This window comes from Scyliorhinus torazame, chromosome 5, assembly GCF_047496885.1.
Source record: "Scyliorhinus torazame isolate Kashiwa2021f chromosome 5, sScyTor2.1, whole genome shotgun sequence".
Classification (NCBI taxonomy): Eukaryota; Metazoa; Chordata; class Chondrichthyes; order Carcharhiniformes; family Scyliorhinidae; genus Scyliorhinus; species Scyliorhinus torazame.
Window position 1 is genome coordinate 86,173,142 of NC_092711.1, and position 143,221 is coordinate 86,316,362.

Consider the following 143,221-nt stretch of genomic DNA (forward strand, 5'->3'; position numbering starts at 1 on the left):
TTCCAAGGAAATTACTGTCAAAGAAGGAGCCAGGGAGGGTTACGCTTCTACAGACTGATCACCTGCATGAAATTGTAAAAGTCAATGTCTTCAAGTTGTTCAGTAAACCATTTTCTTTTAATACACATTTTAAATTTACTATCCAGACAATTCTGCCTTGTTTTAATTGGTTAAAAACGTGTCTGAAACAGTAAAACAAAGTGAATTCATTAAATGGTAAGTTGGGGTGGCTGAAATCAATTAAGTTACAGATAAGAAGATCAGATAACATCAATCTTCGATTTAAAAACTTGCATTTCTGTAGCGCCTTTCACAATCGCAGGACGTCACAAAGTGCTTTACAGCCAATCGAGTACTTTTGTAGGGTTGTAACTGGTGTAATGTAGGAAAAACAGCAGCAAATTTATACACAGCAAGATCCCACAAACAGCAATGTGATAATAAGCAGATCTTATTTTGGTGATGTTGATTGAGGGATAAATGTTGGACACATGGGATAAATCCCCAATTCTTCTTCACAATAGTGGGAACTTTTACTGGACCTGAGAGGGACAGACAGGGCTTCAGTTGAACATCTTATTTGCAAGAAGGAAACTCTGACAGTGCAGCACTCCCTCAGGGCTGGCACAAGGAATATTGGATGTCATTTTTGTCCTCTGGTCCCTGGACTGGGATTTAATCCCACAACTTTCTGATTCAGGGTGGGAGTGCCACCCACTGAGTCAGGGCTGAAACTGTAGACAATCCAAAGTTAGAAAGGGAAAGTTAGCCTTTAAAACCCTTTGCCTAAATTTAATAATAAAGACCTCAGTCTGGATAACATGGATTTAACTTCAACAAATGTGAGAGCGTTGGTTTAGAGCCACAAGTTTTGACTTTGAGACTCGGGCACCTTTTTGTCTCTATTGCTCGTGTCAATGACAGCCAGGCGACGGAGCTGAGGGCTGCATTTGGCGGCGAATAACAGGGTCTGCAGCCCCAGTTGGGAAACTGCCATGGGCATCGCACTAATAGAGAGACAGGGAGGTGCTGGAGGACTGAGTGGGAAATGGGCCTTCAACCAGTTATATCAGTCACTCAGAGCGAACACAAAACCCTTCTCTTTCAATACATATACAGGGAAGAGGCTGCAATGAAATCTGTCTCTTTTCACCTGCATAAAGGCAGGAGGCTCAGATTCACATGATGAAGCAGGAGTCCTTTTAGCCCATCATTCCTCCATGAAAAACCTCAAAAGCTCCATTAATCTTTTCCGGGGCAGTAACCAGCTCTCCCCCCTCATCTTTAACCTGAGCTATTCCCCATGTGGCTGGCTGCCGTCTCAATTGGTGAGCCAATAATCGACTGACTTTAACCCCGTACTCAAATTTTTTGACGCGAGTTGTTCTGATCTGCCTGAATGCAGATTCAATGGTATCTTTCCAAACATAAATAATTGAAAGGGAATAATTTGCAGGGCTGTGGGGAAGAGCAGAGCAGTTGGATGAATCAGTGTACTTTCGAAGAGATAGCAGGGGAATCTTGGGCTAAAAGGACTCCTGCTTCATCATGTGAATCTGGGCCATGGAATACTGTCGATCCACCTCCAAGATTAAATCTGCCAACCTCTGCCTTTCAGACCTTTTTACGTTTGGAAAGATACCATTAAATCTGCATTCAGTCAGATCAGAACAACTCGCGTCAAAACATTTAAATAAAATCTCCCTCATGGACAAGGCTGGCAGGGCTGAAAGGCAGAGGTTGGTAGATTTAATCTTTGAGGTGGCTCGACAGTTCTCCACGGCCCCTACGGCAGAGTTGTTGGCAGAGAGAAAGATGTACAAATGATGTTTGAGTTTGAATTGACGGGGAATGCGGTGAGCCAGCGTTTGCGAGGAGCATTTTATGAGTATGGGGATAAAGCCAGTCGATTATTAGCTCACCAATTGAGACGGCAGGCAGCCACATGGGGAATAGCTCAGGTTAAAGGTGAGTGGGGAGAGCTGGTTACTGCCCCAGATAAGATTAATGGAGCTTTTGAGGTTTTTCATTGAGGGCTATACAAGTTTGAACCACTGGAGGTTGGCTCGGAGAGGGAGCAATTTTTAGACGGATTGGACTTCCCAGTGGTAGAGAGAGTGATGAGCAATGGGGTTGGAGGAAGTTATTGACTGTATTCGTTCCTAGCAATCGGGGAAAGCCCTGGGGCCGGATGGTTTTCCGGTGGAATTTTACAAACAGTTTGCGGCCTTGTTGGTGCTGTACTTACTGGGAATTTTCAATGACTCTCTGCTGAGGGGACTGCTGCCGACCACACTGTCGTTGACCCTGAGTTCTCTAATCCCTGGAAAAGGACAAAGATCCCCTTGTGTGTGGGTCTTATCAACTTATTTCACGATAAAATACTGATGTGAAAATACCAGCTATGGTTCTGGCGAAATGTTTGGAGGAGTGCACAACAGAAGTGATCTCTGAGGACCAGACAGGGTTTGTCAGGGGCCACAGTTATCATCCAACATCAGGAGGCTTTTGAATGTGGTCATGTCGCCCCCTATGGAGCAGGTGCCGGAGGTAACCACCTCCATGGATCTGGAGAAGGCCGTTGACCGTGTGGAGGGCAGCTACCTCTTCGAGGTCTGGGCGATTTGGGATTGGTCGTACTTTTATTTCCTGGGTGAAACTGCGATATAATTCCTATGGCTAGTGTCCGGACCAATGCTGTGAGCTCAGGATATTTCTGACTCATATATTCAGGCACAAGACAGGGATGCCTGCTGACTCCACTGTTGTTTGCGCTAGCGATTGAACGGTTGGCCATTGCACACAGATTGTGAGTGAAATGGAAAGGATTGAGAGGGGAGAGGGGGAGGAACAGAGAGTGCCTCTTTATGCAGATGATCAGTTGTTGTACGTTTCTGATCTCTCGGGTATGGGAAAAATTATTAAACTGTTGAAGTAGTTGGATCCTTTTTAAGGTACAGACCGAATATGAGCGAGAGTGCAATCTTCCCACTAAATTCCCTGGGGTACAGGACAGATCTGGGGAGGCTGCCCTTTAAACTGACCAAGTCCAGGTTTAGGTATTTGGGGACGGGTGGCACACGATTGGACACTGTCACATCAGCTGAACTTGGTCGGTCTGGTGAAGGAGGACGTGAATAGGTGGGATGCCCTCCCACTAACCTTGGCGGATAGAGGAGATATGGTCAGAATGAACATTTCACCGAGGTTTCTATTCGTGTTCTGGAGCCTGTAGATCTCCCTCCCTAAATCTCTTTTCACTACATTTAATAGATTCATCTCTGTCTTTGTCTGGGAGGGAAAGACTCCCGGGATTAGAAGAGCTTTCCTGCAGAGAGGGAGACAATCAGGTGGGTTGGCGCGACCAATCATGATGCTCTATTACTGGGCCGCGAACATTGGAAAAGTGCGAAGATGGTTTGAGGAGCCGGACGTGGGGTGGGGATGGATGGAGGAGGCCTCTTGTGCAGGGTCATGTCTAAGGGCATTGGTTACGGCCACTCTTCTGTTCTCCCCAGCCAGACTCGATGAGCCCAGTGGTAGTGGCATCTTTAAGGAATTGGAACCAGTTTAGACAACATTTTGGACTGAGAGACATGTCATTACTGTCGCCAATTTGTGATAATCATAGGTTTGCACCGTCAGGGCTGGACTCTGGGGGGAAAAAGGGGTTGAGAGGTTCAGGGATTTGTTTCTGGAAGGTAGATTTCCGGGTCTAGACGAGATGGAGGAGAAATTTCAACTCTCGAGGACGAGTGCATTTAGGTATTTGCAGGTGACCAGAAAGTGAATTGGATGAGCTGCATAAATACTGTAACTACAGAGCAGGTCAGAGGCTAGGAATGCTGCAGCGAGTAACTCACCTGCTTCTCCCAAAGCCTGTCCACAATCCACACGTCAGAAGTGTGATGGAATACTCTGCCTTTGTCTGAGTACAGCTCCAACAACACTCAAGAAACCTGACGCCATCCAGGACAAGGCAGTCCACTTGATTGGCACCCCTTCCACACACTCACTCCCACCTCCACAGATGAACAGTGGCAGTAGTGCCATCTACAGTGTGCATTGATGATATTTACCAAAGCTCCTTACACAACACCTTCCAAACCCTCAACCACTACCATCCACTAGGGCGAGGACAACAGATATATGAAAACACCACCACCCGGAAGTTCCCCTCCAAGTTACTCACCATCCTGACTTGGAAATATAATGTCATTCCTTCATTGTCACTGGCTCATAATTGTGGAACTCCCCAACAACACTGTGGGTGTACCTACACCACATGGACTGCTGCTGTTCAAGAAGGCAGATCAACACCACATTCTTGTGGTCAATTAGAGATGCATAATAAATGCTGGCCTACCCAGTTAATGCACGTCCCTTGAATGTACAAAAAAAAATGTTAATTTAAACTGTCCTGGATACTCCCAATGAACATATCCTGAATCCTACCCCTGTCAATTCACTTTGTCCAACTGATAAGCAAGTTATAAATACCCACGATTATTGAGGTACCTTTCTTACAAGAACCCATTATTTCTGCAGTTATTATAAATCCGATGATGCTGCTCCTGTTAGATGACATATAAAATACTTCCAACAGTGACTTACTTCATTCACTTTCCTTATCTCCAAACAAGTTGATTCCACGTCTTCGTCTTCTGAACCGAGATCATTTCTCACAACTGTATCGATCTCAAACTTGATGAACCAAGCTAAACCAGACCCTTTCATTTTGTCCTAAGCGTCTGAAAAGTCACCCAACCCTGAATATTCAGTCCCCAGCCTTAGTAACTTTACAAATGTATCCCTACATTGGCTATGATATCATACAAATTTATTTCTATTTCTTCCATAAGTTCATCAATCTTATTAGAAATACTGATGCAGTCAGATAAAGTTTAAAATCTGACTTTCTATCATGTTTTCCTACTCTGACCCTCTTTACTGTTTCATCATTGTATTTGTATGTTCTGACCATTCCTGTTACACTCTGGGCATCATTGCCTGCATTGCTACTCTAACTATAACCTTATCTTTTCTCGTTAACTTTCAGTCTTTCCCCTCACCTCAGCCCTGTCCCCTCACCAACTATTTTGTTCAGATCTCTCTCTCTCCAGCCCAAATATGTGATTCACCTGGGCACTCGACCCAATGTGGTTCAAGTGAAGGTTATCCCAATGATACAGCTCCCTCTTTCCCTACTACTGGCAATAGTACCGTATGAATCGAAACCCATTTCTACTGCACAAATCACACATTCAACATTTTGATCCCATTTACCCAATGCCAATTTGCTCATGGCCCAGATAGTACTCGAGAGGTTATTACTTCTTTGGTTGCTTTTGAATTCAAACCGAGCTGCTCATGCTCCCTGAGAAGAACCTTTTTGCTTTATTCCACCTATGTTGCTGGCAACAACATCCACTACAATAACTACGCCCACCCTCTCCTATTTTGCATTCGTCTCCAGCCCATAAAAATGTCCTTAAATCTATTTCAGGGCACTGGTGAGTAGGCTGGAGGAGTGCCTCCCGAAGATGATAGGTGAAGATCAGACGGGTTTGTGAGAGGGAGGCAGCTCTTTTCAAACGTTAGAAGGGTATTGAATGTTTTTATGGCACCAGTGGAGGGGAGGGAAACAGAGGTGGTTGTGGCATTGGACGCTGAGAAGGAGTTCGACCGGGTAGAATGGGGGTACTTGATGGCAGTTCTGGAGCGGCTTGGGATTGGACCAAGATTTGTGAACTGGGTAAAGCTACTATATAAGGAGCCGAGGGCAAGTGTCCGCACAAGCAACATTGGCTTGAAATAACTTTCTCTCCACCATGGGACTAGGCAGGGATGTGCTATGTCCCCCCTGCTGTTTGCACTTGCGATTGAGCCGTTGGCCATCACATTAAGAGGTTCGGGGGTATGGAAAGGAATAGTCCGGGGGGGGGGGGGGGGGGGGGATAGAGCATAGGGTCTTCTTATATGCCAATGACTTGCTGTTATACGTGTCGGAACCGAGTGTGTCGATAGGGGGAATATTGGAGCTGCTTCGGGTGTTTGGGTCTTTCTCGGGATGCAAACTAAATCTAGACAAGAGTGAGTATTTTGTGGTGTCTCGGCCGGGGGTGGGGGCCGGTGTGTCGGGGCTGCCATTCCGTAGGGCAGGGACTCACTTTACAAACCTGTGGGTGCAGGTTGCCCGGGAGTGGGGGGCGGGGGGACGGGGAGGGGGGCTCCGCAGGTACAACATTTCTAGTTTGGTGGGTAGTGTGAAAGCTGATGTGGCAAGGTGGGATTGTCTCCCTCTGTCACTGGCGGGTCGGGTACAGGCGGTTAAAATGAACGTGTTGCCAAGATTTCTGTTTATTTTCCAATGCCTGCCGATTTTCCTACCAAAGGCTTTTGTCAGAGAGATTGAGGGAAGGATGACTTCATTCATATGGGGAGGGAAGGTGGCCAGAGTTAGAAAGGTGCTGCTAGAGGGGAAGGCAAGCAGGGGGTTTGGGCTTTCCGAACCTGATGTATTACTACTGGGCGGTGAATGTGGAGGAGGTGCGGAGCTGGGTCATAGGGTTTGATTCCCAGTGGGTCAGAATGGAGGAGCGTTTGTGCAGGGGGTCGGGATTGAAAGCACTAGCAACAGCGCTGCTCCCGATGGACCCGTGGAAATACTCAGGGAGTCCGGTAATAATAGCTTCATTGAGAATTTGGAGGCAGTTTCGCCAACACTTTGGGTAGGGGGCAGGGTCAAGGGAAATGCCAATTCGGGGGAACCACAGATTTGAGCCAGGGAGGTGGGATGGGAATTTTCGGAAATGGGAGGAGAAGGGGATTATGACACTAAAAGATTTGTTTCTTAGGGGTCGGTTTGCAGGATTAAAGGAGCTGGCAGCGAAGTATGGGCTGGAGCAGGGGGAATTGTTTAGATCCATACAGGTTCGAGACTTTGCCAGAAAGGAGATACAAAGCTTCCGAGTAGAGCCGGCCTCCACATTGCTGGGGGAGGTGCTGACGACAGGGGGACTGGAGAAGGGAGGAGTGTTAGCGGTTTACGGAGCTATTTTGGAAGAGGAGAAGGCACCACTGGAAGGGATCAAAGCAAAGTGGGAGGAAGAGTTGGGAGAGGATATGGAGGAGGGGTTCTGGTGTGAGGTGCTCCGGAGAGTGAATGCCTCCACCTCGTGCGCGAGATTGGGGCTGATACAGCTGAAGGTGGCATACAGAGGACACCTCACAAGGGCGAGGATGAGCAGCACGGTAGTATGGTGGTTAGCACAATGGCTTCACAGCTCCAGGGTCCCAGGTTCGATTCCCGGCTTGGGTCACTGTCTGTGCGGAGTCTGCACGTTCTCCCCGTGTGTGCGTGGGTTTCCTCCGGGTGCTCCGGTTTCCTCCCACAGTCCAAAGATGTGCAGGTTAGGTGGATTGGCCATGCTAAATTGCCCTTAGTGTCTAAAATTGCCCTTAATGTTGGGTGGGGTTACTGGGTTATGGGGATAGGGTGGAGGTGTGGGCTTGGGTCGGGTGATCTTTCAAAGAGCCGGTGCAGACTCGATGGGCCAAATAGCCTTCTTCTGCACTGTAGATTCTATGATTCTATGAGTTCTTTGAAGGAGTAGAACATGAGTGTGAACGTTTGGGGGGGGAGGGGGGTAATCACGGTCATACGTTTTGGCCCTGTCCAAAGCTAGAAGATTACTGGAAGAAAGGAGGTTTTTAGGATAATTTCTAAAGTGGTGCACGTGAAACTGGACCCGGGACCTCGGGAGGCCATATTCGGGGTGTCTGACCAGCCAGGGTTGGAAACGGGTGCGGAGGCAGATGTTGTAGCCTTCGCCTCGTTGATCACCTGAAGGCGGATCCTGATAGGTTGGAGAGCAACCTCTCCACCCTGTGCCCTGGCGTGGTGGGGGGACCTGTTAGAATTCTTGACTCTTGAGAAGGTTCAGTTTGAAGTGAGGGGAAGGATGGAGGGGTTCTACAATTCATGGGCATTATTCATTATGCACTTTCAAGAACTCGATAACATCGAACATTAGTTGGGGCAGGTGGGTGGGAGGGTTGGGGGGAGGGGGGCTGTGTGTGTAAGTGGTGACTATGGGTGATCCCTAATTCCTTTATGTCATTTGTTTGTGTGAACATGCGGGCTAATGTTTGGGGTTTGGTGGGAGGATGGGATCGTTGTTATTGATATAAGGATTGACATATTTGTTACTGATTATTGTTTATTGTTGGTGGGTGTAAATTTGGGGAAAAATGTGAAAAAGGAGAATTAAATTTTTTTTTTTAAAAACAGTGTCAGTTACTGTGAAAAGCCCCTAGTTGCCGCCTGTTTGGGTACACAGAGAGAGAATTCAGAATGTCCATATTACCTAACAGCACGTTTTGGGACTTGTGGGAGGAAACCGGAGCACCCGGAGGAAAACCCATGCAGACACGGGGAGAACGTGCAGACTCCACACAGACAGTGACCCGAGCTGGGAATCGAACCTGGGACCCTGGAGCTGTGAAGCAACAGTGCTAACCACTGTGCTACCAAGCCACCCATACCACCCAGCTACAATGCACTGTTTTACCCAGACCCAAGAATAGATTCAAGATGTCACGTTCAGCACAAGGATACTAGATATTATAGACTGTAAGATCCACAAACTCTGTCAAGGTGGCTGCAACTTACAGGTTATTATGGACATTAAACTGTGGGCGATATTCGATTCTGTGACCAATATTTAGTTAAACACAGTCCCGAATAAGGAAACTTTGCAGCCACCTGTGAAGTTTAAATGTCTTGTGTCAGGATGAACCAGCATTTGAGGAATATGAAATCTCTGGAGTGTTGGTCTCCAAGTGTCCTATTGAACACAGGAGAATGAGCTCAAATTGGGGCAGAGTTATCTCTGAGTGAGTGAACTTCGTAAACTGCTATTGTATCGGGGTATTCTGGGTCTGAGTTTTAACCCTGCAGTTAATTGTCAGGGATGCAGTATAATAAACCCTGAACAATGTGTGTGTGAGAAGCATCTGAAGCACCAGGAACCAGCTGAAACAGCAGAGCTGAAAGTCTCCCAGTGCAGCCACAGTACTGTACTTATTCCATTCCAGCTTCCAAGTCCACCTGAGAACCAACCTCCTGGCTATTCATCAACAAGAAGCTTCAGAGACTCATGAGACTTATTTGTTTCTGAAAACGCTTCACTCCAACTAAAGGATCAGCTCAACAAGAAGAGGCCTGCAGCGATATAACGATTGCAGTCTACATTCCATTTTCATCATTACAGCTTCAACTTGGTCTGTACCTAATTTCTGTGTACGTGTCAGTGAGTGTGAAAGAGACGAGAGACTGAGATGTTCAAACATCCAGGGAAATAGTGTGATAATAAATAACCTTTCCTTTAAAAATGGCCAGTAAGCCTGCTCCTGAAATGTATTTTAAATAAAGAAAGATCACCCAAAGGGGAAGAAAATATCACACAAACGTCCTGATAATGGACTGGAAAGGACCACGAAATGTAATCAAACGCTGTATAACCCCCTTCGGGTAACTATACAGAGGTTGCAGCCTCTCACACTGAATGTCTACGTGATCCAGAGACTCCTCCAGGCCACAAACATCAGCTGCAGCCTGAGAGTGGGTGAAACTCTTTAAAAACCTGTTCCCATATTATTTATGACGGGCACTAGGACCCGGCTGCGGAACAGAAACCTTCAGGTCCCGCCCACGAGATGTTGCGTCACTAAGATGCCGGCGCATGCGCCCTGCTTCCCCAAGATGGCGGCTGTGAACCAGGGCCTGGTCCCGGGACAGAGCTGACCGGCGGTGATGTGACCTGAGGATCACCGGACCTCAGGCAAGGAGCCAGGTTGGGAAGGCGGTGCCTTCAGGAATAACTGGGAAGGTGATGTTTGGGCAGTTGCTGCAGTCTGTGTAGTGAAGGTGCTGTCACAGTGGTGTGAGGTGAGGAAGTACAGGATTATCACCCAGCAATGATCAATTAAGGGGAATGTAAATCCAGCTCAGGCTGCTTTCAGATTGGAAAGGGAGCTAAGGTGTGTCCTCCGAGCTGGTGAATGTTGTGGCTTTGGCAGTTTCTCTATAAAGTCCCTCTCTTTACAGCACGGATAGAGGCACTTTGGCTCATTCATTATAATCTTTATTATTGTCACAAGGAGGCTTACATTAACACTGCAATTAAGTTACTGTGAAAATCCCCTAGTCGCCACATTCTGGCGCCTGTTCGGGTACACAGAGGGAGAATTCAGAATATCCAATTCACCTAACAAACACATCTTGTGGGAGGAGACCGGAGCACCCGGAGGAAACCCACATAGACACAGGGAGAACATACAGACTCTGCACAGTGACCCAAACTGGGAATTGAACCCGGGTCCCTGACGCTGTGAAGCAACAGTGTTAGCCACTGTGCTACCGTGGCGCCCAGCATGGCAGCCAGTCCTCGAAGAACCTAACGGGAGCCTTACCCTCCACACCTTCTGACTGGCCGACGACTCGGTTGTTCTTTCTCCGACGCTCGGTTATCCGAATGCTCCAGGACCTCCGCCTGCCACTCGGCTGGTTTTCAAAGGATCGAATTTCAACGGAGGCATCTTGCTGAACGTTCAGGATTCTCTCCTCCGGTTCAGCGAGTCTCTTTTTTTTCCTTTTAAAAAAATAAATTTAGAGTGTCCAATTCATTTTTTCCAATTAAGGGGCAATTTAGCGTGGCCAATCCACCTAACCTGCACATCTTTGGGTTGTGGGTGCGAAACCCACGGAAAGAATGTGCAAATTCTACACGGACAGTGACCCAGAGCTGGAATAGAACCTGGGACCTCGGTGCTGTGGGGAACTGGCAGGTAAATGGAGAGAAAGCTGAGATGACGAGGGATTTATTTTCTCGAGGATGTGGTGAAGCCATTGGAATTCTGTACCCCAGAGGATTTACAGTGCAGAAGGAGTCCATTCGGCCCATCGAGTCTGCACCGCCCTTAGAAAGAGCACCGTACTTAAGCCCACGCCTCCACCCTATCCCCGTAACCCAGTAACCCCACCTAACCTTTTTGGACACTAAGGACAATTTAGCATGGCCAATCCACCTAACCTGCACATCTTTGGACTGTGGGAGGAAAGCGGAGCAGACACGGGGAGAACGTGCAGACTCCGCACAGACAGTGACCCAAGCAGGGTATCGAACCTGGGACCCTGGTGCTGTGAAGCAACAGTGCTAACCACCGTGCTACCCAACTGTGCTAACCACTGTGAAATGAGGGATAATGTGGGAAAACGGTGTTGTGGTAGATCAGTCAATGATCCCATTGAATGGTTCAGGGTCGATGGGCCGAATGGCCAACTGCAGCTCATATTTGTTATGATCTCCTGGAGCATGGATCTGTCAATCAGCCTGAATCAGCACCTTCAGGAGAATTAGGAGGGTGAATATTAGATACAGCAGAGTGAGAATGGAGGGAGAGTGTGTGGGATGGAGATTTACAGCTTTCGCGGAATAAGAGAGAGGAAAAAATGTGACATAGAAACTAGAATTGTCTGTTCTGAGTTTCTATCCTGTACTGACAGTGATGAATTTTGTAAATTGTTTTTACAGGATATTAGATGAGGAAGAATTAGACAGAAATCTCAAACGTCACGTCTCGATCTGACAGTCACTCGATTCCCTGGAGCCTCAATATCATCAGCCTTTGAATCGAGAAGGAGAATGTTTGCCCAGATTGTCAGCTAAAGATTTCAAACATCAGTGTGACTGGAAAAGCACCGAGACCCTAACAACACACACCCGAGTGAGAGTGTTCCAGTCAACTGACTGTGGAGCTTTAACCAATTACACAGTCTGAAAAACATCACAACATTCAGAGTGGGGAGAGACCGTACTCGTGTTGTATCTGTGGACGAGGCTTCAACTGATTGCCCAACCTGGAGAGACACAAAGAGACCCAAAACATGGAGAATCCATGGAAATGTGGGGACTGTGGGAAGGGATTCAGAGCCCCGTCAAAGGTGGAAACTCATCGACGAAGTCACACTGGAGAGAGGCCGTTCACCTGCTCTCAGTGTGGGAAGGGATTCAGTGATTCATCCACCCTGCGGAAACACCAGCGGGTTCACACTGGGGAGAGGCCATACACCTGCTTTCAGTGTGGGAAGGGATTCTGTGATTCATCCAACCTGCGGACACACCAGCAAGTTCACACTGGGGAGAGGCCATTCACTTGCTCGCAGTGTGGGAAGGCATTCAGTGATTCATCCAACCTGCGGAGACACCAGCGAGATCACACTGGGGAGAGGCCATTCACCTGCTCTCAGTGTAGGAAGGGATTCTCTCGGTTATCTCACCTCCAGACATACCAGCGAGTTCACACTGGGGAGAGGCCATTCACCTGCTCTCAGTGTGGGAAGGGATTCATTGATTCATCCAACCTGCGGAAACATCAGCGAGTTCACACTGGGGAGAGGACGTCCATGTGCTCTTAGTGTGGGAAAGGATTTACTCAATTACCTCACCTGAGGAGACATCAGGGGTTCACACTCAGAGCAGCCTTCTCGAAGGTCAATGCACAGAAAGCCACTGGCCCGGATGGGGTACCCGGATGAGCACTCAGGTCTTGCACGGATCAGCTGGCGGAGGTATTCGCAGACATCTTCAACCTCTCTTTACAACAATCTGAGGTCCCTATCTGCTTCAAGAAGACGAGCATCATCCCTGTACCAAAAAAAAGCCAAGCAGCGTGCTGAAATGACTATAATCCAGTGGCTCTGACATCCATCATCATGAAGTGCTTCGAAAGGTTACTCATGGCACGAATCAACTCCAACCTCCCGCATTGCCTTGATCCACGACAGTTCGCCTACCGCTATAACAGGTCACAGCAAATGCCATCTCCATGACCCTGCATTCTACCCTGGAACACCTAGATAACAAAGACACCTATGTCAGACTCCTATTCATCGACTACAGCTCAGCCTTCAACACCATCATTCCTACGAAACTCATCTCCAAACTCCGAGGCCTTGGCCTCGGCTCCTCCCTCTGCAACTGGATCCTGAACTTTCTAACCCATAGGCCACAATCAGTAAGGATAGGCAACAACACCTCCTCCACGATCATCCTCAACAAGGGTGCCTGAGAAGGCTGTGTCTTCAGCCCCCTACTATACTCCTTATACACCTATGACTGTGTGGCCAAATTCCCCATCAACTCGATTTTCAAATTTGCTGATGACACCACCGCAGTGGGTCGGATTTCAAACAATGACGAGACAGAGTACAGGAATGAGATAGAGAATCTGGTGAACTGGTGCGACGACAATAATCTCTCCCTCAATGTCAACAAAACGAAGGAGATTGTCATCAACTTCAGGAAGCATAGTGGAGAACATGCCCCAGTCTACATCAATGTGAACAAAGTAGAAAGGGTCGAGAGCTTCAAGTTTTTAGGTGTACAGATCACCAACAACCTGTCCTGGTCCCACATGCCGACACTATAGTTAAGAAAGCCCACCAACTAGTGTCTAGGGGAGAGGAGCGGGCATGTGCAGTATGGTTTGATTGAAGTATTGGTTTTATATTGATGTTTGCACATTTTTGTTATCTGTAACTGTTTACAATGCCAAAAAATACCTCAATAAAATTGTTTGTTTAAAAAAAAAGAGCCCACCAACGACTACTTTCTCAGAAGACGAAGGAAATTTGGCATGTCAGCTACGACTCTCCCCAACTTCTCCTGATGCACCATAGAAAGCATTCTTTCTGGTTGTATCACAGCTTGGTATGGAGTCTGCTCTGCCCACACTGCAGGAAACGACAAAAGGTTGTGAATGTAGCCCAGTCCATCACGCAAACCAGCCTCCCATCCATTGACTCTATCTATAATTCCCGCTGCCTCGGAAAGGTAGCCAGCATAATTAAGGACCCCACGCACCCCGGACATACTCTCTTCCACCTTCTTCCGTCAGGAAAAAGAGACCAAAGTTTGAGGTCACGTACCAACCGACTCAAGACCAGCTTCTTCCCTACTGCCATCAGACTTTTGAATGGACCTACCTCGTATTAAGTTGGTCGTTTCTCTACACCTTGCTATAACTAACATTATATTCTGCAGTCTCTCCTTCCTTCCCTATGTACGGTATGCATTGTTTGTACAGCATGCAAGAAGCAATACGTTTCACTGTATACGAATACATGTGACAATAATAAATCAAATCAAAAACTGGGGAGAGGCCATTCACCTGCTCTGTGTGGGAAAGGATTTACTCGAGTATTCAACCTGCAGTCACACCAGTGAGTTCACACTGGGGAGAGGCCATTCACCTGCTCAGTGTGGGAAGGGATTCACTCAGTTATCTCACCTGCAGTCACACCAGTGAGTTCACACTGGGGAGTGGCCGTCCACCTCTCAATGTAAGACTGGATTGCATGTTTCATCGAACCTGCTGTGACGCCAAAAATGTCACAATTGATTACAGAGGTTGGATTCTGCTGTTATTGTTTCTGCTCTACACCCAGGGCTGCATTTTGTTCATTCTGACAGGTGGTCAGTGGGGATGGTCGGAGGGTTTCTTTCTGCTGGACTGGCCGGTCTCACCACTTTGCTTCCAATGGGCTGATGCTCTTTGAGCCTTGTTGCTAATACCTGGCTTCAAATTGCACAAGGATCACAGAGTGAAAGGGTGTTTGGAAGTGTGAAGATATTTAGTTTCCATTTCTGTTTCAACCCCCCCCCCCCCCCCCCCCCCCCCCCCAAGCATGCCACGTTGCCCTGGAGATGGGTGGTTACATGGTTCTTTTGTTTAATTTATCTGGGTGTTCCTCACAGAGGAAAACTATCAGGGTGTGAGGGGCAAGTTGTCTTGAGGTGGAGTGGGAAACTGATTGGTACAGGGAATACCTAATATTTAAGGAATTATTACATATTTATCAGGGGTCGGTTAGCTCAGTTGGCTGGACGACTGGTTTGTGATGCAGAGCAAGGCCAACAGTGAGGATTCAACTCCCGTACTGGCTGAGTTTATTCATGAAGGCCCCGCCTTCTCAACCAGGCCCCTTGCCTGAGGTGTGCTGACCCTCAGGTTAAATCACCTCCAGTCAGCTCTCTCTCTGTCAAAGGGGAGAGCAGCCTATGGTCCTATGTTGGTTTTGCAACTTTCAATTCACACATATACAATAAATATAGATTCCTTTGAGGAATAAAAATCCAACAGGAAAAGTGATGTAACCGTGGCAAACAAGAAAAGTTAAAAGATTCCATGAGATCCATTAGAATTCAGCAAAGGAGGATCAAGAAACTGATGAGAGCAAACTGGCGAGAAACATAAAAAAACGACTGGAAAAGCTTCTACAGGAATGTGAAAAGGAAAAGATTAGCGAAGGCCAATGTGGGTCCATTCCAGGCAGAGACAGGAGAGTTTATAATGGGGAGTAAGGAAATGGCAGATAAACTAAACAAATCTGTGTCTGTCTTCACAGAGGAAGGTACAGAAATTGTCCACAAAACACCAGAGAACCAAGGGACTGGCAGAGATTATTGGTGAAAAAGTAGCACTGGAGAAATTAATGGGGTTGAAAGTGAATAAATCCCCAAAAGCTGATGATCCACATCCCAGAGTGTTGAATGAGGTGGCTGGAGAGATCGCTATTCCTAATTCTAAATTCTCTTGACTCTATCTGGAATGGACAAACCTTTTGTCTGAGCCAAACGTTTCCTTATTACGTAGCCATAGAAGCTTTTACATATTTTGCCAGTTCACATTCTATTCTGTGCTCCCTTTGTTTCTCAGTGTCTTGGTTGAAGAACTGAAGTAAATCCTCGGGAATGAATCATCACTTTGGACAGGTTCTGAGAATTAAGTTCCGACTTCCAGGACAGAGTAACTATAATCGTGGAGTGTGATTCTCGGTTGTGTAAAAGGGCAAAGTTCTAGTTTATAGTTTAATGTGTAGGTTTCCGAGTTAAAGTAGCTTCTAGTTTGTTTGTTCATAAAACTTGAAGTCCCGTCGTGTGAACCTTTAATTTATTGACTGGGAATTAGATTTTTTATAAGAAGTTGCTGACCTTTATGGAGATCCTAATCCACAAGTTTTGTCTTCCTATTTGAACCTTGGGCACCTTTCTGTCTCTGTTGCTCGTGTCACTGACAGCCAGGTGATGGAGCTGAGGGCTGAATTTAGCTGAGAATAATGGGGCCTGTGGCCCAGTTGGGAAACTGCCATGGGCGTCGCTAATAGAGCCAGGAAGGTGCTGGAGCACTGACTGGGAACTGCACCTCCAACCAATCAGGGTTCAGGCGCGAGGGTGACCGGGGCTGATGGTGATGCGACCCCCAGGGTTCAGTGCCCCCGTGTCCAAAGCGGGGAGCCACGGGAACAGGGTACAGAGGAGCCAAAGGGAAACAAGTTGAGACCCAGAACATTGTGAACATCCTGTTACTCTGGTTGTCTTTGATCCTTAAGTAATTTTCTGTTAGTTTTTTTTAACCATGTTCTGTTTCATCAATAAAACTTTTAACAGGAAAATATTTGAATTTGTTGGACTTTTCCTGATTAAATTTTTTTCACTTTTGGGAAAGTGGGTGAGAGGTTGGCAGGCTCTATAACAGAAAGTGAGTCCCTCTAAGGTAATTGGTAAAGGAGCGAGAGGGGTAGAGGAGATTTGAATTTTCTTTTGACACAGTGTTTGAAAATGGGTTTAAGGAATCAATCGTGATTGACTAATTTATCAAGGTTCTCTGAGGAAGTAACAAGGGATGTCAATAAAGGGGAAGCTGTAGATGTGCTTTGTCTGGATTTCCAGAAGGTATTTCCCAAGGTGCCACAGCAAAGGTTAATACACAAAATAAGAGCTCATGCTGTGGAGTCAACATATCAGCATGGATAGAGGATTGGTTAGCGAATGGGAAGCAGCCATTCGGTATAAATGGGTCATTTCTGGGTGGGTAAGATGTGACAAGTGGAATGTCACCAGGATCAGTGCTGGGCTCCCACCCATTTACAATCGGTATGAATGTGTTGGATGATGGGATTGAATGGCGGCTAAATTTTCTGATGTCTCAAAGACCGGGAGGAAAGTAATTTGTGAAGTGGATTTAAGGATTCTGCAAAGGACTACAAACAGGTTAAACGAGTGGGCAAAAAATTGATAGATGGAGCATAACTTGGGCAAATGTCGATTGTCCACTTTGTCAGGAAGTATGAAATAAAACAATATTATTTAAATGGAGAGAGATTGCAGAACTCTGAGTTACAGAGGGATCGGGGTGCCCGATCCCAAATTAGTCTGCAGGTACAGCAAGTGATTAGGAAGGTCAATGGAATATTATTGTTTATTGCAAAGGAAATCTAATATAGATGTAGGGATGTTTTGCTGCAGTTGTATAGAGTCAGAGTGGTTTACAGCATGAAAACAGGCCCTTCGGCCCAACTTGACCATGCCGCCCAGTTTTTAACCACTGAGCTAGTCCCAATTGCCCACATTTGGTTCATAACCCTCTAACCCACCTTTCCTATATAACTGTCTGATACTCACAACCCTCTGTGTGAATAAAATGCCCCTCTGGCTCCTTTATATATATCTCCATTCTCACCGTAAACCTATGCCCTCTAGTTCTAGAGTCCTCTACCTTTAGGAAACGATGTTGACTATCTACCTTATCTATGCCCCTCATTATTTTACAGACCTCAATAAGATCACCCCTAAGCCTACGCTCCAGGGGAAAAATGTCCTAGTCTATCCAGCCTCTCATAACTCAAACCATCAAGTCCTGGTTGCATCCGAGTAAATCCTTTCTGCACTCTTTCTAGTTTAATAATATCCTTTCTATAATAGGACCAAAAGTGTACACAGTATCCCAAGTGTGGCCTTACTAATGTCTTGTACAACTTCAGCAAGACGTCCCAACTCCTGTATTCAGTGTTCTGACGAATGAAACCAAGTATGCCGAATACCTTCTTCACCACCCTGTCCACCCGTAATTCCACCTTCAAGGAGTTATGAACCTTCTCGATCTCTTTGTTCTTTAACTTTCCCCAACTCCCTACCACTAACTGAGTAGGTCCTACCCCGATTCGATCTACCAAAATGTATCACCTCACATTTATCTAAATTAAACTCCCATCTGCCATTCACCGGCCCACTGGCCCAATTGTTCCGTTGCAATCCTAAATAACCTTCTTCACAGGTAATTATGCCGCCAATCTTGGTGTCATTTGCAAACTTACTAACCATGCCTCCTACATTCTCATCCAAATCATTAATATAAATAACAAATAACAGTGTACCCAGCACCGATCCCTGAGGCAAACTGCTGGTCACCGGCCTCCAGTTTGAAAAACAGTCTTCTACAATCACCCTTTATCTTCTGTCGTCAAGCCAATTTTGTAACCAATTGGCTACCTCACCCTGGATCCTGTGAGATTTAACCTTGTGCAACAACCTACCATGCGGTACCTTGACAAAGGCCTTGCTAAAGTCCATGTAGACAACGTCGACTGCACTGCCCTCATCTACCTTGTTGGTTAACCCTTTAAAAAACTCAACCAAATTTGCACATTCTCCCCATGTTTGCGTGGGTTTCGCCCCCACAACCCAAAGATGTTCAAGGTAGGTGGATTGAACACACTAAATTTCCCCTTAATTGGAAAATAATTAATTAGGTACTCTAAATTTTTTTTTTTTTAAAGAATACCTTCCAACAACTTATCCACCACAGATGTTAGGCTCACCGGTCTTTAATTCCCAGGTTTTTCCCTCTGGCCTTTCTTAAACAAAGGCACAACATTTGCTACCCTCCTATCTTCAGGCACCTCACGTTAAGGCTATCGGCGATTCAAATATCTCTACTAGAGAGTAAATCTCCCTCGATCTCTACTAGGGAACCTGCAATTTCCCCCCCCTAGCCTCCCATAACATTCTGGCATACATTTCATCAGGTCCTGGGGATTTATCTACCTAGATGTGCTTTAAGCTTGATCTCACCCCATTCCCCGCTCCACTTTGTGGGTAAGCTGCGATCCCAAAACCAAATTTTAACAGTCCCAGCTCACCATACCTTCCATACTGTCACTCCTAGCCTTGGCATCCAGGGATGGTTTTGCTAACCTGCCTGTGTATCTGCACCTGGCAGTGTTTGATGACAGAGGGGAACTGGAGCTTTACTCTGCATCTAACTCTGTGTTGTACCTGTCCTGGAAGTGTTTGATGGGGACAGTGCAGAGGAGGATATACATTATATCTAACTTTGTGCTATACCTATCGTGGGAGCGTTTGATGGGGACAGCATCGAGGGAAATTTACTTTGTATCTAACACCATTTTGAAACTGCCTTGGGAGTGTCTCATGGGGCAATGTAGAGGGAGCTGTGCTGCAACGGATTAGAGAATGGTTCAAGCTGGCACTTGGTACTCAGATTTTCCAGTACAGACACCCTTCACTTAAAAAATATTTCATTCCGAGATCAGAAAAACCATCACCGGTTCCCACTGTTCCCCCCCCCCCCCGCAGGTCCAGGGGGACAGTGAGAGTCCTGAACATTGTTGTACAGTCTGCTTGATATTTCATATGAGCCTTTTTCTGTTCCATAGAATCCCTACAGTGCAGAAGGAGGCCATTCGGCCCATTGAGTCTGCACAGACCCTCCAATACGGCACCCCACTCGGGACCACTCCTCCACCCTATCCCCGTAACCCCACCTAACCTTTGGACACTCAGGGGAAATCTTTTAGAATGGCCAATCCACCTAACCTGTGCATCGTTGGACTGTGGGAGGAAACCGGAGCACCCGGAAGGAACCCACGCAGACGTGGGGAGGAAGTGCAAACTCTACACAGTCACTCAAGGCCGGACTCGAACCCCCTCCCCTCCCTCTGATCTCCAGTCAGTCTCTGTTCGAATGAAAAGAGCCCCAGTTTCTCGAATCCCTCCTGGTAACTGAAGCCTCTCTTCCCTGGGATCATCTCAGTGAATCTCTTCTACACCCTCTCCATGGCCTTGACATCCTTCCTGGTGTAAGATCCCCAAAACCTGATCTAATATTCCAACTGCAGCCTAACCAATGATTTGTTTTGGTTTACATGACCTCTGTTCTTTTGTATTCCACACTTAGAATTACAAAACCTTGGATCCCATGTGATTTTTAAACACTTTATTAACTTGTCCTCCCACATTTAAACATTTGTGTATCTGAATCCTTTTAGGGTTTTGGAGACATTAACATAACATGGCTGAAATACATTGACATCCAATGTCTGCTATAATGTGTGTTATGGGAGAGAGAAGTTTAGTCTGAGTTAGAAACTCAAGCAGGCGCTTCACTGCAGACAGGTCACCGTGGAAACGCTGATAAGACATTCCTTCACTGCAGACAGGTCACCGTGGAAACGCTGATAAGACATTCCTTCAGTGCAGTCAGGTCACCGTGGAAACACTGATAAGACATTCCTTCACTGCAGACAGGTCACCGTGGAAACGCTGATAAGACATTCCGTTTCACAGAATCGACTTATTGGAAACTCTAATCAGATCAGGGCCTCAGGACAGAGTTTGTCTGTTAATAACCTCAACATAAATGTAAACCAGAGTGAATAATGGAACCGAATTTTAAAAATTAACTGAGAGTACCAATTATTTTTTTTCAATTAAGGGACAATTTAGCATCGCCAATTCACCTACTCTGCACATCTTTGGGTTGTGGGGGTGAGACCCATGCAGACATGGGAGAATGTGCAAACTCCACACCGAGAGCCGGGATCGAACTGAGTCCTCAGTGCCATAAGCAGCAGTGCTAACCACTGTGCCGCCGTGCTGCCCTTGGAACAGATTGAATTCTAATGTATGGTGTTTATAGCTACAGTAATGGAACTATCAGAAATAACATTTTTTTTTAAAAAATGTTTTTATTCTCCATTTTCCTTCAAAATGTACACCCCACCCACAGATAGTAAACGGTAACAAATACAAAATCAACCCCCTGAACAATAACAACGATCCCATCCTCCCACCACCCCAAACAACAGCCCACCAGTCAATTTATGCATCCAATAAAACAAACCCTCCCACGGTGGAAACAAAAAAAAAAGGGGAAAAAGGAGCCCGGGACCGCCCATGGTCACTATTGACCTACAGAGTCCACTCCCCCTCCCCACCCTACACTCAACGCCCTCCAACCTCTGAAAGAGTACCATACATGATACCCAAGAGTTGTGCACCCCCCCAGTTTCCAACTCGTCCCATCCACTGCCTCTTGTAAAACCCCTCCCCCCAACCTCGGTTCCTTCCCCCCCAACTTTTCACCCCGGCTAGACCACTCAGACCCTGTTCTGCCAGGTTCCGATGGCCGCAGCCCCTCCCCCCACCTCACTCCCGTTCACTGGCCAGCTTAAACCGGCCAGCGTGGAGGCCCTCGCCCGGATCCCTTTCCCCCTTGCCCGGCCCTAGGAAAGCCCAGAAATCCCCCATTAGCACACACACTCCGCATATCCACCTACACCCCAAAGAGCCCTCATTTCGAGTGAAAGTCCCATCACTTCCCTTGTCAAAATATATACAACATTGACTCCTTTAGCCCATACACCCGCACGCAGTGATACAAAAAAAAAGAAAATACAGTCATGAGGTTACATCGGCACATGGCCTTTTCTCAATTTCTCAGTTCTGCCACAGTCCTTCTGCCTTCGCAAACTCCTCCGCTGCTTCCGCCGTTCCAAAATAAAAGTCCCTGAGCTTGTAAGTCACCCTCAGCTTCGCTGGATATACAATGCCGCACTGCACCTTGCTAATGTACAGTGCCCTCTTCACCCGGTTGAAGGCAGCCCGCCTCCTCGCCAGCTCCACCGTAAAGTCCTGGTATACACGTATACCAGCTCCAGCCCACTGCACCACCCGCTTCTGCTTGGCCCAGCTCAGGACTTTCTTCTTCACAATGTACCTACGGAAGCTCAGAGTCACTACCCTTGGCAGCTCACTCGCCTTTGGTACAGGCCTCCACGACCGATGAGCCCGATCCAGTTCATATCGGGAGGGATCCTCCCCCTCCCCAATAGCTTTGCCAGCATCAAGGCAAAATACTCAGTCGGCCTCGGTCCTTCAACTCCTTTGGGCAACCCCACAATCCTCAAATTCTATCGCCTGGAGCTGTTTTCCAGGTCTTCCATTTTTCCTCGCAGATCCTTGTTAATGTCCATCACCTTCCGCATCTCCTTCCCCATCGAGGCAAGTTGATCACCGTGCTGCAATAACGTCTCCTCCACTTCCTTCAGCGCCTCCCCATGCTCTCGCACATCCGCCACTGCGCTCGTCACCGGGGAAATCGCCTCCTCCACCAGCACACTCAAAACCTCTCTCATCTCCTTCCTCATTGTCTCCATGTATTTTGTAAATTGCCTTTCGAATTCCGCAGCCATCACCTTAGTTATTTCTTCAGCCGTAAGCAATGCGGCCTCCCCTGGTGCTCCAGCCTCCATTTTCCTTGGTGACCCCGTGGTGACCTTTCCACTCCCCGACGGACCTTCAGGTTTTTTCCTAATGGACGTTTTTTTGCTCACCCTCGACATTTTTCCTCCCTGTGCCTTCACGATGCCGCCTCTGTGCCTTCTCCCTGCTTTTGCCGCATCCGTGGACCCTGGGACCGGGCTTAAAGCCCCGAAAATGCCGTTCCCGAATGGGAGCCCTCCATTGTGCGGCCGCCTCCCGCCCGCCGTCACCGGAAGTCCTTCAGAAATAACAGAATTAACAGGAAGGGTAGTTTAGGGAGAATGAGGAAATTATTGAAGAAAAGTAACTTCTGGGAACCGGAGAATGTGTCCTTGTAAATCACAGATTAGAGAAATTCCTGCTGTCTTTTCATCACTTGCTGCATGAACTGTGTTCTGTACTGAGCACCGAACCTCAGTAGATATATTGCACTTTGTAACAGTCCTGCACAGATTGACCATGAAGAAGTGAGGCTGGTTAGCTGAGTGAATCCGTTCCCACACATGGAGAACATTAACGGTCACTCCTCAGTGTGAACAGGTCGATGAATCTCCAGCTCTGATTAAATCTATTCCACAGTCCCCAGATTTCCAAAGCTTCTCCCAGCGTGACTACGTATCGTTCGAAAGGCCAGATCATCGTCTAAAACATTATCTACATTCAGAACACGTGAACTGTTTCTCCCCACATTGAACAGGGCTTTTTGTTTCCATGGTTAAAGGCTGACGGTGTTCATGGCCACGGAGGGATTTGACAATATGAATGCAAATTTTATAATGGAGGCTTTGCTTAATCAGAGCCAGTGTAGGTCAGTGAGCACAGCGGTGATGGTGAACAGGACTTGGTGTGAGAAAATACACGGCCAGCAGAGTTTTGGATGATCTCACGTTTCCGTGTGGGGTGAATGTGAAAGGCAGATAGGAATGTATTGGAATCAAGTCTAAAGGTAACAGGGGCATGGATGAGGGTTTCAGCAGCAGATGGGCTGGGGTGGGGGGGAGACAGGTGACATTATGGAGATTGAAATATCTGGTATTAGTGATGGTGTGGATATGTGGTCAGAAACTCACCTTGGGGTCAAATCTGACACGGAGATTGTGCAGAGTGTGGTTCAGCCTCAGACAGTTCCCAGGGAGAGGGATGGACTCGGGAGTTCGGGAATGGAATTTCGAATGGTGACTGAAGACAATGGCTTTGGTCTTCCCAATTTTTAATTGGAGGAAATTTCTGCTCATTCAGTACTGGATGTGGGATAAGCAGTTTGATAATTTAGTAACAGTGGAGGAATGGAGAGGGATGGGGGTGAGGCAGAGCTGGGTGTTGTCAGTGTACATGTGAAAACTAACACGGTGCTTTTGGATGTTGTCACCTAGTGGCAGCGTGTAGATGGGAAATAGGAGTGGCTGAGAATAGATCCTTGGGGGACACCGAGTACAAGGAGTTGGAGAAGAAAGAGGTTTTGATCTGGTAGTTTGCAATGATGGTGGGGTTAAATATTTTTTGAGGATGGGTGATGGTGCATTTAAAGATGAGCGACAGGACGAAGAGAGAGAACTATGAACAATATCACACAACATGGAGAAGTTGAATGGTCAGCAGTTTTGTGAGAATGTGGTTAAACAGTAATAATCAAACAATCTTTATTAGTGTCACAAGTAGGCTTACATTAACACTGCAATGAAGTTACTGTGAAAAGCCCCTAGTCGCCACACTCCGGCGCCTGTCCGGTTACACAGAGGGAAAATTCGGAATGTCCAATTCACTCAACAGCACGTCTTTCGGGACTTGTGGGAGGAAACCGGAGAAAACCCATGCAGACACGGGGAGAACATGCAGACTCCGCACAGACAGTGACCCGAGCTAGGAATCGAACCTGGGACCCTGGCGCAGGAGGCAGGTCAAATGGACAAGATGAGCTATGATGAAGATAGAGGGCAGGAGACAAACTGGAGAAAGAGGAGTTTGGAATTTTCGAGACAGTTTGGCCCAGTGGTAGAGAGGAAAGCAGCAGAGGCAGCTGACCAGATTGTCTCAACCTTAGTGAGAAAGAAGCTTTATGAACTCCACACACTTGAGGTGAGGATGGAGGAGACAGCGGAGAGGGAGAGACCTTCAAACAGAACTAACTTGTGATGGGATGTTAAAAGATTCGAAACACACTTGTGTTAAATCATTGACTTTTATCCAGAATATTATCCCTTATAACTGGGTTAGCGTTTATAAATATGAGTCAAACCCGAGTCCAATGAACATGCTTCAGTCCTGGATGTGATTAACAGCAAAATCTAATCACAGCAGTTACTTGTGAACCCGCTGGTGTCTCAGCCGGTTGCCTGAGTGAACGAATCCCTTTCCAGGTGAATGGCCTCTCCCCAGTGTGATCCGCTGGTGTAGAGTGAGTTGAGATGATCGTCTGAACCCAGTCCCACAGTCAGAGCATCTGAATGGTTTCTCGTCAGTGTGAACACATTGACACCAGGCATTTAAAAGGTCTCTCATTATTGTGAATCGGCTGGTGTGTCAGCAGTTGGGATGACTGAGTGAATCCACACCCACACTCAGGGCAGGTGACAGGCTTCACCCCAGTGTGAACTCGCTGGTGCATCAACAGGCTGTATGACTGAGTGAATCCACGCCCACACTCGGGGCAGGTGACAGGCCTCTCCCCAGTGTGAATGTGTCGCTGGGTTGCCAGGTCAGATGGGTAATTTAACGCCTTGCCACAATCCCCACATTTCCATGATTTCTCCCTGCTGTGACTGCGCTTGTGTTTTGACAGGCCAGATAATCGGCTGAAGCTTCGTCCACACACAGAACACGTGTACGGTTTCTCCCGACTGTGAACTGTGCTTTTTCCTTCCATGTTCAAAATCTGATGATATTCAGGTTACGATCAGTTATACAACAGTCAGATTTTGATGTGGTGCTTGGTTGGAGTTTCCCAATTGCACATCCTTCCCTGCTGATACCCTGTGAAATTTAGTTGAAACGGAAAAAAGGGAGTGAGAGAGATCCCACAGAAACACAAAGGCAGGTTGTGAAATTGTGCTGAATGAATCTGGTAACTTGTGGGGCCGGCACTGGGAAAGTGACCACGGAAACTGTTGAACCTTTTGTGAAAAGTGAACTAGTTTGTTAATGTCCTTCAGGGAAGGGAACCTGCCGCCCGGTCTGAGCCCACACAAGATTCGGGCCTCTGCAAGAACACAAGAAATAGGAGCAGCAGTAGACCATTCGGCCCGTCGAACCTGCTCTGCCATTGAACACGATTGTGGTTGATCTCAGTCTTCAATTCCACTTTCCCGTGAGCTCTCTGTGTCCTTTGACTTCCTGAGAGACCAAAAATCTCACCATCTCAGCCTTGTATATATTCAACGATGGTCACAGTAACTTCTTTGCAGTGTTCATGTAAGCCTACTTGTGACAATAATGATTATTATCATCCACAACCCTCTGGGCTAGAGAATGTTATGTGAGAAAGAGAGTGAGAGAGAAAGAGAGTGAGTAGTGGGGGAGAGAGAGAGAGACAAAAAGATTGATGGAAAGGGAGAGTGAGAACGGAGTGAGGGTAACAGCAAGCAATGGACCAACAACTGAATCACAATTTGACAAAATCTCCTGAACCCTTAACCTCCACCATCTGGATGGACCAGGACAGCAGATGTATGTGAACATTGTAGCCACCTGGGTGGTCACTTCCCAACTTAAAATGGAGAACCGCAAAGACTAAAGGGAAATTCAGCCAACACAGGCAAAAACGAGCAAGTGCAGAAATCCTGTGTGTTGGAACCTGCAAAAACCAGACAGCACAAAAACCAGACAGCACTGAAACCAGCAGCTATCTGCATAGCAATGAGCGATTCCAAGGCACAATTGCAACACTTAAGGTGAATAAAACCAAGCCAGACTCCTCGGCGCCAGCAGGAGCCAAGACAAAGGAAGGCCAACGGACATTTAGGGAACAACTCCAGTATTGGAGAAATCGGTCCAAGTGATCGGGACGCAGTCCAATCACTTGGAACCAGATACGGGGTCCGCCCCGAAGGGCGGGAAGCCCCTGGGGACTATAAAGTAAAGCCCCCAAGTTCAAATTGTCCTTCTTGGCAGGGTCACTCAACAATGCGAATCAACCCCTGAGAGTGAACTGCCCAGCTGCCGCATCAACCAAGTAAGTCTCCAGTCAACGCACGCTACGAGATAGGCGCTCCTAGCTACCAGTTCATACCAGCTTTTGAATCCTGCAGACTCAGATCGAACGAAAGGCCATTTGTTCCCCTGACTTGGTGGGCCAATTCCGAGGCTAAGTATAGGCCTTTTAGTGATAGAGAATAGTCTAGAAAGTAGAGTTTATGCATGAGTAGTGATTTACTGTGTATAATAAATGTGTTTTGATTTGAATCTTACTAATTGGTGTGTTGAGTTATACCTGGCGACTCTAGAGCAAAGCTTATAGAAACAGAGCAAATTAAGTAAAGATACAACGGGCAACATTTAAGAGCCAACCAAAAGTTAGCAGCAGCATCACCACTTGAAAGTTTCTTTCCAAGACACAAACTGTCTGAACCAGTGCTGGATGAGCAGAACTTTCCTCCATTTAAATATTGACAAGACTGAACCCATTCCCTTTCATGCCCGCTACAAACTCCACTCCCTTGTCACCAATTCCATCCCTGTCCAATGACTGAGGCTGAAGATGACTGTTCAGAACCTTGGTGGAATAATTCACCCCAGATTAGCTCTTTTTAAAAAAAATATATATTTTATTAAAGTTTTTCGATCAAACAAAAACAAAATTTTCCCATTTTACAACTTTGTAATAATATATACATTGATCGTTTTTTAAATAAATAATATGCTAACTAACGGCAACGGCTAACAAAATAAGAAACAACAGAAATAGTAACTAAAATAGTAACTTCGTAAAATCTAATATAAATAATATATAAACACACACATAAAACCCCTGAAGACCCAAATGAGTCCTCCCCCCCCCCACCCCTGGGTTGCTGCTGCTACCTTTCCTATTTTCCCTTATCGCTCTGCGAGATAGTCGAGGAACGGTTGCCACCGCCTGGTGAACCCTTGAGCCGAACCTCTTAGTGCGTACTTTATCCGCTCCAATTTTATGAACCCTGCCATGTCGTTTATCCAAGCCTCCACTCCCAGGGGTTTAGCTTCTTTCCACATAAGTAGAATCCTTCGCCGGGCTACTAGGGACGCAAAGGCCAAAACATCGGCCTCTCTCGCCTCCTGCACTCCCGGCTCATCTGCAACCCCAAATATAGCCAACCCCCAGCCAAGTTCGACCCGGACCCCCACCACCTTTGAAATCACCTTTGCCACACCCACTCAGAACCCATGCAATACCGGACATGACCAAAACATGTGGGTGTGGTTCGCCGGGCTTCCCGCGCATCTCCCGCACCTATCCTCCACTCCAAAAAATCTACTCAGCCTTGCTCCAGTCATATGCGCCCTGTGTAGAACCTTGAATTGTATCAAGCTGAGCCTGGCACACGAGGACGAAGAGTTTACCCTACTTAGGGCATCTGCTCACAGCCCCTCCTCAATCTCTTTCACCAGCTCCTCCTCCCATTTTCCCTTCAGCTCCTCTACCATCGTCTCCCCCTCGTCTCTCATTTCCTTATATATATCTGACACCCTACCATCACCCACCCATGCCCCCGAAATCACTCTGTCCTGGATCTCTTGCGCCGGGAGCTGCGGAAATTCCCTCACCTGTTGCCTCACAAATGCCCTCACTTGCATATAGCGAAATGCATTCCCAGGTGGCAACCCATATTTTTCTGTCAGTGCTCCCAGACTCGCGAACGTCCCGTCTAAGGACAAGTCCTTCAATTTCGCAATTCCTGCTCGCTGCCAAGATTTAAATCCCCCATCTATCTTTCCCGGGATGAACCTATGGTTGTTCCTTATCGGGGACCACACTGAGGCACCCGTCACTCCCTTATGTCGTCTCCACTGCCCCCAAATTTTCAGAGTTGCCACCACCACTGGGTTTGTGGGTGTATTTTTTCGGGGAGAACGGTAAAGGCGCCGTCGCCAGTGCTTTTAGGCTAGTTCCCCTACAGGATGCCATCTCCAGTCTTTTCCACGCTGCTCCTTCCCCTTCCCTCATCCACTTACATATCATTGACACGTTGGCGGCCCAATAATAATCACTTAGACTCGGCAGTGCCAGTCCCCCTCTGTCCCTACTGCGCTGCAGGAACCCCCTCTTTACTCTTGGGGTCTTTCCAGCCCACACAAAGCTCATAATACTCTTGTCCACCTTCTTAAAAAAGGCCTTTGTAATCAGTACAGGGAGGCACTGGAACACAAAAAGAAACCTCGGAAGGACAACCATTTTAACCGCCTGCACCCTGCCCGCCAATGACAGGGGCGCCATGTCCCACCTCCTAAAGTCCTCTTCCATCTGCTCTACCAGTCGTGCCAAGTTAAGCTTATGCAAGGTTCCCCAGTTCCTGGCCACCTGGATCCCTAAATACCGGAAATCCCTTGTTACCCTTCTCAACGGTAAATCATTTATTCCCCTGCCCTGTTCCCCGGGGTGTATCACAAACAGTTCACTCTTCCCCATATTCAATTTATATCCTGAAAATTTTCCAAACTCCCTGAGTGTCTGCATTATCTCAGACATCCCCTCCACTGGGTCCGCGACATACAACAACAAATCATCCGCGTATAGTGACACCCGATGCTCTTCTACTCCTCTAAGTACCCCCCTCCACTTCCTAGAGCCCCTCAGCGCTATGGCCAGTGGCTCAATTGCCAACGCAAACAGTAACGGGGACAGGGGACATCCCTGTCTTGTACCCCTATATAGTCGGAAGTGGTCAGATCGTTGCCTATTTGTAATCACACTTGCCACCGGGGCCCTGTACAGGAGCTGAACCCATCTAATGAACCCCTCTCCAAATCCAAATCTCCTCAGTACTTCCCACAGGTAGTCCCACTCCACTCTATCAAATGCTTTCTCTGCATCCATCGCCACCACCATCTCCGCCTCCCCCTCCGGTGGGGGCATCATCATCACCCCCAGCAGCCTCCGTATATTAGCATTCAATTGTCTCCCTTTAACAAACCCCGTTTGATCATCATGCACCACCCCCGAGACACAGTCCTCTATCCTCGTTGCCATCACCTTGGCCAAAAGCTTGGCATCTACGTTCAAGAGGGAAATAGGCCTGTATGACCCGCACTGCAGCGGGTCTTTGTCTCTTTTCAAGATCAGCGATATCGTCGCCTCCGACATCGTCGGGGGTAGTGTCCCCCTTTCCCTAGCCTCATTAAAGGTTCTCGTCTGAAGTGGGGCCAGCAGGTCCACGTATTTCCTATAGAACTCCACCGGGAACCCATCCGGTCCTGGGGCCTTCCCTGCCTGCATGTTCCCAATTCCTTTTACCACCTCCTCCACCTCAATCTGCGCTCCCAGTCCTGTCATCTCCTGTTCCTCAACCTTCGGGAACTCCAGCTGGTCTAAGAAACGCATCATTCCCTCTTTCCCTTCCGGGGGTTGAGCCTTATATAGCCTCTCGTAAAATACCTTAAACACCCCGTTCACCCTCTCCGCTCCCCGTTCCATCTTTCCCTCCTCGTCCCTAACCCCTCCGATCTCTCTCGCCGCCCCCCTCTTCCTAAGTTGTTGGGCCAGCAGCCGGCTCGCCTTCTCTCCATATTCATACTGCACTCCCTGTGCCTTCCTCCATTGTGCCTCCGCCTTACCCGTGGTGAACAAGTCAAAGTCCGTGTGCAATCTTCATCTTTCCCTGTATAGCCCTTCATCTGGAGCCTCCGCATATTGCCTATCCACCCTCAAAATCTCCCTCAACAATCTCTCCCTTTCTTTACCCTTTTGTTTCCCCTTATAGGCCCTTATGGAGATCAGTTCCCCTCTAACCACTGCCTTCAGCGCCTCCCAGACCACTTCCACCTGGACCTCTCCGTCATCATTAATCTCAAGGTACCTTTCAATACATCCCCTCACCCTTACACATACCCCCTCGTCCGCCAACAGTCCCATATCTAATCTCCAGAGTGGGTGCTGTTCCTTTTCCTCTCCTACTTCCAGATCTACCCAATGTGGGGCATGATCTGAAATGGCTATAGCCGAATACTCCGTTCCTGCCACCTTCGGGATCAGCGCCCTTCCCAGGACAAAGAAGTCTATCCGGGAGTAGACTTTGTGGACATGGGAGAAGAAGGAAAACTCTTTACTCCTTGGCCTAGTAAATCTCCAGGGATCCACTCCTCCCATCTGCTCCATAAAGTCCTTAAGCACCTTGGCCGCTGCCGGCCTCCTCCCGGTCCTAGATCTGGACCGGTCCAGCCCTGGGTCCAGCACCGTGTTGAAGTCCCCCCCCATTACCAACTTTCCCATCTCCAGGTCCGGGATGTGCCCCAACATACGCTTCAGAAAGTTCGCGTCATCCCAGTTCGGGGCATATACATTCACCAGCACCACCGCCTCACCTTGCAGTCTGCCACTCACCATCACGTATCTACCCACACTGTCCGCCACTATGGTCTTCGCCTCAAACAATACCCGTTTCCCCACCAGTATTGCCACCCCTCTATTTTTTGCATCCAAGCCCGAGTGGAATACCTGTCCCACCCATCCTTTTCTTAATCGGACCTGATCCGCCAGTTTCAGGTGCGTCTCCTGAAGCATGACCACGTCTGCCTTTAGCTTCTTTAGGTGCGCAAGTACCCTTGCCCTCTTAATCGGCCCATTCAACCCTCAACCCTCTCACGTTCCACGTGATCAACCGGGTTGGGGAGCTCTTTACCCACACCCCCCCCCTCGTCGGCTAGCCATCCCCTATTTTAGACCAGCTCCTCACCCGGTTCCCACGCACCCGCTTATCCCCCCGACAGCGCCCTCCCGTCCCGACCATCCCATCCCGTAACAGCTCCCCCTTCTCCTTAGCAGCAGCAACCCAGTTACCACCCCCCCCCCCCCCCCCCCCCCCCACCGCTAGATCCCTCTCTAGCTTAGTTGCTCCTCCCATATTGCTTCCGGAAGTCAGCAAACTCTGGCTGACCTCGGCTTCCCCCGTTTATCCTTAGCCCCCATTATGTGAGGCCCCCTCCTTCCTGCGCCCCCTTTTCCCGCCACAATTTCCATAGCGCGGGAACAAAGCCCGCGCTTCCCTCTCGGCCCCACCCCTGATGGCGCAGCTCCCTCTCTCCTTCCCCCTCCCCTTCCCCACCGGCGCCCACATTTCTTCGTGACCCCCCCTTCGAGGGGAAAGAAAATGTTCCCCCATCTGATTCACAGTCCCTTGCCACCACCTCACTACTTCATTTCAAACACTCTTTCTCCAATCTTGTCCAACTTCTCCTCTTCAATAAATGCTCACGCCTCTTCTGCCGTCTCAAAGTAGTGGTGTTTACCCTGGTGTGTAACCCACAGTCTTGCCGGCTGCAACATTCCGAACTTCACTTTCCTCTTGTGGAGCACCGCCTTGGCCCGATTGAAACTCGCCCTCCTTCTCGCCACCTCCGCACTCCAATCCTGATACACGCGGATCACCGCGTTCTCCCACCTGCTGCTCCGTGTCTTTTTCGCCCATCTCAGGACCATCTCCCTGTCCTTGTATCGGTGGAACCTCACCACTATTGCTCGAGGTATTTCTCCTGCCTTTGGTCTTCTCACGAGGACTCGATACGCTCCCTCCACTTCCAGGGGGCCCATCGGGGCCTCATCTCCCATTAAGGTATGGAGCATCGTGCTCACATACGCCCCAACGTCCGCTCCCTCTGCCCCTTCGGGAAGACCCAGGATTCTTAAATTCTTCCTCCTCGAGCTATTTTCCAGGGCTTCCAGTCTCTCCATACACCTCTTATGCAGTGCCTCGTGCGTCTCCGTCTTCACCACCAAGCCCTGTATCTCGTCCTCATTTTCGGCAGCTTTTGCCTTCACTCCATCTCTTGGGTCTTCTGAGCCTCCTTTAACCCCTCAATCGCCTGCAGCATCGGCGCCAGCACCTCCTTCTTGAGCTCCTCCACACATCGGCGGAGGAACTCCTGCTGTTCCAGGCCCCATACCAACTGGCCTCCCTCCGCCGCCATCTTGCTTCTCACTTCCCTTCTATGCCGCTGCTCCAGAGGATCCTCCGCAATCTGGCCACTATTATCTCTTCTGTCCATTCACATCCGGGGGGACTCCCTTCTATGTCGCCTCATAGTGGGTTTAGCCTTCGAAAATTGCCGTTGGGGCTCCCGATAAGAGCCCAAAAGTCTGTTAAAACGGGAGGTGCCGAAACGTGCGACTTAGCTGGTCATTGCCGCATCCGGAAGCCCAGATGAGCTCTTGACCACAGATCTACATCGTCACCAAGATTGCCGACTTCCACCTCAGGAACACAGCTCGACTCCACCTTAGTCTCTGTTCATCTGCTGCAGAAACCACCATCCATTCTTCTGTTACCTCTCAAACAAATTATTACAATACACTCGCAGCCAGACTCCAACAATAAACACCCTCCAAAGCTCTGCTACCCATGTGCTTACTCACACCAGCCCCTGATCTACAAACGTTTCCTTTTAAAAGGCACAAAAAGTTTAAATTTCTCATTGTTTTACTCCAAGGTAATGACCATCCTGATCTCTGTAATCTCCTCCACATACACCCCTTTGAGATCTCTGCACTCATTTAATTCCAGCCACTTGAGCATTCCTGATTTTAATCTCTCCACCATTACTGAGTTGCCAAGGTCACAATTTCCTCTTTAAAACTCTCCGACTCACTTTCCTCCATTAAGATTCTCCTTAAAATCTAATATCTCCTCTTGTGGCTCAGTGTCAATTGTTATTTTGTAACGTTTCTCTGAAAGTCTTCAAAGTTTTATTCCGTTCAAGTCACAATATAAATTCGAATTATTGTCACAGCCCTGGACATATATTCTGCCCCATAAATAGGAATTTGTAACTCAGAGTGAAGCAGTTTGCTGGACATTCTGTCATGAAGACACATTTCAAAAATGTTGCCCCCAACAACGATGGCCACTGAGCCTGCGCTCTGCTGCTCGTGCCCCAATAAAGATGGTGGGTCCGCATACGCACTGCTGCGAGTGATCCAAAGAAGGATGCCGAGGGCGCATGCGCACTACTGCTCGTGATCCAAATAAGGGTGCCGAGGGCGCATACCCACTGCTGCCGCGAACCCAATATTGAGACGGCGCATGCGCACGTCTGCCAGAGTCAAATAAAGATGGCGTTTGCTTAATCTTGTCTGTAACAAAGCTGCAGCTCCCGCTCAGATCCCCAGGTATTGGTAGGTCATTTTTCCGGATTTTTGGTCTATATAACATGTGCACGAAGCGTGCCGAACGACCCTCCTGATTTATCTCTCCCTCCGTCCCGCCATTCCCAACTTCACGGATTGTGGATCCAAGATAGAACCTTTTGCTGCCTCGCCATTAATCACATTGCGCATGCTTCACTCAGCCCAGTCCCGCCGCCTCGTTCGCGCTGATTGGTTGGAGGACCAGTCGCTCCCAACCGGTCCTCCGGATCTGTCCACTCTTCACCTATTGGTTCGGTGCTGCCGTCAATCACTCCGTGCATTGTGATGTGTCAGGTGAGAGGTCAGTGTCGGGGGGCGGGGTTTAGAAATCACGAGTGCGGCCCCAGAGCTAAACAATGAACATTCTCCACTCTCACTGTCCACCGCTTCCGGCTTCTCTCCACAAACAACCTCACAGAGACCAGGGGGGAGACACTGACCCAGTGACAATGTCACTGTATGAGAGGAAAAGTCTAATGGCACCCCTCCTGTTCAAAAAGGCAGAAAGTAGGAAACTAGTTAGTTTAATGCCTGTTGTTGGGAAACTGCTGGAATTCATTATTGACAAGTAGTAACTGGACATTTGGAAAGTCAAACCGCAATCCATCAGTCAGCGTGGTTTGGTGAAGTGTTTGACTCACTTGTTGGAGTTCTTGGAAGATGTGACAGGCCAGGTGGATAATGGGGGTCCTGTGGATGTATTTGGACTTCCAAAATACAGTTGATAAGGTGTCACACAAAAGGTAATAAACAAGGTAAGATCCCACGGGGGTTAGAGGTAATATATTAGCTTGGATGGAGGATTGGCTAACCAACAGACAGCAGAGAGTGGGGTTAGATTATATTAGATTTATTGACACATATCTTGAGGAAAAACATTTTTACCCAGAGGGTGGTGAGGGTCTGGAATGCACTGCTGAGGAGGATGGTAGAGGCGGGTTGCCTCACATCCTCTTAAAAAGTACCTGGATGAAGACTGGCACATTATAACATTCAAGGCTATGGGCCAAGTGCTGGCAAATGGGATTAGGTAGGTGGGTCAGATTTTGATGTGTTGGTGCAAACTCGATGGATCGAAGTGCCTCTTCTGCACTTTTGCTGATAATACAAAGTTCGGTGGCATCGTAGACAGCATTGATGACAGCATAAAACTGTAAGAAGATAATGATAATAATCGCTTATTGTCACAAGTCGGCTTCAAATGAAGTTACTGTGAAAAGCCCCTAGTCGCCACATTCCAGCACCTGTTCGGGGAATTGAACCATGCTGCTGCTGGCCTGCCTTGGCCTGCTTTCAAAGCCAGCGTTTTAGCCGTGTGCTAAACAGCCCCTGAGAAAGATAACATTCAGCAATCAGCCCCTGATATAGATAACATTCAGCAATCTCCTAGTTACTAATCTCCTAGTTACTCCCCAACTTAGTTAATTACTCTGATGTCACATTTCAGTTTTTGCCCCCAGTCCAGATATCCAACAGGTAAGTTATTTATACTTACTGATGGCAGCAGGGTGGCGCAGTGAGTAGCACTGCTGCCTCACGGTGCTGAGGTCCCAGGTTCGATCCCGGCTCTGGCTCACTGTCCGTGTGGAGTTTGCACATTCTCCCCATGTTTGTGTCGGTTTTGCCCACACAACCCAAAAAGATGTGCAGGGTAGGTGGATTGGCCACGCTAAATTGCCACTTAATTGGAAAAATGAATTGGGTATTCTGAATTTTAAAAAAATAAAATGTTCCGAAGCTGCTCCTCCTCGGATTCGCACCAACTCCGCTCCCTGCCGGCTAGGCCGTGAATCCCTGAGGTAAGTTATTTATGTTTACTGTTCCGAAGCTCCTCTCCCCGAGTTCACACCAACTCCGCTCCCTGCATTGGCGAGGTTCATTTACCTGAGTGTCTGGAAAATCATTAGGGCAGTAACTGTCCTGTAAGGTAATAAGTCCTTTTGCTTCCCAATTGGCCGAGGAAGGCAGTGTGTCACAAGGATGGATGTGTTGACCGATTAATGGCTGGAGGATGGGGGCAGGTCATGTGATCAAACCTCCAGGAATACGTTTAATCAAAGTTGGCGAGAAGAGAATGTTGTGAACTTCTATCCTAAACTGACAGTGAGGTTTCTGTAAATTTACAGGATAATGGAAGTGGAGGTTTAACAGATGGGAAAAGCAAACCAAACGTCACATCGCAATCTGACAGAGTCACTCGATTCATCAGAACCTGAATTTCAGCAGCATCTGGGTGTGGAAGGTATAAGGTTTGTCTGTTCTGTCTGTGAAGGAAGATTTCTAGTCTCAGTGTGACTGGAAAAGCCCCGAGATTCACAAACCCTGGTTAGACCAAACCCGGAGAACTGTGTTCAGTTCTGGACAACAAACCTGAGGAAGGATAGAATGGCCTCGGAGGGAGTGTAGCACAGATTTACCTGAGTGATATCTGAACCGTCCAGGGTTAAATTACAAAACGAGATTACCCAAAAGAGTCAGAGATATGATGGCACAGAGAAGGGCATTCGGCCCATTGAATCCTTGCTAGATCTGGAGCAATCCAGTCAGTCCCATTCTCCTGCTCTGTCCCTGTTTCCTCGCAGGTTTATTTCCCTCAAATGTCTATCCAATTTCCTTTTGAAATCAAATGATTCATGTATCTATTTTCAAACGCCCTCCTAGGCAGCAAGAATCAGGTAATTGTCGCTCGCTGTGTAAAAACATATATCTCATATCACCTCATATCTCCTGTACCTTTTACATACAAACTCGGAACAGGCCACTCGGCCCCTCGAGCCTGCTCAGCATTCAATAAGATTACAGCTGATCTCATTCTAACCTCAACTCCACATTCCTGCCTACGCCTGATGACCTTGTTGATCCCCAAATTTCTTTCTCTGTCAGTCTGGCCTCAATAAAAGTTGAGACGGATTCGCACGTAAACAGAAGTTATTTATTTAGCTTGCAAGCTTGAATCATCTTACAGAAATGTAACAGGACATCCTGCCTCTTACACTCCAGAAAACGACTGAACTAACAGACAAAGGGATCTCTGCAAAATCAGTTCAAATGGTATCAAGTTTCACATACTCGACGGATATAGGTCAGCCTAGGTCCCTCCTGACCTGTTCGATCTATTCTGATTGGCTCACTTCCAATCCCTTTCTCTGGCCCCTATCAATGCAGTCTCACTCTCATAGACACACCTCTTCCTGCTTTTTCCATGCGGTCTCAAATTCCTTTGTCCCTAACTGCAAAAATCAAAGTGGCTTAGTTCTACATTACATTAACTAGTATCTCTAAAGTAACTATTTTATATCACATTCGTCATTCCCTCCTTTTATCATTCCATGATAACCGAACTATCCAATCTATAGCTACGGTTCCTCATCTAAAAAGATCCGTCGCTGCATTTCCAATTCTGGTCTTAGCCCCCCTTCATCTGCCTCACCCTCATGGATTTTAACAGTTAAAATTTTTTTCTCGGTGATTGGGGCGGTGATCTGATCTAGTGCACCCCGCATTCTACCCATCACACATTTAAGGATGGCCAGGCCCACAAAGATACAGCCGATAGCTACCACTAGATACATGGCCATATTTATCAACCAGTCCTTCCATCCTCCAGATCCCCAGTTACCCCAAGAGTCAGGATCCTGCATCCCGTCCAAGTGATCCCGTATGCGATCCATAAATTTAGTAATGTTAGCGGTCAAGTCCTGAACACACATGATCCACTTGCCCTGTACTATGGCGCATACCCCACCCTCACGGGCCAGAAGATAGTCAAGAGCATACCGGTTCTGCATTGCAAACAACCGTAGCTGAGACAACTCCTTAGTTATTGCCCCGAGGGCTCCCAAGGTTTCATTTCCCAAAATGGTAAGGCCGCAAATAAAATAATTCCGATCACTAACAGCCAAGGAACCCCCCACACCTCCCAGTGTCAATACGCTCAGAATGCCCCACCCGGCTGAGTGGCCCCGGTTGGGTGCAAGAACCTGAAGTTTTTTTCCAGTTCTCGCAAAATTCAGCAGAGACTGCCCGGCGTGCTAACTGATTATGCAGGTTCCACGCCGAAGGGCAGGGGACTGTGGTAGGGACTAGAGTCCCTTTAGCAATTCGGTGGGGAAATGGGGTGACAAAACGTTGGTCGCCGTACCATTAAATAAAAAGTAGTATCCTTGTTCCGTGTGCAGGCTAGCATCACAATCAGCATATCGGTTGCGTAAGGACCTCCCAGTAGCCCAGTTTATCCAATTTTGAAATGCCCATTCGGGCCGCCCAGCAATGCAGAAAGCCCTATTCCCAACAGTGATATGAGAGACATTCGCCCAGCCACAAAGGAGCTGGAGGCCAGCGTTCAATGGAACGCAAGTGATGTTGTAACAAACGCATTGGCCAGACGCCTGGGTGATATGGCACCTCCTGTCCGTACAGGTGGGAAACAGACATGTTATATTTGTGTCCACCTCTACCAGCAAACAGCCATATCCTTCACTGCTGAAGCAATTCTCGTACGACCGGGAATCCCTATTGGGAGTGAAGTGGCTAGGTATGTACGCCCTCCACCGTCGCAGCCTATCGTACTGTGAATGGGAATTATCCCGAGGGAGGGGAAGGCAAATAGCCGGTGGTGCTGAATCCGGATCGTAAGGAAGAGTGACGTGCTCGGGCAATGGCTCGGAACGCTGACAATGAACCACCGTTTGGGGAGTGCCCCAAAGCGGTGAAACAGAAAATAACCTAGACACCGCTGCGGGGTTTGGGTAGCAGACAACCCGTCCCTGGCCATACAGACGGTGGTAAATCTGGTAGAAGAGATTCATACTACCCGGGTTTTCCTCAGTTTGGCCTTTAATTAACTTAAGTGCATCTCCCGGTAACCTACGTTCTAGCTGTACTTCCCTTCTCACACGCCCCGTCCTCTCTCTAGTCCCTTTCTCTTTCTCATGGTCTCTTCCTACACTCTTCTGACAGCCTGATGTTACCTTTATTGTACCACTTTTAACACATCCAAATTCAAATTTACATGTATTCCAAAAACAAGGCAATGTCCATATAATGTTCCCTTCCCATCGCCGGGACCGGTGCAGCTGCTTCATGACTCCCGCATTCTCCTTAACTTTGATGACCTTCCATGAGTCGATACCATGTCCTCGTATATGGGGGCAGTGAAGAACATCACCTGTGCATAGGTGATGTATCCTTGTAGATTGGTTGGGGCTACACAGATACATAATATTCCCCTTTTCCATGTCCATCGCCAATAACACGCCAAGCGAAGTGAGGCCAAATATCAGACAGACGATGCGTAGCCACTCCATCATGCTCCACACCTGTAAAATAGCACTGGAGAAGGGAGGCAGGTTAGTATCCGACCTTTTACAGTAGTGGAGATGGACTCAATTTACAGTGATGTAGGTGGACCCAAGCACTTCGCCCCTCCACTTTAACTGCTGTGGGGGTGGTAAGGAGAACTTGGAAGGGCCCATCCCATCGCGGCTCCGACCCCTTCCTAGTCCAATTTTTGACCATTACATAACTACCGGGCTGGACTGAAAGTGAGCTAGGTACTGGGGCAATGGCTGGTGAGCCGCACGGACTGGGCCATGGAGTTCCTTGAGCACTTGCGTAAAGGCTAGAACATAGGTGGTCATTTCTTCAGTCATCTGATGAAACTGAACCCGTCTGGGAACCTGCAGGCTCCAAGGAATTCTAAGAGGCCTGCCATAAAGAATCTCGGCGGGAGAGAGCCGGGCTGGTCCCGCAGGTGTAACCCGCAGCTGGAAGAGGGCAACGGGGAGCAACTTAAGCCATGTCAGTCCCGTGTCTGCTCTTAATTTAGCCAATTTAGTTTTGAGGGTCTGATTGTGTCTCTCAACCACCCCGGCTGCCTGCGGTCTGTAAGCACAGTGTAACTGCTGGCGTATGCCCAACTGGGAGCAAAACTCCTTGTTAATTTGTCCAATAAAATGAGGCCCATTATCAGAACTTATCTGAGCTGGTATACCGTACCGGGGAATGATTTCCCTCATCAAGACTTTAACCACAGTAGCAGCTTTACTATAGATAGTCGGATACGCCTCAACCCATCTGCTGAACACATCCACAATGACCAAAACATATTTATAACATTGACACCTTTCCAACTCAATGTAATCCATTTGGAGCGTCTCAAAGGGACCACTGGGCAACGGGGTTTGCCCCTTCCCACAAGGGATACCTTTTCCGGTGTTATATTGCTGACAAATCAAACACCGATTACTGATACTTTGGGCCAACCCCTGCATTTTAGGGTGCCACCAAGTGTCCAGCAACAAATCACTAGTCCCTCGAGCCCCACAATGAGTTGCAAAGTGTACACATTCGATGACCCATAAAGCCAGTACATCAGACATACAAGTCTGATGTGCAGGCGTGGTCCATAAAGAGGAAACAGAATCATATGTACAACCTAACCGTTTCCACATTTGTTTATCACTCTCAGGAGCGTCCTCCTGTAACCTTATGACGTCTGGCATTGGCTTGTCAGAAGCAGACACATTCATAGTAGATCGTTTAGTCTGACTTAACATTTTAGGCACCATCACTTGCTGAATTTGTGCGGCTGTGCGCGCTGCACAATCTGCTCGTTCATTACCAACGTCAACTGGGGTTGTACCATTCGTGTGGGCAGCGCATTTAATAACGGAAATCTGCGCTGGCAGAAGGAGGGCCTGCAGTAGGTCATTAACTAAACCCCGGTGGGATATTTGACCACACATAATCATGTCAGGTTGTTCTGACGAAATGTCACTCAAATCGCCCCTTATTGTGGTAGTTTCCTGAATCAAGGCTAAACAGTCGTGGCCAGGTGCGTCTTCATGGACAGGGGGACCACTAAGAAAACAGGCTGGATTGATAGTGGTACAGTATTTAAATGTCAGACGTGGATTGTTCAAAAGGTATATCTCATACCTATTCTGACGAGCTGCGGTAAGATGCTGACCATTCGCCCCATATCCCTGGCATGGTACTGGTCATGGACCTGACGTGTAATATGAGGGCTTACCGAAGCTGACTGTGGCCATAAATGTGGTGATATTGTAACAAAATCGGCTGTACCTTCTTTTCCCGTGACTGTGGCTGTAACCTTGACTGGCCATTCGGTCTCAAGTAATGGCCGGTATTTGTCCTCCAACTCCCTGTTTCGTCCAGTTCTGTCATAGGCCAGGGTAACGTGATGCAGTGACTGTTCAATGTCTAACGTCCACCACTGGGGGGTGATAGAAATATAGCACTGTTGTCTCATCCTCCTCTTCGCTGATCCACCCACCCAAAGTCACTATATTGGAGCTCCTGCTGGTAAACTACCATTTCTGCCGCTTGTTGGGATCGCAGATCATCCTTTTTCATTACATACTCAGTCTTAACCTTTGTAACTGAGCCTCCTTCTTGGCCTACACCCTCCTTCCAGTAAAATCTGACTGCCCTTGCCATCTGGGAAGGGTCGTTCTCTGTCCAATTCATGTTATTACATTTCACAGCAGTAACCACAGAAGGTGGTAGGCAATGCATTAACATAGCACAGTATTGAGGGGAATTCTGACCAGTTTGATATAGCAAATCGCCTGACTGCCCCCGGTAGATTTCATTAAAACGCCCCAGACATTCCTATGGCTCGTCAATCTTCCTAGGTTTTAGGTCTAAGATAACAGAAAGATTTATGGGCCTTTGAAATGTGCTATTCAACGCATTTAAGATCTGTGTCCTTCTTTTCTCTATTTGCTCTCTTTTTTTTAAAACTTAAAAATGTTTGAAAATTCAAATTGAATTACTGCAACTTGCAAGCTTAGCTCTGATCTCAACTCAGAACTAAATTTACAATTTGCTTAACACAAACTTGTATAACATTTACAACTTAATTATTTCTTTATCTTAACAATTTTTCTTTTAACAAGTTTTTTTTCTGTTACATACACAGTATTAGCAAAATCAACTATCATAAGTATTAGCAAAATCAATTATCATCTCCAGATTGACACTTTTTAAAATGGTGTCCATGATCTTCTTTAAGTTTCTATTAATCTCCATATAAAATGAGATAAACCTTATTTCAAGTAAGTAAAATTTAAGATTCTGGCAATTTCAATCAATTGCTTTCGAAAATAATAACTTTTATCAAAGAGGTGGAGAAACCCACTGGTTTCCTTTAATTAATTCAAAACGTAACTTTACTGGTGTTCACTGACTCAAAGGAAAGGTATCCGATTACACTGCAGACTGGCGCTGTTATCTCAAGGCCTGAGTGAGAAGCACTGTCTGTTTTCAACTCCGCCTGCTGCTGTTAACCCTTTGAGAGACTTCTGCTTCAACCTCACAATCTCAACTAGACCTCGGAACTTTACAGTCCAAGGAGACAATTTTAGCTTAATCAACTATATATTTAAAACACTCACACATAGAGTTGAACCATCTTCAGATTTAAAAACAGTTATACTGGACTGAACCCCCATCTATTGAAGTCCCATCAGCCCCTGAACCCATATAATAGACTGAACCTTTATTATTTAAAGTCCCATCAGCCTCTGAACCCTGATAATAGACTGAACCTTTATTATTTAAGTCACATCAGCCTCTGAACCCTAATAATAGACTGAACCTTTATTATTTAAGTCACATCAGCCTCTGAACCCTAATAATAGACTGAACCTTTATTATTTAAAGTCCCATCAGCCTCTGAACCCCGATAATAGACTGAACCTTCATTATTTAAAGTCCCATCAGCCCAAAACCCTAACCTAAGCCGAAACAACAATATGAAATCCCATCAATTAAAGTGCTAATCCCCAGACTGACCTGTGATTTCGTCGAGGCGGTCTTTCTGTGCCAACCGCGAGTGACCAGACTAATCAGACGATAAGAAGAGGGGAACAATCAATGCTGGTCGTTTTCCATTTCTACATTGAGGGCCCTTTGTTCCCGTCCTCCTGTTCATAATCAGTCTAATTCTGATTTCGCAGTTGGATCAGGATCGCCCAGAGAAATCCCGGTTTTCGGCACCAAATGTTGATCCCCAAATTTCTTTCTCTGTCAGTCTGGCCTCAATAAAAGTTGAGACGGATTCGCACGTAAACAGAAGTTATTTATTTAGCTTGCAAGCTTGAATCATCTTACAGAAATGTAACAGGACATCCTGCCTCTTACACTCCAGAAAACGACTGAACTAACAGACAAAGGGATCTCTGCAAAATCAGTTCAAATGGTATCAAGTTTCACATACTCGACGGACATAGGTCAGCCTAGGTCCCTCCTGACCTGTTCGATCTATTCTGATTGGCTCACTTCCAATCCCTTTCTCTGGCCCCTATCAATGCAGTCTCACTCTCATAGACACACCTCTTCCTGCTTTTTCCATGCGGTCTCAAATTCCTTTGTCCCTAACTGCAAAAATCAAAGTGGCTTATTTCTACATTACATTAACTAGTATCTCTAAAGTAACTATTTTATATCACATTCGTCAACCTTTCACCCCCTTGCTCATCAAGAATCTATCCAGCTCTGCCTTAAAAATATTCAAGGACTCTGCTTCCACTGCCTTTTAAGGACGCGAGTTCCAAAGTCTTACAACCCTCAAGAGAATAAAAAATCCTCATCTCCATCTGAAATGGGTGACCGCTTATTTTGCAACAGTGACGCCTCGTTCTACATTCTCCCACAAGAAGAAACACCCTCTCCACATTCACCCTGTCAAGACCCCTCAGGATCTTATATAGATCAATCCAGGTTTTACCCAAAACTTTAAATCTGTGTCCCGGCTGCTTGTACGATCAGTGAATGGAAACAGAGTTTCTTTGTCCACCTGATGCAAATCTGGCATAATCTTGTGTCCCTGAATCAAATTTCCCCTCAACTTCCTTTGTTGGAACCATTCTGGTAAATCTCCTCTGCACCTTCTCAAGAACCTTCCTATTCTTCCTGAAGAGTGGTGACCAAAGCTTTAGAAAGATTCATAGAATGGAATTAGAACCATAGAATTCCTACAGTGCAGAAGGAGGCCATTCAGCCCATCGAGTCTGCACCAACTCTGAAAGGGCACCCTGCCTAGGCCCATACCCCTACCCTGTCCCTGTAACCCCATAGCCCCACCTAACCTGCACATCCCTGGAGACTAACGGGCAATCTATCAAGCCCAATCCACCAAACCTGCCCTTCTTTTGACTGTTGGAGGAAACCTGAGCACCGAGTGGAAACTCTCGCAGACACTGGGAGGAACTCCACACAGTCACCAAGGCCGGAATTGAACCCGGGTCCCTGGCGCTGTGAGGCAGCAGTGCTAATCACTGTGCCACCAGAAGCATAGTTTTGGTATCAATATTACTGTTTATGACGCTCAAGATCGAGTTTGCTTTGCCATCTATTCTCTTTAATCTGACTTGTAGATATACAAAATCCCTCTTCACCTCTTCCTCTCTCCTCCCAAAGAGGCCAGTTGGGTTTTTAATAATAATCCAGCAGTTTTCATGGTCACTTTTTCCCAGTGCCGGCCCCACAAATGACCAGATTCATTCAGCTCAATTTCACCATCTGCCTTTGTGTTTTGTGGGTTCTCTCTCACTCCCTATTTTCTGTTTTAAATCAATTTAACAGGGTGTTCGAAGGGGAGGCATCAAAGTCCGGAAACTCAAACCAAGCATCACATCAGGATCTGACAGAGTCCTCAATTTATCATATCCTGAATATCATTGGAATATCATTGAACATGGAAGGAAAAAGCATTGTTCACAGTGGGGAGAAACCGTACTCGTGTTGTGTGTGTGGACGAGGATACAGTCAATCGTCAGGCCTCACAAGCCACAAATGCAGTCACACTGAGGAGAAACCGTGGAAATGTGTGGACTGTGGGAAAGGATTCACTTCCCCATCCCAGCTGGAAACTCATCGACGCAGTCACACTGGGGAGAAACCATTCACCTGCTCCAAGTGTGGGAAGGGATTTACTATTTCAGCCAACCTGCTGAGTCACCAGCGAGTTCACACTGGGGAGCGACCATTCACCTGCTCACAGTGTGGGAAGGGATTCACCACTTCATCCAACCTGCTGAGTCACCAGCGAGTTCACACTGATGAGAGACCGTTTCAGTGTTCAGATTGCGGGAAGTGCTATAAAAGTTCTGGGGAACTGATTCGCCATCAACGTGTTCACACTGATGACAGACCATTTAGGTGCTCTCACTGCGGGACTGGGTTCAGGCGATCATCTGACCTCGCTGTACATCAGCGAAGTCACACTGGGGAGAGGCCATTCGCCTGCTCCAAGTGTGGGAAGGGATTCACTCGGTCATTAAACCTGAAAATGCACCAGCGAATTCACACTGGGGAGAGACCATTCACCTGCTCCAAATGTGGGAAGGGATTCACTCGGTCATCCAACCTGCTGAGTCACCAGCGAGTTCACACTGATGAGAGACCGTTCCAATGTCCAGACTGCGGGAAGTGCTATAAAAGTTCTGGGGAACTGATGAGCCATCAAGGTGTTCACACTGACGAGAGGCCGTTCAGGTGCTCTCACTGCGGGACTGGGTTCAGACAATCATCTCACCTCACTGTACATCAGCGAATTCACACTGGAGAGAGGCAATTCGCCTGCGCACCCTGTGGGAAGGGATTCACTCAGTCATCTGACCTGCAGAAGCATCAGCGAGTTGACACTGGGATGAGGCCATTCGCCTGTGCCAAGTGTGGGAAGGGATTCACTCAGGTATCCAACCTGCGGACACACCAGCGAATTCACACTGGGGAGAGGCCATTCACCTGCGCCAAGTGTGGGAAGGGATTCACTCAGTTATCTGCCCTGCAGACACACCAGCGAGTTCACACTGGAGAGAGGCCATTCACCTGCTCCAAGTGTGGGAAGGGATTCACTCAGTCATCCAACCTGCAGACACATCAACGAGGCCACAAGTAACCACAGTGATTGGATTTTGCTGTTACTCACATTGAGACTGAACCATGTTAATTTGGCTCTCTCTCTGCTGATAACAATTCCAGCCCATTTTACAGGGGCTAATATTCTGGCTAAAAGTCAAATAAATTAGATTTGTGTGAAATATGCAGTGTGCTGGAACTTTTTAATATCTTTGACACAAGTTAGTTCCTTTTGAAGTACTCTCGCTGTCCCCTGTCTCTTCCATCCTCACCTCCAACAAAAAGTGTGAGGAGCTTGTGGAGCTTCTTTGTGACTGAGATTGAGTAAATCCGATCAGCCGCCTCTGCTGCTTCCCTCCCTTCCACGAGCCCACCGGACCAAACTGTCTCTAAATTTCATCCTTTCCCGAGCCCTGAACCCACATCTTTCTCTAGTTTCTTTCCCATCTCCCCTCATGCCCTCTCAGAGCTCATCTTGTCCATGATACCCAACTCCTGCTCCATCGACCCTCTTCCCACTGAGCTACTGACAGCCAACTACCCTGTGTCCATGGATATTGTCAACATTTCTCACACTTCAGGTACTGTCCCTCTGTCCTTCAAATCTGCCATCATCACCCCCTCAATAAAACAAACACTTGACCCTGCCATCCTTACAAATTACTGCCCCATCTTCAACCTCCCTCTCCTCTCCAAACTCTTTGAACATGTTGTCACCTCCCAAATCTTGCCCATCTTTCCCAGAACTCCCATGTTTGACTCCCTTCAATCAGGTCTCCGCCCTGTCACAGTGAAATACAAGAGACAAACAGAATCTTACCCGGAGAGAAAGACAGACAATCCGGGAGCTTGGATACAAGGGTGGCACGGTAGCACAGTGGTTAGCACTGTTGATTTTCAGCTCCAAGGATCCGGGTTCGACTCCCGGCTTGGGTAATTTTCTGTGCGGAGTCTGCACATCCTCCCTGTGTGTGCATGGGTTTCCTCCGGGTGCTCCGGTTTCCTCCCACAGTCCAAAGATGTGCAGGTTAGGTGAATTGGGCATGATAAATTGCCCTTAGTGTTGGGCGGGGTTGCTGGGTTGTGGGGATAGGGTGGAGGTGTGACCTTTGTTAGGGTGCTCTTTCCAAGGGCCGGTGCAGACTCGATGGGCCGAATAGCCTCCTTCTGCACTGTAAATTCTCCTTCTGCACTGTAAATTCTATGATATCTATGAAATTCTCTTATTCTTTTTTAAAAATATATATTTATTAAGAATTTTTTAAACAAAACTTTTCACCCTTACAAACAAACCCCCCCCCCCCCCCCGTAACAAAAAGAAAGCTCACATAGCAAGACATGAACATGGTAATTCGATATGATACAGAGCTTTGTACATTGGATTCCTCCCGTACATGTCAGTTTTCCGGCTCATTCATGTATTTTCTTGCTCGAATGCCCCCCAAATAAACCTCTCTTCCCCCTCCCTCCCCCCCCCCACAAAAGATATCCCCCCCTCCCCCCAGCCTCCCCCCTCCCCCCCAGCCTCCCTCCCCAGCCTCCCCCTCCCCCCCAGCCTCCCCCTCCCCCCCCCAGCCTCCCCCTCCCTCCCCCCCCTCCCCCTCCCCTTTCCTCCCCCCCTCCCCCTCCCCCCCTCCCCTGCTCCCCTCCCCCCCCTCCCCCTCCCCCCCTCCCCTGCTCCCCTCCCCCCCCCCTCCCCCCCCCCCCGCCCTCCCCCGGGTTGCTGCTGCTGCTGACCGACCTTCATCTAACGCTCTGCGAGGTAGTCTAGGAACGGTTGCCATCACCTGTAGAACCCCTGCGCAGACTCTCTCAAGGCAAACTTTATCCTCTCCAACTTGATAAACCCTGCCATATCATTTATCCAGGCCTCCACGCTGGGGGGCTTCGCCTCCTTCCACATTAACAAGATCCTTCGGCGACTAGGGACGCAAAGGCCAGAATGCCGGCCTCTTTCGCCTCTTGCACACCTGGTTCATCCACTACTCCAAATAGTGCTAGCCCCCAGCCTGACTTGACCCGGACTTTCACCACCTTAGATACTGTTCCCGCCACTCCCCTCCAGAACCCCTCCAGTACCCCTCCAGTGCCGGGCATGACCAAAACATATGGACATGGTTTGCCGGACTTCCTGAGCACCTCCCACATCTGTCCTCCACCCCAAAGAACCTACTCAGCCTCGCCCCCGTCATATGCGCTCTATGAACCACCTTAAATTGTATCAGGCTAAGCCTGGCACACGAAGAAGAGGAATTAACCCGACTTAGGGCATCAGCCCATAGCCCCTCCTCAATCTCCTTCCCCAACTCCTCCTCCCATTTACCCTTCAGCTCCTCTACCAACGACTCCCCCTCTTCTTTCATCTCCTGGTATATCGCCGACACCTTGCCCTCTCCGACCCATACACCCAAAATCACCCTATCTTGAATCCCCTGTGCCGGGAGCAACGGGAATTCCCTCACCTGTCGCCTCACAAACACCCTCACTTGCATGTACCTGAAAGCATTTCCCGGGGGTAGCCCAAACTTCTCCTCCAGTGCCCCTCGGCTCGCAAACGTCCCATCAATGAACAGGTAAATTCTCTGATTCTATGAGGTGAGATTGTCCTTTCTGAGCTCCAGCCAGGTGATGTTAACCACTTCGGCTGGAAACACAAAAATGTACAACGTGTTTAAAACAGCTGATTTATTTCACCAATATCTAGAATGTTAAACTCCAGTCCCTTCGAGGTTATTATCATCAGAAACAAACTCCAACTATCAGAGTAAAAACCTCAAAGGTTCTAGTGCAGATAGAGGCCATTTGGCCCATTGTGTGAGTGCTGGCTGAAGTGGAGCTATTCTGCTTAATCCCATTTTGCAGATCTCAGTCGATTGTCCTGTATATCCCAGTCCTTCAATTGGATATCCAAGACATTTATTTTAAAGTGATCAGGATTTCTGCTTCTTTGACCCTATCAGACAGTGAGTTCTAGATTCCCACCACTGAAATGATGACCTCCCAGAAGCCATAGCTTTGCCAAAAGAAGTATCCATTCTAAAGTGTAAGGCCCATACTCAAGACAACACTACAGAAGCACAAGGAAACGCCCTTGCAGACCGAGTAGCAAAGGAAGCTGCCTCCCAGTGGGATTCTTCAGCAGAACCAAGACACATCTACAAATTGGGAGTGACCGATTTATTACAAGATCTACGTGAAATGCAACATGACTCGGCACAAAGAGAAATGGTCATGGTTAGACTCAGGTATCCAGTTGTATGGTGATGATATTTGGAGACAAGTTCAGACTGATAAACCAGTTGCACCACAGGCACTGATGCCATTTCTGGCCCAACAGATCCATTCATGGGGACAATTAGCCCCAGGACAGATGATGGCTCAATTCCAGAAAAGTTGGTGTGGCAAAGATTCAAAAAACATGCACAATTGGTATCAAACCGCTGTGTAACCTGTAAAAAGAACTTACGACCTATAACATCAATGCCTCAGCTAAAAGCTCCTGCCCCTGCAGGACCATTCCAGAACATACAGGTCGATTACATCACCCTTCCTACATGTCAAAGATACACTGACATCCTTGTAATAGTGGATACGTTCTCTCGATGGGTCATGGCTGCTCCAGCCAGGAGGGCAACAGCCAACCATACAGCCAAAGTTCTGTGCAAAGACTATATTCCCAGATGGGGAGTACCAGCTAGCATTGATTCAGACAATGGAACCCACTTTACAGTTGCTGTTTGCCAGGAGGTGTGCAGATTACTGAACATCGATTGGAATCTACACTGCCCTGATCATCCAGAATCATCAGGACAAGTGGAACACATGAACCAGACTTTAAAAGAACGATTGTCCAAATACAATCAAGAAGGCAGGAATTGGATTCAAGCCTTGCCACTAGTTTTGTGCAAACTGAACCACAGGCCTAAGCCCATTTGAGGTCATCACTGGCAGACCCATGTCCCTGCCGGGAACTATTGACTTAAGAAAGGCAGACTGTCATCTGATGAGTTGATGCTTTACTTAGTTATTGTCAAAACTTAACAAATGCTGTCAGGTGTTGGCGGCGTGGGGCGATCCTCCTGAGGGGGGGCCACAACTTGGTGCCTGGCGAATCCGTTTACAGCAAACAAATTCAGCGCGAACCGTTAGGAGCCAAGTGGGAAAGCCCCTACCAGATATTACTCACAACCCAATCAGCCGTGAAACTCCAAGGAAATAAATCATGGCTTCACACGTCACATGTGAAGCACGCGTACCAAAATCAGAATCTGTAAAATTGTTTGCCATAATATTGATTTTCAGTTACATGTTTGGCCCAGCAGGCCTTACCCAGGAGTTCAATGTTAACACGTTCCTTTACATGTCCTATACCTATGCCAGAGACTTTAATGTCTCTGAGTACTGGGTATGTTCTTCTATTCCTACCAATTCCCAAGCAGGTATCCCACTGCAGCCTGTTCCTTTTACTTTATCCCAAATGGCAGAATGGTACATTTTCCAAAATCCCGACTCTTCCCTTCCCCAATGTGGAGACACCAGAACCAAAGAAATGATAAACGATGAGGTTCAGAGATGGCGATCTGCAGGCCTCCCATTAAACACTTTCAAGGGTTGGTATCAACATGTCTGTGATCGGAAACAGAAACCACCCCAAGTAACCTTCCCAACTGGGACCATATGTTTAATCGGCTATAATCATAGAGCTTGGAATGCGGGACACAGTAAATGTGAATATTATTTGGATGTGAGTGCCAGTACACAGTGCACTCATGACACAAGAAAGGTCTATGGACATGAAGGGAATCCCATCGACTTTAAAGGGCTATCTGATCACACCAATGGGACAAATTGTACAGAACGTTGGTCCCCACAAGTGGTTGCCCAATATTCTACCTATCATGTCACCTATTACATCTGCGCTAATACTGCATACCCTTGGCTCCCAATGAGCTTGAGAGGAGCGTGCTATTTCTGATTCATTGTCCCCTTCATCTGCCATTCCCTTTCCCTAGCCGATGCTATAAATGCAGACTCAAAACATGGACCTCTCATCCCACAGTTTGAGAAATATCAACCTACCACTATCATCATGAGATCTAAACGCGAGATCACAGGGGCTGAGAAATTCTTTTCTGCTCTCATCCCTGCCTATGGCGTCATTGTATTGACCAGAGAATACATTAAATTGGCCGCAGCCTTAGAGAAAATAGCCAATGACACTGCCCGAACCTTAAGTAGCATTTCAGCCGAGATGCTAGCCATTCGAACTGTGGCTTTACAGAATTGGGTGGCACTTGACTATTTGCTAGCCGAAAAAGGTGGCACCTGTGCCCTGATTGGTGCAGAGTGTTGCACCTACATCCCAGTGATCAGAATAAATCAAAAGCTTCTCAGCACATATTCAAGAGGAAGTTGGGAAACTTTACCAACCCTCTGACACCACTCTTTGGGGATGGCTCTCTGGATGGGTGGGTGGCACAGGAATTTCCATCATTCAGGGATTTCTCTGATTGTTCATTTTTGGACTTGTCATTTACATAGTGGGTCTTGCTGATCAGATGCATTGGCCAATGTATGGCTACCCATAATACCCCAACAATCAAAGTGGTTCATAGTGGTCCAACTGCACCACCAGCCCAAGACATTGAACAAGGCTCCTACTATTGAACTTTTATTGCAGCATTATTACCCAATTATTACTGCAATCATATAATCAATTTCCATTATTACTGAATTGTTATTGTACTGTATAATTACTTTTCTGAATAAAATACTTCCAGAATGCTTGTAATGCTTGCAAAGCTTTGCCCGCTCCAGTGTTGAAGGCTGTTCTCAAACAAGTGAACCATTCACAACAATGTGAATGAGTTCCTCCCCGCGCTTACTTCTATCCTGTCGCATTTCTTCCTTAATTTCAATGCGTTATTTTGATTCATCTTATTAATCTTTAGAAGAATCAAAAGGGAGAAGACTGAGAGAAATTGGCTTTTCTAGTTAGCTAGAGATGATAAAGGTAAAAGGGTGAAGTGAGAACTCATTTAGCATATTAAGCATTATTTGAGTGCAACAGTAGCTGGAAACCCATTAAGGGTTAATACAGATCATACACTTTCATTTTCTTTCATTAAACCTAGATTTTAACATTTGCAAATTGCTTGAGACAAGCAAGGTCAGTGACACCAACTAGCTAAAAGACCCCATTGTATGCTGCTGCTTTTCCAGCACAGCTGTCCCGTTTCCATGGTAATAGACAGTCTGAGGTCATAATGCCCTGAAGGCTGTGTTTTTTCAATAAATGTTGAGATGCAGTTGTCGATAATTTGGAGAATTGGCAAGCGATGGAATGGGAAAATTGCACCAACATATTCACATACCTAATCTCTTGAATTGATGGACAGACACTTTGGTCGAATTGATTAATTATAAATTAGTTAAAGCCAATCAGCAGTAAAAAGGCCAGACTTTGAGATAACAATTCTCTTAAGAATCACTTACCGGAATGGAAAAGTGCTTCTGTTGCTCTGTTCTGTTTCTCTTCTTGCTCACTCCATCTATATTTCTGAAACCTTTGCTGCTCGCTGTGCTTAGATTATCATAGAATTTACAGTGCAGAAGGAGGCCATTCGGCCCATCGAGTCTGCACCGGCTCTTGGAAAGAGCACCCTACCCAAGGTCAACACCTCCGCCCTATCCCCATAACCCAGTAACCCCACCCCACACTAAGGGCAATTTTGGTCACTAAGCGCAATTTATCATGGCCAATCCACCAAACCTGCACATCTTTGGACTGTGGGAGGAAACCAGAGCACCCGGAGGAAACCCACGCACACACGGGGAGGATGTGCAGACTCCGCACAGACAGTGACCCAAGCTGGGAATCGAACCTGGGACCCTGGAGCTGTGAAGCAATTGTGCTATCCACAATGCTACCATGCTAATTGCAATTGCCCAGTTATTTTATCTGGTGTATTATGATTTGAATGAAAACTCAATTTCTATATTCATGAAAGACAATTAATCTGACTAGCTTGCTGCAGGGCTAGTTCTTTCTAAATTTTGTATCAAAAACAAGTTTTCCAGTGGCACAGCTGACAAATAAAGTTCAACTGGATTTTGCCAAAAAGCACAGACTTGATCTCTGTTATTCGGGAACTGAGAAGGGATAACGCATATCCAGGGTTCTGAATAGATACAGAGATCCATTATCCCCCTTCCACTCCCAATCCTCTGCTAATTACTTTAAATCTAAACCCCTTGGTTATTGATCTGTTAATGAAATAGATCCTTCTTATCCATTCTATCCGGGCCCCTCATAATGTTAAACACCTCAGTTAATCTCTCCTCAGCATTCTCTGTTCCACAGAAAACCACCTCAGCCTCTCCAATCTTTCCTCACTGGTAAAATTCTCCATTTGTGTCAACATCCTCGTCAATCCCCTCTGCATCCTCTCTAGTATGAACACATCCTTCCTGTAATGTGGTGACCAGAACAGTACTCAGTAATGCAGCTGTGGTTTAACTAGTGTTTTGCATAGCTCCAGTATAACCTCCCTGATCTTATATAAAAACAGAAAATGCTGGAAATACTCAGCAGCTCTGGCAGCATCTGTGGAGAGAGGGGTTTCAGGTCTTTACTCCAATGGACATTTCTGGGAATATTCCCTGCTCTAGTACTCTGTGTCCCTGTGAATAACAAAGTATCCTCTCTGCCTTTACAATCACTGTATCTACCTCTCCTGTCACCTTCGGGGATCTGTGACATGCACTCTTATGCCTCTCTGTCCCTCTACACCTCACTATCATACCATTCATATTCTTTCCCTTTGTCGTGTTTTTCCTCCCCAAATGTATTTATTACCCCGCGCTTCTCTGGATTGACCTCAGTTTGCTACTTTTCTGGCCCGCTGATCAGTCTAATGATGTCTTCCTGCAGTCATTACAGCCTTGGTTCAAACATGCACAAAAGCGCTGAATGCCAGAGGTGAGGTGAGAGTGACTGCCCTTGACATCAAGGCAGCATTTGACCGAGTATGGCATCAAGGAGCCCCAGCTCATCTGGAGTCAATGGGAATCGGGGAACACTCTCCACTGGTTGGAGTCGTACCTGGTATAAAGGAAGATGGTAGTGGTGGTTGGAAGCCAACCATTTCAGCTCCAGGACATCACTGCAGGAGTTCCTCAGAGCAGTGTCCTTGGCCCAACCATCTTTAGCTGCTTCATTAATGATCTGCCTTCATCATAAGGTCAGAAGTGGGGATGTTTGCGCATAACTGCACAATGTTCAGCACCATGCGTGACTCCTCAAATAATGAAGCAGCCCTTGTCCAAATGCAGCAAGACCTGGACAATATCCAGGCTTGGGCTGATAAGTGGCAAGTTACATTCGTGCCACACAAGTGTCAGGCAATGACCACCTCCTCCTAGAGAGGATCTAACCATCGCCCCTTGACATTCAATGACATTACCATCGCTGAATCCCCCACAATGAACATCCTGGGGGGTGCCATTGATCAAAAACAACTGGACGAGCCATATTCGCATTGCGGCTACCAGGGCAGGTCAAAAACTAGGAATTCTATAAAGGGTAACTCATGTCCTGACCACCCCCTCCCCCCCCAAAGCCTGTCCACCATCTGCAAAGCACAAGTCAGGAGTGTAATAGAATACTCTCCACTTGCCTGGATGAGTTCAGCTCCAACAACACTCAAGAAGTTCAACAGCATCCAGGACAAAGCAGCCCGCTTGATTGCTCCTCCTCCACAAATATTCAAACCATCCATCACCGACGAACAGTGACAGCCATGTGTACCATCACCAATGTTCCTTAGTCAGCACCTTCCAAATCCATGACCATGATCTGGAAGGCCAAGAGCAGCAGATCACTGGGAATCCCGCCACCTGGAGGCTCCCCTCCAAGTCACTCACTACCCTGACTGGGAAATATATCACCGTTCCTTTGCTGTCGCTAGGAGAAAATCCTGGAATTCTCTCCCTAACAGCACAGTGGGTGTACCTACACCTGTAGGACTGCAGCGGTTCAAGAAGGAAACTCCCCACCACGTTTTGAAGGGCATCGAGGGATGCACAATAAATGCTGGCCTAACCAGTGAAGCCACATCCCATAAATTAATAATAAAAGTCTGCAGCTTTCTTGCTCACTGTCAAAAAGAGGACCGCAAATGACTTAATCATGTCCCCAGGTTAAAGTCTAAAGCATTGATATAGAACTCAAGAAGCACGGAATCATGTCCTGGGAAATCTAGAATCCCACTGGAAATACTCCACCAATCACAAACATACCTCTCGACCACTGCCCTTCTTGCTGCTCCAGCTGATTCACTTCCTGCACTTGTGATTGTTCTGGACATGAGAAGTATCCTGGTTTCCCACGTGGAGCAGGACTGGAATCCCCGGCCAGGTCTTTAGTTATTTGATTAGTTGACTTAAACAAAATAAATTTAAGATTAAAATAAATAAAGATTCATCAGCTTCTCACTAATCAGTTTCTTCCATTGAGCTGAAGTCACCTTACTTTTATCAGGAATTCACTGAAATGTTTTTGTGAATTGTTTTTTAAAATAAATTTAGAGTACCCAATTCTTTTTTTTCCCAATTAAGGGACAATATAGTGTGGCCAATTCACCTACCCTGCACATCTTTGGTTGTGGGGGTAAAACACAGGCAGACACGGGGAGAATGTGCAAACTCCACACGGACAGTGACCCGGGGCCAGGCTCGAAACCAGGTCCTCAGCGCCTTCAGGCAGCAGTGCTAACCAGTGTGCCACCATGCCACCCTGTTTTGTTGATTGTTAATATCTAAACCTCGCAAATGATTAATTGACTGAAAAATTCAGATGTCTTCACTCTGACAATCGCAACTTCACCTTTATCCCCTAGATTTGATGAATGGACCACGTACTGTAATTCTATGAACGATGATCAGATTGATTTTAGTTTTGTGATAATTAATGAATCATCTCACTTTATCATTGATGAATGCAGTGACCAGGATGTGCTCGCCACAGGATTGGGATGCCCTGTCATTGCCTTTATTTATTCCATTATTAACTGACTGAAGCAACAATAAACTTCTGGTTAAAATAAATAAAGATTCATCAGCCACTCACCAATCAGCTCGTTCCATTTGCCTGAAGTCACGTTATTTTTATCAGGAATTAACTGAAATGATTTTCTTCATTTTTGTTATATAAACAGTTTGGATTTTAACTTAATGAAGAATTCAGACTTCTTTACTGTTATAATCGCTTGTCATTCAGCTTCAACTTTATCCCCAAGATTTGATCAATTGAACACTGACTGCAATTATATAAATTTATACTAATTAATGAATCATGACTTATAGTTCATTAATACAGTGAGCACAATGCTTCTCCATTCTCTCACTGTACTCTTCGTGTTTTATAAAGTTCTAGCATAATCTCCTTGCTGTTATATTCCAGGCCTCATCCAAGAAAGGATTCTTGGCTGCTTGATCGATCTATCCAGCTACCTGTGGATAGGCACTCCAATGCCTCCCTGTTGCTCACCAGTTCTAAGTCTCATCCTATTTATAGTTCATTCACTTGTCTTGTTTTCACTCTGAAATTCATTATCTCTCACCGTTTGTAGCACAGTGGTTAACACTGTTACTTCACAGCGCCAGGGTCGATTCCCAGCTTCGGTCACTGGGTTGTAATGCAGAACAAGGCCAGAGCGTGGGTTCAATTCCCGTACCAGCTTACCCCAACTGGTGACGGAATGTGACGATTTGGGGCTTTTCACAGTAACCTCATACTTGTGGCAATAAAAGATTATTATGTCTGTGTGGAGTCTGCACGTTCTCTTCGTGTCTGCCTGGATTTCCTCTGCGTGCTCCAGTTTCCTCCCTCAAGTCCTGAAAGATTTGCTTGTTTGGTGAATCGGACATTCTGAATTCTCCCTGTGTACCTGAAAAGGCGCTGGAGTTTAAAAAATATTGAATTCCATTTGCAATTGTTCTCCCCATCTGACCAATCCACTGATATCTTCCTGCAGTCCATGGCTTTCTCCCGCAATGTCAACCATACGCAGAATTGTTGTATAATCTGCAAATTTCATAATCATTCATATGTACCAGAGAACTGTGGAACCCCACTGGAAACAGGCATCCAGACATCATTCAGTCCTGGATGTGATTCACAGCAGCAATAACAGCAGAATCCATCCCCTGCTGTCGCCTGTGAACTTGCTTGCAGGTTGTTTGACTGAGCGAACCCCCTCCCACACACACAGCAGGTGTACGGCCTCTCCCCACTGTGAACCATGTGTCAGCAGATTCCATTTACTTTTAAATCCCTTCTCGCAATCAGAGCATTTGAAAGGTCTCTGATCAGTGTGAGTAAGTTGGTGTGTTGTAAGGTGGGATGATTGAGTGAATTTCTTGTTACACACGGGGCAAGTGTATAGTCTCTCCCCAGTGTGCACCCGCTGGTGTATCAGAAGGTCGGATGAATCAATGAATTCCTGCCCACACACAGGGCAGATGAACGGTCTCTCCCCAGTGTGAATTCGATGGTGTCTCAGAAGGTGAGGTAATCGGCTGAATTCCTTCCCGAACTTGGAGCAGGTGAATGGCCTGTCCCCAGTTTGAGTGCGCTGGTGTTACAGAAGATCCTTTTTGCTTTTAAATGTTTTCTCACAATCAGAACAATTAATTGGTCTCTGATCAGTGTGAACAAATTGGTGAGTCAGAAGGTGGGAGGGACAAGTTGAATCTCTTCCCACAATTGGAGCAGGTGAATAGCCTCTCCCCAGTGTGATTGCCTTGATGAATCAGTAAATCCTTTCTGCTTTTATAGTTCTTCTCACATTTAAAAGGTCTCTGATCAGTATGAACAAGTTGGTGTGTCAGGAGGTGTGATGACTGAGTGAATCCCTTCCCACAGGCAGAGCAGGTAAATGGCCTCTCCACATTGGCTGAAACTCTGCATCATGTCTCAAACTCCAGGAGAAAAATGGACCTTTCTGTTTGTGGCTTTAAACAGATGAAACCCTGTGGATGTGGAGCAAACATTTCAACATTTGTTGTTGAAATATGGCAGCATGATGAAACAATCTAACAACAATTCAGGGCGTGATTTAAAGGAATAACTAGGCAGACAGGGAATGTCACCCTGAGGTCAAGGAGTCTCTGGTTTCAGTTGGTGAATGGACAGAAGGGTTAGGACAGGTTAGGGAGAAGGTTAATACTGTCATCATTCAGAACAACACAGACTATAAAGCAACAAATGAGGATCTTTACTGTCCAATTTAATATTCACATAATATATTTGTAGATCAGAGACAGAAGAACAGGAATTTGCAATCAGTTTGGAGATAACTCCGATATTTTCCATTCTTAAACATTTTGTCTTGAAAGATACCAAATGGGATGAAGCCAAATCTTGAAAAGGCAATGTCTTTAGTTTAAATCATCACCGTGCTGTCAGTGGAAAGGGTTAACTTCTCTGCTCTCAAAGGTGTTGGAGCAAATGTGCTGAAATGCGAAAAACTGTGTTGACTTTACGTAACTTTATTTTCAGATATGAAATGAATCAAACACCATTTTAAACTTTGTATTCTCAATTCATTTGTCAACTTTTTGTGGGTAGGTGGGTAGGTTGCACAGTTGCTTCACAGCGCCAGGGTCCCAGGTTTGATTCCCGGCTCAGGTGACTGAATGCGCAGAGTAAGCACGTTTTATTCATGTATGCGTGGATTTCGTCCCACAAGTCCCGAAAGAGGTGCTGTTGGGTAATTTGGACATTCTCAATTCTCCCTCTGTGTACCCGAACAGGCGCTGGAATGTGGCGATAAGAGGCTTTCACAGTAACTTCATTGCAGTGTTAATATAAGCCTACTTGTGACAATGCAGATTATTATTATTATCAGCTGGTGTGTGGAGAAGATCACGTTCCTGTAGATCTGTCAGCACAGAAACCGCACTGTGCTTTTGTATCCACTCAGTCTGCAAGTAGATGAATCTTTTAAACATGACCCTAGTGAAGGTCTTCCTGGTGCTGCTAAGGAGTGAGACATTCCTGTAGTTGCTGCAACCTCCTCTGTCCCTGCTGTTTTTATCAGTTGTGATGATTTTAGTAACATGCACATGGAATGGTTCCGACCTCCCAACAGAGGAGGAGGTCGTGAAGGTGTGACAGTCGATGGGACTTTGTGTTTGAGCAGTTCAGCTGGAATTCCATCCTTGCTGGGCGCTTTTATGCTTGTTGAGCAATCAATGGCCTTGTCCAACTGAACCATGACAGGAAGCTGCAGGAGAGTCAGACAGCGACTGGGAGATGTCCGTCTGATGGAGCACAGCTGACAGTCATGTTCAACCCAGCGGGACATCTGTTAGGATGTCACCATCTGGGATTTCAGGGGAACGCCTTTGGTGATGGTCAGACCCAGAGCCCTCTTCTTCCCATCACACACAGCACATAGATTTCTGTTATCACAGGCAGTGTGGAATTACTGACGTTGGCTGTCCAGTGTTTATTTTCACAATCTCTCCGTCTTTTACATAACTGTCTTGACTACTTTCAAGTGATGCCGTGTTCTCGATGTTGGGTTTATGTTGTACATCAGGTCGGCTTTGCTTTTTGCTTCAATGACAGATGTCATCTCTGCTGAGGGGCTCTCAAACCAGTCTGTGTTGTGGGTTCCACCTTTACCGTAGAATCCTGTCGGATCTTTCCAGTGCAGAAGGAGGCCATTTGGCCCATCGAGTCTACAGTGACCCTGTGAAAGAGCACTCAACCTCGGCCCACTCCCCCGCTCTATCCCCCTAACCCTGGCTGCTGCTGCTGTGTCAGAAATGATTGAACTCAGTGACTTCCAAGTTTCATCAATATCAATGTTGATTGATGAAGTTTTTACTGATGTGCCTGTGAAATATTTCACAGTTTAGTTTAATGCTCCTTGATAATGTAATTTCACAATGGACATGTTACTGTGAGGAATGTGTGAGTAACAATTGTCAGCAATGATTAATCAGCACTTTCTAATTGGAGATGTTAATCAGTGGAACCTTTCAAACTCTGAATTGTAGATTTTGGATCAAACATCAATTTAGGATTGAAGTAAAAGTTCAGAATTGTCTTGTTCTTGTTCAGAGTTCCTGAATGAAGCTTCACCTTCCGCGGGACTCCTGACACCTGGAGCTTCTCAACTCCACTTCCCGCGCCCCCCCCCCCCCCCCAGCCCCACCGATGCCCGCGCCCCTCCCCCTCCCTTCCTCCGCCCCCCCCCGCCCCGCCCCTTTCTTGTTTGAAAAGCAACGGCCGCCGCGCGAGGGAGTGCGCGCGCCGCCGGCCAGCATCTGCTCAACAGCGAGGCCAAGCTTTCCTCAAACTCTCCCACAATCCCCCGCGCAGCCTCCTCGAGACAGCATGGCCCGGGCCCGGGCCAAGAGCAAGGAGGCAGGTGGAGACTGGAAGAAATTCCTCTGCGATTCCGAAATAAAAAAGCACTTTTTAGGCAGGACCGGCAGTCGTTGGCTCAAGATATTCTGGTTCTTCTTGATCTTTTATGGCTGCCTCGCTGGGATCTTCATTGGAACCATTCAAGCGCTGCTGCTCACGATTAGTCCATTTGAACCCAAACACCAAGACAGAGTTGCACCCCCAGGACTATCACAAACACTGTATTTGTTCAAAACAGAAAGTTCCTTTAGTATGTCAGACCCAAACTCCTACGAAAGTTTTGCGAAAAGTTTGAACACGTTCTTGGATCTTTACAATGACTCCAGTCAGGGTGGCAACACTCCTTTTGAGAACTGTGAAGAGATTCCTCCAGCCTACATTCATGCAGGCCCACTGGACGATTCAGGACAGAAGAGAGCGTGCAGATTTTACCGGACGTGGTTTAAGACTTGCTCTGGATTAAATGATCCTAATTACGGTTATGCTGAAAACCGCGCATTGTTCCGAAGCTCAACAGGATTCTTAACTTTTATCCCGGGCCTCCAAAGAATTCCACCGAACTTGCAGAAGATTTGCAAATCAATTATAATCCGTTTATTATTCCCATTCATTGTGCAGCAAAGAAAGAAGACTGAGATAAAGTTGGACCTGTGAAATAGTTTTCATAGAATTTACAGTGCAGAAGGAGGCCATTCGGCCCATCGAGTCTGCACCAGCTCTTGGAAAGAGCACCCTACCCAAGGTTCACACCTCCACCCTATCCCCATAACCCAGTAAGCCCACCCAACACTAAGGGCAATTTTGGACACGAAGGGCAATTTATCATGGCCAATCCACCTAACCTGCACATCTTTGGACTGGGAGGATTCAGCGGCTTTCCTTTGCAGTACTACCCATACATGGCAAGCGTCTGCAGGAAAAATACCTTCGGTTCTTTGTTGCTATTCAATTTATGAACGTCAAACAGAACACGGAAGTGCGCATTGAGTGTAAAGTGTATGGTGATAACTACATAATACAATTTTCCCCATTATTTCAAATTAGTCTTGAACAAACTGTCGTATATATAGGACCTACACTTAATCTATATGCTTTACACTAGCTTTCTGCATTTACCTCGGTATGTAACATTAAAAACAATAGTAGTACATATTTATTCCACTGTAAATGATAATACTTGAGCTATGGGAATGCCCATTACTGTAAACTATAATTCCACTAATGTGTAGCAGTGTTTGTGTTCTTGGGTATTGCTGCCTTGTGCCTCATGTGAGTTTGAGTGTACATTCACAGGTCCTTCAAATTATGTTGCAGTTTTTAAGCACACTTTGCTTTCCAAGTTGTAAATACTCTGAAAATTGCCATGGTATTTGATTTTGTTTCTGTTATGCCCATGTGTATGAATATACTGCACTCTGAAGTTTGTGTCGGGGAGGGAGGAAAAGTTGCTTTTTTTTTGGCAACGTTAAGTGTATGGTGATGGGTTTTATTATGCTTCCTTTTAGATCTGTTTAGTCTTCAATCCATGTTGAGATCTGCGTCTGGCTATCAAGCTATTGTGATTAGTTATTAAAGTTGTTTGCTGGAACCATCACATGGTGGTGTCCAGGAATGTTTTAAACCATTTTCATGGAAGATTTTATATTTATGCAGTTGTAAAATTTTTTGCAAAGTGTAATTATAAAAGAGACCAAAGTCATTGGTAAAATCATAATCTTTATTTTAAACCAATGCAGTAGGATGGTGTTCATGGTGTGCAATGTAACATCTGTAAACTTGTTGGGAGATCAATACTCCACCCCATTTAAAACATCAACAAATAAAACTCATGAACCTAAAAAAAAGAGTTCTTGACTCAAGGAGAATATCACAGATGGTGCTTTTAAAATGGGACGTTGTAACTCTGAAAATCAGTGACATCTGAAAGTATTTAACTGTAGCCAATTATAGCATTTGTTAACATCAGCAGATATTGTCAGACCATCAATCCTGGATTTGATTAACAGCAGCACAAAGAGCAAAATCCAATCCCTGCAGGCACTTGACAACTTGCTGATGTCTCAGCTCATATCATGACTGAGTGAATCCCTTCCCACAGAGTCGATGTTGATCTCGGCCCTTTGTGAACCTTCTCCTTAGTGTGACTTCGTTGGTGTCTTAACAGGCTGGATGACTGAGTGAAGGTAGCAAAGTTGAGGAGAAACTATTTCTCCCAAAGGGCTGACTCTGTGGACTTCATTGCCCCAGAGTGCGGTGAATTCTGGGACAGTGAGTAAATTTCAAGAGGAGTTAGACAGATTTTTAATTGTACGAAGTCTTACAACACCAGGTTAAAGTCCAACAGGTTTGTTTCGATGTCACTAGCTTTCGGAGCGCTGCTCCTTCCTCAGGTGAATGAAGAGACCTCTTCATTCACCTGAGGAAGGAGCAGCGCTCCGAAAGCTAGTGACATCGAAACAAACCTGTTGGACTTTAACCTGGTGTTGTAAGACTTCGTACTGTGCTCACCCCAGTCCAACGCCGGCATCTCCACATCATGATTTTTAATTGGTAATGGGTTGAAGGGTTATGGCGAATGGGAAGGATGGTGGACTTACGGCCAGGATAAGGTCAGATATGATTGAATGGCGGAGCAGATTCAATTGGCCAAATGGCCTAATTCTGCTCCTATATCTTATGAACTTATCGACACAACCACACCTCACTTCCCTTGGAACAACATGAAGTGTCTACTGCTTTCCAGATCCCTTCCTTTCAACTCACATTTCAATTCGACTGCTTTGCATTATTCTCAACTCCAGAGAGAACAGACTCATCCCACAGAACCTCTCCTCCAAGGACAACTGCCTGATCTCAGGAATCAATCCAGTGAAACGTAGCTCCTCACTGGCAGTGAGCGAATAGAGAGAAGAAAGAGCAGAAAGGGGAAAAGTGATAGGGACACAGATAGGCAGAATATAAGAGTGAAGGAGACTGAGCCAAATATAGAAACAAAGAGAGACAGAATGGGGTAGACATTAAAAGCAGCAGATACATTTCACCATTCCATATGATTGCTAACTTAGATTAACAGACAGAAAGAAGGAAAAAATACTTAGATTTAAACAGTGCCAGCAGAGAGTCAGGAAAAAGAGAGGAGCTGGTGTAGCCACGTAAAATGGCTAACCGGAAAGGCTGCTGGGAAAAGCAGGTAACAAGACAGAAACGGACAGCTGCAGACAGAATAGCATATTCGGCTCTGGGGAAGTTGGCCCAGATCGATACTCAGGGCTATTAACAGCCCATCCACCCAGACATCTGCAGTGTAATCAGCTATCCCCAGGAACAATTGCAACATATTAGCAATTGAATACTGGGCCAGACCTGTCGGCGCCTGCAGTGGCCCAAACAACGGCAGGTCAACGACCACCCACCGATCGGGGAATCGCCTCGCAATTGGACGTATCGACCCCAGTGATTGGGAACAGGTCCAATCACTTGGGACTCAGGGTCAAGGGCCGCCCCAGGAGGCGGGAAGCCCCTGGGCCCTATAAGGTGAGGGGCCAAGTTCAGATCTCTCTCTCTCTCCCTTCTACGCCTGCTCGAGACCTTCGCAAGAACAGCAACCGGCAACTGTAAGTTTGAATCCAGCGATCGCTATCCGGTAAAGACTCCTAGCCATCGACCTGGAGCAGCCTTTTGAATCCCGCAGGCCAGATCGATTGGATAAGCCATTCGTTTCCCTGACTTGGTGGGCTCTTCCTAAAGTTAAGTATTGGCCAGTAGTGATAGGTTTATTATATAGATAGTAGTATTATTGTGTAAACATTACTTGTTGTATATAATAAATGACCGTTGATTTCAATCGTACTAAGCGGTGTGCTGACTTATTAATCATAACTTGAAATTGAACCACGTGGTGGTATCAGAAAGATACCTGGCGACTCGTGAGCAAAGGTGACGTAATCAGAGCTAATAAACTAAGGCTAAAAAGAGCAACACTGGGGAAGAAAGAACAAATGATCTTATGATGGGATTGATAAATGGAGTGATTAAATGACAAAGAGGATGATGGTACAGGGCAATATTGTAATAATGAGAGAAGTAAAAAAACTAATAGACCAAGAAAAGAAACAAAAGAAAGGTCCGATTTAAAATTATAAGAGACAAACCACTATCAACATCTAATATCTGAAAGATTGAATGATGGTCACGATCGGAAATTGTTGAAATGAATGTGCCTGATCAACAGATGAGTTCTCTGACCTACCATTCAGCTTCATTGGAACAGTGCAGGACATCCAGGGTACAGAGGTCAGACGAGGAGTGGAGCAGAGAATTCAAATGAATGCTCAGAATCACATTCATGGACTGAATGGTGATGTTCCACAAAGCAGTCACAAAATCTGAATTTAGTTTCAGAATAATGCAAAGCAGTCGAATTGAAAAGTGAGTTGAAAGGAAGGGATCTGGAAAACAGTAGACACTTCATGTTGTTCCAAGGGAAGTGAGGTCTGGTTGTGTCGATAAGTTCATAAGATATAGGAGCAGAATTAGGCCATTTGGCCAATCGAATCTGCTCCGCCATTCAATCATGTCTGATCTTATCCTGGCCGTAATTCCACTGTCCTAAACTGTGTGAAGATCACATAGTGAGCAGCAAGTGAACATAACTAAATTGCAAGAAGCACAAGTATGTCCCGCGTCATCTGGAAAGTGTATTTTGGGATTTGAAATCCCTCTCTGGGCTGGAAACTCATGTGTAAATCTCACTGTAAAAAGATTGTTCACCAGTTGAAAGTGGAAAAGAGTTCACTCGGTCATGTCATTTACTGACTTGGCCACACAGTCACACTGGAGAGAGACCATTCAGATACATAATGTGTATGAGAGGGATTTACTCAGTTTCCCTACTCATTAACACTCCAGCTTTAAAGGTTCGAAAGGCTCTGATCCACAATTGCTGAATTCTTAATGGCAAGACAGAGTTTAAATATTCGGTGTATGGGGAAAATTCACTTGTTCACCCCACCTGCTGAGGCGCCAGTGAGTACATATCGAACTATTGGGGTTTATTCTGCAGTTAATTACACTGAGGACAGGACTATGCTTCCTGAGAAATTGGTTGATGCATCAATTAGTTCAATAATTTTACATGTTAACCCTATAACTGCGATCATAATCAGACATGAAATACAATTTTCGTCAAACAATATCACCTTTCAATGGCCGGGGTGGTACCCAGCATTCCTGGCGAAAGAGAATATGTCCTATCATCACAATAGCAGATGTGTGCACATGCGCAGCGGATGTTGGTGAATAGAGCATGCGCCGTGCGTGTTCAGCCTGATCATGCGCAGTTTGGGTGCTGGAGCTGCAGGGACGCGGCGGAGTGGATGCACAGGCTTCAGAAACACCCAGTGGAGGAGGCCTCAAACCCAGAACAAGAAGCTCCCCGTCCCCAATTTGCACCGACCCCGGTGGTAATTGCAGAACCTCTGTAACTGGGGAGATGGGGGTAATTCCAGTGGATCAGAGACCCAGGCCAATGGTCTGGGGACAGGGGCTCAAATCCCACCCTGGAGTTGGGGAAGTTTAAATTAAATTAATAAAGGGGGAGGAATCTGGAACATAAATCCACTTTCAGTAGGAATGACCATTACAGCTATCATCAATTGTAAACTGATGGAAACCTGCTGTCCTTCCCTAGTCTTGCCTACAGGAGATTCAGACTCTCAACAGCCCTCTGACAAGGGTAATAAGGGGTCAGAAACAAATCCAATGAAACCCACATCCCATAAAATAACAAAGGAAAAATTGATGGACTTGGGTTAATGACAGTCATCTTCCTCGGGGGGCAGGACATGTGCAGGGTCATCACTGTCCCTGAGCAGTGGCACAGTGGTTAGCACCGCAGTCTCACAGCACTGGGAACACGGGTTTGATTCCGACTTTGGGTGACTGCGGGGAGTTTGCACATTCTCCCCTTGTCTGTGTGTCAGGCTTGCCTCCTGGTGCTCTGGTTTAGTCCCACAGTCCAAAGGTGTGCAGGTTCGGTGGATTGGCATCCCTCAGTTGCCCCTTCATGTCTAAAGGTCCGGTGGTGTTATGGGAATAGCGTGAGGGAGTGGGTCCTGTCGGGTGTTCTTTCGGAGCGTCAATACAGACTCTGGGCTGAATGGCCTCCTGCACTGTAGGGATTCTATGAAATATATATGTAAATGTTCTGAATTGCTATCCTGGACTGACAGCAATGGATTTTGGAACTCCTTTTATAGGGTGTAACACCGCAAACTCAAACCAAAAAAAATATTTGTCTCTGTTGAATTTTTAACCTTCGACATTGTGTTCACAGGATGTTGGAAAAGCAGGAGATGAAGGCAGGAAACTCAAACCAAACATCACATCAGGATCTGACGCGATTGCCTGAATTATTGTAATCTGAATATCATTTAATCTTGAACATGGAAGGAGAAAACAATGGAGAGAAACCGTCCACGTGTTCTGTGTGTGGACGAGGATTCAGCCGATCATCTGGCCTCTTGAGACATAAATGCAAACATGCTGGGGAGAAACCATGGAAATGTGGGGACTGTGGGAAGAGGTTCAGATACCCGTCTGAGCTGAAAACTCATCAACACAATCACAGTGGAGAGACACCGTTCACCTGCTCCGACTGTGGGAAGGGATTCACCACCTCATCCATCTTTTTTTTTTTTTTTTTTTTTTTTTTTTTTTTTTTTTTTTTTTTTTTTTTTTTTTTTTTTTTTTTTTATAAATGTTTTATTGAAAATTTTTTCCCAAACAACAATTTTTCCCCTCTTACAAAGCAAACGCAACAATAACAATACAGAAATTTTAAACAATACACAAGTAACAAAACCCCTTTATCTTTGACCTAAACTAAACCCCCCCTCCCCCCCCCCCCTCCCCCTCCCCCTGGGTTGCTGCTGCTGGTCATCTGTCTTCCCTCTAACGTTCCCCTAGGTAGTCGAGAAATGGCTGCCACCGCCTGGTGAACCCTTGAGCCGATCCTCTCAGGGCAAACTTTATCTGCTCCAGTTTAATGAACCCCGCCATATCATTTACCCAGGCCTCCAGTCCGGGGGGTTTCGCCTCCTTCCACATGAGTAGGATCCTGCGCCGGGCTACTAGGGACGCAAAGGCCACAACGTCGGCCTCTTTCGCCTCCTGCACTCCCGGCTCTTCCGCAACTCCAAATAGAGCTAACCCCCAGCCTGGTTTGACCCGGGCCTTCACCACCCGCGAAATCACTCCCGTCACTCCCTTCCAATACCCTTCCAGTGCCGGGCATGCCCAAAACATATGTGCGTGGTTTGCCGGGCTCCCGCCACACCTCCCACATTTGTCCTCCACTCCAAAGAACCTGCTCAATCTTGCTCCCGTTATGTGTGCTCTATGTAGCACCTTAAATTGAATCAGGCTAAGCCTGGCGCATGAGGAAGAGGAATTTACCCTGCTTAGGGCATCAGCCCACATACCCTCCTCTATCTCCTCCCCTAGTTCTTCTTCCACCTCATCCATCTTGCTGACACACCAGCGAGTTCACACTGGGGAGAGACCATTCACCTGCACCAAGTGTGGGAAGGGGTTCATCTGTTCATCCCACCTATTGAAACACCAATGGGTTCACACTGGGGAGAGACCGTTTAGCTGCCAGGAGTGTGGGAAAGGATTTACTACCTCATCCATCCTGCTGACACACCAACGGGTTCACACTGGAGAGAAACCATTCACATGCTCCGAGTGTGGGAAGGGATTCCCTACCTCGTCTATCCTGCTGAAACACCAGCGAGTTCACACAGGGGAGAGGCCATTCACCTGTTCGGATTGTGGAAAGGGGTTCACTGATTCATCCGACCTGCTGAAACACCAGCGAATTCATAACGGGGAGAGGCCATTCATCTGCTCTGTGTGTGGGAAGGGATTTACTCAGTCAAAGACCCTGCAAAAACACCAGCGAGGTCACACCGGGGAGAGACCGTTCACCTGCTCTGAGTGTGGGCAAGGATTCACTCAGTCATTCATCTTGTTGAAACACCAGCGTGTTCACACTGGGGAGAGGCCATTCATCTGCTCCAGTTGTGGGAAGGGATTTACTGATTCTTCCACCCTGCTGAGACATCAGCGAGTTCACACTGGGGAAAGGCCATTCACTTGCTCCAAGTGTGGGAAAAGATTCACTCAGTCATCCAACCTGCAGAAACACCAGCGAGTTCACACTGGGGAGAGGCCATTCACTTGCTCCAAATGTGGGATGGGATTCACTCCGTCATCTCACCTGCTGAAACACCAGCGGGTTCACCAGTGACTGCAGTGATTGGATTTTGATGTTAATCACATCCAGGACCAAATCTTTTTATTGGCATCTGTTTCTGCTGAGGTTAATAGACCCCAGCACAGTTGTAGGACATGTTATCGATAAAAGTTAAAAAAAACAACATTGTGTTGAGCAGTTTGGTGAATGTTTTTACTGTCCCTAACACAAATTAATTCCTTTTGAATGCTCTCCCCCTCCCCAGTCTCCTCCATCTTCATCACTAACAACAAGTGTGAGGGGCTCTTGGAGCTTCTTTGTAACTAAAATTGTGACAATCCGATCCGCTGCCTCCACTGCTTCCCTCCCTCCCACTAGCCCACCGGGACAAACTGACTCTTAATTTCCCCCTTGCCTGAGTCCTGAACACCCATCTTTCTCCATCCAGCCCCCACACACACAGCAGTGAGTTCATACTGCAGAGAGAGGGTTTAAATGCTGAGACTGTGACAGGAGCTGTAAAACCCACATTCACTGATGGTTCACCAGTGCAGTCACTCTGGTTCCACTCTATTCATCTGCTCTCAGTGCAAGAAGAGGTTCAGCCGATTGTCCATCCTGCAGCAGCACCAGTGAGTTCACACCGGGGAAAGGTCATTCAGTCCAAAGATGTGTGGGTGAGGTGGATTGGACATGCTAAATTGCCTTAGTGTCCAAAAAGGTTAAGTGGGGTTACTGGGTTAAGTGGGGTTAGTGGGTTACGGGGATAGGATGGAGGTGTGGGTTTGGGTAGGGTGCTCTTTCCAAGGGCCGGTGCAGACTCAATTGGCCGAATGGCCTCCTTAGCACTGTAAATTCTATGATTCTATGACCTGCTCCATGTGTGGGGAGGGATTCACTGAGTCATTCAACCTGTTAACACACCAGTGGGTTCATACCGTCGGAAGCTATTTTAAATGTGTTTTAAAATTTCTCTGGAGCTGATGTCCTATCAGCATGTTCACACTGACCATTCAGGATCTCACTGTGGGTTCAGGTGATCATGTGGACTCAGTGTCCGCCAGCACAAGTTAATGAAAAGGATCCAAAGTGACACACAGCCTTAAACTAATACAGAAATTACAAAGTTATCTCACATACAATTTATAACAAGTGTGCATAAAATCAGTGCATAAAGGTGTCAGTGTGTAAATGTTGAGAGAGCAAAATATATTATAAAATACAGCATGACATATGCAAATAAAACATATTTGTAAATAATATGAGTTAAACTGACGAAAGAACTATGAAAACTGATTGGAGAACTTAAATTCTTTAAGTTCACAAACCAAAGGTGGTTACATAGTGTGACAGAAAGTGACTGCTTCTTTCCAGAAACTGCAAGTTAAAGGTTAAACAAATTTAAGACACAAGGCTGAAGGTTTGAAATCTCACAGTTTTCTTCACTCAAACTGATGTATAACTGTTAATTTTCAATGGCAGGAGAGTTAACGGTTCCAGACCTTTGCTCATCCAACCTTTATGGGATTCACAGCAGTTGCCCTGTAATTAAACCATTAAAGTGTAACTTTGTCCTGGCCTCGGGCCATGGGATGTATTTCACTTGTCCAGTTTGGCAGGAAGAATCGAAAAAACAACATTCTTGTGATCTTATGAGACAAAATCCCATCTTCACACTGAGGATACCCTCCATTGTCCCGTGTGACACTATCACTGTGCTAAATGGGGTAGATTCAGAACACATCTCGATAAAAACAGGGTATCCAAGAGGTGCTGTGGCCATCAGCAGCCTAATATTCAATTACAATCAAACCTCATAGAACATAGAACATTACAGCGCAGTACAGGCCCTTTGGCCCTCGATATTGCGCCGAACTGTGAAATCACTCTAAAGCCCATCTACACTATTCCCTTATCGTCCATATGTCGATCCAATGACCACTTGAATGCCCTTGTGTTGGAGAGTCCACTACTGTTGCAGGCAGGGCATTCCACACCCTTACTACTCTCTGAGTAAAGAATCTTATCTCTGACATCAGTCCGATATCTATCTCCCCTCAATTTAAAGCTATGTCCCCTTGTGCTAGACATCACCATCTGAGGAAAAAGGCTCTCACTGTCCACCCTAACTAATCCTCTGATCGTCTTGTATGCCTCAATTAAGTCACCTCTTAACCTTCTCTCTAACGAAAACAACATCAAGTTCCTCAGCCTTTCCTTATAAGATCTTCCCTCCATACCAGGCAACATTTTGGTAAATCTCCTCTGCACCCTTTCCAATGCTTCCACATCCTTCCTATAATGCGGCGACCAGAATTGTACGTAATACTCCAAATGCGGCCGCACCAGAGTTTTGTACAGCTGCAACATGACCTCATGGCTCTGAAACTCAATCCCTCGACTAATAAAAGCTAACACACCGTACACCTTCTTAACAACCCTCTCAACCTGGGTGGAAACTTTCAGGGATCTATGTACATGGACAGCGAGATCTCTCTGCTCATCCACACTACCAAGAATCTTACCATTAGTCCAGTACTCTTCCTGTTATTCCTTCCAAAATGAATCACCTCACACTTTTCTGCATTAAACTCCATTTGCCACCTCTCAGCCAGCGCTGCAGCTTATCTATGTCTCTCTGTAACTTCTAACATCCTTCCGCACTGTCCACAACTCCACTGACTTTAGTGTCATCTGCAAATTTACTCACCAATCCTTCTACGCCCTCCTCCAGGTCATTTATAAAAATGACAAACAGCAGTGGCCCCAAAACAGATCCTTGTGGTACACTACTAGTAACTGGACTCCAGTCTGAACATTTCCCATCAACCTTGTCTTCCAGCTAGCCAATTTCTGATCCAAACTGCTAAATCACCCTGAATCCCATGCCTCCGTATTTTCTGCAGTAGCCTACCGTGGGGAACCTTATCAAACGCTTTACTGAAATCCATATACACCACATCAACTGCTTTACCCTCATCCACCTGTTTGATCACCTTCTCAAAGAACTCAATAAGGTTTGTGAGGCACAACCTACCCTTCACAAAATCGTGTTGACTATCTCTAATCAAATTATTCCTTTCCAGATGATTATACATCCTATCTCTTATAAACCTTTCCAAGACTTCACCCACAACAGAAGTAAGGCTCACTGGTCAATAGTTACCAGGGTTGTCTCTACACCCCTTCTTGAACAAGAGGACAACATTTGCTCTAGGCCGGCATAATCCCTCACTCTACTGCTGGGAACACACAAAGCAAGTGTGGAGTACAAGGAAAGTAGAAAGAAACTTAAGCAAGGAGTCTGGAGGGCTAAAAGGGGTCACAAAAAGTCATTGGCCAGCAGGATTAAGGAAAATCCCAAGTCTTCTTAATTTTAATAATCTTCATTGTCACAAGTAGGCTTATATTAACACTGCAATGAAGTTACTGTGAAAAGCCTCTAGCCGCCACATTCCAGTGCCTGAGGGAGAATTCAGAATGTCCAAATTACATAACATCATGCCTTTAGGGACTTGTGGGAGGACACCGGAGCATCCGGAGGAAACCCACGCAGACACAGGGAGAAATTGCAGACTCTCCAGAGTGTCCCAAGCCCGGAATCGAACCTGGGACCCTGGCGCTGTGAAGCCATAGTGCTAACCACTATGCTACCATGCTGCCCATATATAAAGAGCAAGGGGTTAGCCAGGGAGAAGGTTGACCCACTCCAGGACAGGGGAGGGAATCTATGTGTGGAGCCAGAGGAAATGGACAAGGTATTAAATGAGTACTTTGCATCAGTGCTCCACAAAGAGAAGAACTTGGTGGATGATGAGTCTGGGGAAGGGTGTGTAAATGGTTTGCATCATGCTAAGATTAAAAAGGAGGTACTGGGGGTCTTGAAAAATATGATGGTCGACACATCCCCAGGGCCTAATGGGATATATCCCAGAATACTGTGAGGCAAGGGAGGAAATTGCTGGGGCCTTGAGATAAATCTTTGTATCCTTACTAGCTACAGGGGAGGTCCAGAGGATTGGAGAATAGCCAATGTTGTTCCTTTGTTTAAGATGGGTAGCAAAGATAATCCATGTAATTACAGGCCGGTGAGCCTTACATCAGTGGTAGGGAAATTATTGGAGGGGATTCTTTGAGACACAATTTACTCCCACTTGGAAATAAGTGGACATATTAGTGAGAGGCAACATGCTTTTGTGAAGCGGAGGTCGTGTCTCACAAACTTAGCGAGTTTTCGAGGAAGTGACAAAGATGATTGATGAGGGTAGGGCAGTGGATGTTGTCTACATGGACCTCAGTAAGGGCTTTGACAAGGTAGGTCCCTCATGGCAGACTGGTACAGAAGATGAAGTTGCACAGGATCAGAGTTGAGCTGACAAGATGGATACAGAAATGGCCGGTACAGCAATTGAACCCGTGCTGCTGGCCTTGTTCTACATTACAAACCAGCTGTCTAGCCCACTGAGCTAAACCTGCCCTAATCTTTTATTGTCACAAGTATGATGTTATTGTGAAAAGCCCCTCGTCGCCAGAGTCCAGCGCCTTTTCGGGTAAGTCGGTACTGGAATTGAACCCACGCTGCTGCTGGCCTTGTTCTGCATTACAAACCTGCTGTCTAGTCCACTGAGCTAGACCAGCTCATAAACCCTGGTGTCCTGGCAAATATTTATCTCTCAATCAACATTGCCAAAATGCGATCATCTGCTCATTGCCACATTGCGGTGTGTGGCAACTTGCTTTGTTGAAATTGGCTGCTGCATTTCCGACATCAGTGATCACACTTCAGAAGCTCTTTGGGACATGTTGTGGTAATGAAAGGCACTACAGAACTGAAAGTTTTAAATTGAAGATTAATGCTTTCTGATCCTAAATTTATTTCAGCGATCACCAACTTCCCATTTAATAAATTTGCTTTGGTTTGGACAAGAATTGTTTTTTTTAAATTTAGAGTACCCAATTCATTTTTTCCAATTAAGGGGCAATTTAGCGTGGCCAATCCACCTACGCTGCACATCTTTGGACTGTGGGGGTGAAACCCACGCAAACACGGGGTGAATGTGCAAACTCCACATGGACAGTGACCCAGAGCCGGGATCGAACCTGGGACCTCAGCACCGTGAGGCAGTGCTAACCACTGTGCCGCCTTTGGAGAAGAATTTTAACCAATTAAAGAAAAGGCAGAATTCTCTGGATCGTCAATTAAAAGTTTATTAAAAGAAAAAGTTTACTGAACAACTTGAAGACAGTAACGTTCGCAACTTCAAGGCGGTGATCAGTCTGTAGAAGCGTAACCCTCCCTGGGTTCATCTTTGACAGTAATTTCCTTGGAACTCGGCCTCGAGTCTTCAGTACTTGGCCAGCAAGGAAGACCTTCGGAACATCGACCTTTATCCCCAAAGTGACCATTACCTCATGTCAGAGTTGGGCCTGTTGTAACATGACCATTGGTCAATTGGGCACTAGTTTAATTTACTTGAATCTCCAATTCCTGACACCACCTTAGACAGGAATACAATTGAACTGTTTCATACAGTTCCTTTATCTGATTCTGTACAATTCCTTTTTCATACAGTTTCAAATGTTGAGGCTAATCAGGGCTGGAAGGAGACACCAATAGTTGTGGGGGTGAAACCCACGCAGACATGGGGAGAATGACAGAGACCCAGGGCCGGGATTCAAACCCGGGTCCTCAGCGCCGTAGTCCCAGTGCTAACCACTGCGTCGCTGTGCTGCCTGCCCTGGGTGTAATTGAGAACAGAAACAATAACAGCAGAATCCAATCCCTGTAATCAGTTGTGAACTTGTTGGTGTCTCAGAAAGTGCAATGAATTACAAAATCCCTTTGCACATTGAGGGCAGGTGAATGGCCTCTCCCCAGGATGAACTCCCTGGTGTGACTGCAGACGGCATACCCGAGTGAATCGCACAAATCGTCATAAACGGGTGTGAGATAATTGGGATTATGGAGACACGGCTGCAGGGTGACCAGGGATAGGAACTGAATATATTCAGTATTTAGGAAGGACAGACAAAAAGGAAGAGCAGTGGAGTGGCAGTGCTGGTTCAAGAGGAAATTAATCATGGCGCTGAGGTCCCAGGTTCGATCCCAGCTCTGGGTCACTGTCCGTGTGGAGTTTGCACATCCTCCCCATGTTTGCGTGGGCTTCGCCCCCACAACCCAAAGATGTGCAGGGTAGGTGGATTGGCCACGCTAAACTGCCTCTTAATTCAGAAAAAAATGAATTGGGTACTCTAAATTAAAACAAAAAATGAATTAGGAGAAGGGAATGTGCAACAAAACCTGGGTATCCTCGTACACCAGTAACTGAAGGTAAGCAGGCAGCTACAGCAGGTGGTAAAGGAGGCAAATGGTATGCTAGCCTTCATTGCGAGCGGATTAGAGTACAGAAGCGGGGATAGATAGTTTTTTGAAGAATAAAGGGATTAAGGGTTATGGTGTTCGGGCCGGAAAGTGGAGCTGAGTCCACAAAAGACCAGCCATGATCTCATTGAATGGCGGAGCAGGCTCGAGGGGCCAGATGGCCTACTCCTGCTCCTAGTTCTTATGTTCTTATATCTTGCTGTCATTATACAGGGCCTTGGCGAGGCCATACCTGGAATATTGTGTGCAGTTTTGATTTCTGTATCTGAGGAAGGATGTTCTTGCTCTAGAGGGAGTGCAGCAAAGGTTTTCCAAGCCGATTCCTGGGATGGTGGGACTGACATATGAGAGCTGAATCAGTTAGGTTTATTATATTCATTGGAGTTCAGAAGAATGAGGGGGGATCTCATAGAAACCTATAAAATTCTAATAGGACTTGACAGGGTAGATGTGGGAAAGACTTTCCCGATGGTGGGAATGTACGGAACCAGAGGTCGCAGTCTGAGGATACGGTGTCGATCATTTAGACAGAGATAAGGAGTAATTTCTTCAACCAGAGAGTGGTGAGCCTGTGGAATTTCTTACCACAGGAAATAGTTGAGGCCAATACATTCTATGTTTTCAAGAAGCAGTTAGATATAGCATTTAGGGTGTAGGGGATCAAAGGATATGGAGGAGAAAGCGGGATTAGGCTATTGAGTTAGATGATAAGCCATGATCACAATGATTGGCAGAGCAGGTGCTAAGGGCAAAATGGTCTCTTCCTGCTCCTACTTTCTATGTTTCTATGTAATCCCTTCTCACACTAAGAGCAGGTGAATGGCCTCTCCCCAGTGTGAACTCGCTGGTGTGTCTGCAGTCTGGATAACCGAGTGAATCCTTTCCCACAGAGGGAGCAGGTGAATGGCTTCTCCCCAGTGTGAACTCGCTGATGTTTCCGCAGGGTGGATGCATCAATGAATCCCTTCCCACACTGAGAGCAGGTGAATGGCCTCTCCCCAGTGTGAACTCGCTGGTGTGTCTGCAGGCTGGATAACCAAATGAATCCCTTGCCACACTGAGAGCAGGTGAATGGTCTCTCCCCAGTGTGAATCCGCTGATGTTTCCGCAGGGCGGATGAATCACTGAACCCCTTCCCACACTGAGAGCAGGTGAATGGTCTCTCCCCGGTGTGAATTCGCTGATGTGTCTGCAGATTGAATAACCCTGTGAATCCCTTCCCACATTGAGGGCAGGTGAACAGCCTCTCCCCAGTGTGAACTCGCTGATGTGACTGCAGATTGGATAACCCTGTGAATCCCTTCCCACACTGAGGGCAGGTGAATGGCCTCTCCCCAGTATGAGCTTGCTGGTGTCTCTGCAGACTGGATAACCAAGTGAATCCCTTCTCACACTGAGAGCAGGTGAATGGTGTCTCTCCAGTGTGAATTCGCTCGTGCTTCCGTAGGGTGGATAACTGAGTGAATCCCTTCTCACACTCAGAGCAGATGAATGGCCTCTCCCCAGTGTGATTGCGTTGATGAATCTCCAGCTCAGATGGGAATCTGTATTCTTTCCCACAGTCCCCACATTTCCACGGTTTCTCCATGTTTTGGGTCTCCTCGTGTCTCTCCAGATTGGAAAATCAGTGGAAGCCTTGTCTCCACACAGAACTTTGTGCACGGTCTCTCCTCACTGTGAATGGTGTGATGTTGTTTCACGCTGTGTATCTGGTTGAAGCTCTTTCCACAATCAGTTCACTGGAACACTCTCACTCGGGTGTGTGTTGTGTGCGTCTGGGTGCTTTTCCAGTCACACTCACGTTAAAAATCTTTTGAAGCCGACAGATTGGATGAACATTCCTCCTTCTCGCCGATGATATTCAGAGCCCGATGATATTCAGGTCAGAAGGAATCGAGTGAGTTTGTCACATCGAGATGTGATGTTTGAGATTTCTGTCTATAATTCCTCCTCTTCCAATAACCTTTAAAAATGATTTACAAAAGTCATCAGTGAGCACAGGATAGAAATTCAGAACAGACAATTCTCGTTCCTATGGAACTTGATTTTCTCTCTCGTTCTCCAAAAGCTGTAAATCTCCATCCCACACACTGTCCCTCCATTCTGACTCTGCTGTATCTAATATTCACCCTCCCAATTCTCCTGAAGGTGCTGACTCATGTTGACTGACAGATCCAAGCTCAGCTCACTGCTTCCTCACCAGAACGCAGAGATTAGAATGGGAGCAAGAGTAGGCCATTCGGCCCACCGAATCTGCTCAACCATTCAATGCGATCCTTGGCCGATCTACTTCAGCACCATTTTCCCACACGATCCCCATATCCCTCGATATCTTCAGTATCTAGAAACCCGTCAATATTTGTCTTGAACATACCAGATGACTGAGGCTCCACATTCCTGTGGGGTAGAGAATTCCAAAGCTTCACCACATCCTTGAGTGAAGAGATCTCTCATCTCAGCTTTCTCTCTATTTTCCTCCCTGTTCCCCATAACCCTTAACTCCATTGTCAATAGAATATCTGTCAAACTTGTGCTTCAATATATTCAATGACCCCCAGATACAACTGGTCCCTGTGGAAGAGAAATCCAAAGACTAACAACCCTCTGAAGGAAGAGATGACTGGAAATCTATAACGTAGCTACAGTCTGATATTACAACACGAGATATAATTAAACATTTACTTTATTACAGAACCGTAAATAATATATCTAATTTGTACCATGTAACAACACTAGACATATCTCTGTCCATTATTCATTTAATTGCCCTGAAATGTCAGTCATCTCCTGGGGAATCCACCCCTTTCATTGTGAACGTTAGGAAAGAGACAATCCTTTTTTGAAATAAATTGAGTAACCAATTATTGTTTTTCCAATTATGGTGCAATTTTGCGTGGCCAATCTACCTACCCTGCACATCTTTGGGTTGTGGGGGTGAGACCCACGCAGACATGGGGCGAATGTGCGAACTCCACAAGGACAGTGACCCGAGGCCTAGATCAAAGCCGGGTCCTCGGTGCTGTGAGGCAGCAGTGCTAACCACTGTGCCACCAGAAACCATTCTTTTAGTCAGACAAATAAATGTACCAACCTGTTAAGGAGATGGGTGGGAGGAGTTGGATACACTTTGTGGAGCCGTGAACCTTCATGTATTTTTTTCCCCAATTAAGTGTCAATCTAACCTCGGCTAACTGAGCCACCGTGCCTGCCCCTAATGATGACTTTTATAAACTCCTTTTACAGGGTATTACAAGGGGAGGATTTACAGATGGAAACTCAAATCGAACTTCACTTCAAGATTTAACAGAGTTGGGTAGCACGGTGACCTAGTGGTTCGCACAGCTACCTCACGGGGCAGGTCCCCGGTTCGATCCCGGCTCTGGGTCACTGTCCGTGTGGAGTTTGCACATTCTCCCCGTGTCTGCGTGAGTTTCGCCCCCACAACCCAAAAATGTGCAGAGTCGGTGGAATGGCCCTTAATTGGAAAAATTAAATTGGGCACTCTAAATTTTAAAAAATTGTTTTTGTAAAGGTTTAACAGAGTCACTCCATTCATCAGGACCTGAATATCATTGGCCTGTGAATGTGGAAGAAGAAATGTTTGTCTGCTCTGTCTGAAGGAAAAGGTTTTCAAGATTAGCGTGACTGAAAAAAAACCGATACACACTCGACTCGAGTGAGTGTTCCAGTGAACTGACTGTGGAAAGAGCTTTAACCAGTTACACAATCTGAAAAAACATCACACCATTCACAGTGGGGAGAGACCATACACATGCTCTCTGTGGGGACAGACATAAACTGATTGTCAAATTTGAAGAGGGACCAGGACACCAGCAGCATCCTGAAACCATGGAAATGTGGGGACTGTGGGAAGGGATTCAGATCCCCATGAGAGCTGGAGATTCATCACCGTAGTCACACCGGCGACAGAGCACTCACCTGTTCTGAGTGTGGGAAGGGATTCACTCAGTTATCCGAGTGAGGATTTTCCAGGATTTGGGAGCCGAGCTAGTGAGGAAGCGAGCGGCCTTTAATAAAGGTTCAGGCTGCTCCATGTAAGAAAGGAGTTTGATTCGGGGTGGTATACCCGGCAAAGCTGCGGGTTACAAATTAGTCCAAAGACTTCCATTTCGAGACACCAGAGGAGGCGAACATGGTAAAGCATGGACTGGGGTCCAATTATCTCTGTTGGACAAGATCTATGTTTCCTGTGCGGTGGGATGGGTGTTGTATCCTCTGTATAGTTTTGATATTTTCTGATAAAATCTGTTTTTCTGTTTGGGGTGAAGGAAGATTTTCTTTATGAAGCACAATGTAGACATATAGGGGGTGGGGAGGGAGACGGGTTAGCTATCTGATGACTAAAGAACTGTTTTTGTTTTACTCTGAGAGTGTATGGGTGCATATATGGCGCCCACCTTGGGGGTTCTTGGCCTGCACATTTTGAAGATTTACTGGATAGTCCCTCATGGCTGATTGTGTGATTGGGGGGGGGGGGGAGAACCCCTGATTCAGCTGGTCATCTCGAACGTAAGGGGATTGAGTGGACCAGTGAAGAGGTGGAGGGCTTTCGCTCACCTAAAGAATCGAAATGTTGGTGTGGTGTTCTTGCAGGAGACTCACTTGCGGGTTAGAGATCAGACCAGACTGTGGAGGGGTGAGCCAAGTGTTTCACTCGGGCTTTGACAAAGGGTTCGAGGTGCTGCAATTCTTTTTTAAAATAAATTTAGAATACCCAATTCATTTTTTCAAATTAAGGGGCAATTTAGCATGGCCAATTCACCTACCCTGCACATCTTTGGGTTGTGGGGGTGAAACTCATGCAAACACGGGGAGAATGTGCAAACCCCACACAGGCAGTGACCCAGGGCCGGGATCGAACCTGGGACCTCGGCGCCGTGATGCAGCAGTGCTACCCAGGGCACCACTGTGCTTCCCGTCAGGTGCTGCAATTCTAATCGATAAACAGGTCCCTCTTTTGGTCACTAACATCATTGTGGACACTAATGGGAGATATGTGGTGGTCACTATGTCGTTGGGTGCTGGTGAATGGCAAGCCCCTAACTGGGACGGTGTGTCATTTGAAAAAAAATTGTTGGGATCCATCCCAGACCTGGATACACAACAATTGATTCTTGGAGCAAACATCAATTGCATACTGGATCCTAAAATGGACTGGTCCAAGCCCATTCAACTGCTACAAAAACAGGAAAAAGGAATTAAACCGGACAGATCACAGGGCAGTGACCTGGGCACCGGAAATGACAACGGTGAACCCAGCAAAAGATAAAGAAAAGCTGTTCATTAGCAGATTGTAAAAGGATTATGGGGCACAGATTTAAGATTGGGTACAAGATCTACAGGGGAGATGTTACACAGTGAGTGATAATGATCTGAATTCAATGCTTACACACAAAGGTCGATAATCTCCAGGTCCTGATAACTCGAATGTTGCTGTCAGAATTTGATGTGAGGATTAGTTGTGAGTTTCTGGTCTGCGAATCCCTTTCTAAGTCTCTGTGAAAGAAGTTTACAAAGGCATCACTGTCAGTCCAGAAATACAATTCAGGAAAGATAAATATTTCTCCCGGTTTGTATTTGCTGTGTGTAAATCCTCCCCGACTAGCCCCCTTTAAAGGAGTTTCCAAAATTAATCACTGTCAGTCCAGGACAGAAATTCACAACATTCTCCCCTCCTGTTCCCTGGTCCAGGATGACCGCTGATGCGCCCCCTCTGCACACAGTCCCTCTTGTCATCAGCAGTCCCTTGATTTGAGGGTGTCTACTCAGGGTTGGGAGTTTCTGCCCTGGGTCTCCATGTGGCTGAACAGAGCCGCAGAGCTTTGGACACATGGGACAGGATGTCCAATGAATCTTGTATTTACAGTGCAGAAGGAGGCCATTCGGCCCATCGAGTCTGCACCGGTCCTTGGAAAGAGCACCCCATTTCAAGCCACACTTCCAATCGATCCCCTCAACCCAGTAACCCCACCCAAACCCTTTTGACACGAAGGTCAATTTAGCATGACCACTCCACCTAACCTGCACACTTTGGACTGTGGGAGGAAACCGGAGCACCCGGAGGAAACCCACGCAGACAGTGAAATCCGGTGAGCAGGATTGGCTTCCTTTTCTTTCCATCTCTGTCACCACTCTGCCCCATCAATAAGACATTGAGACTCAAGGACTCATCCAGTTTAATGGACAAGTTGTCTCCATTCTGAACAATGGGGAACAAGCTCCTCCCACTCATTGACACATCGCCCCGACAAAGATGACAAACGCGCATGCGCCCTGATGCACATCCAATAAAGATGGCGGCCGTTAACCCGAGCCGAACGTGAGGAGCTGCAGCTCCGCTCGGTACAAACTGGGTCCCGTCAATATTTTCGCGGTTTCCAGCTTACAACAGCTTTATACAACGTTTCCGCCCACCGCCGCGATCTCTCGCTCCCTCCATATTGTTGAACGCCTCTTACCAATTTCCGATTTGAAAAAGACGCCCTTCCACTTCAGCATTACCCACACTGCGCATGCTTCAATCACAGGAGACTCCGCCCCTCATTCACTCCGATTGGTTGGAGGACCAGCTGCTCCCGTTTGATCCTTCAGACCCACCCCTCCTCTTTCTATTGGCCCGGAGCTGCCGTCAATCACCCGGGCATTGTGACGGTGACAGAACCTGAGACCGGCCACAGGCTCAGGCTGACTCTCTGATTGGCCAATAATAACAGTGAGAGCCTCAGTGGGACAATCAGACAATAATAGTGAAAATGGGGCCCAGAGGATAACCAGCAAAGGATTCACTCACTTTGAGAGTAACAGGCAACGTGTATGTTCCAATAAGTCAGGCTGCAGTGTGTGAGTGAACACATCTTTGGATCCAGTGTAGAATCATTGAATTCCTACAGTGCTGAAGGAGGTCATTCGGCCCAGTGAATCTACACCGACCCTCTGAAAGATCACCCTACCTTGGCCAAACCCCCACCCCGTAACCCCACCCAGGGACAATTTAGCACTGACAATCCACCTAACCTGCACATCTTTGGACTGTGGGAGGAAATCTTTGCAGCCACGGGAAGAATGTGCAAACATTGAAAACAGCACGGGCGGTGAGTGAGCCGGGACAGTGAACACAGCGCGGGAGCTGAGTGAGCCGGGACATTGAAAACAGCGCGAGAGGTGAGTGAGCCGGGACATTGAAAACAGCGCGAGAGGTGAGTGAGCCGGGACATTGAAAACAGCGCGGGAGCTGAGTGAGCCGGGACATTGAAAACAGCGCGGGAGCTGAGTGAGCCGGGACAGTGAAAACAGCGCGGGAGGTGAGTGAGCCGGGACATTGAAAACAGCGCGGGAGGTGAGTGAGCCGGGAAATTGAAAACAGCGCGGGAGCTGAGTGAGCCGGGACAGTGAAAACAGCGCGAGAGGTGAGTGAGCCGGGACATTGAAAACAGCGCAGGAGCTGAGTGAGCCGGGACAGTGAAAACAGCGCGAGAGGTGAGTGAGCCGGGACATTGAAAACAGCGCGGGAGAGTCAGAGCGGAGATTTTAAAAGATTGCGGCCTAGTTTCGGGAGCCGTTCGGAGGAGGAGGAGCAGTCTCTGTCAGGGAGAGAACCTGAGAACATCTAAGCCACTCAGAAGGTAAGAAGGTAAGTCAGTGATTTTTACTCATTTTTACTTTTATACCTTTTTCAAATTGTGTGTGTCGGGGGGAAACGGAAGTGACATCACAGAAAAGCTGTGACCTGAGTGGCTGGTTGGGAATCTACAGTAAATTTAAAAAAATTAAGCATTGGTAACTAATTAAACATAATTACTTCATTAGAATTGAGAGGGGTATCTCAGCCAGAGATCGGAGAGTACTATATTTAGCTTTCGCATTTATATTAGAAATCTAGTGCTAGGAAACAGCTAGTTAACAGTAACTTTGAAAAAATAAAAAAATATATATATTTTTTAAATAATTAAACTATTAATTTTAATTAATTGACGTAATGTCAGTTAGAGGGGTGCAGTGCTCTGACTGTGAGATGTGGCAGGTCTGGGAAGCTTCCAGCGTCCCGGATGGCTTCATCTGCAGAAAGTGCACCCAACTGGAGTTCCTCACAGACCGCATGGTTCGGTTGGAGCAGCTGTTGGATGTACTTAGGAGCATGCAGGTGGCGGAAAGTGTCATAGATCGCAGTTATATAAATGTAGTCACACCCAAGGTGCAGGCAGAGAAATGGGTGACCACCAGAAAGGCCAGGCAGTCAGTGCAGGAATCCCCTGTGGTTGTCCCCCTCTCGAACAGGTATACCCCTTTGGATACTGTCGGGGGGATAGCCTATCAGGGGAAAACAGCAGCAGCCAGAGCAGTGGCACCATGGCTGGCTCTGATGTTCGGAAGGGAGGGTCAAAGCGCAGAAGAGCAATAGTAATAGGGGACTCTATAGTCAGGGGCACAGATAGGCGCTTCTGTGGACGTGAAAGAGACTCCAGGATGGGATGTTGCCTCCCTGGTGCCAGGGTCCAGGATGTCTCCGAACGGGTAGAGGGCATCCTGAAGGGGGAGAGCAAACAGGCAGAGGTCGTTGTACATATTGGTGCTAACGGCATAGGCAGGAAGGGGCATGCGGTCCTGCAGCAGGAGTTCAGGGAGCTAGGCAGAAAGTTAAAAGACAGGACCTCGAGGGTTGTAATCTCGGGATTACTCCCTGTGCCACGTGCCAGTGAGGCTAGAAATAGGAAGACAGAGCAGCTAAACACGTGGCTAAACAGCTGGTGTAGGAGGGAGGGTTTCCGTTATCTGGACCACTGGGAACTCTTCCGGGGCAGATGAGACCTATATAAGAAGGACGGGTTGCATCTAAACCGGAGAGGTATAAATATCCTGGCCGCGAGGTTTGCTAGTGTCACACGGGAGGGTTTAAACTAATATGGCAGGGGGGTGGTCACGGGAGCAATAGGTCAGAAGGTGAGAGCATTGAGGAGAACTAGGGAATAGGGACAGTGGGGCTCTGAGGCAGAGCAGACAGGGAGAAGTTGCTGAACACAGCGGGTCTGGTGGCCTGAAGTGCATATGTTTTAATGCAAGAAGTATTACGGGTAAGGCAGATGAACTTAGAGCTTGGATTAGTACTTGGAACTATGATGTTGTTGCCATTACAGAGACCTGGTTGAGGGAAGGGCAGGAGTGGCAGTTAAATGTTCCAGGATTTAGATGTTTCAGGTGGGATAGAGGGGGATGTAAAAGGGGAGGCAGAGTTGCGCTACTGGTTAGGGAGAATATCACAGCTGTACTGCGGGAGGACACCTCAGAGGGCAGTGAGGCTATATGGGTAGAGATCAGGAATAAGAAGGGTGCAGTCACAATGTTGGGGGTTTACTACAGGCCTCCCAACAGCCAGCGGGAGATAGAGGAGCAGATAGGTAGACAGATTTTGGAAAAGAGTAAAAACAACAGGGTTAAGGTGATGGGAGACTTCAACTTCCCCAATATTGACTGGGACTCACTTAGTGCCAGGGGCTTAGACGGGGCGGAGTTTGTAAGGAGCATCCAGGAGGGCTTCTCAAAACAATATGTCGACAGTCCAACTAGGGAAGGGGCGGTACTGGACCTGGTATTGGGGAATGAGCCCGGCCAGGTGGTAGATGTTTCAGTCGAGGAGCATTTCGGTAACAGTGACCACAATTCAGTAAGATTTAAAGTACTGGTGGACAAGGATAAGAGTAGTCCTAGGATGAATGTGCTAAATTGGGGGAAGGATAATTATAACAATATTAGGCGGGAACTGAAGAACATAGATTGGGGGCGGATGTTTGAGGGCAAATCAACATCTGACCTGTGGGAGGCTTTCAAGTGTCAGTTGAAAGGAATTCCGGACCGGCATGTTCCTGTGAGGAAGAAGGATAAATACGGCAATTTTCGGGAACCTTGGATAACGAGAGATATTGTAGGCCTCGTCAAAAAGAAAAAGGAGGCATTTGTCAGTGCTAAAAGGCTGGGAACAGATGAAGCCTGCGTGGAATATAAGGAAAGTAGAAAGGAACTTAAGCAAGGAGTCAGGAGGGCTAGAAGGGGTCACGAAAAGTCATTGGCAAATAGGGTTAAGGAAAATCCCAAGGCTTTTTACACGTACATAAAAAGCAAGAGCGTAGCCATGGAAAGGGTTGGCCCACTGAAGGATAGGCAAGGGAATCTATGTGTGGAGCCAGAGGAAATGGGCGAGGTACTAAATGAATACTTTGCATCAGTATTCACCAAAGAGAAGGAATTGGTAGATTTGAGTCTGGAGAAGGGTGTGTAGATAGCCTGGGTCACATTGAGATCCAAAAAGACGAGGTGTTGGGTGTCTTAAAAAATATTAAGGTAGATAAGTCCCCAGGGCCTGATGGGATCTACCCCAGAATACTGAAGGAGGCTGGAGAGGAAATTGCTGAGGCGTTGACAGAAATCTTTGGATCCTCACTGTCTTCAGGGGATGTCCCGGAGGACTGTAGAATAGCCAATGTTGTTCCTCTGTTTAAGAAGGGTAGCAAGGATAATCCAGGGAACTACAGGCCGGTGAGCCTTACTTCAGTGGTAGGGAAATTACTGGAGAGAATTCTTCGAGACAGTATCTACTCCCATTTGGAAGCAAATGGAAGTATTAGTGAGAGGCAGTATGGTTTTGTGAAGGGGAGGTCATGTCTCACTAACTTGATAAGAGTTTTTCGAGGAGGTCACTAAGATGATTGATGCAGGTAGGGCAGTGGATGTTGTCTATATGGACTTCAGTAAGGCCTTTGACAAGGTCCCTCATGGTAGACTAGTACAAAAGGTGAAGTCACACAGGATCAGGGGTGAGCTGGCAAGGTGGATACAGAACTGGCTAGGTCATAGAAGGCAGAGAGTAGCAATGGAAGGATGCTTTTCTAATTGGAGGGCTGTGACCAGTGGTGTTCCACAGGGATCAGTGCTGGGACCTTTGCTCTTTGTAGTATATATAAATGATTTGGAGGAAAATGGAAGGGGAAACACAGGTGGAGAAGGTAGTCAAGAAGGCATACGGCATGCTTGCCTTCATTGGCCGGGGCATTGAGTATAAGAGTTGGCAAGTCATGTTGCAGCTGTATAGAACCTTAGTTAGGCCACACTTGGAGTATAGTGTTCAATTCTGGTCGCCACACTACCAGGAGGATGTGGAGGCTTTAGAGAGGGTGCAGAAGAGATTTACCAGAATGTTGCCTGGTATGGAGGGCATTAGCTATGAGGAGCGGTTGAATAAACTCGGTTTGTTCTCACTGGAACGAAGGAGATTGAGTGGCGACCTGATAGAGGTCTACAAAATTATGAGGGGCATAGGCAGAGTGCATAGTCAGAGGCTTTTCCCCGGGGTAGAGGGATCAATTACTAGGGGGCATAGGTTTAAGGTGAGAGGGGCAAGGTTTAGAGTAGATGTACGAGGCAAGTTTTTTACGCAGAGGGTAGTGGGAGCCTGGAACTCTCTACCAGAGGAGGTGGTGGAAGCAGGGACGATAGTGACATTTAAGGGGCATCTTGACAAATACATGAATAGGATGGGAATAGAGGGATACGGACCCAGGAAGTGTAGAAGATTGTAGTTAGTCGGGCAGCATGGTTGGCACGGGCTTGGAGGACCGAAGGGCCTGTTCCTGTGCTGTACATTTCTTTGTTCTTTGTTGTTTGTCCACACAGACAGTGACCCAAGGTCGGAATCAAACCCAGGTATCTGATGCTTGAGGCAACAGTGCTAACTACCGAGCCACCCCCGTAACTCTGTCATGATTAGACAATAACCTGTCTGTTATTCCAAATCTGATGTCTGTTACTCTGTCACTATTATTATTAGACAACAACCTATCTGATATTCCAATTCTGGTGTGTGTTACTCTGTTACTGTTATCATTAGACGCTAATAGGAGGGCAAGATGCAAGGTAGCATTGATATTTTGAAGTTTCTGTCTTGCAATGAGTGTCACTGGGAGGTGTGTGATAAAATAGGAATGGAACCATCATGACAAAGAATGGCATGGTGGCAGTGGTTAGCACTGCTGCCTCACGGTGCTGAGGACCAAGGTTCGATCCCGGCCCCGGGTCACTGCCTTGTGGAGTTTGCACATTCTCCCCATGTCTCCGTGGGTCTCACACCCACAACCCAAAGATGTGCAGGCCAGGTGGATTGGCCACTCTTTTGAGGTCCACCAACAAAATAGAACAAAGGAAACAAACTTAGGGACAAAGCAAAAAGGGCCACTCCCGTTAGGGGCACTGCCCGAATGTAACAAAGATCAGCAGAAACTTAAAAACATCAAATGAGAGTGCATTTAAAGGGGTCAATAAAGCACCCCAACCCCTGCGGTGCCCACCGGGCATGGAAGGCTTTGCTGGTGCACATGGACACTGCAGCTCCCTTTCTAGGGACACCCAGCTGTGAATGTAGCCATGGAAAATAGGAAAACAGTCTGATCAGATGACCCCCTCGGTTGCCCGCTGCCTGGGGCTAGAAATGACGCGCTTCGCCATGGCCAGAAGCAGGTTCACAAGGAGGTAAGTGGCGCTGGTTCAAGAGGTCTTCGGCCAAAGTAGGACTCAGTAAAAACACAGTCCGTGCTCCCACCCTGGAACAACCACCCAATGGAATCCACCTCCTCCCTGCTCCTGTGGAGTCTCCAGGCCGGGAGGAGGCTCAGCAAACACACTGCCCACTCAATCCCCCTGCCCCGGAACAAGCACACTGGTTAGAATAAGGAGGGTCGTGTCCTTGCTAAAGGCAGATGTTATCAGTTGGTAAGACTGGGCCAGGCCGTCAACCCGGGAGGGGGCCAGCAAACAAGCAGTCCAATGGGCAATAATCCCACTTTGTTTTTGAAGTTGCTTTGGAGGCAGTTCAGTGAAGTTTCACTAGTCTGATTTCTGGGATAGGAGAGTTTGTTTTATGGGGCAAGATTGAACCTGATTGGTCTGTACCTGATGGAGTTTAGAAGAATGAGAGGTGATCTTATTGAAACATCTAAGATTCTGAGGGGTTTGATGAAAGAATATTTTCCACATGGGGATTCAGGAACTATGGGGGACAGTTTAAAGATAAGAGTTCTTCAATTTGACACTGAGATAAGGAGAAATGTCTTCCCTCAGAGGCTCATCAGTCTGTGGATGAAAGCAAATTACTGTGGATGCTGGAATCTGAAACAAAAACAGTAAATACTGGACAATCTCAGCGGGTCTGACAGTATCTGTGGAGAGAAAAGGGAGCTAACGTTTTGAGCCTGGATGATTCTTTGTCAAAGCTGAGTTTGTGGAATTGTCTTTCCCAGAGAGCAGTAGCGCTGGGTCACTGAATATACTCAAAGCTGAGTTCATCTTTTTTTTATCTACTGGGGGGTCAAAGGTTTTGGAGGCAGACAGGAAAATGTAATTAATGGCACATTCGGATCAGCGTTTATTGAATGGCAGAGCAGTGTCAATAGGCCGAATGGCCTACTCCTCCTGCTAATTCTGATGTTATTCTTCTTCTGTTCTTCGGATTGCTACACATGGAAGTAACACCTCCCCCCTCTGGAGGGGCCTGTCAATCATCGAGACAATGATTTTCTCTCCTGGTCACCGGGATCCTGAAGCACCGCCTCTGTTACGTCATCAAGATGGCCCCTTCGCCGCTCCGCTAAACAAAGATGGCGGCCGTGGAATTGGGCCTGATACCGGATAAAAGCTCCGCACCTGCAAACGTGGGATTTGCAGCGTCTTATTCCGGGCTTGTGACCAGCAGGGGGTGTTTATGAAGCCTTCACTCCCTCCCCACCCTGACTCCGTTCCTCCCTCCGCCTCACCGACTCTCCCCGCCCCAATCAGCCGCTGCCGCACTCACAGACCTCCAAGCAGTGACATTGCGCATGCTCCAGATACAGCCCAGCATTGCGTCTGCGCACTGGGCTCCGTGGAATGAATCGGGTACATTCACAGACGCAGGGAATGTTGGGTAATAGCCGCACCATTGAAACAGTTAATGCAAAATAACTTGGGTTACCAATTGCGAAAATAATCAAACAAATTATTGTCAATGGGTATTCTGCTATTCGTCATTTCTCAAAATGATTAAATGCTGCTCTCCTGTGGAATAATGCAGAACTTAAAGGTTTTTATCCCCAATGGGTTCTTCCTTTCTCTTCCCCAGAAGATGCAAACTCTTCCTGGGTTCAATTCGAGAATCAGTAATTCCTCCATCTTCTTCCCTCTTGCTCGTCATACTGAATGTTCAGTGTTTTCTAGAATTATCCAGCACAGATGGAAGACACTCGGCACATCATCTTGATCATGACCAGTGTTCTGGCGAAAAGAGAAAATAGGGTGGTCAATAGGACTTTAAACTAAAGATTGGGGGGGAAGGGAAAGTCAGGGAACCAAAAGGTGAAGTAATCAGTGGGAAGCGTAGCTGCTTAGGAATACAAAAAAGCACGAAAAGACAAAACTCAGGAGAGGTTCCGATAGTCCCCATCCCACAAAATATGACACAGTGTATGGAAAGGCTCAGTAAACCAAGGTCCACCACACTAAGAAAACAAAAAGGGACGGTCAATAGAGAATTAAAGGTGCTATATTTAAATGCGCGCAGTGTACGGAACAAGGTAGATGAGCTTGTGGCCCACATTGTGACTGGCAGGTATGATGTGGTAGGCATCACAGAGACAAGGTTGCAGGGGGTTCAGGACTGGCATTTAAACATCCAGGGATTCACAACCTATTGAAAAGACAGAGGTGGGCAGAGGGGGCGGGGTTGCCTTGTTAATTAGGAATGAAATTAAATCAATAGCACTAAACGATATAGAGTCAGATGATGTAGAGTCTGTGTGGGTAGAGTTGAGGAACTACAAAGGCAAAAAAACCATAATGGGAGTTATGTACAGTCCTCCTAACAGTGGTCAGGACCGGGGGCACAAAATGCACCACGAAATAGAAAGTGCATGTCAGAAAGGCAAGGTCACAGTGATCATGGGGGACTTCAATATGCAGGTGGACTGGGTAAATAATGCTGCCAGTGGACCCAAGGAAAGGGAATTCATTGAATGTTTAGAGGAGGGCTTTTTGGAACAGCTTGTGACGGAGCCCACGAGGGAACAGGCCATTCTGGACTTAGTGTTATGCAATAAGCCAGACTTGATTAAAGATCGTAACGTAAGGGAGCACTTAGGAGGCAGTGATCATAACATGGTAGAATTCAATCTGCAATTTGAAAGAAAGAAGGTAGAATCAGATGTAAAGGTGTTACAGTTAAATAAAGGTAACTACAGGGGCATGAGGGAGGAGCTGACGAAAATCGACTGGGAGCAGAGCCTAGTGGGAAAGACAGTAGAACAGCAATGGCAGCAGTTTCTGGGAGTAATTAAGGACACAGTACAGAGGTTCATCCCAAAGAAAAAAAAGGTTATCAGAGGGGGGATTAGGCAGCCATGGCTGACAAAGGAAGTTAGGGAATGCATCAAAGCAAAAGAGAAAGCCTATAATGTGGCAAAGGGCAGTGGGAAGTCAGAAGATTGGGAAGGCTACAAAAACAAACAGAGGATAACAAAGAGAGAAATAAGGAAAGAGAGGATCAAATATGAAGGTAAGCTAGCCAGTAACATTAGGAATGATAGTAAAAGTTTCTTTAAATACATTAAAAACAAACGGGAGGCAAAATTTGACATTGGGCCGCTCCAAAATGACGCTGGCAATTTTGTGATGGGAGACAAGGAAATAGCTGAGGAACTCAATAAGTACTTTGCGTCAGTCTTCACAGTAGAAGACATGAGTAATATCCCAACAATTCCGGAGAGTCAGGGGGCAGAGTTGAATATGGTAGCCATCACAAAGGAGAAAGTGCTAGAGAAACTAAGAGGTCTACAAATTGATAAATCTCCGGGCCCAGATGGGCTACATCCTAGAGTTCTAAAGGAGATAGCTGAAGAAATAGTGGAGGCGTTAGTTATGATCTTTCAAAAGTCACTGGAGTCAGGGAAAGTCCCAGAGGATTGGAAAATCGCTGTTGTAACCCCCCTGTTCAAGAAGGGAACAAGGAAAAAGATGGAAAATTATAGGCCAATTAGCCTAACCTCGGTTGTTGGCAAGATTCTAGAATCCATTGTTAAGGATGAGATTTCTAAATCCTTGGAAGTGCAGGGTCGGATTAGGACAAGTCAGCATGGATTTAGTAAGTGGAGGTCGTGCCTGACATACCTGTTAGAGTTCTTTGAAGAGATAACAAATAGGTTAGACCAAGGAGAGCCAATGGATGTTATCTATCTTGACTTCCAAAATGCCTTTGATAAGGTGCCTCACGGGAGACTGCTGAGTAAAATAAGGGCCCATGGTATTCGAGGCAAGGTACCAACATGGATTAACGATTGGCTGTCAGGCAGAAGGCAGAGAGTTGGGATAAAAGGTTCTTTTTCGGAATGGCAACTGGTGACGAGTGCTGTCCCGCAGGGTTGAGTGTTGGGGCCACAGCTGTTCTCTGTATATATTAACGATCTAGATGACGGGACTGGGGGCATTCTGGCTAAGTTTGCCGATGATACAAAGATAGCGGGAGGGGCAGGTAGTATGGAAGGGGTGGGGAGGCTGCAGAAAGATTTGGACAGTTTAGGAGAGTGGTCCAAGAAATGGCTGATGAAATTCAACGTGGGCAAGTGCGAGGTCTTGCACTTTGGAAAAAAGAATAGAGGCATGGACTATTTTTTAAACGGTGACAAAATTCATAATGCTGAAGTGCAAAGTGACTTGGGAGTCCAAGTCCAGGATTCTCTAAAGGTAAACTTGCAGGTTGAGTCTGTAATTAAGAAAGCAAATGCAATGTTGTCATTCATCTCAAGAGGCTTGGAATATAAAAGCAGGGATGTGCTTCTGAAGCTTTATAAAGCATTAGTTAGGCCCCATTTAGAATACTGTGAGCAATTTTGGGCCCCACACCTCAGGAAGGACATACTGGCACTGGAGCGGGTCCAGCGGAGATTCACACGGATGATCCCAGGAATGGTAGGCCTCACATACGATGAACGTCTGAGGATCCTGGGATTATATTCATTGGAGTTTAGGAGGTTGAGGGGAGATCTAATAGAAACTTACAAGATAATGAATGGCTTAGATAGGGTGGATGTAGGGAAGTTGTTTCCATTAGCAGGGGAGACTAGGACCCGGGGGCACAGCCTTAGAATAAAAGGGAGTCACTTTAGAACAGAGATGAGGAGAAATTTCTTCAGCCAGAGAGTGGTGGGTCTGTGAAATTCATTGCCACAGAGGGCGGTGGGGGCCGGGACGTTGAGTGTCTTTAAGACAGAAGTTGATAAATTCTTGATTTCTCGAGGAATTAAGGGCTATGGAGAGAGAGCGGGTAAATGGAGTTGAAATCAGCCATGATTGAATGGTGGAGTGGACTCGATGGGCCGAATGGCCTTACTTCCGCTCCTATGTCTTATGGTCTTGTCATGGCTGTACTGACTTTGTACAAGAGCCATGGTTTCCTGGTTAAATTCCATTTGCGACTGTTCTGCCCCCATATGACCAGCCCATCTGTATCATCCTGTGATTTAAGGCTTTTGTCCTCGCTAGTTCCCACACCAACAATTTTCCATCTGCAGACTTATTGATCATACCTCCAATCTTCACGTATTTCAAATCCTAGATTTTATATATAATTACTATTGGTGGCTGAGGATGCACCAGGATCTTCCTGTGAGACATTCGAGAGCTTTAATAACGCTGGAGAACCAATGCTGAGAAAGCTGATGTTCTGGTCAAGGCTAATAACTGGGTGCTGCCTTGCCTGTCTCTGAATTTACTCCACTCCTGTTCATTCTCCACTTATGTAATAAGCATTGATCATAATGACTGGGAAGAGGTTGCTGCCAATCGGTCACTATCGTGACAACGTGTGCATCAAACATCATCATTAGGGTGGCACGGTAGCACAGTGATTAGCACTGTTGCTTCACAGCACCAGGGTCCCGGGTTCGATTCCCGCTTGGGTCACTGCCTATGCAGTCTGAACGTTCTCCCCAAAAGACGTGCTTGTTAGGAGAATTGAGCTTTCACCTGAACAGGTGCCGGAGTGTGGCGACTTGGAGATTTTCACAGTAACTTCATTGCAGTGTTAATGTAAGCCTACTTTTGTCAATAAAGATTATTATTTTTTGTTTTATTGATGTTCTTGTAAAATATTGACCTGTTATATTTTCTTTGATAATTTACTTTCATAATGGAGGTGGCACCGTGAAGAATGTGTCAGTCAGTAAGGATTGTCAGTGAGGATTGATCAGCATTTTCTAATTGGAGATGTTAATCAGAGGAAGCGTTCAGGCACTGAATTGCAGAGTTTTTTACAAAAACAACTTAGGACTGAAGTAAAAATTCATAATTTTATTGTTCATCAGTTTCTTTGGGAGGTCTTAAATTGAAGGATAAGATCACAGATGATGCTTTTAAAAAGGGACCCTGCCATCACAAAAACCAACATATATCTTGAAGATTAAACTCCAGCCAGTTAACATTAGGAGGAAAGTAAATAATAATAATCTTTATTGTCACATAGGGACTTACATTAACACTGCAATGAAGTTACTGTGAAATGCCCCTCATCACCACATTTTGGTGCCTGTTCGGGTACACTGAGGGAGAATTCAGAATGTCCAAATTGCCTAACAGCACGTCTTTCGGGACTTGTGGAAGGAAACCGGCAGCCATCAAGCACCTATTTACTCTAATCCCATTTTCCAGCACTTAGTCCGTAGCCTTCCATGCAATGGCATTTCAAATGCTCATCTAAATACTTCTTAAATGTTGTGAAGTTTACATTCTCTACCACACTTTCAGACAGTGAGTTCCAGATTCCCACCACCCTCTGGGTGAAGACGTTTTTCTTCGCATCTCCTATAAACCTCCTGCCATTACCTGAAATCTATGCACCTGCTTATTGACCCCTCCGGTAAGGGGAAAGTTCCCTTCTATGCCCACTGGTTATTGACCCTTCCACTCAGAGGAAAGATTCCTTCCTATTCATCCCATCTATTCACCACTAATTCACTCAATAATTTTATATACCTCAATCAGGTTCCCCTCAGCCTTCTCTGCTCCAAGGAAAACAATCCCAGCCGATCCAGTCTCTCTTGCTTGCTGAAATACTCCAGCCCAGGCCATCCTGGTGAATCTACTCTGCATCCTCTCAATTGCAATCACTTCCTTCCAGAACTGCACACACTACTCCAGCTGTGGTTTAACCAGCATTTTTTACAGCCCCATCATAACCTCCCTGCTCTTATAGTCTATGCCTCAGTTAATAAAGGCAAGTATTCCATATTGCTTTTTAATCCCCCTATCTACCTGTCCTCCTGTCTTCAAGGACCGATGGATATGCCCACCAAGGTCCCTCTGATCCTCTAGGGTCCGACCATTAATTGTTTATTCTCTTGCCTTGTTTGCAGATTCTTTACCCAGCGCGAAACTGCAGGCTGACGGTGTGCTGTGTAAAACCTGACATTCCACAGGCCCCACTTTCCTGGAACAACATGAAGAATCTGTTTAAATCCACAAATACAAAGCTCCAGTTTTCTCCTGGAGTTGAGACAAATCAACTTTCAAAATGATGCAGACTTTCAGCCAATGAGGGAGATCCGGGCTGAGCCCCGCCCCTCATTCACTCCGATTGGTTGGGGGACCAGCTGCTCCCGCTCTGTTCTCCAGTCCCGCCCCCTACTCCAAATGGCCCGGAGCTGCCGTCAATCACTCCCAGGGCATGGTGGGCTGGAGCATGCGCAGTGCCTGGAGTAGCTCCGGTTGAGACGGTTGTGCGGAAATTCTCAGTCCGATCTGCTACCGCCGGGTAAGTCATGAGGGAGGGATTGAGGCGGCGGATGTGTCCGGCGGCTTCATAAAAACTCCGTTCAGGCTCCAAGCCCCGAATACGAAGCTCGGATACAGCAGCTGAACCGGCGAAAGCTGCTCGGGATTTTCCCCAACACAGGCCCGGGTGGACGAAGTGTGGGGCAGTGCGCATGCGCACGGATCGAGCGCCCCTGCGTTGCCCCGCCTCCCATTCATTCTGGTTGGTTGGAGGACCAGCCGCTCTCTTTCGGTCCCTCAGCCACGCCTCCTCTCCCTATTGGTCCGAACCTGCCGTCAATCAGTCCCCGGGCATTGTGAGCTGGAGCAAACCCTTCACCATCATTGTCAGCTCCCTGGTTTGCAGCTGCGGAGCTTCTCCCTCCCGGGAACAGGCCCAGGTTATCGGGCACCATCCTGCAGACACTGGAGGATGGTTCACATCAGAGGATGGGGGAGGGGGAAAAGAAATAAGAGCTTCCACTTTTTACTCAAATCAATGAGGACTCATCTCTGGCAAGGAAGGAAACCCTGGCAGGTGGGCGGGGAGGATTCACAAACACCCGCTGGAGGCCCCAAGCCCCCAATAGGACCCATTGGTTTTATTGTCAGTCTGCAGACAGGAGCTGGAGAACTGAACCCAGGCAGAGGAGAGGGAGGGAGAAACAGAGTGGAGGAAAGAAATGGTGCCGATGGTGAGATGGGTTTGGATTTCAGCCCAGGGAGGAAGGAGAGTGTGTGGGACGGGGATTTACAGCTTTGGGGGAACAAGAGAGGAAAAAATGTTCCAGAGAAACTAGAATTGCCTGTTGTACACTATTGTAAACTCCTTTTACAGGGGGTTAGAATTGGAGAAGTTACGCATCATAAACTTGTAGCGCACAAAGACTCCGTGAGACAAATAGAGTGAAGTCGATGAGGCTTTATTAAGCGTGTCTGTTCCCCCGCAGCTCAATAGTAGAATGGCCTGCGGGGGAGGACTCCGGCTTCTTATACTCCGCTTTCAGGACGGAGCTAGAGGTCAACGGCCAACCAGGACCCGGGATCTGTCAGCCAATGACATTAGGGCTTCCAGTCCCACATGACCCCTAATACATACTATCACAAAACTCAATCCTTGTCAAAAATGAACCCGGCGGGGTGATGCTTCGTATGGTGGTAAGGGTTTACAGGGCTGGTCCTGGGAGGAAAAAACAGTCACATGGCAATACAGTATTGTACAATTTTGTCCTGTTTCAACTATTTACAGAAGGTATCGGGAGAAAAGCAAAATGTTCTTGTGAAAAGTCCATACATTGATTTAGATCGACGCCACGAGTCGGTCGGGCGGTCTGGTCGTCCGTGTCGATCGCCGCGGCCCCGGTGGTGGTGGTGGTGCTTGTACCGGTGTTGTCGTCTCCGGGATCCTTACGGTTTCCGCTTGGGCTTTATTCTTGGTCGGGCCTGAGGGGAGGGGAACCGATCCTCCTGGGAAGTGGGAGGTCGCGGGGTGCGGCGGTGGCAGGAAGGGGGGGGTTGGGTGAATGGTGTCGGGGGGGTGTGTGTTGCCGGCGGGCGCCAGATCCCGCAGGGAGACCGTGTCCTGTCGGCCGTCGGGGTACTCCACGTAAGCGTACTGCGGGTTCGCGTGGAGGAGGTGAACCCTTTCGACCAACGGGTCCGCCTTATGTGCCCGCACATGCTTTTGGAGCAAGATGGGTCCTGGGGCCGCCAGCCAGGTCGGCAGCGACGTTCCAGAGGAGGACCTCCTAGGGAAGACAAGGAGACGCTCATGAGGCGTTTGATTAGTGCTCGCACATAATAGCGACCGGATGGAGTGGAGAGCGTCCGGGAGGACCTCCTGCCACCGTGAAACTGGGAGGTCCCTGGACCGTAGGGCCAGTAGGACGGTCTTCCAGACCGTGTCGTTCTCCCTCTCTACTTGCCCGTTCCCCCGGGGTTGTAGCTGGTCGTCCTGCTCGAGGCTATGCCCTTGCTGAGCAGGAACTGGCGCAGCTCGTCACTCATGAAAGAGGACCCCCTGTCGCTGTGGATATATGCGGGGCAACCGAACAGTGTGAAGATGGTGTTCAGGGCTTTAATGACTGTGGCCGCGGTCATGTCAGAGCAGGGAATGGCGAATGGGAAGCGGGAGTATTCGTCCACCACATTAAGAAAGTATGTGTTGCGGTCGGTGGAGGGGAGGGGCCCTTTGAAATCGAGACTAAGGCGTTCAAAGGGGCGGGAAGCCTTAATCAGGTGCGCACCATCCGGACTGAAAAATTGCGGTTTGCATTCCGCGCAGATGTGGCAGTCCCTTGTGACTGTACGGACATCCTCTAAAGAGTATGGGAGGTTGCGGGACTTGATAAAGTGGAAAAACCGAGTGACCCCCGGGTGGCAGAGGTCCTCGTGGAGGGTTTGGAGGCGGTTAATTTGTGCGTTGGCACATGTGCCGCAGGATAGGGCATCGGACGCCTCGTTCAGCTTTCCGGGACGATACAAAATCTCGTAGTTGAAGGTGGAGAGCTCGATCCTCCACCTTAAGATCTTGTCGTTTTTGATTTTGCCCCGCAGTGCATTATCGAACATGAAGGCTACCGACCGTTGGTCAGTGAGGAGAGTGAATCTCCTGCCGGCCAGGTAATGCCTCCAATGTCGCACAGCTTCCACTATGGCTTGGGCTTCCTTTTCCACTGAGGAGTGGCGGATTTCTGAGGCGTGGAGGGTCCGGGAGAAAAAGGCCACGGGTCTGCCCGCTTGGTTAAGGGTGGCTGCTAGAGCTACGTCTGAGGCGTCGCTCTCGACCTGGAAGGGGAGGGACTCATCGATGGCGCACATCGTGGCCTTTGCGATATCCGCTTTGATGCGGCTGAAGGCCTGGCAAGCCTCTGTCGACAGAGGGAAGGTAGTGGTCTGTATTAGGGGGCGGGCCTTGTCTGCGTACTGGGGGACCCACTGGGCGTAGTATGAAAAAAACCCCAGGGCTTTGGAGCAGTGCGCGAGGGGAAATTCCATGAGGGCGCGCATACGTTCGGGGTCGGGGCCTATTATCCCATTGCGCACTACGTAGCCCAGAATGGCTAGCCGATTGGTGCTAAAAACGCACTTGTCCTCGTTGTACGTGAGGTTCAAGGCTTTGGCAGTCTGGAGGAATTTTTGGAGGTTGGCGTCGTGGTCCTGCTGGTCGTGGCCGCAGATGGTTACATTGTCGAGATACGGGAACGTGGCCCGCAACCCATGTTGATCAACCATTCGGTCCATCTCCCGTTGGAAGACCGAGACCCCGTTTGTGACGCCAAATGGGACCCTTAGGAAATGGTATAATTGCCCGTCTGCCTCGAAGGCTGTGTACTTGCGGTCACTTGGGCGGATGGGGAGCTGATGGTAGGCGGACTTGAGGTCCACGGTGGAGAAGACTTTATATTGGGCAATCCGATTGACCATGTCGGATATGCGGGGGCGAGGGTACGTGTCTAGTTGCGTGTACCTGTTGATGGTCTGGCTATAGTCTATGACCATCCTTTGTTTCTCCCCTGTCTTCACTACTACCACCTGCGCTCTCCAGGGACTATTGCTGGCCTGGATTATGCCCTCCTTTGGTAGCCGCTGGACTTCGGACCGAATGAAGGTCCGGTCCTGGGCGCTGTACCGTCTGCTCCTAGTGGCGACGGGTTTGCAATCCGGGGTGAGGTTCGCAAACAAGGACGGGGGTTGCACCTTGAGGGTTGCGAGGCCGCAGATAGTGAGTGGGGGTATTGGGCCGCCGAATTTGAACGTAAGGCTCTGTAGATTGCATTGGAAATCTAATCCCAGTAAGGTGGGGGCGCAGAGTTGGGGAAGGACGTTTAGTTTGTAGTTTTTGAACTCCCTCCCCTGCACCGTTAGGGTAACTATGCAGAATCCTTGGATCTGTACGGAGTGGGATCCTGCAGCTAGGGAAATCTTTTGTGCGCTGGTATAGGTGGTCAAGGAACAGCGTCTTACCGTGTCGGGGTGGATAAAGCTCTCCGTGCTCCCGGAGTCGACTAGGCATGGTGTCTCGTGGCCGTTTATTAGCACCGTTGTCGTCGTCGTCTGGAGTGTCCGGGGCCGAGCTTGATCGAGCGTAATTGAAGCGAGACGTGGTTGTAGTAGTGGAGTGGGGTCCGTTGTTGCCGTCCAAGATGGCGTCGGGGATGATCAAAATGGCCGCCCCCATACATCGCAGATGGCGGCGGGGGTGGACAAAATGGCCGCCCCATACATCGCAGATGGTGGCGGGGGTGGACAAAATGGCCACCCCCACGCGTCGTAGAGGTTTGGGGTGGTCCAAGATGGCGGTGCCCTTCCTCCCCTCGTGGTGGCCGGGACCCAAAATGGCGGCGTCTGCAGGTCGCACATGGGGCGCTGGGGGGGTTGGGGAGCGTTAGGACCGCACGGGGCTCCCTCATCTCAGGGGACAGCGGTGGTCGGGACCCAAGTTGGTAGCGCCGGCGGGTCAGACGTGGGGCGCGGGGGGGGGTGTTAGGGGGGCGTTAGAGACGGCCAGAACTCCCTCTTCTCCGTGGGGAGTGGTGGTCGGGACCCAAAGTGGTAGCGCCGGCGGGTCATACATGGGGTGCGCGGGGGGGGGGGTTGGGGATCGTAAGCGGCGTGCAGGGCTCCCTGTTCTCCCGGGACCGCGGTGGTCGGGACCCAGAGCGGCTGCGCCTGCGGGTGGGGAGCGTAAACGGCTTGCAGGGCTCCCTGTTCTCCCGGGACAGCGGCGACCTCACGGGACCGGCACACAACCGCGAAATGGCCCTTTTTCCCGCAGCTCTTGCAGATCGCTGCGCGGGCCGGGCAGCGCTGCCGGGGGTGTTTCGCCTGGCCGCAGAAATAGCAGCGGGCGCCCCCGGTGCGACTTGGCGTTTGGACCGCGCAAGCCTGTGGGGTGTCCGGGGAGGGTGGGGGGTGGGTTTGTCGCGACGGGTACGTACGGAGCCCAATGGGCTGCTGCGCGGTCGGGGCCGTAGGCGCGGGTATTACGCGCGGCCACGTCTAGGGAGGCTGCTAGGGCCCGGGCCTCTGAGAGTCCTAGCGACTCTCTTTCTAGAAGTCTTTGGCGGATTTGGGAGGAATTCATACCTGCCACAAAAGCATTGCGCATTAACATGTCCGTGTGTTCATTTGCGTTCACCGAAGGGCAGCTGCAGGTTCGTCCCAAAATCAGCAGCGCGGCGTAGAATTCGTCCATCGATTCTCCGGGACCTTGCCGTCTCGTCGCGAGCTGGTAGCGAGCGTAGATTTGGTTAACTGGGCGGACATAGAGACTTTTCAGTGCTGCAAACGCCGTCTGGAAATCCTCCGAGTCTTCGATGAGGGAGAAGATCTCCGTGCTCACCCTCGAGTGCAGGACCTGTAGTTTTTGGTCTTCTGTGACCCGGCCGGTGGCCGTTCTGAGGTAGGCCTCGAAACAAGTCTGCCAGTGCTTGAAGGCTGCTGCCACGTTCACTGCGTGGGGGCTGATCCTCAGGCATTCCGGAATGATCCTGAGCTCCATAGTCCTTTTTTTTTTTAGGCACGCTTAATAAATTGTAGCGCACAAAGACTCCGTGAGACGAATAGAGTGAAGTCGATGAGGCTTTATTAAGCATGTCTGTTCCCCCGCAGCTCGATAGTGGAATGGCCTGCGGGTGAGGACTCCGGCTTCTTATACTCCGCCTTCAGGGCGGAGCTAGAGCTCAACGGCCAACCAGGACCCGGGATCCGTCAGCCAATGACATTAGGGCTTCCAGTCCCACATGACCCCTAATACATACTACCACAAAACTCAATCCAACAGAAAAGTTGATTTCTATCCTGCATTGACAGTGATGACTTTTGTAACATGAGATTACAGCTCTCAGGAAAGATTAAATGGAGAGGGGCCTTTTTTCTATTGAAAACAACCAATTAAGCGGTGGCCTGATAGAAATCTTTAAAATTATCAGTTCTTTAAAATTATCAGTACTTTTGAGAGGGGTCGATGTGAGAGAGTCCAAAATCAGTGACCATTAATAAACAACAAGTCATAATTACAAGATAGTTACGAATAAATCCAAGGGGGCAATTTGGACAAATTTTTTATCACATGTTCAGAATGTGCAACTCATTACCATGGGAAGGAGTTGAGGAAACTGCTGAGATGTTTTCAAAAGGAAACGGGACAAGCACATGAGAGAAAATGGAATCGAAAATCAGCTGAAAGGCTGAGATTTGATAGGTGTGACAGTCGGAGATGTATAAGACCATAAGACATAGGAGTGGCAGTAAGGGCATTCGGCCCATCGAGTCCACTCCATCATTCAATCATGGCTGATTTCAACTCCATTTACCCGCTCTCTCTCCATAGCCCTTAATTCCTCGAGAAATCAAGAATTTATCAACTTCTGTCTTAAAGACACTAACGTCCCGGCCTCCACCGCCCTCTGTGGCAATGAATTCCACAGACCCACCACTCTCTGGCTGAAGAAATTTCTCCTCATCTCTGTTCTAAAGTGACTCCCTTTTATTCTAAGGCTGTGCCCCCGGGTCCTAGTCTCCCCTGCTAATGGAAACAACTTCTCTACATCCACCCTATCTAAGCCATTCATTATCTTGTAAGTGTCTATTAGATCTCCCCTCAATCTCTTAAACTCCAATGAATATAATCCCAGGATCCTCAGACGTTCATCGTATGTTAGGCCTACCATTCCTGGGATCATCCGTGTGAATCTCCGCTGAACCCGCTCCAGTGCCAGTATGTCCTTCCTGAGGTGTGGGGCCCGAGTAAGGACAGCAGCAGAATCTGTGACAGAATGGCCTGTTTGTGTCTTATATATTCACAGTAATTCAATGTAATCTCCTTTTACAGAATATTTGCAGATGTAAACATCATGTCGAGATCTGACAGTCACTTGATTCATCAGGACCGGCCTTTCAACGTGGAAGGAGAAATGTTTGTCTGTTTTGTCTTTCGGGAAAAAATTCAAAAATCACTGTGATTGGAAAAGCACCGAGACACAGACATCAAAGTAATTTTCCACAGTTAGCTGGAACTGAGCTTTAACCAATCACACAGCATGAAATTAAATTGCAGCATTTACATCAGGGAGACACCGTACTCAGGCTTCAACTGATGATCCAAGTTGGAGAGACATAAGGACATTCGCACCAAAGGAATCAAGAAGCAGCAATTGGACATTCAGCCCCGTGAGCCTGTTCCACCATTTAATAACTTCACGGCTGATCTGACAGTGACCTCAAATCTGCATCCCACCTACACCTGGTAACCTGTCAATAACCATGGAGAAACCGTGGAAATGTGGGGACTGTGGGATGGGATGCTATTCTCCGTCTGAAATGCAAACTCATCGACGTATTCACACTGGGGAAAGGCCGTTCATCTGCTCTGTGTGTGGGAAGGGATTCACTCTGTCATCCCACCTCCTGACACACCAACTTGTTCATACTGATGAGAGACCGTTTAAATGTGCTGACTGTGAGAAGAGCTTTAAAAGCAGAAATTATTTACTGACACACCAACGCACTCACACTGGGGAGAGGCCGTTCACCTGCTCCGTGTGTGGGAAGGGATTCATTTGTGCATCTCACCTCCAGACACACCAACTTGTTCATACTGATCAGAGACCTTTTAAATGTGCTGACTGTGAGAAGAGCTTTAGAAGCAGAAATAATTTACTGACACATCAACGCACTCACACTGGGGAGATGCCATTCACCTGTCTGGAATGTGGGAAGGGATTTAATGATTTGTCAAACCTCCGGACTCACCATCAGGTTCACTCTGACCAGAGACCGTTTAAATGTGCTGACTGTGAGAAGAGCTATAAAAGCAGAAATAATTTACTGATACATCAACGCACTCACACTGGGGAGAGGCCATTCACCTGCTCCGCGTGTGGGAAGAGATTCACATGTTCATCCGACCTTGTGATAAACCAATTTGTTCACACTGATCAGAGACCTTTTAAATGTGCTGACTGTGAGAAGAGTTTTAAAAGTAAATTCATTTCACAGATGCATAAGACACACACATCTAGTCTCCTACACCCCGGAAAGCGAATGAACAAAGAGACAAAGGGATCTCTGCAAATCAATTCAAATGGTATCAAGTTTCACATACACGATTCCCATAGGTCATCCTATACCACTCCTGACCTAGTCAGACATTCTGATTGGCTCACTTCCAATCCCTTCCTCTGGCCCCTATTACCCAGCATCCTTTTCTCCCCCTATGGTGGACACACCTCCTCCTTGCTTTGCCATGCGGTCTGAAATCCTTTGTCTGTGAACTCACCAGAATGAGACTGGCCTATCTCTACATTACAGTAACTAATATCCCTAAAGTAACTATTTTATATCACATTCGTCATAACCACTGTGCTACTGTGTCACCCAAACGTGGGAGCGGTACTTGGGAGAGGCTGTTCAACCGCTCCGTGTGTGGGAGGAGATTCACTCAGTCAAACAACCTGAACAGACATCAGCAAGTTCACAGGCAACAGCAGGGTTTAGATTCAGCTGTTGTTGCTACTGTTAGTCACATCCAGGACTGAATGATGCCTGGATGTCTGTTTCCAGTGGGACTCCACAGTTTCCAGTATATATCAATGATTTAGACTTAAATGTATGCACCAGGATTACACAAAAGGTGCAGATATGTTTTAGACAATGAGGGAGAAAGCCATGGACTGGGTCAGGTGGACAGAAAAATGGTGAATGGAAATTTAGATACGGAGAGGTTCGAAACACACGACAGTTAATTCCCGATAAAAATAAGGTCACTGATTGGTGGGGAAGCTACAAATAATCCTTTTTAAAAAAAATAATAAATTCAGAGTACCCAGTTATTCTTATTTTTTTCCCAATTAAGGGGCAATTTAGCGTGGCCAATCCACCTAACCTGCACATCTTTAGGTGGTGGGGGTGAAACCCATGCAGACACGTGGAGAATGTGCAAACTCCACACGGACAGTGACCAAGGGCCAGGATTCAAACCCGGCTCCTCAGCGCTGTAGTCCCACTGCTCCACGTGCTGTCCTAGCTACAAATAATTCAAATAACTTTATTGAACAGTTCTCAAATGGAAAGGCACTTGCCCACATTAAAACTAAGGATCTGCAATTGACCTTTGATCAAGCAAGTCATATTTAGGGCAAGATTATAAACAGACGGCATTCATTTAAAGTGATTATAAAAAGAAGCAATGCTGAGCAAAGCTAGGAGAGTGGGCAAAGAAGTGGCAGATGGAATACAATGTGGAAAAGTGTGAGGTTATGGATTTTCGAAGCAGGCATAAACTATTTTCTAAATGGGGAAATGCTGAGGAAATCACAAGCACAAAGGGAATTAGAAGTCCTTGTTCAAGATTCTCTTCAGGTTAACGTGCAGGTTCAGTCGGCAGTTAGGAAGGCAAATGCAATGTATTCATGTCAAGAGGGCGAGAATACAAGTCCAGGGATGTAATTCTGAGGCTGTATAAGGATCTGATCAGACCCCATTTGGAATATTATGAGCAGTTTTGGGCCCCGTATCTAAGAAGGACGTGTTGGCCTTGGAAAAGGTCCAGAGGAGGTTTACAAGAATGATCCCTGGAATGAAGAATTTGTATGAGGAACGGTTGAGGACTCTGGGTCTGTACTTGTTGGAGTTTAGAAGGATATGGGGGAATCTTATTAAAACTTATGGGATACTGCAAGGCCTGGGTAGAGTGGACATGGAGAAGATGTTTCCACTAGTTGGAAAAAGTAGAAGCAGTGGACACAATCTCACACTAAAGGGCGATCCTTTAAAACAGAGTAAGAAGTCTTACAACACCAGGTTAAAGTCCAGCAGGTTTGTTTCGACTCACTAGCTTTAAGGGCACAGTTCCTTCCTCAGATGATGATGAGGAATTAAAACAGATGAGGAGGAATTTCTTCAGCCAGAGGGCGGTGAATCTGTGGAACTCTTTGCCACAGAATGCCGTGGAGGCCAAATCACTGAGAGTCTTTAAGATGGAGATAGATAGATTCTTGATTAATAAGCGGATCAGCGGTTATGGGGAGAAGGCAGAATGGAGATGAGAAAAATATCAGCCATGATTGAATGGCGGAGCCGATCCGATGGGCCTAATTCTGTTCCTATGTCATATGATGTGAAGAAAAACATTCTGTGCTGCGTGTGGGATCATGAATGCACTGCTCGAAAATGTGGTGGAGGCAGATTCAATTGATGCCTTGAAAAGAGAATTGGACAACTATCTGTTACTATCAGATCAGCCATGACCTTATTAAATGGTGGAGCAGACTGGGCTGAATAGCCAACTCCAGCTCCTTGCTCATCTATTCGTATCTTTTGAGGAGAAAAATATCTACAGAGTTCAGGGCCAATGACAGCGGATTGTGACTGTTGCAGAAAGTTGGCACAGGTACAATTTGTTGAGTGCCTTTGTTTTGTGCTGTCACCTTTCTATGCCTCTGTGTTATGAGGGAAATGCAGAGCACCAATGCAAGAGAGGCAGATTACTCCCTCGATATGGATTGGACTTGTTTATTGTCACGTGTACCGAGGTACAGTGAAAAGTATTATTCTGCGAGCAGCTCAAACAGATCATTTTGTAAATGAAAAGAAAGTAAACTAAAAAGAAAATACATAATATGGCAACACAAGGTGCACAATGTAAATATATAGACAAAGGCATTGAGTGAAGCATACAGGAGTGTAGTATTAATCAGGTCAGTCCAGAAAAGGGTCATTTAGGAGTCTGGTAATAGCGGGGAAGAAGCTGTTTTCAATCTGTTTGTGCGTGTTCTCAGACTTTTGTATCTCCTGCCCGATCGAAGAAGTTGGAAGAGTGAATAAGCCGGGTGAGAGGGGTCTTTAATTATGCTGCCCGCTTTCCCCAGGCAGCGGGAGGTGTGGATAGAGCCAGTGGATGGGAGGCAGGTTTGTGTGATGGACTGGGCTGTGTTCACTACTCTCTGACGTTTCTTGCGATCTTGGGCCGAGCAGTTGCCATACCAGGCTGTGATGCAGCCAGATAGGATGCTTTCTATGGTGCATCTGTAAAAGTTGGTAAGAGTCAGTGTGGACATGCCAAATTTCCTTAGTTTCCTGAAGAAGTATAGGCGCTGTTGTGCTTTCTTGGTGGTAGCGTCGATGTGCGAGGACCAGGACAGATTTTTGGTGATGGAAACCCTGTGCCCCAGTGCAGGAGAGGCTGGTTGTTGGGCAGTGTGAGCTGAACATACAGGGCTGGATAAAGATTAAGGCAGATGTCAAGACCCTTGGAGTGAAAACAAGTCTGGAGGGAGTGGGTCAAAAAACCTGGGGATTTGCATTTTGTATGAATCGTGAGTGACCCAGTCACAATTATGAACAGTAAACTAAATCTATCACTGGTTTGATGAGATGAGTCGATGGGCCGAGTGGCCTCCTTCTGCAATGTAAATTCTAAATTCTTTGATTTAACGTGTCCCAGGTGTTGTAAATACTGTACATACTGTAGATCAGTCTGCTTGCTGCCCATGTCTAAGTGATATCAGAATAATGTGCTTCTGTATTAAATAAAGTATCCAAAACTCTCATTGTGCTTCATGCCCAGCATCTTCCCTAACTGTGGATCTTCTGTTTTGCTAACTGGGAAATAGAATCTTCCTGTTTACTAATTGCTCTATGGCGGCTGTGTTACCCAGAATCCCCCACGCTGCAGAAAGTTCCCGATCAGTGAGTGTACGAGGCCAGTGCGCAGGTGCAGTGTGGGTGTGTGCTCTGAGCATGCTCAGTGTCAGTCATGGTGAGAGAGTGAGGAGGAGCTGGGTTGAACACAACAGTGAGCTGTATCCCTGTGAGAAGGGCATCTCCCAGTCTCTGTTTGACTCTCCTACAGCTTCCTATCATGGTTGAGTTGGACAAGGAACTCTCGTCATTTGAGCTGGAAAAGGCCATTGATTGCTGACCAAACAGCAAGGTGCCCAGCAAGGATGGAATTCCAGCTGAACTGCCCACACACGGAAAGTCCCATCGACTGTCACACCTTCCTGCCCTCCCCTTTTGGGCTGTGAGACTGGTCCACGGAACATGTGTGATGCAATAAAAACTGCAGTGACAGAGGAGACAGCATCAACTACAGGGACATCTCACTCCTTCGAGTCAGGGGAAGACCTTCACTTGGGTGATGTTTAAAAGATTCATCTACTTGCAGACTGAGTTTATCCAGAAGCACAGTGCGGTTTCTGTGCTGACAGATCTACAGTGAACATGATCTTCTCCACACACCAGCTACAAGGGAAGAAAACAATTGGGATTTGACCTAAAGCTTTTGTGCTGAGAAAGTGAAATGTTCTAATTACTGAGTGAAAGTAAACCTTTCAGTGCGAATCACAATTTACTGGTACAAATGGAAAAGGCACTAAAATGTTTCAATCTCTGAATATAAACTTCAGCCTTGAAGTTATGTTTCGGAGCTCACAAGCTGTGGAAAGCTTTGTGACTGTTTCCTCTTCCCTTTTGTAAACAAGCAGAGAAGTTAACCCTTTCCCCTGACAGCACGGCAATGATTTGAAATAACGACTTTGCCTTTTAAAGATTTGGGTTCATCCCATTTGTTGGGGTCATATTTCCGGCTGCGGGAATCATCGCGGGCGGGATGAAAATTTGCTGGAACATTTTTTAAATAATAATCTTTAGTCACAAGTAGGCTTACATTAACACAGCAATGAAGTTACTGTGAAAATCCCCTAGTCGCCACATTCCAGCGCCTGTCCGGGTACACAGAGGGAGAATTCAGAATGTCCAAATTACCGAACAGCACGTTTTTCGGGACTTGTGGGAGGAAACCGGAGCACCCGGAGGAAACCCATACAGACACGGTGAGAACATGCAGACTCCGCACAGACAATGACGCAAGCCGGGAATCGAACTTGGACCCTGGTACTGTGAAGCAACAGTGCTAACCACTGTGCTACCGGGCCGCCCCTTTACAGGTCCTTTACCTTGGGCGGGACTTTCCGGTCTGGGCTTAGGGAGTTTGGTAAGGTGGAGGAGTGCGACCGGAAAATCCCACCTGTTATCTTTCAAAATAAAATTCTTGGGAATGGGAAATGAGGGAGTTATCTCCGAGCTGATTGGAAATACCTGGACCTGTGTCTCTGTATGTCCTACTTGGAATAAAAGAGAAAAGTCACACCATCAAACGGGAATTGGAATAACTCAGCCTGGGTATAGTTCAATAGAACAGATCAATCTATCAGGGGGAGATGATGGGCTGGGGTAAAGTCACTGGGCTAGTCGGCCAGGACAATGCTCTGGGGACATGGGTTCAAACCCCATCATAGTCACTGGAGGAATTTAAATTCAGTTAATGGAAGCTGGTCTGAGTTACCATCTGGTTCAGTAATGATTCTGGTGTCCTTACCTGGTCTGGCCGAACCCTCAGTGAGGTGCTGGACTCTGAAATGGTCTTCAGGCAATTAGGAATGGCCACATCTCATGAAAAAAATACTTTAAAAAATAATCTGACATCCAGGTACATTCCAGTACATGAAAATAGTCAATCTCTGGTGATGTTTGTACCTTTCCCTCTGCACTTTTTAAACTACAATCTTCTACACTTCCTGGGTCGGTATCCCTCTATTCCCATCCTATTCATGTATTTGTCAAGATGCCCCTTAAATGTTACTATCGTCCATGCTTCCACCACCTCCTCCGACAGTGAGTTCAAGGCACCCACTACCCTCTGTGTAAAAAACTTGCCTCGAACATCAACTCTAATCCTTACCCCTTGCACCTTAAACCTATGCCCCTTAGAAATTGACCCCTCTACCCTGGGGAAAAGCCTCTGACTATCCACTCTGTCTATGCCCCTCATAATTTTGTAGATCTCTATCAGGTCGCCTCTCAACCCCCGTCATTCCAGTGAGAACAAACCGAGTTTATTCAACCACTCCTCATAGTTAATGCCCTCCATACCAGGCAACATTCTGGTAAATCTCTTCTGCACCCTCTCTAAAGCCTCCACATCCTTCTGGTAGTGTGGCGACCAGAATTGAACACTATACTCCAAGTGTGACCTAACTAAGGTTCTATACAGCTGCAACATGACTTGCTAATTCTTATACTCAATGCCCCGGCCTTCTTGACTACCTTCTCCACCTGTGTTGCCCCTTTCAGTGACCTGTGGACCTGTACACCTAGATCTCTTTGACTTTCAATACTCTTGAGGGTTCTACCATTCACTGTATATTCCCTACCTGCATTAGACCTTCCAAAATACATTGCCTCATATTTGTCTGGATTAAACTCCATCTGCCATCTCTCCGCCCAAGTCTCCAAACAATCTAAATCCTGCTGTAGCCTCTGACAGTCCTCATCGCTATCCGCAATTCCACCAACCTTTGTGTCGTCTGCAAACTTACTAATCAGACCAGTTACATTTTCCTCCAAATCATTTATATATACTACAAACAGCAAAGGTCCCAGCATTGATCCCTGCGGAACACCACTAGTCACACCCCTCAAATTAGAAAAGCATCCTTCCATTGCTACTCTCTGCCTTCTATGACCTAGCCAGTTCTGTATCCACCTTGCCAGCTCACCCCTGATCCCGTGTGACTTCACCTTCTGTACGAGTCTACCACGAGGGACCTTGTCAAAGGCCTTACTGAAGTCCATATAGACAACATCCACTGCCCTACCTGCAGGGTAGGTCATCTTTGTGACCTCTTCGAAAAACTCAACAAGTTAGTGAGACACGACATCCCCTTCACAAAACCATGCTGCCTCTCACTAATATGTCCATTTGCTTCCAAATGGGAGTAGATCCTGCCTCGAAGAATTCTCTCCAGTAATTTCCCTACCACTGACGTAAGGCTCACCGGCCTGTAGTTCCCTGGATTATCCTTGCTACCCTTCTTAAACAGAGGAACATCATTGGCTATTCTCCAGACCTCCGGGATATCACCTGAAGACAGTGAGGATCCAAAGATCTCTGTCAAGGCCTCAGCAATTTCCTCTCTAGCCTCCTTCAGTATTCTGGTGTAGATCCCATCAGGCCCTGGGGACTTATCTGCCGTAATATTTTTCAAGACACCCAACACATCATCTTTTTGGATCTCAATGTGACTCAGGCTATCTACACACCCTTCTCCAGACTCAACATCCACCAATTCCTTCTCTTTGGTGAATACTGATGCAAAGTATTCATTTAGTACCTCGCCCATTTCCTCTGGCTCCACACATAGACTCCCTTGCCAATCCTTCAGTGGGCCAACCCTTTCCCTGGCTACCCTGCTGTTTATGTATGTGGAAAAAGCCTTGGGATTTTCCTTAACCCTATTTTCCAATGACTTTTCGTGACCCCTTCTAGCCCTCCTGACTCCTTGCTTAAGTGCTGAGTGAATCGCTTCCCACACACAGAGCAGTTGAACGGCCTCTCTCCAGTGTGACTGTGCTGGTGAATCAGCAGATCCATTTTGCCTTTGAAGCTCTTCTCACAGGCGGAACATTTAAAAGGTCTTGTGTCAGAGTGAACACGTTGGTGTGAAGTGAGGTGGGTAGACTGAGTGAATCCCTTCCCACACACAAGGTAGGTGAATGGTCTCTCCCAAGTGTGACCACGCTAGAAATAGCCCTTTAGTTCCAAAGGTGAAGTGGGGTTACGGGGAGAGAGAAGGGAAAGTGTGCCTGGGTGGGGTGTTCTTTTGTAGGGTTGGTGCAAACTCAATGGGCCGAATGGCCTCCTTCTGCACTGGAGGGATTCTATGATGCTGCAGACTTGTTGAGTTAATCTGGCATTTTCAGTTTTAATTCTAAATTACACACATTTTTAATTCATTAATTATATTTATTGAACCACTATACCATCAACTCCCAGGAGCAGTGTGTTGATGTTTCAGTTATTCTGGCCTTGGGTGACTGTGGAGTTTGCACATTCTCCCCGTGTCTGTGTGGGTCCCCTCCGGGTGTTGCAGTTTTCTCCCACAGTCCAAAGATGTGCAGGTTCGGTGGATTGGCCACACTAAATTGCCCCTTCGTGTCCAAAGGTTAGGCGGGGTTACGGGGATAGGGTGGAGGCATGGGCTTAGGTAGGGGGCCGGTTCCGAAGGCCGGTGCAAACTCGATGGGTCGAATGGCCTCCTTATGCACTGTAAATTCTATGATTCTGTAGGATTTTCTCTTTCAATCTGATCCGCTGGGTGTGTCTGGTGGCATTTTCCTGACGGTAGCACAATGGGTCGCACAGTTGCTTCACAGTGTCAGGGTTCCGAGTTCAATTCCCACTTGGGTCACTGTCTGTGCGGAGTCTGCACGTTCTCTCAGTGTCTGCATGGGTTACCTCCAGCTGCTCCGGTTTCCTCCCACAAGTCCCAAAAGACGTGCTTGTTAGGTGAATTGGACATTCTGAATTCTCCCTCTGTGTACCCGAACAGGCACCGGAGTGTGGTAACTAGGGGCTTTTCACAGTAACTTCATTGCAGTGTTAATGCAAGCCTACTTGTGACAATAATAAACATTATATGTTTGTGTATTTTAGGCAACAGGTGGAACCTCCTTGGTTCTCCCTGTTGTCCCCTCAGATATTCCATCTGTTTTTGGTTAATGTGTCTGAAGTCTGAGTTCTTCCAGTCCGTCTCCAATTCTCCTTCCTGTCTCGGGTATATTGGTCTAGGTAGCTTGGTGTTGCGATTTGTGTTGTTTAGTTGTCTGTCTGTCTGTCTCCAGCAGGTATTGTTGTCTCTCGATAATGACTGTGCTGCTACCCTTGCTTCTAGTCTTCTGAACATATCGGTGTTGGATCCAAGCTCCCGGATTGTCTGTCTTTCTCTCCGGGTAAGATTCTGTTTGTCTCTTGTATTTCACTGTGACAGGGCAGAGACCTGATTGAAGGGATTCAAACATGGGAGTTCTGGGAAAGATGGGCAAGGATTTGGGCGTGACAACATGTTCAAAGTGTTTGGAGAGGAGAGGGAAGTTGAAGATGGGGCAGTAATTTATAAGTATGGCAGGTCAAGGGTTTGTTTTATTGAGGAGGGGTTGATGATGACAGATTTGAAAGACAGAGGGACAGTACCAGAAGAGAGAGAAATGTTGACAATATCCATGGACACAGGGTAGTTGGCTGATCAGTAGCTCAGTGGGAATAAGGTCGATGGAGCGGGAGCTGGGTCGCATGGACAAGATGAGCTCTGAGAGGGCATGAGGGGAGATGGGAGAGAAACTAGAGAAAGATGTGGGTTCAGGGCTCGGGAAAGGATTAAATTTAGAGACAGTTTGGTCCGGTGGGCTCGTGGGAGGGAGGGAAGCAGCAGAGGCAGCTGATCGGATTTACTCAATCTCAGTCACAAAGATGCTCCACAAGCGCCTCACACTTCTTGTTGGAGGTGAGGATGGAAGAGACAGGGAAGAGCGAGAGTACTTCAAAAGAATCTAACTTTTGTCAGAGAGGTATTTAACACAAATCAACTTTATTTGACTTTTAGCCCCTGTAAATGGGCTGGAGTTTGTTATCAGCAGAAAGAGACCCAAATGAACATGGTTCAGTCCTGAATGTGAGGAACAGCAAAATCCAATCACTGTGGTTCCTTATGGCCACGTTGGTGTCTCAGCAGGTTGGATGACTGAGTGAATCCCTTCCCACACTGAGAGCAGGTGAATGGCCTCTCCCCAGTGTGAATTCGCTGGTGACTCAGCAGGGCAGATGACTGAGTGAATCCCTTCCCACACTTGGAGCAGGTGAATGGCCTCTCCCCAGTGTGAATTCGCTGGTGACTCAGCAGGGCAGATGACTGAGTGAATCCCTTCCCACACTTGGAGCAGGTGAATGGTCTCTCCCCAGTGTGAATTCGCTGATGTTCAGTGAGCTGAGTTGATCGCCTGAACCCAGTCCCGCAGTGAGAGCACCTAAACGGTCTCTCGTCAGTGTGAACATGTTGATGGCGCATCAATTCCCCAGAACCTTTATAGAACTTCCCGCAGTCTGAACATTGGAACGGTCTCTCATCAGTGTGAACTCGCTGGTGTGTCTGCAGGGCGGATGAGTGACTGAATCCCTTCCCACACTGAGAGCACGTGAATGGTCTCTCTCCAGCGTGAATACGTTGATGTTTCTGCAGGGTTGATGAATCACTGAATCCCTTCCCACACATGGAGCAGCTGAATGGCCTCTTCCCAGTGTGAACTCGCTGGTGTCTCCGCAGGTTGGCTGAAAAAGTAAATCCCTTCCCACACTTGGAGCAGGTGAATGGCCTCTCCCCAGTGTGAATACGTTGGTGTTTCCGCAGGGCGGATGACTCAGTGAATCCCTTCCCACACTTGGAGCAGGCGAATGGTCTCTCCCCACTGTGACTGCGTCGATGAGTTTCCAACTTGGATGGGGAAGTGAATCCTTTCCCACAGTCTGCACATTTCCACGGTTTCTTGTCAGTGTGACTGCATTTGTGGCTTGTGAGGCCTGATGATCGAGCAAATCCTCGTCCACACACACAACACGTGTACGGTTTCTCCCCACTGTGGACGATGCTTTTTCCTTCCATGTTCAAAGTACGATGATATTCAGGATATGATAAATTGAGGACTCTGTCAGATCCTGATGTGATGCTTGGTTTGAGTTTCCGGACCTTGAAGCCTCCCCTTCGAACACGCTGTGAAACTGATTGAAAACAATAAATAGGGAGTGAGAGAGAACCCACAGAAACACAAAGGCAGGTTGTAAAATTGAGCTGAATGAATCTGGTCATTTGTGGGGCCGGCACTGGGAAAAAGTGACCATGAAAACTGCTGGATTGTTGTAAAAACACAACTGGCCTCTTTGGGAGGAGCGAGAAAGAGGTGAAGAGGGATTTTGTATATCTACAAGACATATTAAGAGAGTAGATCTGAGCTTCATCAAGAGTAATATTAATACTGAAACTATGCTTCTGGTGGCACAGTGATTAGCACTGCTGCCACACAGCACCAGGGACGCGGGTTCAATTCCGGCCTTGGTGACTGTCTGTGTGGAGTTTGCACTTTCTCCCTGTGTCTGCGTGGGTTTCCACCCGGTGCTCAGGTTTCCTCCAACAGTCCAAAGAAGAGAAGGTAGGTGGATTGGCCTTGATAAATTGCCCCTTAGTGTCCAGGGATGTGCAGATAAGGTGGGGCTATGGGGTTACAGGGACAGTGCAGGGGTGTGGGCCTAGGCAGGGTGCCCTTTCAGAGGATAGGTGCAGAGTCGATGGGCTGAATGGCCCCCTTCTGCACTGTAGGAATTTTATGGTTCTAATTATATATTATGAATCTTTATAAAGCTCTTGTCACCACTCTTCATTGGATTGGATTTGTTTATTGTAACGTGTACCAAGGTGAAAAGTATTTTTCTGCGAGCAACTCTACAGATCATTAAGTACAGGAAAAGAAAAGAAAATACATAACAGGCAACTCAAGGTATACAATGTAACTACATCGACACCGGCATCGGGTGAAGCACACGGGGGTGTAGCGTTAATCAGGTCAGTTCATAAGAGGGTCGTTTAGGAGTCTGGTAACGGCGGGGAAGAAGCTGTTTTCGACAATGTTCAAGCGTGTTCATCTTCAGGAAGAATGTGAAGGTTCTTGAGAAGGTGCAGAGGAGATTCACCAGAATGGTTCCAATAAAGGAGGTTGAGGGGAGATTTGATTCAGGTCCACAAGATTATGCCAGGTTTCCATCAGGTGGACTAAGAAACTCTGTTTCTAGTCACTGATCGTACAAGCAGTCGGGACACAGATTTAAAGTTTTGGGTAAAGCCTGGATTGAACAATATAAGATCCTGAGGGGTCTTGACAGGGTGGATGTGGAGAGTAGAGGATGTAGAATCTGGAACAAGGGGGTCACTGTTGCAAAATAAGGGGTCACCTATTTCAGATGGGGATAAGGATTTTTTTTTCTCTTGAGGGTTGCAAGACAGGGATTGGCACAGTGGTTAGCACTGCTGCCTCACAGCACCAGGGACTCAGATTCAATACCGACCCTGGGTGACTGTGTGGAGTTTGCACGTTCTCCCCATGTCTGTGTGGGTTTCCTCTGGGTGCTCCAGTTTCCTCACACAGTTCAAAGATGTGCAAGCTCGGTGGATCGGCCATGCTAAATTGCCCCTTTGTCTCCAAGGATGTGCACGTTGGGTGGGGTTATGAGGATGGAGTGGGTGGGATGGGGGGTGGCCTGGGTGGAGTGCTCTTTCAGAGGGTTGGTGCAGACCTGATGGGCCGAATGGGCTCCTTCTGCACTGTAGGGATTCTATGACTTTGGAACTTCCGTCCTTCAAATGCAGTGGAAGTAGTGTCCTTGAATATTTTTTGAAAAATAAATTGAAGTGCCCAATTCATTTTTTCCAATTATTGGGCAATTTGGCGTGACCAATCCACCCAACCTGCACATCTTTGGGTTGTGGGGGTGAAACCCATTCAAACACGGGGAGAATGTGCAAACTCCACACAGACAGAGACCCAGAGCCTTGATCGAACCTTGGACCTCGGCGCCGTGAGGCAGCAGTGCTAACCACTACACCACCGTGCTGCTCGGTCTTTGAATATTTTTAAGGCAGAGATGGATAGATTCTTGATAAGCAAGAGGGTGAAAGGTATCGGGGTCGGCAGGAATGTGGAGGGAGGTTAACATTTTTGAATGATGGAGCAGGCTCAAGGGGCCGACTCCGGGTTTGTATGTAAGGAGCAGGCTCAAGGGGCCGACTCCTAGTTTGTGTGTAAGGAGCAGGCTCGAGGGTCCGACTCCCAGTTTGTGTGTAAGGAGCAGGCTCAAGGGGCCGACTCCTAGTTTGTGTGTAAGGAGCAGGCTCAAGGGGCCGACTCCTAGTTTGTATGTAAGGAGCAGGCTCAAGGGGCCGACTCCTAGTTTGTGTGTAAGGAGCAGGCTCAAGGGGCCGACTCCTAGTTTGTGTGTAAGGAGCAGGCTCGAGGGTCCGACTCCTAGGTTGTGTGTAAGGAGCAGGCTCGAGGGGCCGGCTCCTAGTTGTGTGTAAGGAGCAGGCTCGAGGGGCCGACTCCCAGTTTGTGTGTAAGGAGCAGGCTCGAGGGTCTGACTCCTAGTTTGTGTGTAAGGAGCAGGCTCAAGGGGCCAGCTCCTAGTTTGTGTGTAAGGAGCAGGCTCGAGCGGCCGACTCCTAGTTTGTGTGCAAGGAGCAGGCTCGAGGGGCCGGCTCCTAGTTTGTGTGTCAGGAGCAGGCTCGAGGGGCCGGCTCCTAGTTTGTATGTAAGGAGCAGACGTGAGGGGCCGGCTCCTAGTTTGTGTGTAGGCTCGAGGGGCCGACTCCTGGTTTGTATGTAACGAGCAATCTCGAGGGGCCGACTCCTGGTTTGTGTGTAAGGAGCAGGCTCGAGCGGCCGACTCCTGGTTTGTATGTAACGAGCAATCTCGAGGGGCCGACTCCTAGTTTGTGTGTAAGGAGCAGGCTCGAGGGCCGACTCCTAGTTTGTGTGTAAGGAGCAGTCTCGAGGGGCCGACTCCTAGTTTGTGTGTAAGGAGCAGGCTTGAGGGGCTGACTCCTGGGTTGTGTGTAAGGAGCAGGCTCGAGCAGCCGACTCCTAGTATGTATGTAACGAGCAATCTCGAGGCGCCGACTCCTAGTTTGTATGTAAGGAGCAGGCTCGAGGGGCCAACTATTTTTTTCAGAGACCCAAAAATTGTTTTTACTGTCCTAATGATTTTCCAGAGATCCAGGCATGAATCTCACCAAGGCTGAAGGTAAAATTTTAATTAATTGAAAGTCTACTGATGACCATGATGGCACTGCGAGCCTGGACAGGATGCCAACTCTCCCGGATTGACTGACTGGAGTCTCCAGGATTTGATTTTATTCATTTGTGGGAGTCACTGGCTGGGCCAACATTTATTGCCCATCTCTAATTTCCCTAGAAATGAGTGGCTTGCTCGGCCAATTGTCGATTGTTATAAAGACCCATCTGGTTCACTCATGTCCTTCAGTGAAGGAAATCTTCTATCCTTACCTGGTCTGGCCTACGTGTGATTCCAGATCCACAGTTAACTGGCTGACTCTTAAAATGCTCTCTGAGATGCACTCAGTTCAAGGGCAATTAGTGTTGGGCAGTGAATGCTGGCCCAGCCAGCGACACCCACATACCGTGAATGAATAGAAAAGAAAATCTGCCATCCTTACCTGGTCTGGCCGACATGAACATAGAGTGCAGAAGGAGGCCATTCGGCCCATCGGGTCTGCACCGACCCACTTAAGCCCTCACTTCTACCCTATCCCCGTAACCCAATAACCCCTCCTAACCTTTTTGGACACTAAGGGCAATTTAGCATAGATTATCATAGAATTTACAGTGCAGAAGGAGGCCATTCGGCCCATCGAGTCTGCACCGGCTCTTAGAAAGAGCACCCTACCCAAGGTCAACACCTCCACCCTATCCCCATAACCCAGTAACACGGGGAGGATGTGCAGACTCCGTACACACAGTGACCCAGCCGGGAATCGAACCTGGGACCCTGGCGCTGTGAAGCCACAGTGCTGGCCACTTGGTGCTGCTGTGTTGCCCAATCCATTCTTTTATTTCCTCTAGACCCAACTAACCTAACGCACCCTCGGATGACCTCCCACATTCAACCTCCCTGTAATATTGAGTGAATCCAAAACTCTTGCTTATTCACACCAAGACGTGGTCACCCATCACCCCTGGCTCACTGACCTATAAAATTTCCCGTTAAAGAAGCACCTTTTCCTCCAGAGTTGTGTCTCCCTATCTCTGTCATCTCATGCAGCCGCCGAGATGTTTGCTCTCATCTAATTCTGGACGCAGACTGAGATAGACAATTGTTAATCAGGAAGGGAATCAAGGTTATGGGGATAAGACGGGAAAGTGGAGTTGAGGAGATCAGATCAGCCACGATTTCATGCAATGGCAGGGCAGACTCAATGGGCCGAATGGCCTACTTCTGCTCTGCATCTTACATCTTATGGTCATGAGCATTTACAATATTAATCACTCTATGAATGGTGGCTGTTCTTTCAGTTGCCTGATAGCCAAGCTCTGGAAATTCTTCCTTCAACCTCCGCTGCTCACTCCTTTACTTGCCTATTTTAAAACCTACCTTGTACAAGCTTTTGTCCACCTGCTCTGATATCTCCCTGTGTGGCTCAGTGTCAAATGTTGCTTTGAATTGGGCGACACCTCGATGCCTTAGAAAGAAAAATGGATCAAATTGAAGCATGTTTCTCTCTTTCAAATCCTCGACATGTTGCATAATTACTCTTGGTGGCTGAGGGTGCACCAGGATGTCCCTCGCCACCTGAACCAGTGTCGCCTCTGCGTCCACATGAATCCAGCTCTGAGAACAGAAAGGTCCCAAAGGAGACTCTCCCCTGGCCACCGGGACCGAGGCCCCGCCCACACTATTGCGTCACATAACGGCGCATGCGCTTCACTCCCCACTGATTAGTGGCGGCCAGTGACCTGGGCCTGTTCATGGGGAAAAGCCTCGGCGTTCCAAACCCGGGGCCTCCGGTTCTTATTGAGGTTGTGAGACCTGCACTGGGTGTTTATGAAGCCTCCGCTCCCTCTCCAACCCCACTCCCGGCTCCATTCCTCCCTCCGGCCCACCGACTCTCACCCGTTCAGAAAATGGTCTCCCGCACGCACAGGGCCCCGAGCAAAGTGACACTACGCATGCTCCACATACAGCCCAGCATTGCGCCTGCGCAGCTCGCTCCTGTGGAGTGAATAGCGTACTTGCACACCCGAAGTGAATGCTGGGTATGTCAGCGCCATTGAACCGTGAAACTGCAGAGAAAATACATTTGTTACCCAACTGAGATGAATTGCTTTTCAAAAATTTCAGACTCATTGTTGTGAATAGATGATCGCTTATATATATATTTTTGAATGTTTCTAATTAAGGGGCAATTTAGAGTGTCCAATTCACCTACCCTACACATTTACTTGGGACGTAGGGTGTAAACCCATGCAGACATGGGTGTGACCCGCGGCCGGATTGAACACAGATTCTCGGAACCGTGAGACTGCAGTGCTGACTTCTATGCGGAGCTAAGCCGCACATGCGGCGGTTCCCGCTAAAACGGACTTTTGGGCTCTCCAGAGGAGCCCCAACGGAAATTTTTCGACGACTTCCAGTGTGGGAAGGTGATAGCAAGGTCCACCCCCCATAGTATATGGATTGGACCAGGAGCGGAGGAGTCAAAAAAGCGTTTTTGGAGCAGCGAAAAATGCAAGGGAGAAAAAACAAGATGGCGGCGGGCAGAGATCAAGTAGCAGGGGTGCAGGAGCAGCTGGAGTTTCTCAAATGCTGATTTGAGGAGCTGAAGAAAGAGGTGCTGGTGCCAATGCTGATGGTGAAAGAGGGGTTAGTGGAGACCCAGAAGGCCCAAGGGGCGGCGATCCGGGAGGTGCGGGGAAAAAACACGGAGAACGAGGATGAGATCTTGGGCCTGGCGGTGAAGATGGAGGCACACGAGGCGCTGCACAAGAGGTGGGCAGAAAGATTCGAGGACCTGGAGAACAGGTCAAGGAGGAAGAATCTTCGGATTCTGGGTCTCCCTGAAGGAGTGGACGGGGCTGATGCCGGGGCATATGTCAGCACGATGCTCAACTCGCTGATGGGTACGGGGGCCTTTCCGAGTCCCCTGGAGCTAGAAGGGGCTCATCGGGTCCTGCCGAGGAGACCCAAGGCCAACGAGCCGCCAAGGGTGGTAGTGGTGAGATTTCACCGTTTCGTGGATAGAGAATGTGTCTTGCGATGGGCCAAGAAAGAGCGGAGCAGCAGGTGGGAGAATACGGAGATCCGAATCTATCAGGACTGGAGTGCAGAGGTGGCAAAGAAGAGAGCTGGTTTTAATCGGGCCAAGGCAGTGCTGCATAGGCAGGGGGTGAGGTTCGGAATGCTGCAGCCAGCGCGATTGTGGGTCACGTTTCAGGATCAACACCACTACTTCGAAACGCCTGAGGAGGCTTGGACCTTTATACAAACTGAAAAGTTAGACTCAAACTGAGGGTTTGTGGTTGTGGGGGCGGGTGTCAGTTGTATACAGGGTTTTAACTATGCGTAAGGAATGTTCCACGAGTTGGGTGATGGATGGGGATGGGGGAAGAGATCTGATGGGGAGACTGTGAGAGTGTGTGGGCGCCGGTGCTGGAGGGAGAGGAGGCCTGGGGATGGGGGAATTGAGATAAGGCCGCAACAGGAGCGGCGCCAGAGGGGGCGGGGCCGGCTCAGGACAGCGAGGGCTTTTTCCCGCGCTAGGGAAGGACGGAGGGGGGTGGAGGAGCGCACACTGATTGCTGGGGAGGGGGGATTCCCACACAGGGGGGTCAGTGGGACAGCGGGGGAGGCCGGGGTCAGCAGGAGTCAGCTGACTTACGGGAAGGTTATGGGGGGAGCAAAAGAGCTAGAGTGAGATCTAGCGGGGGAGGGGGGAGGAAAAAGGGTTGCTGCTGCATTGGCTGATGGGGAACTGGAAACAGAAGAGGTGGTCGGGGCAGGGGCCCCCGTCTGGGGGACTGGAGAGTGCAGGAGGCGCGGGCACGGGACTGGCCTAGAAAAGGAGATGGCTAGTCAGCAGGGGTGGCGTGGGGAGCCCCCCAATCCGGCTGATAACTTGGAATGTGAGGGGCCTGAATGGGCTGGTTAAGAGGGCCCGAGTGTTCGCGCACTTAAAGGTACTGAAAGTAGACACGGTCATGCTTCAGGAGACACATTTGAAGGTGGCAGACCAGGTCAGGTTAAGAAAGGGATGGGTAGGACAGGTATTCCATTCGGGGCTGGATGCGAAGAACAGAGGGGTGGCAATACTGCTGGGGAGGCGGGTGTCGTTTGAGGCCAAGAATATTGTAGTGGACAATGGAGGTCGATACGTGATGGTGAGCGGTAAGTTTCAGGGGGCGTGGGTGGTATTGCTAAACGTATACGCCCCGAAGTGGGATGATGCTGGATTTATGAAGCGCATGTTGGGGCGGATTCCGGATCTGGAGGCAGGAAGCTTGATAATGGGGGGGGGGGGGGGGGGATTTCAACACAGTGTTGGACCCAGCATTAGATCGCTCCAGATCTAGGACGGGGAAGAGGCCGGCTGCGGCCAAGGTGCTTAGGGGGTTTATGGACCAGATGGGGGGAGTAGACCCATGGAGATTTGCTAGGCCCCTGGCCAGGGAATTTTCTTTTTTCTCTCACGTACACAGAGCCTACTCCAAGATAGATTTTTTTGTTTTGAGCAGGGCGCTGATCCCGAAAGTGGAGGGAACGGAGTACTCAGCCATAGCTATCTCAGACCATGCCCCACACTGGGTGGAGCTGGAGTTGGGAGAGGAGAGGGACCAACGCCCGCTGTGGCGTCTGGATGTGGGATTACTGGCGGATGAGGAGGGGTGCGGGGGTGCATTGAAAGGTATTTGGAGGCCAACGACAACGGGGAGGTAGGTGGGGATAGTATGGGAGGCGCTGAAGGCGGTGGTCAGGGGAAAGTTAATCGCCATCAGGGCTGACAGGGAAAAGAGAGAGGGCAGGGAAAGGGAGAGGTTAGTGGGGGAGATCCTAAGGGTAGACAGGAGATATGCAGAGGCCCCCGAGGAGCTATGTGCTATCATGGAGACCGTGTAAACTGTACAAAATGAAAAATCCAAAAACTAGATTGAATATAATAATAATCTTTATTATTGTCACATGTAGGCTTACAATAACACTGCAAGAAGTTACTGTGGAAAGCCCCTAGTCGCCATATTCGGGCGTTGTTTGGGTACACAGAGGGAGAATTGAGAATGTCCAAATTACCTTACAGCACATCTTTCGGGACTCGTGGGAGTAAACCGGAGCACCCGGAGGAAACCCACGCAGACACAGGGAGAACATGCAGACTCCGCACAGACACCCAAGCCAGAATCGAACCTGGGACCCTGGAGTTGTGAAGCTACAGTGCTAACCACTGTGCTACCCATATAAATACTGTGTTAGGTTTTTCCATTAGAAACAAGTTGTAGATGACCATCATCTCCTGGATTGTGCCCAGACTTAAATTCTCTTCCTGCTGTACGATCCTCCCCCAGATTGTCCTTTCTGAGTTCCTGCCGGGTGATGTTAAACACTAAGTTAAAGTCCAACAGGTTTGTTTCGATGTCACTAGCTTTCAGGGCGCTGCTCCTTCCTCAGGTGAATGAAGAGATATGTTCCAGAAACACATATATAGACAAATTCAAAGATGCCAAACAATGCTTGGAATGCGAGCATTAGCAGGTGATTAAATCTTTACAGATCCAGAGATGGGGTAACCCCAGGTTAAAGAGGTGTGAATTGCATCAAGCCAGGACAGTTGGTAGGATTTCGCAGGCCAGATGGTGGGGGATGAATGTAATGTGACATGAATCCCAGGTCCCGGTTGAGGCCGCACTCATGTGTGCGGAACTTGGCTATAAGTTTTTGCTCGGCGATTCTGCGTTGTTGCGCGTCCTGAAGGCCGCCTTGGAGAACGCTTACCCGGAGATCAGAGGCTGAATGCCCTTGACTGCTGAAGTGTTCGCCGACTGGAAGGGAACATTCCTGCCTGGTGATTGTTGCGCGATGTCCGTTCATTCGTTGTCGCAGCGTCTGCATGGTCTCGCCAATGTACCACGCTTCGGGACATCCTTTCCTGCAGCGTATGAGGTAGACAACGTTGGCCGAGTCGCACAAGTACGTACCACGTACGTACGTACGTATGTCTACCTCATACGCTGCAGGAAAGGATGTCCCGAAGCGTGGTACATTGGCGAGACCATGCAGACGCTGCGACAACGAATGAACGGACATCGCGCAACAATCACCAGGCAGGAATGTTCCCTTCCAGTCGGCGAACACTTCAGCAGTCAAGGGCATTCAGCCTCTGATCTCCGGGTAAGCGTTCTCCAAGACGGCCTTCAGGACGCGCAACAACGCAGAATCGCCGGGCAAAAACATATAGCCAAGTTCCGCACACACGAGTGCGGCCTCAACTGGGACCTGGGATTCATGTCACATTACATTCATCCCCCACCATCTGGCCTGCGAAATCCTACCAACTGTCCTGGCTTGATGCAATTCACACCTCTTTAACCTGGGGTTACCCCATCTCTGGATCTGTAAAGATTTAATCACCTGCTAATGCTCGCATTCCAAGCATTGTTTGGCATCTTTGAATTTGTCTATATATGTGTTTCTGGAACATACCTCTTCATTCACCTGAGGAAGGAGCAGCGCTCCGAAAGCTAGTGACATCGAAACAAACCTGTTGGACTTTAACCTGGTGTTGTAAGACTTCATACTGTGCTCACCCCAGTCCAACGCCGGCATCTCCACATCATGGTTAAACACTAAGGTAGCAAAGACAAAAATCTACAACAATGGGTTTAACACAAAGCCAATTTATTTGAGAAATAACAAGAGTACTAAGCACTTATAATTATTAACATCAGCAGAAACACCAAAAGTCAAAATGAACATGGTTTAGTCCGGGACGTGGTTAACAGCAGCAATAACAGCAGAATCGAACTCCTGCAGTCACTCGTGAACTCGCTGGTGTCTAACCAGGTTGTTTAACTGAGCAAATCCCTCCCCACACTTACAGCAGGTACACAACCTCTCACCAGTGTGAACTCGCTGGTGTCTCAGAAAGTTGGGTGAACAGGCGAATCCCTTCCCACATTCAGAGCAGGTGAACGGTCTCTCCCCAGTGTGTGCACATTGGTGTGTCAGCATTTCACATCTGCTTTTAAAGCTCTTCTCACAGTCAGAACATTTAAATGGTCTATTGCTAGTATGAACACGCAGTGAGGAGTGATGACCGAGTGAATTTCTTACCACAGATGGAACAGGTGAATGGCCTCTCCCCAGCATGAGCTTGCTTGTGTGTTCAAAGATCAGATGAATTTGTGAAACCTTTCTCACAGAGCAAGTGTACGGTCTTTCTCCAATGTGAAATCGCTTGTGTATCAGCAGGTGGGATGAGCGAGCATATCCCTTCCAACACTCGGATCAGATAAATGGTCTCTCCCCTGTGTAATCCCACTGGTGTGTCAGAAAGTCAGATGAATTAATGAATCCCTTCCCACACACAGAGCAAGTGAAGAGTCTTTCTCCAGTGTGATTGCATTGATGAATTTGCAGTGTGGATGGATAAGTGAATCCCTTCCCACAGTCCCTACATTTCCACGGTTTATCCATGCTGCAGTTGTCTCTCCAGGTTGGATGATCACTTTGAGTCTTGTTTACACACAGACCACATGTATAGTTTACCCCCACTGTAAATGGTGTGATGTTTGTTTCAGGCTGTATAACTGGTTAAAGCTCTTTCCACAGTCAGCTCACTGGGACACTCTCGCTCAGTGTGTGTGTGTATCTCAGTGCTTTTGCAGTCACTCCGTTCTTACAAATCCTTTCCCACAGACAGAAATAACATTCTCGGCGGGGTTCGGTGTTGTCGGTGCTCGGTCGCTTTTCTCAGGAATATGCGGCGGGGACTCCGCTCCGGCTGAAGCTGCTAGACTCGTACCTGCTGTACATGGCGCTGAGCGGAATAGCTCAGTTTCTCTACTGCGCGCTGGTCGGTACCTTCCCCTTCAACTCCTTCCTGTCCGGATTCATCACCTGTGTGGGGGCCTTCGTGCTGGCAGTTTGCTTGCGAATACAGATCAACCCTCAGAACAAAGGAGACTTCATTGGCATCTCACCTGAACGAGCATTTGCAGACTTTCTCTTTGCCAGCACCATTCTTCATCTGGTGGTGATCAACTTCATAGGTTGAGTGTACACATTGTCGTGCAGCAGAAATAATGAGGGGAACTGGAACTCGTATTGCCCCATCGATGGATCTGTTTGAACTTTGTTTACACTTTGTTTCATTCCGTATATATGTATAAAAAATAAAACATCTTTTAAAAAAAAAAAAAAAAGAAATAACATTCTCCTTCCACATTCAAAGGCTGATGATAATCTGGGGGTCAGGCAGCACGGTAGCACAGTGGTTAGCACAGTTGCTTCACAGCTCCAGGGTCCCAGGTTCGATTCCCGGCTTGGGTCACTGCCTGTGTGGAGTCTGCACGTTCTCCCCATGTCTGCGTGGATTTCCTCTGGGTGCTCCGGTTTCCTCCCACAGTACAAAGATGTGCAGGTTAGGTGGATTGGCTATGCTAAATAGCTCTTGGTGTCCAAAAAAAGTTAGGTGGTGTTACTGGGTAACGGGAATAGGTTCGATATGTGGGCTTAAGTGGGGTGCTCTTTGCAAGGGCCGGTGCAGACTCGATGGGCTGAATGGCCTCCTTCTGCACTGTAAATTCTATGATTCTATGATAAGATTTCCTGTCTGCAAATCCTCCCTTTCAAATACCCTGGAAAATGAAACATAAATAGGTTATTTGGCTCAATGAGCTTCTCCAGGTGATTAAGCTTCTCCTATCTTCATCCAATTTCACCTGCCTCATCCAATCTCATCAGTTTATCCGTTTATCTTCATCACTCTAATTTTCTCATGTAGTTTCCATTTGAAAGAATCTTCAGCTTTTTGACACAACCACCTCCTGTGGTAGTGAGTTCCACATTCTAACCACTCTGAGGAAACACATTTCTGCTTATTTCCCTGTGGATTTGTCAGTACCTATCTTGTATTCATGTCTCTAGTTTAGGAACCTCCCACAAATTGAAACAGTCTCTCCACATCTATTCCTGCAATCCATTCATAAATTTTGAAGACCTCCATCAGGGGATTGCAAATTTTCCTTTTTCTAAATGAAAAACCCCAACTAGCCAATCTTCTCCAATCGTTTCAATCTCTATGCTTAAGCAAACCGTGACTGTTGGCCCAGGATAGAAATTCAAATGAGACAAACATGTCTCTTGGTTTGAGATTTCTGTGTGTAAATCCTCCCTTTCTAAACCCCTGTAAAAGAAGTTTCCAGAATCCATTTCTGTCAATCCAGGAGAGACATTCACAATATTCTCTCCTCCTGCTGACAGGACAGAGATCACCGCGCATGCGCTCTGTTGCACATTGTCCTTGTTAACCCGGGCCGGTCATTGAGAGGTTGAACAGGCCACTACAAAGGCAGCACCAGGAGCTTCCTATTCGGGTATTGGGTAATTCACAAAGTATTTACAATGTAGTCCTCATCTACCCACCGGCTCCGTCGCTCCCTCCCGCACCTTCGCCGCCTCTGACCTGGCGCAGGCCGAAACAATCAAGATTCTGGTCATCGCCATCACTGGCACTGCGCCTGCGCATTGGTCTCTTCTGTATGGATGGGGGATATTCTCCATCGCGGGGCATGTTGGGTATATATATCGCCATTGGCAGTCTCCATTCGTTTACACTGATATTTTACTGTATTGAGATGGAGACGTGGGCATGAGTGTCAATAACCAAAACTGTAGATAAAACGAAGTGCACGTTCCTCCCATTATTTACAGGAAAGAAGAGGATTGAGGATCAGTGAAGAATAGAGATCAAAAGAACATAAGAAATAGGAGCAGAATTGGGCCATTCGGCCCATCGAGTCCGCTCCGCCGTTCAATCCTGGCCTATATGTTCCTCAAATTCCAGTATAATTCAGAATATTCTCTCCTCCTGTGCTCTGGTCTCCTGTGCTGTGGATCGGGGATATTCGCCACAGCGGGGAATGCTGTGTAATAGTCCCGTCATTGAATGTCTCCATTAGTTTATAGTGATTTTTTATGCTGAATGGAGAGATTAAAAAACAAGTTAATGATCTTCCTGAGATTTGAGCCAGTGGGCCAGGATATAAAATGAATGAATTAGTACAGAATCTCAAGGGATCTACACCATAATTCCATCCTGGTTATTGTAACAGCAACAATATCAGAACGAACGACGATGAACAGATGTAAACTCATTAATGGTCAGTAAATGGGGGTTAACGAATGAAGCTTTTCCCTGTGCAAAATATTTGCACAGCCAATCATGAATCAATTCTTTTCGTTGTTGAAAATTGGAATGTTAACAATTGGAAATGGCGAGTGAATCTCTTTGGACATGTGGAATATCTGAATGGTCCCTCTCCAATGTTTCTGTGTTATTGTGTCAGTAAATGGATGACCCCGTGAATCCACAATTAGCTGGTGAATAGTCTTTTTGCAGAGTGAGTGTAATAATAGGATAAGAGGAGAGGATTTGCAGTCAGACATCAGAAACAACATTTCAAGATCTGACAGCTGCTCCATTTATTGACACCTATCATCGGAATTTGAACATGGAGCGAAAATGCACCGTTCACCAGAGTGAGAAACCCTACACATGTTCATTGTGTGGCCGAGGCTTCAGCCATTCATCCGGCCTGTCGAGGCACAAGCGCAGCCACACCATGGGGAAACCGTGGAAATGTGGGGACTGTGAGAAGGAATTCAATTACCCATCGGAGCTGGAAATTCATCGCCGCAGTCACACTGGAGAGAGGCCATTCACCTGCTCAGTGTGTGGGAAGAGATTTACTGCATTATTCATCCTCCAGTCACACCAGCGAATTCACACACAAGAGAAGCCATTCAGCTGCTCGTTCTGTGGGACGAATTTCAGGCAGTCATTCACCCACACTGTACACCAGCGAGGTCACACCATGGAGAAACCATTCATCTGCTCCCTGTGTGGGAATGGATTCACTCAGTCATCTCAGCTGCTGATACACCAGCGAATCCACACTGGCGGAAGGCCATTCACCTGTTCTGTGTGTGGGAAGAGATTTGCTCAGTCATCTGCCCTGCTGACACACCAGAGGGTTCACACTGGGAAGAGGGCATTTGGTTGCCCCGAGTGTGGGAAGGGATTCACTCAGTTAGCCAACCTGCTAACACATGAGCGAGTTCACAAGTGAAGTTGGATTCTGTTGTTAATGCTGCTGTTAATCACACTGAACAATGTTCATTCCGACAGTTCGAGTTTGTTTCTGCTGATGTTCAAGGTTATTCAGGGGAGATGGTGGTGTTGTTGTAATGTCACTAGATTAGTAATCCAGAGGCCCAGGTTAATTCTCTGAGGACATAGGTTCAAATTCCGACACATGCTCTTGCATGGACTCGATGGGCCAAATGGCCCCCTTCTGTGGCGTCACCATTCTGATTCTAAGACTGCAGATAATATAAATTCAGTTACAAAATCTGGAAAGCTAGTCTCAGTTAATGATGACAATGAACTCAGCATCGATTTTTTTTTTTTTTTAAACAAATTTGGTTCGCTAGTGTCCTTTCAGGAAAGCTGCCATCCTTATCTGATCTGGCCAACATGCAACTCCAGATCAACAGCAATGTGGTTGCCACTTAACTTCCCTCTGAAATGGGCCTCGAGGTCACTCAGTTCAAGGGGAATTAGGAATGGGCAACAAATGCTGGCCTTGCCAGTGATGCCCACATCCCCTTAAAGAATAAAGAAATAAAAGTTAATAACTGGACCAGAGTTTAATATTGGGGATCTACAACCAATTGCGTACTCGGGGCTGTGGTGCCCCTTTCACAACTGCTGTCTGATCTTTCCCCAGAATTCAGAAACGCTGATCAGGTAATTCCTGAATTGACTTTTGGTAAGAACTCTACATTTCAGTGTCTGAAATGTGCCACTGATTAGCATCTTCAATTAGAAAGTGCTGATTAACCCTTGCTGACAATTCTTACTAAGTTGTACATTACACACAGTGACACCTCCATTATCCAACAGTGAATGGGAATTGGTGGAGAATCGAGAGTCTCCAAATGCTATCCCTCCTGTCTGGTACATAAATCTCCTCAGCACGGGAATGGAATCGACCTCAAGAAATAACCATGTATTAATCTTTTAAATCTCAAGAAAGTCATTATATGTTATGGCAAAAGCTCACGCTCAATCTATCCTGAATAAAGCTTTCACAGCAGCTTGCTGGCTGACAATTATAGGACAAGCCTGTGATCTCTGCTCAGAACAAGACTCCAGCACGGGTTTTAAAACAAAACATTTATAACCCTGATTCAGTTGGATACATAAACCAATTGTCGTTGGTTTGTCTGAGTAAATGTTGCACCAGGCCTTTGAGAGAGAAATAATAATTTTAGACAGGAAAGTGATTTTGAAGTGATTGATTCTAATTTCAACCCAACAACACTCTGGTGACACCATGGACGAAAGGTTTTATATGGGGAGGTGATAGCGTAGTGATATTGTCCTCCAACTAGACCAGTAATCCACAGGCCCATGGTCATGTTTTGGGAAATTTCAAGCAAATGTATTTGAAGCTTTGGAGGATAATCAAATGTTCATTTTAAAAAGCGAGCTATAAAACAGTCAGGGTGGCCCTGGGTTTCGACCACACGAGCTGTCGAGAAATAAACTAAACATGAACAAAATTTCAGTTGTGCCTCCCGAATAATCCCCCCAAACTCTTGCCATTGCTGTTCCACTGTCTTCCATGCTAGGCTACCCTTCCAATCAACTCTGGCCAGCTCCTCTCTCATGTCTTTGTAGTTACCTTTATTCAATTGTAGTACCGTTACACCTGATTCCAGCTTCTCCCTCTCAAACTGCAGGGTAAATTCTATCATATTGTGGTCACTGCCCCCTAAGGGTTCCTTCACCTTAAGTTCCCTAATCAGGTCTGCCTCATTACACATCACCAAATCCAGAATTGCTTGTTCCCCAGTGGGCTCTACCACAAGTTGCTCCAAAAATTCCCTTTCTTGGGATCTGCTAACAACCTGATTTTCCCAGTCCACCTGCATGTTGAAGTCCCCCATGATTATTATGGTATTGCCAATACAGTTGCAGGAACCCACTTCTCGCTGGTAGTACAGCTGTGCACAAATACTTGCTCTCCTTGTACAATCGAGTGCCTTTTGGGATTACCTTCTCTTCAGGTTTGTGACTGCTGATTGTGTTCCACTATCTCAGACGTCTCGGGGGACATGTTGATCAGATGTCGTTCTCAGCTTCCTCTTCAGTAGTAGTAAAGCTGGGGAACTCTGAGTGGTCGTGTGTGTGGTGTTGCGAGACGTCACCAAAAACTGTTTAGACGGCAATTTAATGAACCTTGGTCCTTGAAGGTTTTCAGTGCATCTTCAAGGACTGGACAAACCAATTGCAGGGATTTTTGGTTTTCATTGCTGAGCACAACATCGAGGGCCGAAGGGCCTGTTCTGTGCTGTACTGTTCTATAAAACTAAGGAGCAAACACTGTTATTTGGATTTGGGATCATTTTGAAATGAGAAAACATCAGGCACTTTATAATGGGTCAAAATGGAGAAGAAACTAATAAAATCTGCGAATGCCTGGAACCAAATGGGAATGTTTGATTTCTGTTTTACCCATGCTGCTGCCTTGTTCTGCATTACAAGCCAGCGGGTTGCCCACTGTACTAAACCAGTCCCAGATGTGCATGTTAGGTGGATTGGCTATGCTGAATTGGCCCTAGGTGGGATTACGGGGATAGTGTGGGATTTGGGCCGAGGTGTGATTCTCTTTCAGAGGGGTGGTGTAGACTCGATGGGCCGAATGGCCTCCTGTAGGATTCTATGATCCTCCTAACCCTGACCATAGATTAAATCATAAATTATGTAATTTACGACTTTCTGGATCAAATTATCCAGGAAACTTTCTCCTTCCCCAGTCTAATTTCTATAGTTCAGGCGACAGCTCAACAACTCTGAGCTGATATTCCTGGTGCTGCATTTACTGCAGATGCCATTGCTGTGAATCATATTGATGCCCACCAGTTTCTTCATGCTAAAGCTGTGACACATCACTTCAATTTAAGGTTTGACCTGGAAGTTGTACAAATTCTGAGTATTGGCATCATTTTCTATTTTTATTTCATATTTATTGTATCCGCAGTATTTTGCTTTTCTTTAACCATGGAACTTCATATATGCAAATAGATTTATTCAATTTTTCTACCTGTTAACACTTGAGCTTTGAAAGTCCAAAGCAATTAATATACAGTCACTGCTTCTTAGTGCGAAGGTGATGTTTTAATATTCTCTTTGTGAGAAAAGAGACACCTGTTCACATTGTCTGCTGAGGTTCAAATGAGTTGGCATCTGACCAACTCTGCTTTTAATCAAATCTAGGCTAGAACTATGGAGCAGATCCCATTCGCTCGGATGCTGTATCAGCTGACTTAATTGTTTTATATCTATCTCTGAAATCGTAATCGGCGATGGATGATTTTATATTGGACAATGGGGCTTGCCCATGGCGATGCGGTTACCCAGCATTCACCGAGAGGGTGACTATGCCCCAGCTTCAGTCCAGAAGACCATTGCGCAGGCGCAGTGTCTCTCTTACTGGAGTATGCGCAGTGTCTCTCTTACTGGAGTATGCGCAGTGCGGGTGTTGGAAGTGTTCGGATGGGATGTGCAGGAGCTGCAGGCAGAGATGAACTAATTAAGATAGCGGGTGAGTGAGGTTAAATGCAGCCGGCGTGTGAGGAGGGAGGCTTCATGAACACTTGGTGCAGGAATAGAAGGTTTCATAAACACCGGACGAAGGCCTCATCCGCAAATAAAAACATCGAGGCCCTTTGTTGGGACCGATGTTGCAGCCGCCATCTTTAGATAACAGCGAGCAATGCGGCCGCCATCTTTGTAGGGGGCAATGGGCAGCATAGCGCATGTGCTACGCCATCTTTATTTGGGGCATTTGCTATGAATTCCAGAAGTTAGTACCTGGCTTCCAATGTTTGTCTCTTGTTCGTTAAGTCGTAGAATCATTGAATGATTACATTACAGAAGATTCACCTGAGGAAGGTGCAGCGCTCCAAAAGCTAGTGATATCGAAACAAACCTGCTAGACTTTAACCTGGTGTTGTAAGACTTCTTACTATTACAGAAGAAGACTGCTTAGCCTTCCTGTTAGTGCCAGTTCTCTGCCAGAACAAAGCAGTTAGTCCCACTCCCCTGTGCTTTCACTCACAGGACCAGCTGCAAATATTCCTCATCCCGTTACCTGTGGAGAAGTTGATGACTGATCTTCTTGAACTGCTGCAGACGTTGCTCTCACAGTGTTGTTCGATAGGTAGTTACAGGTTATTCATGCAACAATGTTGAAGGAACAGCAATATTTGTCTCATACAATGTGTGTTTATATCGTATCATTCATGTCATGGAACATTCCAAGGTGTTTCATGGGAATTTTATAAAGCAACATTTGGCACAGAAGTATGTAGGGACACATGAGGACTGATTGTCAAAGGTTTGGCCAAGGATATAGAATTTACGGAATATTTTAAAGTAGGAAAGGAAGATAGAGGGGAGAGGATTAGGGAGGAAATTCCAGCGTTTATAGGCTTGGAAACTGGGGAATGGACACCAAGGATGGAGTGATTTCTTAAACTGGAGCCTTTGTAGGTCAGCGAGCACAGGGGCGGAACACGACTTGGTGTGACTAAGCACATAGGCAGCAAAGATTTTGATGACCTCCAGAATACAGGGAGGTTGAATGTGGGAGGCCGACTGGGAGTGCTTTAGGATTGTTAAATCTAGAGGTAATAAAAGAATGTGTGATGGTTTCAGCAGCAGAGTGGAATTGAGCAATTTAACTGAAGCAGAAATAGGTGGTCTTGGTGATGATGTGAATATCTGGTCGGAATCTCAGTTTGGGAATTGTTGTGAATAGTTTAGTTTGTCCTTAGAAAGTTCCCAGGGAGAAGAATGGGGTCATTGGCTCGGGAGTGTGGTTTATACTGGGAACTAAAGACAACAGCTTTGGTCTTCCCAATATTAAACTGGAGGAAATGTGTGCTCATGCAGTATTGGACATCAGACAGATCGGATGGTGTTTGACCTGATCGGGATCTTGGAGATGATGTTGTTCATATTCGCTTGCTAGACTGACCCTTCTATGTGGTGGATGTTGAGGGTTTGGGAGATTGTCAAATGGTGGTTCAGTTTAACATCTATAAAATATCTCTCCATTATACCCTGTCGTTCCCAACCACTTGTCTCTCTCCCACCTCTCAATCTTTTTCTCTCACATTTTTTCTCTCTCGTCACGTAGAATTGTCTATCCCAGAGGGTTGTGGATGCTCCATCATTGAATATACTTCAGGCTGAGATGGAGAGTTTTGATCTCTCAGGGGGTGAGGGGAGTTGAGGAGATGCAGAAAAGTGGAGTTAATAGACCAAAGCCATCTACGATCGTAGTAATTAACAGAGCAGACCCGATGGGCCGAATATTTTACTGCTGTTCCTATTTCTTATGATCCAATAGGGGTCCGAGTTTTGTGTAGGTCCAGACTGGGAGGCAGGTTCCCTTCCCTGAAGGACATTAATGAAACAGTTCGGTTTTTACAATAATCCAGCCATTTTCATGGTCATGTTTAGGTAGTGCTGGCCCCACAAATGACCAGATTGATTCAACTCAATTTCACAACCTGCCTTTGAATTTTTGTGGGCTCTCTCTCACTCCCTATTTTCTGTTTTAAGTCAATTTCACAGAGGATTAGAAGAAGAGGATTTGTGGGTGGAAAACTCAAACCAAACATCACATCAGGATCTGAATATCATCAGATGTTTTGAGAAATGTGTGGACTGTGTGGAGGAATTCGGGTCCCTGTCTCTGCTGGAAACTCATCGGTGCAGTAACAGAAGGGAGAGACCACTTCTCGTCCTGTGGGAAGGAATTCACTCGGTCATTCACCCTGCGAGTTCACACTGGAGAGAGACTTTTCAGATGCCCCAACTGCAAATCCTGTGGAAAGAGGTTAAATTCATCACCAGATCTCACTGCACACCAGCAAGTTCACACAGTGGAGAAACCATAAACCTGCTTCAAAGGTTCCTGGGAACTGATGTCCCATCAACGTGTTCACACTGATGAGAGACCGTTCAGGTGCTCTCACCGCGGGACTGGGTTCAGGCGATCGTCTGACCTCACTGTACATCAGCGAGTTCACACTGGAGAGAGACCGTTCAATTGCTCAAAGTGTGGGAAGAGATTCACTCGGTTATCCAGTCTGCAGACACACCAGCGAGTTCACACTGGGGAGAGGCCTTTCTCCTGCTCAGAGTGTGGGAAGGAATTCACTGAATCATCAGGACTGCTGCGACACCGGCGAGTTCACACAGGGGAGAGGCCATTCGCCTGCTCTGAATGTGGGAAAGGATTTACTCGGTCTCAGCACCTGCAGAGACACCAGCAGGTTCACACAGACACAAAACCGTTCAAATGCCCAGACTGTGAGAAGTGTTATAAAGGTTCCCTGGAGCTAATACGCCATCAACGTGTTCATACTGGGGAGAGACCTTTTAAATGTTCAGACTGTGGGAAGTGCTTTAAAAGTTCCTGGGAACTGATATCCCATCAACGTGTTCACACTGACGAGAGACCGTTCAGGTGCTCTGACTGTGGGACTGGGTTCAGGCGATCTTCTGAACTCACTGCACACCAGCGCGTTCACACTGGGGAGAAGCCGTTCACCTGCTCCAAGTGTGGGAAGAAATTCAAACACTCATTCATGCTGCTGACACACCAACGAGTTCACACTGGCGAGAGACCTTTTAAATGTCCAGACTGCGGCAAATGCTATAAAAGTGCTGGGAACCTGATGCTCCATCAGCGTTCTCACACCGACGAGAGGCCGTTCAGGTGCTCTGACTGTGGGACTGGGTTCAGACGAGCTTCTCAACTTACTGTTCACCAGCGGATTCACACTGGGGAGAGGCCATTCACCTGCACTGTGTGTGGGAAGGGATTTATTGATTCATCCACCCTGCAGAAACATAGGAGAGTCCACACTGGGGAGAGGCATTTCACCTGTTCCCAGTGTGGGAAGGGATTCACCCAGCCATCCACCCTGCTGAGTCACCAGCAAATTCACAAGTAGCCACAGTGACTGGATTTTGTTGTTAATCGCATCCAGGATTGAACCATGTTCATTGAATCTGTTTCTGCTGATGTTAATAAAGGCCAACCCGGATAGAATGATTAATTTTCTGTATAAAGGGGCAACACTGTGGTGCAGCGGTTAGCACTGCTGCCTCACGGCGCTGAGGTCCCAGGTTAGATCCTGGCTCTGGGTCACTGTCCGTGTGGAGTTTGCACCTTCTCCCCATGTTTGCGTGGGTTTCGCCCCCACAACCCAAAGATGTGCAGTGTAGGTGGATTGGCCTCGCTAAATTGCCCCTAAATTGGAAAAAATGAATTGGGTACACTAAATTTATATTTTAAAATATTTCTCTATGAATAATAAATCAGCTTTATTTTCAACACACAGTGTGCTGAATATTTTAGTAACTCTCATTTTTTTCAAAAATGTATTTATTCAAAGTTTTTCAATAAGTTTACAAAACTCTCCAAAAGGGAAAATAATACAAATAAAAAAGGGCAACATGCCAACCAAACAGAACAACTTAACCTCTAAACGATTAACACCCAACTCAAAACAAAATAGGGCAAGCGCCCCTTTCAAAAAGGAAAATAAATCAGCCCCCCACCAGCCCCCCTCCCGGTTTGCTGCTGCTGCTGACCTCCATCTAACGCTCCGCGAGAAAGTCGAGGAACGGTTGCCACCGCCTGGAGAACCACTGCAAAGACCCTCGCAAGGCAAACTTTATCTTCTCCAACCTAAGAAACCCCGCCATGTCATTGACCCAAGCCTCCACACTTGGGGGCTTCTCGTCCCTCCACATTAACAAGAGCCTTGTCCGGACTACCAAGGAGGCAAAGGCCAGAACTCCGGCCTCTTTCGACTCCTGCACTCCCGGATCTTCCGATACCCCAAATATCGCTATCCCACAACTCGGCTCCAAGAACAGTCTCTTAACACTCGGGGCCCACACACAAATCCCATAATACTCTTGCTCACTCGCTTGAAAAAGGCCTTGGGGATGAGGATGGGCAGGCACTGAAACACGAACAAGAACCTAGGGAGGACCGTCATCTTGACAGACTGCACCCTACCCGTAGGGAGAGCGGTAGCATGTCCCACCTCTTAAAGTCCTCCTTCATCTAGTCCACCAACTGCGCCAGATTGAGCTTATGCAAGACCTCCCAACTCTTGGCCACCTGAATACCCAAATACCGAAAACTCCTCTCCACCATCTTGAGTGGCAGCTCCTCCAACCTCTTTTCCTGGCCCCGCACATGCATCACAAAGAGCTCGCTCTTCCCAATATTAAGCTTTCTACCCCGAGAAGTCTCCAAACTCCCTGAGGGTCTGTATAACCTCCCCTATCCCCTCTACCGGGTCCGTAATAGACAAAAGCAAATCATCCACATATAGTGAGATGCGGTGCTCTAGATTCCCTCAGCGCCATGGCCAATGGCTCAATCGCCAAGACAAACAGCAGGGGGGACAGGGGCACCCCTGCCTCATTCCACGGTATAGTCTAAAGTACTCTCACCTCAACCGGTTCGTCGACACACCATCGGGGCCAGGTATAACAATTTAACCCACCCTATGAACCCAAATCCAAACCTACCCAGCACCTCCCACAAGTACTCCCACTCCACCCGATCAAAGGCCTTCTCCGTATCCATAGCCGCCACCACTTCTGCCTGCCCCCCCCCCCCCCCCCCCCCCCGCCGCCTCCGAGGGCATCATAATCACATTCAGGAGCTTCTGCACATTTGCATTCAACTGCCTATCCTTCACAAATCCCGTCTGATCCTTAGGTATCACTCCCGGGAAATAATCCACAATCCTAGTGGCCAGGACCTTCGCCAACAGCTTGGCATCCACATTGAGGAGTGAAATCGGCCTGTACGAACCACAATGCAGCAGGTCTTTGTCCCGCTTGAAAATAAGCCAGATCAGTGCTCGTGACATCATCGGGGGAAGAGTTCCTTTCTCTCTCGCCTCATTAAAAGTTCTCAACAGCAACGGGCCCAACAGTTCCGAGAACTTCCTATAGAATTCAATCGGGAACCCATCCGGTCCTGGGGCCTTGCCCGCCTACATACTCCCCAACCCCTTAACCAGCTCCTCCATCCCGATCGGGCCCCCAAACCCTCTACCTGCTCCTCCTCCACCCTTGAAACCTCAATTGGTCCCGGAACCGCCGCACCCACACACACACACCCCCGGCCCCCCTCCGGGGGCTCAGATTTATACAAGTTCTCACAGAAGTCCCTGAAGACCTCATTTATTTTAGCTGGACTCCACACCGTATTTCCTACCTTGTCCCTGATTCCCCCAATTTCCCTAGCCGCCTCCTTCCTCCGCAGCTAATGCACCAGCATCCGACTCGCCTTCTCCCCATACTCGTACACTGCTCCTTGTATTTTCCTCCACTGGGCCTCAGCTTTCCCCGTGGTCAGCAATGCAAACTCCGTTTGAGGCTCCGGAACTCCTTCAGCAGTCCCTCAGGGGATTCCACGTATCTCCTATCCAACTTCAGTATCTCCCCCACCAATCCCTCCCTCTCCATCCTCTCCCTCTTTTCTCTGTGAGCCCTGATGGAGATCAGCTCCCCTCTAACCACTGCCTTCAACGCCTCCCAGACCACACTCACCGAGACTTCCCCATTGTCAGTGGCCTCCATATACCTCTGTATACACCCCCGGATCCGCCCACAGACCTCCTCATCCACCAACAATCCCACATCCATGCGCCACAACGGGCGTGGCCCCTCTCTTCCCCAAACTCCAGCCCCACCCAGTGTGGGGCGTGATCCGAAATCGCGATGGCCGAATACTCCTTCCCTTCTGCTCTCGGGATCAGCGCCCTGCTCACCACAAAAAAGCCTATCCGTGAATAAGCCTTGTGCACGTGAGAAAAGGAGAACTCCCTCGCCCCTGGCCTAGCAAATCTCCATGGATCCACTCCCCACATCTGATCCATAAACCCCCTCAGGACCTTGGCCGCAGCCGGTTTAGTAACTCTCATACAAGTTTATTCCTTTTGTAGCTCTAGAATGAGAGGTCAGAGTCTTAGGATAAGAGGTAGCAAATTTAAAACAGAGTTGAGGAGAAACTACTTCTCCCAAAGGGTTGTGAAATGGAATTCGCTACCCCAGAGTGCAGTGGATGCTGGGACAGTGAGTAAATTTAAGGCGGAGTTAGACAGTTTTTAAATTGGTGATGGGTTTTGGAGAATGGGCAGCACGGTGGAGTTACGGCCAGGATAAGATCGGCCATGATCGAATGGTGGAGCAGACCCAATGGGCCAAATGGCTCAACTTGTGAAATAGGTGCTCTCCCTCTGCCCTGTCTCCTCCATGCTCACCTCCAACAAGTGCGAGGAGCTCCAAGAGCTTCTTTGTCGCTAAGATTGAGACAGTCAATCAGCTGCCTCTGCTGATTCTCTCCCTTCCCACAGGGCCAAACTGCATCCTAAAGGTCCGGCTTGTGCAAGCCCTGAACTCGCATCATCGTCCAGTTTCTCTCCTCTCTTTTAGCTCCTTCTATATTCTCTTGTCCATGAGACCTGCCTTCTCCCTCGATCCCACTCTGACTAAACTGCTGACCGCCTACTTTCTCCAAGTTAGCTGAAACACCCTGGGATGTTTTATTACATTAATTGTGTTATATAAATACAGGTTGTTATTGTTTCACCACAGCCAGTTTGTGCAAACTAAGGTTCCACAAACAGCAAGCAGACCAGTGACTGATTAATTCAGTGTTTCTTTGGGTGTTAGTTGAAACACAAATGTTGGTCACACTGCATCAGGAGAACTCCCCTGTGGATATATGTGGAGGTGAAAGTTCTTGTATTTATTTCACAGCTTTCACACCCTCTGAACATCCCAAAGTGATTCACAGTCAGTGGGAGCATCAGAGTCAGCATGGATTTACAAAAGGCAATTCATGCTTGAGAAATCTGCTGGAATTCTTTGAGGATGCAACGAGTAGAGCTGATTAAGGGGAGCCAGTACATGTGGCTTATTTGGACTTTCAGAAGGCTTTCAACAAAGTCCATATGAGAGATTAGCGTGTAAGATTAAAACGCATTGGACTGGGTACCGTATTGAGATGGACAGAAAACTGGTTGGCAGTCAGGGAACAAATAGGTCTTTTACCGAGTGGCAGGCAGTGACCAGTGGGGTTCCGCAGGCATTGGTTCTAGAACCCCAGCTATTCACGATATACATCAATGATTTAGATGAGGGAACAAAATGTAATATCTCCAAATTTGCAGATGACACAAAGTTGGGTGGGAGGGTGAGCTGTCAGGAGGATGCAGAGATCCTTCAGTGTGATTTGGACAAGTGGGGAAATGAATGGCTGATTCGTATAATTTGGATAAATGTGAGGTTTGGTAGGAAAAACAGGAAGGTGAAATGAAAATAAAAATTGCTTATTGTCACAAGTAGGCTTCAAATGAAGTTACTGTGAAAAGCCCCTAGTCGCCACATTCCGGTGCCTGTTCGGGGAGGCTGGTACGGGAATATTATCTGTGTGGCTATAAATTAAGAGAGAAGAACGTGCAACGAGACCTGGGTATCCTCGTACACCAGTCACTGACAGTAAGCATTGCAGATACAGCAGGTAGTAAAGAAGCAAATAGTCTGTTGGACTTCTTAGCGAGAGGATTTATGTACAGGGGCACGGATGTCTTGCCGCAATTGTACAGGGCCTTGCTCAGCCCAAGACCGCAAGAAACGTCAGAGAGTCGTGAAGACAGCCCAGTCCATCACACAAACCTGCCTCCCATTCATTGATTCTATATCTACACCTCCCGCTGCCTGGGGAAAGCAGGCAGCTTAATCAAAGACCCCTCCCACTTGGCTTACTCACTCTTCCAACTTCTTCCATTGGGCAGGAGTTACAAAAGTCTGAGAACACACAAGAACAGATTCAAAAACAGCTTCTACCCCACTGTTACCAGACTCCTAAACGACCCTCTTATGGACTGACCTGATTAACACTACACCCTCTATGCTTCACCCGATGCCGGTGTTATGTATTTACATTGAGTACCTTGTGGTGCCCTATTATGTATTTTCTTTTTCTTTTCATGTACTTAATGATCTGTCTGAGCTGCTCGCAGAAAAATACTTTTCCCTGTACCTCGGTACACGTGAGAAACAAATCCAATCCACAGACTGACCGTGTGCTGTGTCAAACCTGCCATCTGCACAACCAGACCCCACTTCTCCTGGAACAACATGAAGTGTCTGCTGCTTTCCAACTCGATGCCTTTCCCCTCACTATTATCCTGATAGTTCACAAATTCCTTGTGTGCCTCCAACACTCCTATGGCCTCCATTTTAAATATTTACATTGGTCTTGCCAATAGCAATGGGACATCTGCTATCACAGGGATCATTTCTGCGAGCAATACATTGATCTTGATGCCACTAATCCTTTTCCTCATGTGAGTTCCACTTTTTCATCTGATTATTTGTTAACATCATAGAAAACGTACATCATTTAACCTTCAACAGCATCTTCCAACCCCACGGCCTCTACCTTCCATAGAACCATAGAATTCCTACAGTGCAGGAGGAGGCCATTCAGCCCATCGTGTGTGCACCAACATTCTGAAGAGCACCCTCCTCCCACTCCCCCATCCCATACCTGTAACTCCCATTACCCCCTAACCAGCACATCTTTGGACACAAAGGGCAATTTAGCATAAACTCGACCACCTAAAGAACAAGGGCAGCAGGTACATGGGACCATGTCCACCTGCAAGTTCTCCTAGTCACAAACAATCCTGATTTGGAATTATATCGCTGTTCTATCACTGCCATTGGGTAAAAATCCTGGAACTCCCTTCCTAACAGCACTTTGGGTGTCCCCCCGCTTCATGGACTGCAGTGAACATACAAACATTGGAGCAGATGTAGGTCATTCAGCCCCTCAACCCTGCCCTGCCATTTAATAAGATCACGGGTGACCTGATAGTAACCTCAAATTTTCACTTCAAGAAGGCAGCCCCCATCACCCGAATGACAATTTGGGTTGGTCAATGAATGCTGGTCTAGCCAGTAATGTGCACATCCCATGAACAAATGTAAAACCCCATTAAAATTGACTCATCACATCCTCCTCCAGACAAACTACAAGAGATTGTCTTTAAGATCAGTTCCTCATCTATCATTCATGCTTTTCTGAATGCTGATTTGATTTATTATTGTCACATGTATTAGTTTACAGTGAAAAGTCTTGCATGCTATACAGAAGTAGTATTAACAGTATTAAACTTCCTCTGTTCCGACGAAGGTTCCATGTCTCGAAACATTAACTCTGTTTCTTTCATGGTAGATGCTGGCAGAGCACCTGAGTTTTTCCAGCTTCCTTTGTTCTTGTTAACCTTCCTCACCTGTCCCAACCTTTCTGCCGGATAATTTATTGAAACCAGGGACTCTCCCAGTTCTAATGGTGACATGTGCTTTCTACCCAGTTAACCCTCCAACTCAGCCCTTAAATTGCCTGTGAATTATTCCATCCTGCTGCCACATTTCAGTAACAAATGTTGAAATGTTTGCTCCACACCCACAGGGTTTCATCTGTTTAAAGCCACAAACAGAAAGGTCCAGTTTTCTCCTGGAGTTTGAGACAAGTCTGCTTTCAAAATGCAGAGTTTCAGCCAATGAGGGAGATCCAGGCTCAGCCCTGCCCCTCATTCACTCTGATTAGTTGGAGGACCAGCCGCTCCCACCCGGTCCTCCAGCCCCGCCGCCTCTTCCTATTGGACCGGAGATGGTGTCAATCAGTCAGGAATTGCAATGTAGAGCATGCGCAGTGCGGCTACTTAGTTAGACACCACTGCGCAGGCGTACGGATGGAGTTTGGAGCATACGCAAATCCAGTGTTGGCCTCGGGTTCGATCCCGGCCCCAGGTCACACTCCGTGTGGAGTTTGCACAGTCTCCCTCTTTTCTCCGTGGGTCTCACCCCCACAACCCAAAGATGTGCAGGGAAAGTGGATTGGTCACCCTAAATTGTCCCTTAATTGGAAAAAAATAATTGGTTACTCTAAATTTATTTTTAAAAATGACAGAGCATTTTAAGTTATCAAGACATTGACATATCTTGCACAGAGAATCTGACTTTAAAACAATCAGGACAGAATTAAACACACTGGCATCTATCAGAGGGAGTAAAATTAAAGTGAAGAGAGATCTCAAATCTGGATTTGGAAAATATCCACAAGGTGGATGCAGGTGAAGAGGGACCGGGGAATCTTTGAAGTTTGTTCCTGAACCTTTGTTTCAACCAGGTGTGTTTACGATGCCAATAATTTAGAATTGTGAGAGATGGTGTGTGGGGGCGGGGGGGATGAATCTAGTCAATAATGATCGCAATTTACTGGAAAAGATTTTACATTTATTCACGGTGGCAGCTCAAGGGCTTGTGTTGCTGATTCTGATCATTCCAGCAGCTTTAGAATATTATCTATGGAATGTAACAAGAAATTTGGAAAATAAGCTTGTAGTTTAGAAATAGCTGGGTTAATCAGAAATCAGATTGTGAGACGTCAATAAGGATGATCCCTCCTGAAGGTGGGGAGATCTGTAAGAAATCACTATCTTGTAACCTAATAAAATCTTCAGAAATGCATTGATTACAGGAATAGCTGTGTGTGTGTGTGTCTCTCTTGCTTAGAAATAAACATTCCTGGCTTGACAAACACAGGGAACTGTATCCCAGTATTACCTCATAGGGATGGAGTTAGGGAATGGAATTTATAGTGGTGACTGAAGATAATGGCTGTGACCAAGGTTAATGGGAGGAAGTTCTGGATGTGGGATAAGCGGTTTGATAATTTAGTAACAGTGGAGGAATGGAGAGGGATGGGGGTGAGGGAGAGCTGGGTGTTGTCAGTGTACATGTGAAAACTAACACGCTGCTTTTGGATGATGTCACCTCGGGGCAGCTTATAGATAAGAAATAGGAGGGGCCGAGGACAGATCCTTTTTTAAGATGGGTGATGACGGTGGATTTAAAGGTGAGAGGGACAGTACCAGAAGAGAGAGACCCGTTGACATTATCAGGTAAAACAGGGAAGTTGGGTGATCAGTAGTTCAGTGAGAATAGGGTCAATACAGCAGAATGTGGGTCTCGTGGACAAGATGAGCACTGAGAGGGCACGAGAGAAGATGGCAGAGAAACTGGAGAAAGGTGTGAGTTCAGGGCTCAGAAACAAAAGTCTGCCCGCGGTGGGTTAGTGGGAGGTAGGGAAGCAGCAGAGGCAGCTGGTCAGATTGTCTCAATCTCAGTGACAAAGAAGCTCCATCAGCTCCTCGCTTGTTGTTGGAGGTGAGGATTTCAGAGATGGGACAGGGAGAACACTTCAAAAGGAACTAATTCATGTTTGAGATAGGAAAAAGACTCAACACACTGCTTAATACAATGCTAAAAAGTTGGTTTATTTGGCTGTAAGCAAGATATAAACCCGATAATTGGACCCCAGAAAACATGGTTTTGTCCTGGATGTAATTAACAACCAAATTCCATCACTGTAGTTGCTTGTGACCTCGCTGGTGTCTCAGTAGATTGGATGACTGACTGAATCCCTTCCCACACTCGGAGCAGGTGAACGGCCTCTCCCCAGTGTGAGTGCGCTGGTGCAGAACAAGCTCAAATAATCGCCTGAATCCTGCCCCACAGTGAGAGCATCTGAATGGTCTCTCATCAGTGTGACCACGTTGATGGTGCATCAGAACCCCAGAACTTTTATAGCTCTTCCCACAGTCTGGGCATTTAAATGGTCTCTCCACAGTGTGAACTCGCTGGTGTGTCACCAGGCTGGGTGAATCTGTGAATCCCTTCCCACACTCAGAGCAGACAAATTGTCTTTCATTGGC

The 143,221-nt window shown here is 47.3% G+C and overlaps 6 protein-coding genes, 2 long non-coding RNA genes and 2 pseudogenes across 16 annotated transcripts in view; 7 read left to right on the top strand and 3 right to left on the bottom strand.

Annotated features, from left to right (window-relative positions):
• Positions 1–33,687: 33,687 nt before the first annotated feature.
• LOC140418769 (uncharacterized) lies at positions 33,688–45,851 on the top strand. Of its 7 annotated transcripts, none has more exons than XM_072502370.1 (3): positions 33,688–33,768; positions 35,907–36,029; positions 44,392–45,851. In XM_072502370.1, the coding sequence occupies exons 2-3, from the start codon at positions 35,932–35,934 to the stop codon at positions 45,707–45,709; spliced, it is 1,416 nt and encodes a 471-aa protein (XP_072358471.1). In that variant the 5' UTR covers positions 33,688–33,768; positions 35,907–35,931; the 3' UTR covers positions 45,710–45,851. The 7 variants fall into 7 exon arrangements, with proteins under 7 accessions (XP_072358471.1, XP_072358477.1, XP_072358473.1 ...); XM_072502372.1 differs by having other exon boundaries at positions 33,695–33,762; XM_072502375.1 differs by having other exon boundaries at positions 33,744–33,762; positions 35,907–36,022.
• A 14,228-nt stretch (positions 45,852–60,079) lies between these two features.
• Positions 60,080–61,956, top strand: LOC140417765 (sodium/potassium-transporting ATPase subunit beta-1-like; annotated as a pseudogene).
• A 3,450-nt stretch (positions 61,957–65,406) lies between these two features.
• On the top strand, positions 65,407–68,553 carry LOC140418776 (uncharacterized). Its single transcript, XM_072502394.1, has 3 exons — positions 65,407–65,574; positions 66,447–66,788; positions 67,628–68,553. Exons 2-3 carry the CDS (start codon positions 66,556–66,558, stop codon positions 68,421–68,423), a joined length of 1,029 nt encoding a protein of 342 aa, XP_072358495.1. The 5' UTR covers positions 65,407–65,574; positions 66,447–66,555; the 3' UTR covers positions 68,424–68,553.
• A 5,008-nt stretch (positions 68,554–73,561) lies between these two features.
• LOC140418761 (uncharacterized) lies at positions 73,562–118,198 on the bottom strand. 2 transcript variants are annotated; one of them, XM_072502365.1, is made up of 3 exons: positions 116,700–118,140; positions 112,142–113,197; positions 73,562–75,957 (listed from the first exon to the last, which is right to left on the bottom strand). In XM_072502365.1, the coding sequence occupies exons 1-3, from the start codon at positions 116,719–116,721 to the stop codon at positions 75,557–75,559; spliced, it is 1,479 nt and encodes a 492-aa protein (XP_072358466.1). In that variant the 5' UTR covers positions 116,722–118,140; the 3' UTR covers positions 73,562–75,556. The 2 variants fall into 2 exon arrangements, with proteins under 2 accessions (XP_072358466.1, XP_072358464.1); XM_072502363.1 differs by lacking the exon at positions 73,562–75,957 and adding an exon at positions 118,154–118,198 and having other exon boundaries at positions 110,372–113,197; positions 116,700–117,722.
• Positions 76,336–81,299, bottom strand: LOC140418764 (uncharacterized). Its single transcript, XR_011945319.1, has 3 exons — positions 81,231–81,299; positions 80,162–80,268; positions 76,336–76,714 (listed from the first exon to the last, which is right to left on the bottom strand). It is a non-coding gene; the product is annotated as an uncharacterized lncRNA (long non-coding RNA).
• LOC140418762 (uncharacterized) lies at positions 94,192–106,136 on the top strand. The gene is made up of 2 exons (XM_072502366.1): positions 94,192–94,585; positions 101,420–106,136. Exon 2 carries the CDS (start codon positions 101,851–101,853, stop codon positions 102,841–102,843), a length of 993 nt encoding a protein of 330 aa, XP_072358467.1. The 5' UTR covers positions 94,192–94,585; positions 101,420–101,850; the 3' UTR covers positions 102,844–106,136.
• Positions 118,199–123,956: 5,758 nt separating the features above from the next.
• LOC140418763 (dolichyl-diphosphooligosaccharide--protein glycosyltransferase subunit DAD1 pseudogene) lies at positions 123,957–124,428 on the top strand (annotated as a pseudogene).
• Positions 124,429–126,511: 2,083 nt separating this feature from the next.
• Positions 126,512–127,540, top strand: LOC140418766 (uncharacterized). Its single transcript, XM_072502369.1, has one exon. The coding sequence runs from the start codon at positions 126,763–126,765 to the stop codon at positions 127,378–127,380; it is 618 nt and encodes a 205-aa protein (XP_072358470.1). The 5' UTR covers positions 126,512–126,762; the 3' UTR covers positions 127,381–127,540.
• Positions 127,541–130,822: 3,282 nt separating this feature from the next.
• LOC140418765 (uncharacterized) lies at positions 130,823–134,745 on the top strand. Of its 2 annotated transcripts, none has more exons than XM_072502367.1 (2): positions 130,823–130,923; positions 132,951–134,745. In XM_072502367.1, exon 2 carries the CDS (start codon positions 133,316–133,318, stop codon positions 134,348–134,350), a length of 1,035 nt encoding a protein of 344 aa, XP_072358468.1. In that variant the 5' UTR covers positions 130,823–130,923; positions 132,951–133,315; the 3' UTR covers positions 134,351–134,745. The 2 variants fall into 2 exon arrangements, with proteins under 2 accessions (XP_072358468.1, XP_072358469.1); XM_072502368.1 differs by having other exon boundaries at positions 130,842–131,541.
• An 8,017-nt stretch (positions 134,746–142,762) lies between these two features.
• LOC140418767 (uncharacterized) overlaps positions 142,763–143,221 on the bottom strand; it is a 3,859-nt gene continuing 3,400 nt past the window's right edge. Inside the window, exon 3 of the long non-coding RNA XR_011945320.1 lies at positions 142,763–143,221. This exon is cut by the window's right edge and continues 635 nt beyond it. This is a non-coding gene — a long non-coding RNA (uncharacterized lncRNA).

Coding starts and splice junctions, on each gene's coding strand:
- LOC140418762 (XM_072502366.1), top strand. CDS start 101,851: ATGGAGAAACCGTGGAAATGTGGGGACTGTGGGATGGGATGCTATTCT.
- LOC140418765 (XM_072502367.1), top strand. CDS start 133,316: ATGTCCCATCAACGTGTTCACACTGATGAGAGACCGTTCAGGTGCTCT.
- LOC140418769 (XM_072502370.1), top strand. CDS start 35,932: ATGGGAAAAGCAAACCAAACGTCACATCGCAATCTGACAGAGTCACTC. Junction 36,030..44,391: donor CTGGGTGTGGAAGGTATAAG/GTTTGTCTGTTC, acceptor TCAATTTAACAG/GGTGTTCGAAGGGGAGGCAT.
- LOC140418761 (XM_072502365.1), bottom strand. CDS start 116,721: ATGTTCATGTCGGCCAGACCAG. Junction 113,198..116,699: donor GTTCATGTCGGCCAGACCAG/GTAAGGATGGCA, acceptor GTTTTCAATCAG/TTTCACAGCGTGTTCGAAGG. Junction 75,958..112,141: donor CAACCTGCTGAGACACCAAC/GTGGCCATAAGG, acceptor AGGGATTCACAG/GGTTATTCAATCTGCAGACA.
- LOC140418776 (XM_072502394.1), top strand. CDS start 66,556: ATGGAAGGAGAAAACAATGGAGAGAAACCGTCCACGTGTTCTGTGTGT. Junction 66,789..67,627: donor TGTGGGAAGGGATTCACCAC/CTCATCCATCTT, acceptor TTCTTCTTCCAC/CTCATCCATCTTGCTGACAC.
- LOC140418766 (XM_072502369.1), top strand. CDS start 126,763: ATGGAGCGAAAATGCACCGTTCACCAGAGTGAGAAACCCTACACATGT.